The sequence below is a fragment of the Rhinatrema bivittatum genome, chromosome 6 (genome assembly GCF_901001135.1).
Source record: "Rhinatrema bivittatum chromosome 6, aRhiBiv1.1, whole genome shotgun sequence".
In the NCBI taxonomy this organism is placed as follows: domain Eukaryota; kingdom Metazoa; phylum Chordata; class Amphibia; order Gymnophiona; family Rhinatrematidae; genus Rhinatrema; species Rhinatrema bivittatum.
In genome coordinates, this window is record NC_042620.1 from 118,391,900 (window position 1) to 118,536,078 (window position 144,179).

Below are 144,179 nucleotides of genomic sequence, written 5' to 3' on the forward strand. Positions count from 1 at the left end.
AGCAGTCCCAGTTTAGCGGATTGATTTACTCTGTATTGGTAAATATGATCACGTGTGCTGCACAACCAATGGTTGGCGGTTGCAGTCTGCAAAATACTATGATTGTTCTCAGGGAGGGTATCATATACAGTTAACAGTGTAACCTTTTATATGAGTAAGAGGGAAGCCTAAAATGTCGTCTAGTGGCACCATAAGTAACTATTATGTGGATTCTCTCATAGGACATGAAAGCGAAGAGGTTTACGGGACTCGATTTTCCCAGGGAGGTCTCAGTACGACCTCCAGGCCATCAGGTGTTGTAGATGGTTCCGATTTTTCTTCTTGTAGCTTTGCACCAAAATCCAGCGTGTTCTCCCCGTCCTGGTCCACGGTGCACCCCCAGTCCTCGGCCACGATGCCCGGTATTTACCACCCTTACATGGGCGCCGAGAGCGGCAGATATACTGTGCGTTCGTGGCTGGAGCCCCTGGCCGGCTCCGTGTCCTCCTACACGGGCTTCCACGCCAGCGGACGCCACTATGGCATCAAGCCCGAAAGTCCAGCTTCCAAAAAGAGCGCGTGCTCCTCCTACGAGTCCCCGGGCTTTACGGTGCCCGAGTGCCCCTGCAGCTCCGGCCCAGATCCCAGGGACAAGTCCTTGGCCAGGGAGCGTTCGGGGGGCGGAAAGGATGGCAGCGGCAGCCAGGGGAAGGAAGACAAGGCACTGCCTCAGCAGCAGCAACAACTTGACCCAAGTAAGTGGGGGGAAAAGGCAGAAGAAAAGAAACTGCTCTCTGATTTATTGCTCTAAACCCGTAAGGTTCTGAATGTGCAAAAATGATAGTTTTACTAACCTATAAAACCGTCTAGACGGCGCCTACCGTAGAGCCAAGTAACAACAAGCAGCTAATAAAATAGTTCTGTTGCTCACATAAGAACCTAAAATCATGACATTGTCTGTACCGTAAAGCACGCTGGCTGCATTAAGCATTTTAGGATAATTCTGTCAAAAGTTGTGAAAACGGGCTGGCCTCCGCTAAATTAACTTAGACTGGCTTTTCGTTTCGTTTTGGTTTTATACGCTGTGTGTTATTATGTGCTTTCCTTGCAGATAACCCTGCAGTAAATTGGATCCACGCTCGATCTACAAGGAAAAAGCGCTGTCCCTACACAAAATACCAAACCCTAGAACTGGAAAAGGAATTCCTCTTTAATATGTACCTCACCCGAGATCGTCGTTACGAAGTAGCTAGAATTTTAAATCTCACAGAGAGACAGGTAAAAATATGGTTTCAGAACAGAAGAATGAAAATGAAAAAGATGAACAAGGAAAAGGGTAATAAAGAACAATGACGACCATTCAAAAGCATTGATTCCCACCTATATTTTTTCCTCTGAACTTCAAATAGGATTTGTCCTTTTCGGTAAAAGTAACTGTGGTATGCGTGAGGTATTTTTGGAAATATACATTGCTTGTAAGTACGTTTTAATGCTGCTTAAGTTGCCTTTTTCTCTATGATAAGCTATTTGGTTTCTTTGAGAATCTGAGTGCACGCCAACTTTGCTCTCTATCCAGTGTTGAATGTTAGACCTATTTCATGAATGTGATGTAGTTTAGATACTGACTTTACCCAAGTAACGGTAAAGTATTTAGTATTAAAACTGTATTAAAGTACAGTTGCTAAAATCAATGGCGGTATTGTGTTGTCCATGCGTTATTAAAACCAGATTTTATACAAATACATATTTCTGCTGTTGACTTTGGATCATTTGCTGCAAGTGTCAGCATGAGCCTAGGAGGACAATGTACTTGCTTTACTTACTGCAGCACTAAGTAGTTATATGATCTGCTCATACTTGAAGCAATTCTCGACAGGCCTAACACCGATCCCTGACATGCTTTTATTTCAAGTAGCCGTAAATACATGTAAACCTGCAAAGATTTTCAAAATAGATACGATCTGTGTTGTCGGTTGTCAAAAAACGAAATGTAGACCAACATACTAAAACAATGGTAGAATAGAAGTGGAACTTTAGAATGTAAAATTTGTTCAAATACATGCAGTATATGCTGTGTACAATGATAATCTACATTTACGGGAACGCATAATGTTTTCAGTATTTGGGATATTGTAAGCTAACAATAAGCCATTTTGTTTGCGAGAAAGTTAATTGGAGATCTCCAGAGCCAGAAGAATTACTCTTAAGACATTGAATTTGTACTTGATCTGTTTTGTAAACAAAAGATTTACAAATAAAATGTGTATAAAGTTTAAATATTTAAATGCAAGCAAAACAAACATATTTATATTATATAAAACATTAACATTAGAAAATATTTCAATAAAAAGCGGCTTATTAAGCGTAGATTAAAAAATGCTTCAGCTGCTCTATGGGCATAAAAATACCCAAACCACGAAAAATGTTGCCATAAATAGTAATATATTAAACTTGGATCAAATGAAACATTTTAGACCCAACTGTATTCTTCTGTTTACATTATTTATTGACGAGGAGTTTTTCGAAAAGTAATGAGTTCAATTGGAAAATAATTGAAGATTTTAAGGCGATCTTTTTTAAAGGTTTCTCCATTTAAACTGTATGAATAAATCTGTTATAGGTAATTTTAAAAAGTCAAATTCATGCACAGTTTAAATTCAAGGCAAACAAGATTAAAAGAATTAACTAGTAAGTAAAGCAATAGTATGTATATCTGTGTGTATGTTTGTGTGTGTGTTTGTGTGTGTGCTTGTGTGTGCATTTTTCAACTGGCCCCATAACTTGCTCCACAGTTTTACAACCCGGATGACTTTATTTGGGTCTCTAAAATGAAGTTCATTGTACAAATACCTTGCTAGAGCATCAATGCAAACCAGTGAAATACCAACATAGAATTAGAAAACATAAATAGGAAGGAGGAATGAAATTAACTTACGATCATGTAAAGAGTTGAATGAATCTTGTAACAGAAAGCTAGAGTCTAATCTTTTGCTTCGCCAAAAAAGAAGGCACAGCTCTAGCAAAAGGTGTTTCGTTGCATTCCTATTCATTGTCAAACCCTATACCTATAATTCTTTTAAAACAGGAAGAACCAAGGCCTAATAAAGCCATTGAGATGGCTAGACGTCTGGACTTAATGAGTTTACGATATGCTATGGCGCTTTTCTTTCAAAGAATTTTATTTTGATGTTTGTGTCTGTTAGAGGAAAACAAAAAAATGCAGCTAAAACGATATGTGTTGGAAGTCTGGACAATACATTTAAATATATTCCCACGAGGATAAGAAAATACTCTGGTATACTAGACAACTAGGAAGTAAAGGATATGTTTTTTGTATCACTTTTTTTTTTTGGCCTATGCATTTAAAATTACTTATTTGTCTATGAATATGTTCATATATTACACAATAACATTTTTCTAGACTATCTGTACCTATCAGAGCACTTTTTATTTAACAATATATATGTCAAAGAATAAATGGATTCTTACTTTACAGCAGAATTTTGAGATACAATAGAAAGAATTTTTAGATACACCTAGGGCCACTATGAAGGAGATTTGTATTTGTTCCAAGGAAACCAGTCAATGTAAACAGATGTTCACTGTTCATTTGCACTGCAAACATGTTAAATGTAGTATGTTTTTTAAAGATATGTTGAAATTGAAGATAGTTTGAATTCAGCTTGAAAATTATATAAGGCAAGTTAAATATTTGAATGTGCTTGTATCAAAGGAATCACTATTATTATGTATGTACTGCTTATTTCATTGATTGCATCATTTCCAAAATGAGACAACATGTTATTAAATTAATACATTTAATAGTAATAAAATGGAAAATTTTATGTACAAAACCAAAAGATGTATCAACAGGGTAAGCATTCAAACGGAACATATTTTTAGGCATAATGTACCACTGTTTACACACAAGTTGCGCTTCAAGGTAGTAATATTATGGATAACAATGTGCAAAATAATTATAGATACAGTAGAATAGCATGCAAAGCTAAGCATTTTACAATTAAATATTTTACAGTGCAGTGTGATTCCTTGCCATATGAAAACGTCAGTAATGTGGAAAGCAATTTAAAATATGCATTTATAAAATATTGATTAATTTTTAATATGGAACGCAATGAAATAAATACGTGATAAAAATAGCATTAAATTAGCTATTTAAAAATCTTGATATAATTAAATAGAAAAATAAACATATGATTCAAAAGGCTACCTCTAAAAGCAGATTGTAACTTGCTTTCTATTCATTTTGTATTCTGTTTAATAAACTTCATACGATAATTATGATAGTCCTGAACTAAAATATATGTAATTAATGAAAGCCTGAATCAAGTAAGATTAACCAATTTTAAATTGTTAAAATATGAAAATATGAATAAATAAGAGAATTTTTCACTGTCTTGTGTAGATTTTACTTAGCCACTAGATAGCGCTGTTACTCTGTTTGTGTTCCTTAAATCGTAATTGTGGATTATCAGCAAGATTATTTTCCTACTTGGAAATCTATTTTGAAACCATGATGTTGGATTACCAAAGAAAAGAAACTCTCCTTACCCTGATCGCCAACACATACATTTTACATTCAAAGGAATTTCTTACAATATTTGATTTAGAAAAAACTTTTTGAGTTTGTCAATTTATACACACCCATTTTCCTGAGTAATCCAATTAAGGATTTAGCAGACTTTATCCAAATAACAAATGCATAGCAAAAATACTTTCTAGAAAGCAAGTCAGTTTGTCCATTGCTCGTCCTTTATTCTGAAAAAAAAAGGATGTAGAAACAAGAATGTGTTTTGCAATAAGAATTCACAGTTCATTCAGATATTTTAAAATCAGTAATTTAATAAAACATTGAAATCCTTTATTAACACAAATGCAATAAATTGATAAAAATACATAGTAAGAGATGAAGTTTAAAGATTTTTTTTGTATTTTAAATATTGTATTTCAAGAAAGAGTCTTTTTACTAAAGAAGAACAACAATAAATATAACCTATAAATTGCACCTACATTTATATTTCATACCTTGTTTTTTCCTGCACATTGTAGTTATACAGAAGGTATATTTTAGTAGGAAAGAACAAAAAAAAAGGCAATCTTGCAAAGCCTTTGCTTACAGAAAAGTGTGGGCTGCTTCCATTTCTCTACTATTTATTATTTCTAGAGTGCTATAAACTCCTTGTACAGATTGAACACTTAAAAAATGATAGAAATCATATTTGAGTTTTATTGAAACTGTTTAATTTGAATATCATTTCTGCATAACAGAAAAATGTGTATTTCAGGCAAACATAAAAATCTCTATAAAGAGTCCAATGTGAAATGCAACAAATGTATACCATTTTAATTCAGTAAATGTACCATGCTTTAAACTTCAATGAATGCAAGTGCAATTCTCTACAAGCTTTTCAAAAGACCCCCGACCCCCCCCACACACACATTTTAAAATGATAGAAAACAGAGTACTATTCAACGTTTAAGGTGAAATTTCCAAAGACATTCGAATAATATGTTAACATAGATTAAATTGCCTGTATTAGACTTGCTGCCTTTTCTACAAAAGCATAGATCTGATTTTCTCACCTATAAAATAGAAATATTGCGGTCATTGTGTATAATGTGCAGCTAACAAACTATCTCAAATCAAGTTTATATTCAAATATTCACTATATCAACAGAGCACAACATCCTTGGGAATACAAGCAGAGTATTTTAACACATAGGGTTATTTGCAGGGGTTATAGTTCTTTGGAATTTTACTTTCTTCATATTTAGCTTCTAATTTGGAACTATTCCAGGTGTTCTTTTCCAGTATGAATTAAGATCACATACCAGAACGCTGGCCACCAAAAGAAAGTTTAGTATGCAAAAACTTAGACAGAAAAAGAGAAAGAAGTGAATAAATTGGATCCCAGGGCCTTATTTTCAAAATAATTTGTCAATAGACATAACAAGGAAAAATGTTTTGACAGTAGGGAGGGCCTTTATCCTTTCTCAAGTACACTGTATTATTATTTTTTATGCACACCGTTTTCTATATTTCTCCATGATGGCTGACTGTAATGGCATCATATATTTTAGTGCTGGATAAAATCAAGATATTCAATAGCGTTTTAGATTTAGAATTTTTATAACATGTTTCTATTACGCATTTTACATATAATTCCAAGATTTAATGTAATACACTTTTAAAACAGCAGAATAGACACATTTATGCGGTCAAATAAAAGCACAATCTTTCACTTCTTTCTTGTGTCTTTCTTAATTTGTATTTCATACTCAAGTAATACTTTTATGCCAAGCCACATAACTGGGATTTTTTTTTTCTAATTAGCTTCAGTAATGACGTATATTCAGGGTGAAATGATGGAAAGTATATTCATAGGCATGATTTCCATTACGTATCAATTAACCTGTGAGTTCCAGCCATGCATGCAGTCCGTCAAGGGTAAATGGTAATCTCATTTCCAAGCAACCTGACCTGCTAGAAACCTCGATTCAGCTTTGATAAAATCCAGCAATTTCTTTGCCGTGTGTGTGTGTGTGTGTGTGTGTGTGTGTGTGTGTGTGTGGTGAGAGAGAGAGATAGTTAAAAAAAAACCCCAAAACCTTTTCATCTCTATCATGGCATGCTTTTCAGCTTTCAAAGTTCTGTTAGATCTTTTTCATTTAACCACCTTTTGCCTTCATTTATTCGGAGAGGGAGAGTTGGGGGGAAAAAGTCCTGTGAGTTCAACGGCGCACTCATTTCTCAGTTCCCTCGAGGTGTGCTGCGTCACGGTTCGCTCGGCTGCCCTCCTGTGAGCCGCCGTATCCCTGCGCCGGTTATCTCGATCCAATCTGCTGGCTGGCCTGGCCGGGAGTTTAGGTGGAAATGTATGCGAGGCGCAGAGGTTTGTTGCCTCAGGAGCCATAAATGTGCATTGCAGAATCAGCCTGGACGAACTCTTTGCACAGTGCAAGGGGTTGGGTGGGGGGAGGGGGGTGTGCGTGAGTGCGCCTGGTGAGCTGGGAGAGGCGGCGGGCTGCCCCGAGATGTGAGAGCTGCCCGTGGCCGTGCTGCACCTCCGGAGCATCCGCCCGCTGCTGCCGCCGCCTGCACTGATGAGTTCCTACTTTGTCAACCCGCTCTACTCCAAATACAAAGCCGCAGAAGCCATAAACTCCGCCGCCTACTACGACTGTCACTTCCCGGCGGAGGTTGGCAGCCGGCAGGCGCTAGTGTACGGTAGCAGTGCGGGCTTCCAGCACCCGGCGCCCGGCTCCGAGTTCTACCAGCAACCCGGGACGCCGACTCCGGCCGCCTACCAGCAGGCGCCGTGCGGGATTGCGTGTCACGGTGACCCCGCCACCAAGTTTTACGGATATGAGAACTTACAGAGGCAGCAGCTTTTTACGACCCAGCAAGAGGCCGAGCTGGTACCGTATCCTGACTGTAAATCGTCCAGTGGCAATATTGGCGAGGAACCAGAGCACTTAAATCAGAACTCTTCTCCTTCTCAAATGTTTCCCTGGATGAGACCACAAGGTTGGAAGCAGTAAAAAGAAAAAAACATTTACTTCCATCTCACGTTTAACTTTCAAACTTTTAGAGTAGCTGTTGTGGTCGAAGCGCTAATAAATTATACAGTGAAAGAATGATCAATTGTTTTGGAAGGACACAGGCGCAACCCCCATCCCACACGCACACACATACACAGAGAAATATGCACACACACATATCCAGATACACAAATATACAAACACAAGTACATAAACCTGTGCATCCAGAAATAAACCCAGAGACGCATAAAGTACACACACGTGCAGAAACTCGCACACAACACATAGACAACTTCAGACAGCATAACTATTCTCTTTCCAACTTTTTTTTTCTTTTATCAGCAGCCCCTGGTAGAAGGAGAGGAAGACAAACATACAGTCGCTTCCAAACGCTAGAGCTGGAAAAGGAGTTCCTTTTTAACCCCTATCTGACCAGGAAACGACGGATTGAAGTCTCCCACGCACTAGGACTCACCGAGAGACAGGTAAAGATCTGGTTTCAAAACAGAAGAATGAAATGGAAAAAAGAAAACAACAAGGACAGATTTCCAACTTCCACTGAAGAAGCAAAGGAAGGAGAGGTTAAAAAAGAACCCCGTGAGCTGGAGGAAGTCCAAGCTGAAGGCGAAACAAATGTCACCGATCAGTACAAATAACGATCACGCCTCGCTTTTTCTTCTGGGGGACTTTCCTGGTTTCAAAGCTACCTACCTTAAACCGGCACTGAGGTTCCCGTGCATTGTGTTTCTCTATGCACCTCTGCTGATACTTAGCTGAACTTTATTATTATACTTTAATTGTAATTGATTTTAATGTTAAAAAACTTGGTGATCGTTCTCAAGTGCCAAATGATATTCCTACATTAACCAAACACAGAGAAAGGCAATTAATCAAAAACAAGTGCACTTAAAAATCGTTAACTTGTTTAGTCAGTTTTCAAGGAACTTTAATAAACTGTTTAAGACATTTGATATTGATAGCAATAATTACTTCCTTTTATTAACGTGTTTGTAATAAAGAATTAATAATTTGTCATTAATAGATTTATCCACTTTGGTTTGTAATGAATACTTTCAATAATTTCTTTTGTCGATCATTTTTTAAATTTTTCTTGGAAGACCTTTTGTACATAGGCAATGTTTGGACCAAATACATCGAAAGCATTTATTCACCCGGAAAAAATGTATATTAGTCAAACTTTATTACTCAGGGCTTAACTGAGTAAGGCGTATGTGTGTGTACCTGTTGCCAGAAAGGGATCCGGCCTTTTCCCAAATATTGCATTCATAGGCACATAGTGAGAAAGAATCTTTGAAAAACTAGGCTGTCTTATATGATTGCAAGGCAAATGGTCTGTTAATTTAGTTTGTTCCTCATAGGCACAAATTCCTTATTGGACTGAGCCGCCACAGTATTTATGTAAATTACATTGCTGACTTATGTCTTGGAAGGTTTGATTTTTGGCCTCTGGATACAGTTCATCTCATTGTATTAGCACTTCAGCAAATAATGATTCCTAAAGTCAATGACATAAAATGTGGAGTCATTAATTCTTAATTACTACCTGTTTGCTAATCAAACGTGAAATCAGTTTCTTTTATACTCCTGATATCTAATTTTCGTTTTCAATATTGTAATTTATATAAATGATATTATATTTTATAAATTTGTTTCATGTGGCTGTTTATTTTATAAATAAAAAGTCCAGTTTTCATCTGTGTTTATATATCTGGAACACATAGGCTTACTGAGCTGACCTGAATGTTTTCATTACTACACCTAGAGTCCCTTTTTATAACTGAAGAGTGAGGCATATAGTGCCGAACAGCCTAATAACCAACTACAAGCAATAAAGAGCTATTTAATTATTGCAAATAAAAAGTATGATTTTTATGTCCAGTCATGTTTATTAGTTTTTTATGTTCAATCAGTTTTATTAGTATTTAAATATAACATCAACTGTTACAAATTGCAATGGGCAGGTGATAAATACAACATACAGTATCAATGTTCGCTCCAAAAACAATTACATTTTTTTTATAATCTTATTATACTATCCCCTCCATTTTTTCAGGTTCTATATCAAGTAATTCAAAAAGTAATTATTAATATAGGAAGAACTATAACTATTAATAAACTCCCTTCTCTTCCTTCCCCTCCCCCTTCATTTTTGAAAAAAGGGTAACATAGCAAACATGCCACAATATTTTTGACCATTTTTAATAATGTAAATACTAATCTTTACCATAAATAAATGTACATTGTGTTTTAAACCGTCAAGAACATTGGATTGTGGGGTCTACTCTCTTTTGTTTAAATATAGACTATCACTATTAATTATTAAGTCCAAAGATTTAGCTTATTTTATCTTCCATTGGAAAAGTATTAAAGATCATATTGCATGTTTTATTTGGCATAGTTAATATAAGGTTGCCATAGTTGCAGAAACATATCTCCCAATTCTTTGAGTTGCCATCTTGTCAAAGCAAATTCTCCATTACCATCATCTAGTGTAGTTTTATTCTCCACACAGTTTGGTCAGATGCTGTGTCAGCTAGCCATTTTCAGAATATACATGTTCTAGCTATTAGAAGATATTTCTGAAGGAAAGGGGTAATATATTTCTCTTTAGGACAATTAGTACATGGTATTCCCAATATACAGAGTTGTAATGATTTAATGAGTGTAAACTTAACTATGGCATTTAACTCGTGTATAATGTGATCCCCAAAATCCTCTAACTTAGTGCTCATCCAAATACAATGGAAATAATTGCCTATATTATTTAATCATTTGGGGCAATTATCAGAATTTGTTTTGCCCACTTTAAATGCTTGTACAGGGGGATATATATATTCTGTGTATCATTGTAAATTGTATCTCTCTCAAGGGTATATTGTCAGTCAAAGTTTTAATTTTAGTTGAACCCCAATCCAAAGTATGGGCCACTACCTCAGTATTGGCATCAATCTGCCACTTAGCTACATGTTTGCCCAAGATATTTAATAATTGTAAATTAGAAAATATCTTACAAGCTGTAGAAACTGTCTGTTCCTTTGAACAAGGAAAAATAAGTGATTGGTCAAAGGAATTGAATGCAAATTAATTGTTGTTAAGCCCCAAAATTGAATTTAAATAATGTCTCATTTGTAGAAAGGAAAAAAAAATAAATTCATAATTTTGTAAAGTATCAGTTTTAATTACATTTTGAGATGAATCCTGAAATCATACTTCTCATACATATGTTGAAATAGATTACTGCATGAGCTGCCCTTAAAATTTATAAAATTGATACCAAACTTATGAAGACTTTATTACTTTATTATTGCTTATGAAAATGAAGAAAATACAAATATTTTAAAGGAACTCTATAGTTAAATAAGTGCATACTATTCCAAAATTGCACAAAATAGAAGAAAACCTATGGAAAATATGACTTTATATCCACAGAGCTGGCAATATGCTTTTACTTAATTAGGTGCTGTAAAACTAAAGAAACTAAAACTAAAAATATTTTCTTACAAAGCCTAATTTTCCAAACTATTAAGCACATTTTATGTGTTTAATTACCAGTTAATGATTTTGCTTTAATTCAAGTTAAGAATATGATTGAAAGAGTGAAATCATGATTTCTCAGCAGTATAACCTTTTATGTGAAATCTTTTCTGTTTACAGCTGGAAACTAAAACGTATCTGCTCTAAAAATCTAAATTTGTGAGCTAATGAGCCATCAAAGCTGACTTTAGTCATATCTGTGAAAATCCTGTTGCCGTGAAAAACTCTCTTAAAATAGTTACAGATATTGCAGCCTACAATAGCAAATGGGATGTCGTGAAACAAAGACATTCGCCAACTAGGAAAAATATTCACATAATACACAGTTACATTTCCAGCTAGGCTTAAAGTCGATCAGCGATCCATTATCTCAGTCTTCTCCTGGCTTCATAGGGGTTAATTTATTTTTTCATATTATTTTCTAGGGTTCGCATCTGCAAAGGCACCGATAAACAAAATGTTCTCCCATATTTTGAAATCTCTCTGGTATCACCAAACCCGGTGTGCAGTGCACACTGCTCGGGCCCACGAGCCTTTTTCAGTAAAGATTTTTCTTTTCCATAAGCGCAGAATGGGAAAGGGTTTTTACTTAACGCTGGAATGTGACCGTTCTCTGCACAATCTAGGGTTGACTTTCATCCGGGTATTTTAGTCTCTGCACAGAAAAAGAGGAGTTTCAGTTCTAGCAAAGTGCTGTCACTTATAGACTTGAAAAAGCAAACCCCTTATATTATTTGCAGGTACAGGAAGGCTATTTCACCGGTTTATGATTTGCAATGTTTATTTTTTTTGTTAAATGACTGTGTAAACATTTGTTTCCTACTATAAAACAGATGTTTCAGAAGTTTTATTGCAGTAGTTCGCTGAAATGCTGTAAACAAGCAACCCCAATGGACATAAACAAAGTTTTGGTAACATTCACTAGTCTAGATGTAAAGGCGACATAAAGAACATAAAAACATATGACTGGTTTTCTTCTTTACTCTAAGCATTTGGCTTTATGAAGTGTGATAGCAAAAGGATAACACATGTTGAACTTCTTGATTTTTGGATTACTGGATTGGTAAAAGTAGATATTCAGTGAATCCTCTGACCTCGATCTGGCCTTCAATTTATTTCCAAAGCTGATGTACTTAAGTTAGGGTCATATGGAAATAAATACCCATATTAAATTCACTTCTCTAAGTACGCTTTTTCTTATATAAAAAAACCCCAGAGAAATAAAAAAAATCAATATATTTCTATCATGCTTGATTAAGTAGTGCACGTGTACAAATTCTTACTCTCTGCAAATCCATTTTAAAGGTCGCTTTAACTCTAAATTAGGTTTATTTTATTTTATTTTATGTACTTATTTTATGTATTTATTAGCTTATTATTAATTACAAAAATGTTGCTCTACTCTGTTCATTAAAATGGATACATTTGTAACAATTTTTAAAGAAAACATTGAAATGTTCAGTGATTGTAATAATTTATATGTTAAAGCCTTTAGCAAGCTAGTGCTTTATTTAAGGCATACTTTAGTTACTAAGAATTGTTCTTATCCAGAGAGATATATAGAAATATATTTGGAAAATATGACTAATGATTTTTATCACAATTCTTTGACATAGGTCCAAAATCGTAGGAAACAAATCTTAAAGTTGGCTCAAAAGTATGCGCCCATGTTATCCAAGGAATAAATTCTTACTGAAGAGGGTCCAATATCTACTTATCGATCAAACGATCTATCCTTCTGTATTTGGATAAATCTAAATCTTATACACAATATATTTTGCTCTTGTATAACTATTTTAATATGGTTACTTATAGCTCAGAAATTCATTATATCATAGAATCATTTCAAGAAATAATCAATATATCTACATTTTCCAAAGTTTTCACCAATCCTTATTTTCACATTTTCTACCTATAGATAAACAATCAGAGAAAAATGTTAGGATGCAGGTCCCTAAAATCTAGTCCACTGCACAACAAAAAGTAGCTGGCCATAAATACCTATATGCTTTTCGAATTTAAATTATGCACGTCGATAGCCTGGCAGTTCTTATGCCTTTTTATTAAGCTTGGCTCGACATTCGAAGTATATGTTCTAAATAAACATACAGTATTACATTTTTCTAATAGGAGTCTATGATTCCTGTACATTAAAATGCAATACGATTTTTAAAAAGTAATTAATTCATATCCCCTAGCATCACTGAACTCCCTGGCAACTCCAATGTGAAAGTAAGTCTTATTTGTAAATATTTTTTCCCTTGACTTCATATATTAACTTTCATAAACATTGATCAAATGTTGCCCTGATCAATAACTTTACTTTTGTTTCTTGTTGACTTAAAGGTAATTACATTTGAAAACTTAGGGGATCACCAGTAGATCTTTTAATATTTTCTTTTGTGTTTGTTATATGAATCTGAAAAGGATCAAATTTTATTTTAAAATTCATCTTTTTTTTTTATATATGTGTATGGTATATTGATAGCAAGGATTAAGAATTACGAAGTTGACTCTTGCGTCGCTGTATTTAGGTAGAAATTTGCTGCTTTTATTAGATCTCAAATAAAATTATTCTGTATATAGGGAAGAAAAACATGGCGCTTGTAAGCAGTATGTGCAAAAAAAAAAAAAAAATCCGCAAGGAATTGCAGTAAATTCCTTTTTGTTTGAAGAAAATTTACAGCTTGGTAATAGACCTTTTTATGACCTCTTTGCGCTTGCCATTGGCTGCTTTTGGTCATGTGCATTCAGTGATTGCCTCCATGGCCTTTTCCCTGATTTCCCTGGCGATTTTTTTTTCGGCATTCTGCCTTTAGAGAGTCTCAACCCCTCTTTTTCTAACCTTTGTCTCTGAAGAGTGTATTACAGTTAGTTTGATGGTCGTGCACCGATCCCTTTTATTCCCGGGCTCTTAAAACCTGCATTTCCCTCTGGTTGCTTTGCAGCTGAGCTCGCAGCTTCCGGCAAGAAGTCTGAACCCCTAAGAGCTGGGGAGAGGTTTAGGCTGTAGGTGAAGGATTGGGGCAAGATCTAGATTATATCAATGTACCTTTTCCCCCCACTTCCTTAAAGTCCGCTATTTTTTTCATTTGGATTGGTACCGAAATGCCAAATGGATTACACCTCCAGCCTTGTAACTCGGCTTCCAGTATGGCGAGAAGGTACGTGCTTCATTTTACTCCAGACTTATTGCTTTGCTTCCTGTAAGTGTGACGCCGCCAAGCGACTTAATGCGATGGAGGAAAAGTAGACAGAAAAGATAATAACATTCTTTTTTACCTGTCCTGTCAGGCCAATCTTGCACAATGTCATTTTAAAGCTGTTGATTATTAACATGTGGCAAACTTCACATCATTCAGTTTATTAATGACATTTGCCTGTTCAGTTTTGTCACCGAATTCAGCTGCGTTTTAAGCGGGGTTTATTCAAATAAATAGGTTATAAGCTCATGTTCCTTATTTTAGAATGGGACTCTCATATTTGTTATTAGATTATTGAAAGAAACAGGTTCTTGCCAACGTATAGAAAAGTGGGTTCCGATAGTAATCTTCGCCAGAATAAAAATGCGAATGCAGAAAAGAATGCGAATTTTTACTAGCGTAATTCAGTGATTTAGTGCTAAGGAGATTTTGACAGATTGAAAAATCATACAGTAAAATGCTTTTCTGGCTGATTCCGTATTGTCTTTCAGTTGCATACATTTAAAGATTAACAGGTGTTTTTAGTATAGGATTTATTTTATTTATTTTTAAAACCAATGTGATTGAACCATTTGCTGTGCTATTATGTTCTAAAACTAGATGAAAAATAAACCAACATTTTTCAGTTAGTTTATGTGGACGTCATCAATTTAAATCGTGAAGGTTTTTAATAATGAATAAAGCACCGATCTGTACTTTAATTACATTAATTACAAGTATCTCATTTAGCTTTTACAAATTTGCATTACGGTCTTCTATTCAAGGATACTGAAGATATTTTTTCTGAAACATATCTGAGTGTTTCAGAAATAATAACAATGTTTAACTCCGCCCCCTTCTCAGTCGTACTTTGCTTACAAGCAATTTTAATATTATTGCTCACGCCAGATGTATTAACAATTTTTGGAAGGACAATACAAAGTACTATCATAGCTTTTTCTGTTATTTATCTCTGATTTTTATTTAACATAGTATGTTGCACCTGATGATAACGATAACTACTATAGTTACGAAAATAAATATACTGAAACTTTCAGTATACAATTCTGGCAATCATTGAAAGTACAGGGGTTCATTATTTGTGCAGTAATATCTAGACAATAAAAAATGCTTTAAAGTTTTGTAAATAGTATGTCTTTATTGCATAGATACAAAGTTGAACACTGGCTGTCAGTCTTCTTCCACTCTAACGAATAATCAGTGCCTCAAAGTCTCTCTCAAATTCAGACTCAGGAAACTTTATTGGCATGACAATGTGAACAAGTATTGCCAAAATAATATATAAAGTGGTTAAATAAAAGATAAAAATACATAATAGAAGTAAAATAAAATTACAGTTCTCTCCCTCTCTCATACTCTTGTCTCTTCTTTTAATCCAAAAGTATAGCCTCCCCCCCCTTAGATTTTGAAGGACATCAATTATCCTCTTTTCAAGTTTCTGATTAATTAATCTGTACTTATGTACATGAATTGTACAGCTTATTAGTAAAGAACTCATAATTTACTCCTAGCCCTGCTATGAAAAGTTATTAACATGGCTATTATATTTTGAACTTTCAGAAAAAAGTAAAAATATTGAGAACGTCACAGGACCATTATTTTTAAAACAACAACCGCTTTTGTTAAAGTATCTGCTTGGGTTTAGATTATGTGGATATCATATTTGTATGCATTTTTGCGAAAAGCATTATAACTAAAAGGAAAAGCATAACATGGCTACACAATGCGTTAGCTGGCTTGATAAAGCGACAATTAAACATATTTAAAATAATAATAATAAAACAACTCAGCATTTTTATGTAGGTGTGCAGGTATGTGTAATCAGTCAGCATTAACCTAAATCTTATTCTGATTGCTCTATATTGAAAGATAACATTGAAGGAAAAGAAAACTTCTAGACTATCAATTATGGCTTATTGTGTGCTGTGTCTACTTTATGAATCTCAGTAGATTTAATTTCTGTTCTAAGAAAACTGTTAAAGAAAGCTTTCGCGATATAGAATACAAGTTTCTTTTCTGGAGGAATTATTTTTCGCATGGATTGCTTTATGAGCTCCTGGAGAAGACAAAATGAGAACAAAGACAGTATTTCACTGCTGGGTTGGCAGACAGCTGTTAAAGGTATTTACAGCTCTACTGCAGTGCGGCAGTGACTTTTGCTGCTGGCAGTATAGAAGGAAGTGAAGGGAAAGGGCTAGTTAATTCCTTCTCTGAATGTCTTACATTATATCAGATACAGTTTACACCATTAAACATTTTAGATGGCATGAAGCAAAAGACAATGCATTTTTAATATAATATTTGTCAGAATTTTAACATGAAGCTTTACAATAGCATTTGTAATCCCTAATTGGACAAGGCTGCGCTCCAGTTTGTCTCTTAAAGCCCTATTCAGTTATACTACCTGATTTGTTAAATAGACTTTAGAATGCCTTCACGCTGGAATCAGTCAATAATATAGAACAATTCAGGCGTTAGCATAATTCAGTCTACTTTAACAGCCATTCAGTTACTATTTAGTTCCCTATCTGAATTTTGCCTTAATTTATTCATAGGCAGAGTATTGCAGAAATATCTACTGAATGTATCAGCAATCTGGAATATTTCATAGCAGAGGCTGCGCGTCAAAGATGAGCACTGATTAAATCATGTGTAGGTTCCACTAGATGAACACAGGAGAAGCAGTGGGCCAATTGTACTATGGAGTTGATTCCATTTTTTTTAATATGAATCAGTATGCAACACATCTGGCTCAATAAACTCCATTTTCAAGTGAGCAACACAAATGCTCAAGCAATTGGCAGATCTGCATTTTTTTTGGACTATTTAAGCACTTATTTTGGTAAGCACATTTTTTCCTATATGTACTTATGTGACTTTAGAAATTGTACACATATATCTGATATCTATGTAACTCGATTCACTACTCCATCATTTATTTTTTCTTTTCTTTTGCTTTTGATTAAAGAACTAAACATTTAGATGTCCTTTTTTTTTTTTTAGCTTTGTACATTGAGAAATCAAATTTTATTGAACGCTGTCTTTTCTGCTCCATAGATTGGAATAGATTCTGGTGCTCTACTATTAGAGTATCTTTGTTAGCCTATACAACTCAATTCAAATGCTTTAAAGCTCACAGGGCAATTTGGACTCAATTGAAGTAGTTTAAGAAACAGCTAGTATCATCAAGTAACTGTTGGTCTTGCAGGTGTGGCCAGTGCTTCTCTACCTCATGTGTTGTATTTGTGTCCAAATGTATATTTTGGGAGAAGGCATGGAAAATTATTACTGATATATTGCAATTTAATTTTTCACTCATACATATCAGTAAATCATATTGAAATCTTGTGTGCCCAAAGTATTTTTATCCCTGCCTCAAAAGAAACTGCTAGATTTTCTGTTGGGTTCTGCAATTTACATGATTATGTGTAGTTGGAAAGTTAATAGTATTCTTAGTATTCACTTCTGGTGGAATACTGTGTGTATGTTATATAATTATGTTGCAGCTGAAAAACCCAAAAGAATGAGTCATTTGAAGAGAATATGGAGACCTGTAGAGATTTGGGTTTGTATTAAACCATGCTTTTATCTATATCTGTATATCTATCTATCTATCTATCTATCTATCTATCAGTCTGTCTATCTATCTATATCCATCTTATTTATATAATATCATCTATTGTTAAACATCATGGAACATTGTTGGCTCATTTGTTTAAATGATTTGTATAATTTAAACTTCAATAAAGATATTTGTACTTTAAAAATGTTGTCTTTTCAGTTGTATTTTTTACAAGCCTGTAGTTTCTTCTTTTTATGTGACTACCTCAGTGAAATATGTTGCAATCTTGCCCTGCTAAATCATTAGTGCCAGTGCTGCTTGCTGTATGAAAAGATGCTAAAGGTTTTAGCATCTTTATTAGTGATAAATGTATGAAGGGAAGACAACCTGATAGCTAGGACCAGTTTGCCTTGTGCCTTAATTATAATATATAAAGGAAGGCAAGGCAAGGTGAATTTATATATTTATTTATTTGTGTAATAGAAAATAATGGACTTACTGAAATTTCTATAAAGGTTTGTGGAAGGGAGGGGTTAATTCAGAGGCCCCTGCTTTTTTTTGTGGAAGAGCTAAACTTACCTTAATGAACTTAATGAAAAGAAACATGACAGAAAGGTAAATCTAACATTTGTTGCACACATTTTTTTTTCAAGAAAAGGGATTTCCTTTATTTAAATTGTGCTGGAGGGCATTAGGTTATGCAAAACACCATGGAATGAAAATCTGGATCACCCATGATAGATATAATAAACACATTGGGTGGAAGACAAGATAAGCATTTTACTTTAAATTACTCCATTTTACCTTTTAATGCTATTTAATACTTATTTAAGCTTTTCTTTATCTCTATATATTTCATTCTACAGTTTTCAAGAATTAAATTTGATTACATATTTATAATTTGATTACATTTTTATTTGGTCCATATTTGAGAAAGATATTCTACAGTTTCAAAAGACATTTCCAGAGATACAATAAAGAAAAAAATCACTTTGAAAATTGGCCCTTTGTACATGCTAAACTTCCTAGGGTTATGTGAATTTTTATATTTTGCATCCAATGTGATGTTTCTGCTGAAAAGCGGTCTAAGAATTTTAGACAAAATGTGACAAAATGCTGGAACCCTATTCAGCAGTAAAATTGCCTAACCAATATGGCCCACAGGAAGGATTCTATTTCATTTTTGTTGCTTACTATACATTTACTTGGACAGATACCCTTTTAGCACAAAATCTCAGTAGTTGGCAACATTTTTACTGAAAAGAGGGGCCTTGCTTTGTTATTGGAAAAACTGATATTTTCTGAGCCATTGTCCATGAGAAGGCGCTGTAGGACAAGCCTCATCGTCTTCTGCAAGTTCCACAGGCTTTCTTCTGTGGTTAGCTAGGGAGGAAGCCTAAATCACACGTGATTTCAACTTAAATTTAATCTTTATTAGTGTGAGGAGTAGGAGAAATGTCAAGTGCATCGTACATTAATATCTATTCCCTGTCAAGCTTTCCAGGAGCAATAAACAGAAGTAACAATCAAAACCCATTTAAGGTCTGGTGAAGGAAGCGATTTGCTCTTCTATCTGTAATGTATCAGCATAGCAGTTTCTTCAGACTAATTAAGTGATCTTGAAGAGCCATTTCTTTCATTTTCTATAGTTAGTCCACTCCCACCTCGGTAGAGTTCCAATACAAATGCAAGGAAGCAGCACTAAATAGCAACTGCTGAAAAGTAAAATTGTTGACGGGCAACGTTTTAACTTTTGAAGCTAGCGATATCTATATGTATTCATAGGATGCACTTATGCCTTGGCATACCTATCCTAGCCAAGGAACGCAAATATAAGAATAAGAAATAGATAGAAATTCTGAGAAAATAAGAATTCAATTTACCTGTAGCTATGAATCACTCTTTTGTTGTAGAGTCATGCTTTCTGACGTCATGGTATCCACAGTAATACTATATGGGATCTGACAATATGAATTTAACTAACCTCTTTCCTAGCAACACGAGTGGTTAGTGTTAATGGATAGGATGATAACATTCCATTGAATTCTAGGATAAACAGAACGTTTGTGGCCATATTCGTGTCAGACAAACTAGTATACTCTGCCAACCAGCAGAAATTATAAATAGAGATTTCTATGCATTAGCCTTCAGGGCCTTCTGAGATACCTGAAGAAAGGGCCATTGAGGTCCCGACAGCTAATGAACGATGATGTATACATATTGTTTCCTTTAGTTGATCCAATAAAATTCATACTCTCCAAAATACCCTTTGAATTCTTGGACAGGGAATTTTTTTTTTCACTTAATGATATAAATTATCTTGAAGTATGCCTGATCTTGATGCTGTAGTTGAACAGCGCATCTCATTTTGCATTATCATCATTTATGCTTCCTTCCATTCTGTCTCTGGATACTATTGAAAAAACGTTTTGGAAACTAGGACATTTGACAAGTATGTCAGCATGTTCTATTATTTATCCAGAAGAAATAATAGAAAAGCTAACAATGCAAGTACAATTAATTTATAGAAATGCAATTTACATACTCTTCACTTGTTTCATGCTAAAATGTAAGTCAAATAAAAGTGATTTCAAATAGGAATGATGTAATATACAGTGAATAATATTTCTAAAATTCAGATTTCTTGTTGACATTTCCTTTCAACCATGGTAAATTTAAGCAGTCCGAATACAATCTATCCTATGCTTATTATAATTCCTTGAATTAGGCTTGGTTAGGAAATTATGTGACTCTCTTTTTAATTTACAAGGATTTTGAATCAACCATTACCTGAAAAAGAATCATTGCCATATTTACATGTATTTAATAAATATATTTGTTTGTGTAATTTCTCTGATTGGTTGAAAAAAAGATGTAATATTCAGTTTTCATTATGTAAACAAGTTTTTTTTGCATATATCACATAATGATTTCAAAAGTACAGTAATTTGATTTTTTCTTAGGCAAATATTTTTTCTTAATTCTTTTAAGTTTGAATATGCTAATTTTGATATATTTGCACATTCAGTCCCAGTTTTGCTTATTTCTTCATAGTGCAAATGTAATGCAATCTTTAATTTATTAATTACTTAGTATTAAATAAACAGTCAATCTTATTTATATAAGGCTGTGATGGCAATAAACGAGGCATTTGACTTCCTGTGTTTAAAACCCTTGAAATCCTCATTTGCTTGCTCACACCCCATCCACTTCACACCAGGGCTGTTTTATTGTTTTATAGCCTGAAAGTTTCGATTATCAAAGATTTCATTGTGGAATGTTCAAGGATTTTCTCACTTTGTAAGTCTTAGATCCTTGCTGTTTTAACCAGTTTGGTCACTTGTAAACAATTTCAACACAGAAAAATCATACTATCTTATTCACGTGACTTTTTTGGTAAAAGAACTCTGGACAATGGGTTGGTAAAGCACATGTTACAAGCAGTTGCTGTTGTTGTTAGGGAAAAAAAAACCTTACAAGCTTTCGGTTCTAAAAGCACAAATAAAGTATTTACTCTTTCTGGTGCAATTTGTTTTACATCCCTATAGGCTGAACCAGTTCTAAACGGGGTTTACTTTGTACTTTTATCAAATGTCGACAAAAAGTCATTAAAAAAGTAAATTTTGTTTCTCCAGAAGAAATATATTTCCTGGCGAAACAAACCTGTGTTCATATCAATACAATTCGTCATATATCCTTGATATTTTTGTCAATTGGTCAGGTATTTAAATATTATGGAGCGTTTTCAGTGAACCTTCAGTGGATAAAGTTTAAAGCGGAAGGTTATTTATGGTTCCATAGAGATAAGTTCTGAGTGGCTATTTGGAAGCACGTGATTCCTATAAACTTTGTTTTATGGCTTGAGAGTTGACAAGCCAAAATATAATTCCCACCATAAATTAGTTTAAGCGCATACAAGTGCAGATGCTTTAGTTCCTTGAAGCAGTAATAGAGACAGTATTAGCAAAGGAACATTCTGCTGGATTCGGAACACAGAGGCATTTCTTCTATAAGGTTCCTCTTTCTTCTTGAAAAGCGCAAAGTAAGTCTGTTATTGACTATAACAAGGAAAGACGAAATCGAGTTTCTCTCATGTAGTTAAGCCTCAGGAAACCATGCACTATTTCTCACCAAGACAGGAATACCCCTGAAGTAGTAGATACAAATCAACCAGATTTTCCTAATACATAGAAAAATACAATTTTAAACCATTATGATATATTCAAGTGTTTCTTGTATTTTCATGCAATTTTTTATTTGTTAGAATCATAGTGATTTTTCTAATAGGCAAATTGTATTACGATATTTCGAAGATTAACATGTTCAGATTTCACAGAAGTTTCAAGATTTAAATATCTTGAAACACTGATGTCAACAGATGTAAATAAAAGGTGCCATATAATGCTATAAAATGCATGATACCTCTTTAACTGATTTTCTATGCATGACAACATTTGCAGCTCAATCCAAGCTAAACAGTAGTTTCGAAAAACTAAACAATATTTTAAAATAAGTATTGCATAAAATATTTTACATCTACATTTATGAAAATGTTTTTGTTTACTTCCATTATTGTATGTATGTGTAAGGTAGCTTATCAATGTCACAGAAATCTGTTGTTAGCGAAAACAACATGTTCCCACACAAATATTTCGGTATTCAAAAATCTTTGGAAGCTTCGTTTTTTCATAATTTGTTATTACAGTAATCTAAAACATATGATGTCTGAATTAGATTTTTTTTAATGGATTCATAGTTAATGTGATACTGTGACAGATTAAAGTTACAACTTTTCAGAGCTAAATCTGTTTTTATGCATTTTGAATTACTTATATTCTGTTATATTTATGTTATTGTTGATGAAATATCGTTCACACTACAGTAATGTGGTTAATATGCTAAAAATAATCCTCATAGGAAGTATTGGACTACATTATTTAATTAGTGTGGAATAGGCCTGAGAGTTCAATTTTAATAAAACTTTCATTTTAATCAACCTTAGGATTTGCACAATTTAATAAAAATATAAAATAAAATATTCCCTAGTGAAATTCAATTTGAAAAACATAATTTAAAGAAGTTTGCTTAGCATTCTATGTAAACTTTTTAAATTCAATATTTTAAAATATAATGTGTTCATGTTTGGGATATAACAATACACATTTTTGTTGCAACAGGTTCTTCACAATGGAAGGACATCAACAGTAAGTAATGTAATTTCCTTGGGGTTTGGGTTTTTTTTTTTTTTTTGCAAAATTTGTCCAAATATTTTCTATTATTTTCAATGAAAGGAATTGCTGTAGTTGGTGGAAATCTTAGTTCAGATACCTGTAAGGTTGTCTTTCTGTTGAACTTCTTAGATTTCAGTTGTATTTATTGTGGTTTAGGGAAAAATGATACTTTATCCGTGAGGCTATGAGCTTAATAACAAATGTTTAATATTCATATCTGGAAAGAAAGAGAGAGAAAGAGGCTGGAATTGCTCTAGGTGTAATTAGCAGTATTATCACACAAACATATAAAACTGTACAGCGCCTCCCTGTGCACAAATATATTTGCTGATTTTTTCGGCGAGGGGGGAGGGGATAAGGAGAAAGTGAATTATTTGGACAGTTCTGATTTAAGAAAATATTTAAAAATGGATTACATTTCTCTTCCATTGTAGAGAAATGTAAGACAGTCAGGAGTATTTCAAAAATTGTTCTTATTGTCATATGATGTAGCAAAGTATTGACTATTGATTTAATAAAAACCCCTATAAATGTAGGATTAGTGAGAGGTTAGCAAATCATTGTTTTTTGAAAGTTTAAAAATAATTAAATGTTTTTATGATTGTGTGTGAAATTAGAGAAAAACGAATTATTTAGCCTCTGGGTGAGAATAATATATATATATATATATATAGCTTTCTTGTTAAGGGCCCTAAACTCAGCTTTTTTCCCATAGATATAAATGGGAAAATCCTTCAATAAATCAGCAAAGATTTATAAAAATGCATACTATATATATTTGCATAGGACATCAGTGACAATAGAATATAATAATTATTACATGTGGTGTAAAATGTTTGACTAACATTTAGGTATATTGGCTCTATCATTTTCTCACCAATTTATTACCACAATTTAAAATGTTTCCATCAAATGGTCCCTTCTAAAAAAATAATGATAATAATAAAATAAAAGTCAACTGCATTTTCCTCCTTTCATCTATGGACCACTTGTACATAGGAAAAATATTATTTTTCTCTTTGTTTGAAGTGTGAATAGTGTGTTGTCATGCTAGCACTAGGTTTGTTTCTCAGAGATTGGTATGGCTTTTAGAGCTATTTCTAGAGATGCCTTTGAATTGCAGGAGTTACTGATTGCTTCGATTTCCTACTTCTGTCTCACTTCTAGGTATTTGGTATTTTTAACTTATAATTTTTGCATTAATAGATAGATATATTTTATTTCTATTTCTATGAAGTCCTTTTTTTCACTAGCTTAGGTTGAGCACACTGATCATGAACAAGGCCACAAAAAAAGCTGACAGATCAAAAGCACTTGTATGGGCAGTGAACAGGAGGTGAATATTTAACGCTTTGTTCATCAATAACTCTTTGGCTTTGACCTGTCTGAGCAAGTGGCGCAATAAGGTGAAATACAGGTCACAGAGTCTAACAAATATGAAAATGTGAACGATTTAAGTATTTAAAGAGTTAAGTTTCTTACTCAAATGTATATATGTTAATTTATATATTTTACTTTATATATGCAGTTGTAATTCATGTTCTGTGATAATATTCTATTACTGCTAATAGCAATAACAATGATACTTTAATACTGCTGGGCATTGAGCTGTCTAGCGTTAGGCTGTCAAATCAAAATATTTCATATTAAAACATCTATGTGCCTAAACAGTAATGCAAAAAGTTTCAGACGGTCCAGAAGGATGATTTGATCTTCAACCGGGTCGGCAGAATAAAACATTTTCTTACTAGTCGGTTCGGTTTTATGGATGACATTAAGAAAGCCAAGTATGGGATAACAAATTTTTACACATAACTTTAAAACATATTCAGGATCAGCAAGCGTAAATTATATATTATATTAGTTAAAGTATAAAAAAAAAAACTTACGATGATAAAGGAATTACCCCGTTTTTCGGAGCTCCAGGGGCTTTAAATATGTAGAAAGGTAAAAGTTTAAGCGGAGGACAGCGTAAAGCAGTTAGGTCAGGAACAATTCATGAACTTTTGTACTCTTGTGTGCGCCTGTTGGCAACTTAAAATAATGAAACTTTGTGATATGTTTGTAAATGATTTCAAATGACCTTTCGCCCTGGCCTTCACCATAAACGCTACCACACTGAAAATCTGAAGACAGTTGATAAGAGAAGATTTTGCTTATTGCTTTACGTGCAGCTAACAGGAACAATGCAAAACCAGCAGAACCTCAGAAAGGTAAATTTTGGGTTATTGTCATTTTTTGCAATAGTTATGGAAATTTAAATTTTTTTAAATGGCTTTTGGACGTTATTACATTCTATTTCAGTATTTTCATATAAAATATGTTTTACATAAATATTCCCATAATATTAAATTCAACATTTCTAAATAAATATTAGGCTCAATAAGCAGTCCGATTCTTTATTTGACAATTTTTTATATATTTATTTGATGGGACTACCTTTGGTTGGTTGGAAGTTAAAATGCAATTATTTCAGATATTGAATTTTGTGCTTCATGTCAAAATCGTAACAAAGTCCTTCATATTTCAGACCCTAAGCTGTGAACAATTTATCCGAACCATTTTTTAAATGATCCACATCCACCAAGCCTTACTTTAACACTTTAGCAGAAAAATAGCTTGGTTTCCTGAAACCATGAGTCAGAAAGTTGCTGTGATCATGAAAATTATAGAGGTAGATGAAAGCAATGTTATTACGTTGTCTATATGTACCCTGTAGAACCGAATTTGTGTGGTATTTATATAGTCACAGATTCGATTCTAGGGGAATATATGGTCGATGCAAAAACTTCGACATTCTTCAAAAGTCTAAAAAAAACTTAAACAATTTTTATATCAAAGGGTACCCAATATTAACGGAATATGCAAGCATTCTACCATTTCATTTAGAAAGTATTACGAGAAATAATATGTATTTACTGTGTGCTGCAAATGGCAATAATAACCTGATTATGTTAAGATTTCAAACTTTAGCCATATCAGTCACATGAAAAATTTATTCGGATTAAATATTGTCACATAAAAATGCTAAAATCAATTAATTATGGTACCAAGATAGGAATCACAAGTTTCCTATGGATTTAAAACTTGATGTAAATTTCAACAAAATGTCATCGCAATAAGAGCAAAACAAAAATATTCAAAATAACTTACTTGTATTAAACGAATAATATTAATATAGATTGCATAAATCTAATTACAGTTTGAAGACTTAATTGCTAAATTCCCACTCAACTAAACTGCTTAAAATTGCATATTTAATTTTTAAATGTTTTCTTATTGTTTGTATGATTTTCCATATTAATGTGTGAAAAGTGAACCAGGAGTTACTCATTGCCTAATTTTTTTCAACCTGACTGGATCTTGGTAACTTTTGAATGACCTCTGAAAGACAAAGCCAAGACAGGTCTATTGTACACTATATTAGCCTCATGTTTGATGTCTTTTCTTTTCTAGATCTCCTTACCAATTCCTTTCACCCATTTTTAGTCCAATTGTATGAAATTTACCTTCGATGTTTTAGTATTAAATGTAACAAAATATGTCGGGTTTATCACTGAGCAATATTTAAGCGCACAACAGTTTAGGAGAGTCAGTTCAGATAAACACTGAATTACCTGAAGGTCAGTGAGGACGGTCATCATTTGATGAATGTTCTCAATAAATTAATATATTGTTTAAAAGACAAAATATATTAAATACTATCACTTTATTAAGACTATATTACTTAGTTTAATTTGTTAAAATTATAAGGTGCACACAAATCCGGTGATAAACACCCTGCTCCCCGATTGGCTGGCTTAGTCACATGGATGCCTAACTTTATTCAGTTGACAGCAAGTAGGAGGGCTCTATGGAAGGAGAAAAAAAGACAACGCGAGAAAAATTAGTATTTTCTACCTTCAGAAATTAATGGCCATGAGTTCCTATATGGTGAACTCTAAGTATGTGGATCCCAAATTTCCTCCTTGCGAGGAATATTTACAGAATGGCTACCTAGCAGAACAGAACTCAGATTATTACAGTGCATCGCAAGGCTCCGATTTTCAGCATCAGGGAATCTATCCTCGGTCAAACTACAGCGAAGAGTCCTTTAGCTGTAGCAATGCCCAGGGCTCTGCAGTGCAGCCGCGGGGTCACGGGCAGGAGCAACCCGGCCCCCAGAGTCACTTCCCCGTTCCAGCAGACCATTGTCCACCACCTCCCCTGCCCAACTCCCGCTCTTGCAGCCTGCAGCAAACCATCAAGAACCAAAATGGGACAGTAATTAAACAGCCAGCAATAGTTTATCCCTGGATGAAGAAAGTACATGTGAACTCGGGTAAGGATCAAGTTCTTACTTGCCTGTTCTCTGCAAATTTACTAATCCTTTCCTTGTGGTTTTAAAAAAGCTATTCTAAGAATAATTTATGAGTTTTTAAACTGAGGCAGCAATTACACTAACCATAAATTTTTATTGCTGATGAAATAGGCCGTTGGCCATGTGGCTCGTTTTTCTGTACACGAGAAAACTCCATCTTAGTAGTGTGAGACATATTAATATAGACTTTCAAAATATTTAAACCTTGCAAATAAGTACAATTTGAAACCTCTGTATATATATATCAATGTGATATATCATTTTACAATGCGATGTTAGTGTATTTACCTCTAGAAAGATGACATTCTAAAAGTTGTATATATTATTTTCCAGTGAATCCAAATTATGCCGGAGGGGAACCAAAACGGTCAAGAACTGCTTACACCCGGCAGCAAGTCTTAGAACTGGAAAAGGAATTTCATTTTAACAGGTATCTTACAAGGCGTCGTCGTATTGAAATTGCTCACACTTTGTGTCTTTCTGAGCGCCAGATCAAGATCTGGTTTCAGAACAGAAGAATGAAGTGGAAAAAAGATCACAAACTGCCAAACACAAAGGGCAAATCTTCTTCATCTGGTTCTACCCAACACTTACAGACTGTTTCCAAAGATCTTCAGACTGAGTTGACAACTTTATAGAAGTTTAATTTTAGCCTCTTTTCCTGAACTGTACTGTATATAATAGACACTATTCAAGCAGAACAAGCATGCATCAGCAAAAGACTCCAGGACTGTTATCTTGCTTTAAAGGTACCATTGTACATAAGGAACGAATTCCACATTCTCTGGACTTTGCATTGCCTACTGGCATAACCTAATAACTTCCACAGTAAGCTGATATCACTTTGTTTCCCTACTCAGTGTGCAGTTTCATTCATGGGTGCGTTTAGGCAAGTACAGAACAAAAAAAAAAAAATATGCTCGCATCAGTCTGGTGCTGCTTACACCTATGTTGGTGTTATCATCGTCCTTTGTTCATTTCAATAAAAATACCAAATCAGTTGCATAGAAATTATAGAGGGGTATGTCAGATCATAAACGGGTTATTTTATTTTCGGATGCTATTCTATTTATTTATTTTTAATTACAAAATTACATAAAAATAATTAAAAACCAAAAAATGCAAGGGAGAGACGATGAAACGTTCAATATTTCTTCTAGCTCATGGAATAAATGTGTAATGCTCAGTTAACCTTGAAATTAGAACATTTTGTGCCTATTTTTTTTCTGTAAATATGAACGTTTCTAACCTTTTAGTAAAACGTGTTAACAAAGGAAGCAATCGGCTTTCACAGTGTGCCCAGACTATATGCCTTTTTCAGTGCTATATTTTAAACCACTATTTTCTCATTTACCCAAACCTGTTAAACACTTTTACTGGTATTATATTCGTGATACTTGTAAACCATTTTATGGCATTGTTTAAAACAATTTTGTGTACAAATCAAATTGCAGAAAAAGAACTAACGATGTATGTTCGTATTTTTTATTAAAGTACTTCGTTGTCTTACTAGAAATCGGAAATATTGTGTGAGTTTTATTTTTACATGGCATGGATAATATTTAGGAATTCTAGGGAGTTAAAAATAGAAATACCATGGTCAGCAAATCCAATTTATTTTTGTTAGCATCTCATTTTTTTTTTTTTTGCAGCAAAGATGCTCTGGTATAATTGTTCTTTTTGAACTTTCAACTAAAATTTGAGAAAATTGAGAGGAATGTGTTTTACTTTATGCATTCCTACTGCTCAGGCAGATCTCAAATATCATCCTGCTATAACTGCTGGAATAAAATAGAATATGAAGTTTATATACTGCAAAGTAGAATACAGTTTACATTTTAATATTTTTCTGCACAAATTTCTTAGTTTTTCAACATTCTTCATAAAATAAATCAAATTGTTTTACACAGTTTCCTTCAAATGTCTTAAAGTAGTGAGAGCATCTATTAGGAAGTAGGGAAGCCTTAAAATAAAGAAGAGGCTAGAGGAATAAAATGCCTTTTACATAGTTCTCAATTATACGATTGATGTAGCAAAATATTCTATGGCTTGTTTATTGTTTATTAATCATTAAATTCTACCATTTATTTGCTCTTACTCATAAAATTCTGTCTTTTTTACTTTAATATGCAGACAATTCCTTATCTTTTCTTATGGATATCTTAGTATTCTCCCACTTGTTCATGACATTACTTGAATACGCACAGGTCTTGATATTAAAGATGGATATTACTGCATTATTCTCGTCATTGTTTCTATGACAAAAAGCACAGAATCCATACATAGAAAAGACTTTTTTTTCCTGACGCCTTCACGTTGAGAAGCTGAAAAGATATTTTACTGAAGTTCGGCTAAACTACAGAAACAGGTTCATCCAGAGGACACATTTTCTGTTCGATTAGATGTATTTCAGCCTGGAGAACTGACCTCTAAACCCTTGACCTCTTGGACCCTAAATCCCTTGTTTTAAACATAGACAGCATTCAGATATAGTATTAGTAAAAGAACTTTATTTATACATGATTTACGATTAATGTAATAAGTTTTGCCATTGCTAGATATATTCATATAAGAGCCAAGCTTTTTTCCTTCAAACGTACTTTCTTTTAAAATACTTTGTTTAGTATAATGTAAAACAAAATTTGCAACTTAATATGTGATACTAACAGTAAGCATAAACCACGTACACACTACTATCAATTCCTGAAAGAAAGAATACTATGCGCGATTACATTAATATTCTTAGGAGTAGTTTAAGAAAAAAAAATGTCTGGCTTACACCTCAATGATAAAAGTTTCAATAAAGTAACGTTTTTTGAAATGTTAATATATATATATATATATGGCAGGAATAAGTAGCTCAAACTCTTCATTTATCTTGCGTCATAACTCAGCAGGTTCATTTGACTAGATACACCAGTAAACGTCATTTGTGTGAACATAAAAAACTGAAAACCTTTGAATGGGAGCACGTAGGTACAAAATGCATTTATGTACATCTACTCATTTTCTGGCGGTTCGACATAGTAAACCTCTCTACATTAATAAATCATTAATGTAATTATCCGTTTCCCCCTATTTTAAGTGATTTAGCTACTATTTCTAACTTCCTTCTAGAAGGGATTTTTCGAGTACTTTGAACAGTATTAACTTTAATACAATTATTGTTTCGTGGGATTTTTAAGTTGCTTTGTTTCTGTCTTTACTAATTTTGTGAGAGGCAGATTTTCACTGCATGTCACCCATATATCATCTGGTAATATTTTATGGGTATTCATAAACTCTGTCCATCTTTATCACCCAGATCAAAATAATTATTTATACTCATTGTCACTTGCTGTTCTGCTGTAATATTTTCATACACTATAGAAATAATAAAGTGGGAGAGATGGAAATTGTTTCATCATTTATCAATTATCCTCTATTCGAGCATTATGATATCTTTCAACAACATGCATTTTCCCTTTCTAAACAAGGGAAGTAATGTACGTTGTCTGAAACTTAAATGTTTTTCATATAGTTCCAAAAACAACATCACATGCTTTTCTACTACATTTTATTAGTCATATTATCTGTACTAATGTTTAGGTATCTGGTTAATAGAAAAGTATCATCCAAATAGTGTTTCTTCGTTTGCAGAACAATTTAGATTCAGCTGGTACAGTTCTTTTCAAAAGGTATATATGACGTTATAGACGCAGTCCTCGTCCAAATTTGAAGATGTAACTTGCAAAAAAAGTAGGTTATACCTTTTTATTGGACTAAGTTAATACATTTCTTGATAGCTTTTAGAAGCTATCACTCCCTTCAGCAGGTCAAAACAGAATGAGCAGGTACTTGGAAATTGAAAGATATACTTTCAAAACTAAATATATGAGTGGAAATTGTTTGCTTTTGTGTTGCAGCTATTCAACTGATTGCTCTTTCAGAACCCTCATAGACTGTCTCCGATTCTATTCTCAAACTTTTAATATCTATATGCTAAATTATTCATTCTATTCATGCCAATAACACAGAAGACAAAATGATAATTTGCATTATTGATATTACTGACATAAACTCAAATTATTTCTTCTTCCTTGAAAAGTATATGCAACCTATGTCCAATAAAACAAATGTTTTGCAAGTCAAAACGGAATAAAATCAGACCTATATAGGTAATATATGGAAGACTTGGAAAATGTGGCTAATATATATGTATATAATTACAAAAGCTTGTTCCAATATAAGGACAAATTTTAGCATTTTAATTTCACTATCTTCTTATTTAATGGCTCCTCTTTTACTGCTACTAAAATATCAATAAACTTGTATATATAATATCACCACTAGTCGTTTAGGGAAGAATGGAAAGCAAAGGCAGAGTCAATAACAACAGCACTCACTATACAGTACAGTAAATCGGGACCTTTCAATGCAGAGCCACACAGCTACAAACGGCCATGTTTGTTAGCCCTTTTCACAGTTTTCTGTAATAAAAGCCCCCAGGAAAAAAGATAAGAGATTTAAGGCATATTCATAACATGCAGACTTTCAAAGTGGAAGGAAGATGGTAAGAATAGAATTCTGCAAGTCCTGACCCACGTGATTTACGAAATAATTAATTCAGCACGTCCCTTAAGAAACACGGCGTCGTCATTAATCTGCCAAGCAAAGGACTCTATCAGACTTGAAAACTGAAGAGATCCCAAGAATATAATATACAAAGGATGCAGTCTCTATTCTCTGCACTCCTAGCTCTTTCATAGCTGCCGAAAAAACAGAAGCTTGGTATGTAAACGTTTTACTTTATATCTTGTAGTTATATTCTTAATGAACTTAGCTGTCATATGTTTGATAAATAGCGCCCTTTGCTTCCTGCTTTGCAACCATAGGACAGTCAGAAGTTGGTATAGGCTGATATAGTGACCTATGTTTTAGAAAGCTTTACATTTATGGAAAAAATATGATTGTGTGTGCGAGGGCTTCCTTCTGTTCTTTAGAGAGATAACAGAATAGTGGAGAGAATTGAAAGGGTTTGGTAAGATTTGTGTGCCTAGTGAAATGATTTAAGATTTACTGGTTGTTTGTGTTTTACTGGGAACAATACTGACTGTCAGGGCATCTGCTGCCTATTCTTAAAACGGTGAGAAAAGGCCCTGAACTTCTTTTCAAGCAAGGGTCGTAAATTTTTCTTTGCGTCATAATAGAAAGGCTATAAAACTGAGTTGAAATTTTACCCAAGGCAGACTTTAAGCACCAGATAATGATTTCCGAGTGTGCCTTTCCTTCAACCATAGTCATTAATGCTGCACTTAGAAAGGGACGAGGGTTTTTTTTTCCATGCTGGAAAAAAAAACATTTCTTTAATCTTTTTTGGAGCTATCTAAAATGATTCGAAAGACATTTAGGGCTAATAATAAATGTATCCTATCAATAAAAAGAGAAGACTTACCATTAATAGTATTTACTTCATTCTGCTAAATATACTGTCTCACTCAACAATATTTAACCTTACAATGGAGCCCTTGGCTTTAATTTTACACAGAATACCTTGTTTTTCTGTTCTGTTTAAACTTATATACTACAAACCTTACATTTATTCTTAAAATAAGCTTAATGTTACAAACAGTTTTTGCCAGCCAGTAATTCTCTATTTTCCTCCCAGGAGTAATTTCGGCTATCTGAGTTGCAGTTGTATAACTCCCTTCTTCTCCTGGCAGAATAAATACACACTTTTCTGTATTATAAATTATGCATTCAAATAATAACACATTATTACAATTATTCAAATATGATAAATGTTTATGTGCTTTGGTAGTGACTAAGGAACAGATTTAGCAGTTCATAATAATCTTTTTTTTTTTTTTTTGCTAAACAAGTTTTTTTTAAAAATCCACATTTGGATAGAAGGAAACACGGTTTCAAGAAATACAAGGTAAAATAAACCACTCCATAAACTGAAATCCTTTAATAATAACGTTTATTCCAGTACACAGCAAATGATATTTTATCAGTTTGACAATTGCCGGAGTTGTTATAAATCATCGTAAGTAATTCCTGAAAGGGTGCGAGGCTGTTGGGGGCCGGGCGAAGACTGTAAATCTTTCAGTTTTATTGCTCTATGAACATATGCTACGATTGAAGAAGTCTTAGATCCTTTGCTTGAGACAAATTCCCGCAAAGCAAGATTCCCACTAGCGAGCAAGACAAACACTTCCTCGTTGCCTTTCCAGTCGACTTGGTGTGGCGTAAATTTATTTACTTGCAAACATCCTAAATGAAATCCTTAAATGGATGAGGTTTTCTTTTTTCAGTGCTTGTTTATTCAATTTAAAAAATGTTTACAAGATTAACAGAAAGGTATTTCTTACAATCGCCATCTAAGCTTCATGTTAAATTCTGCCATTTTATTTTTGATTCATACTATTGATACATTAGTGCAATGTTATAATATTATATCAATATAACAGTGCACTAATGTTTCAATATTATGACTATTTATATAGATAGATATATAGAAATGGATAGATGTATAGATAGATATAAATAGAGTTCAAAAGCTATAGACATGCATATTTATACAGAGTAAACTGAGATGCAACTGTAATTTCAGTTAAGGTGATATTTCAACTACACAGTTTGCAACAAATAAATAATCAAAAGCTGGAATGGGTTGCAATTCACTAATTTCTCAGAAATTTGTTTTTAAATGCTTTGCAAAGTCAGGAAAGACACATTAATTTAGATAAATGTTACAATATAGCAATGGTTTGTAGTACACGCAATATATTAGTGTCACATCAACATCCTATTGGTAATAACTCAACATTAGGTTGGGTTTGAGAGGCATTTAAACTTTTTAAATACAAAAAAAGATGAAAGTCCATATGTGAGTAATATTTATTCAGAAAATATATAAAATGATGCCACTGACAAAATCAAGCAAAATATATTTGTTTACATAATTTCTTCTGTATCTTACAGTAAGATACCATTCTCATCAACCCTTTTCACCCTGTAGAGGTAGAAAATAATGGCAATTAGCTCATTCCACTCAAATGGCCCCAATCCCGCATTCACCTGCACATACACTTCGGCCTCATAAACTCGATTTTGCAGTGACCAGATATATATGTTTTTTTTAAACATTTGAACTTTATTTTAATTGAATTCTACATTTTTTTTTTTGTGGAGGAACACTTTTTGAAACATTTCCTATTTGACGGCTTTTATGGGGTAGTAATTTCATATCGGTATTTTATTTATTTCTTATTTCTTTTCTTATTCCATAACTTGCATGAATAGCTGGATTACTGAATGTAAACTTTTTGTACTATTCCCCGTTTTTATTGTGGATAGCTGGCAGTGTGTACTTTATTAGTGACTAGAATAAAATGTATAATAAGAATGAATTATATGTCATAATATGTCAAAATAGAGGGTGGCAAATTATTTTTTGCAACAATGTCTACTTAGGAAAAAAGATCTATACCAGTGCTTCTATAAGAAGTATAACTATATTGTTGAGATATTCAGAACATAGCACCAAACCCTATTCAGGCTTTTTGGAAGAGGAAGGACATTGTTAAAGTTGCAGCCTCAATCAGAATAATCTGGTATTCAGATCACGTGAACAAATATGCTTGGATTTTAAGGCAGCGCCTATATTTCTGATTATAAAGGGTTTCTCTTTCACCCCCTTCTCCCAATTTCATAAATGATATGGTTTTAAAAAATAGTCGTCTCTTTTCTCCATTTTATTTTGTGCTTTTGATTGCAAAGGGTTGATTTGCAGCAACTTCCTAACTCCTTTCGGGTTTTTTTTTATTGGTAGTTGAACCCCAGTCTGCTTTCATTCTATCGGGAATACTGTCTGCACTGGTATATGGAAATGTCTGTAAAACCGCAAGATCAGGTTTAGGACAGTATTGTCTGCAGACAAAGAGTGAAGGATATGTTCTAGCTACTCTAGGCACAGGTACTGAGACTGAGGCTTGCAGGTTTAAGATAAATTGATATACAGGTAAGGAATTGCATGACAAAATGGAACCGTTAACCAAACTGCTACCTTAGCCTTTACCAAAATACTAAATATGATTTATTCTGTGATCCACATTATTGTCAAATTGTTTAAAAATGTACACACAAATATATCTGAATACTAGCATAGTTATAAACACATTAATATGTGCCTATATAGGTGCTATAATTAATAGTAATACAGTTTTAGAAATGTGAATTTTTCCTAAAATATTATTAAGCACATATATTTACTGCATATTTTGATTTCTTAAGCTTTATGGAATGAATTTGCAATTTCAAATTTTGAGGAATAAACACCCACAAATGACTTTTAGAGTGTCCATGTGAAAGTAAGATCGAGCATAGCATTAATGCACTGTCTTGGACAACTGGTGTTGGATCAATCGGGTTGATTTATGCTTGTGTATAGTAAATTGAATGGTAATATTTCTGTATTTTGTTGATTGAATACCTTCAACCATTGCATTAAAAATATATGAAGTAACGTTGTCCGGCTGAATATGTCATTTCTGTAAATGAAAATCTCGAATGTAATTATTTTGCTTTATGAATATTATAATGAAAATATTTGCAATGCAGTAAATAGTTATAGAATGTACTGAGACATTTCTAGGATTAATTGGCTTCAGGCTTATCCTGAATGCTTCAAAAAACATTGTTTGTTTTGGAGAAAAGTACATGGGCATATATTAGACAATCAGGGAAAAAAGCAATCAGCTACCGTATTAGTCCACATGCAAGTAAATAGAAATGAAGCTCTCCAAAATTTGCAGGCGATTCCTTTTTAGTGAACCACATAAATTGTAACTAGCTTTGAAAAGATCAAACGCCCATCATCGGATTCGAATTTAGGAAAGTTCTTTTCAGGGAGAAATAGAATGAACTTTAATATATTCATAAATTAGTATTTTACACATTTGTTGACCTTTAATTCTGCATCTATTACACAAAAATCAGTCAAGCCCTCTTTATTATGTTTCTGTTACTCACAACATGCATTTTTATCTTAACAAACATAATTTAATTGAATGTCTATTGAATATGCGCTAGAATTATTCTTTTGGGTATATACTGTACACAGTATGCTTTTCAATGCATTTTTTTCAACAGATAGTAAAATACTCTAAATAGAAGCTGGAATCCGTGATATTGAGATACATTTTTGTAGACGATCTAAACATCAGTTAACAAAAAAGGTCTGTAGAAGCCGACAGAGGTTTATTTATTTATTTTGTTTACCTTGATTACCTTCAGGGTATCTTTGTTGTCACATAATATAAAAAGGGGCAAAGAAAGTTGTTTTGTCAACTCTGCCAGCGCTACGACATCAGAACTTAAAGGCAATGGACATTTTTCTTAGCTGTATGCCTCCAAGCTGCCGGCCTGCCAAGTTAGTCAGCTGAATTCAATTACCGCAAGCAGCATTTCATTTGACTTCATGGAAGCACTCACTTACAACCTCACACAAATTTCAATAATACCCAGAATGTGAAGAAACTCTAAGGATTTTCTCCAGTTTCTTCGTGAAAACATTTTCGTAGAACTTTAACTTTATTTTATTTCTTTGAAAGTATTTTTTTTATTTGTGACTCAGAACCAACTCTTTTAAGAACCTATATAGAGCCTTATTAACTTTGCAATATTCCTAGTAGTCGACTGTAAACCCAAATTCCATACTTTCTTAAACTTGTGAATTTCAAGGCCTCCCTGACTAGAGCAAACACTGTGCGACTGAACAGTCTGTGAGAATTTAGGATTACAGTAAATTTCAGATGTCCATGATTAATTAGATACAGAATGAAAACTTACCGTCTTAATCAACAGATGATAAAAAAGTTGGTTTGCACTTTTCAGTGATAGAAGTACTCCGACTAAAACATAGTTTACAATCTAAACCTTGTTTTCTTCTTATACAATTAAAATTTCTAGTTAATGAATTCAGGTTAAAAAAAATTAAAGCCCTCTAAAATTGACGTACGCCCACGTGAACAGTGAATCTATTATATAAGATGTTACTGAGACAGGCCCTGGAATAAGGAACTGGTGGGGTAGGTCTTCAACTATTAAGCTCCCCTTTCCAAACTACAATGTTTGCAAACCCAAATTAAGGTGATTTGAGAAGGGGGAAAATGCTGCACCGTACTGGCATTGGATAGGGACAGAGATGGTTTGGAGAAAAGTTGTAAGGTCTGTTCTGTTGTGAGCTATTGGAAGCGCTTCCGTTGGTTGTTCATTAAGTGGTGAGTTATTGCTATACAAGCCAAAGGTCATTTCAAAGGCTTATAGTTGCTAGATATTGTCTTCATAATGGGTTGGCCGTTCTTTGTGTGGGATATTTTGGCATTCTTATGCTTTTAAATAACGTAGTCAAAGAATTTATGAATCAGATTTCAAATGTGTATTTATACTTCATTGTATGTGAATGGGTCACGATTCTAGTCTAATATTTTATATTTTCGATGTCCCAAATCAAAAGTATTTGTAACAGCTATATTGAGCTTTTTAAGGATTTCTCCTTCTCTACAATGTGCACACGAATGAGAGCAAGGACAAATGAATTTCTGAAGTAGTGTGGTGTTTTCGTTTGTTATGACAAATATACAGGATCTACAGCTATAAATTATTTATGAGCTATGTGTAATGGCGCCACGGATGCTGTTCAGTTGCTTTACTTATTATTCTACTGCTTGATTACACTTCTTTTTCTAATCCTAGCCATTTCTTGCACGTGCTAGTGGCAAGTGCAATTTAATCATACCAATAAAAAAAAAGTGGAAAAACCGCAATAATTGACATTTTCATTTTCCTTTTATATAATAACCTAAATTTGTAACAATATAGTAGCAATCTGTACGCAAAATAGTTGGAAACAGTCTGCAGTTCCTAGAACTCTGAAACTCATTTGAAATGTGTTCACTAGCATATAGCGCACATATAACTCGTCAAATCCTGTTAAGCCTTTCACAACGCCACGCGATTGTAAATTTAGACTGTGCAAGTTTTGCAGGCCTCAATGTAGTTTAGTATAAAGGATTAAATGTTATACAACAAAAGAATTTTTGTAAATAAGTTTATTGCTTGTCAACAGAGTTTTAACATATATTTTATTTATAATAATAGTTAACTATGAACAAACCACATAGACAGACAGATAATTTTAATATAAATGTAAATGATTAAACAAAATACTTTCTACTTAAAATGTTTCTTTTTTCCTCCAGATGTTCCTCCACAGACCATCAAAAGACATTCAAAGAGCCTACTAAGAGAGTTAAATACAAAATTCAAGAAAGAAAATAATTGTGGTGAGTTTTTTCTATTTCTTAGATAATTTTTCATTTCTCTTTCTATACAATACCGGTATCACCTACAGTATTTCAAGTTTATTAAAACATGAAAAATAGTTTAATAATAATAATATAAAATATATTTCATGAGTGTTTTATTCTTCGATTTAAGGACCCTATATGCAAGTCTTCCATTTTGCACTTTTGACAAATCATGTATGAATGTATAGAGATTTAAATATATTTTCCTGGAATTGAAAGCTTAAGATGAATGTACCCTAGCTTAATTGTTTTATTCAAAATTATTTAATGATGTTCTACATTCAGAAAATCTCACGGCGACTTTGCAGATGAGACAATAAAATACCGAAATCTTGGCACAAAGAAGTCAGTGCTGTTAATATCTTCCACACAAACTCCCAGTTTCCAGAGAATGGTTTGCAAAACTTTGAACTGTCCAAATAATACTAGTAAATATATCACATGTTAGCTTTAATAAATCTGTTGTTTTCCAGTATATAGACAATAAGGAATTTTACTTAAAAATTGACAAATGCTGTGATCCTGTTTTATTGAAGGTTTTGACGATCGCACAGTAATACTGTAAGGAGATTTAAATCATCTTTCAGCAAATGAGACTTGATTTAGATAGGATAATGAAAGAGCCAGGAAAAGAAACAAAACACGTATACTCTGGAAACTCCAGTATGCAATGATAATGCGAACACATTTTTAACAAAGACAGTGAGAACCAGATCGTATCCATTATTCTGTTCCTAGAAAGTTCATCTTTTAAGTTTTCGTTCTGCAATATTAATCCGATTGGCAAATTTTGTATCCCATTGTATCGATATTTAAAATGAAGATAGCACTTTTCCTTGCAAAAAGATACAATGCTTCTATAATCCTGGAAAGCTTGCAAAATGATTTGTCTGTGCCTTGCAGAAGAGGAGAACATAAGGGGAAACTGTTGGGCCACTTTATATAAATCCCCCTTAGGGCCCTTACAAGGGGAAAATTTGCGGAGTAGCAAATTCTTTTACTGGTCTTCCTCCTACGCTTAGCCTGTTTTACACTTCTGAAAGTAACTAGGTCTTGGAGACTGTTTTTCTTTTCATTCCTTACTGAAGCGTTTACTGCCGTAGCACTAGCAGTCATAAATTTTGTTACAAACCACAATGACAGGTGCATTGATATGCACTGTGAGGGCTCAGGCTGCTTAATAACCACTAGACTGCTGGTTCTTAGAGCCTTTTATTTATTCGGCATCATATTAGGTATTGATCTTAAGCAGAATTAAGTGAAGTGAGCAACTATAAGCCCTGAATTACTTAATAGGAATAAATTTGAGTATGAGATGAACTGAAGAAGGAAACTTGTCAAAATATTTTATTTTCCTCACACACATCTATAATTGTGCAAATATATGGAGAGGAGTGAAAGAATATGACAATGAAGTTTGCTTGTTCAAATATCCCTTCTTCACTCCTATTTGGTTTTATTCATATATTTAGTTGCATTATGCAAAAGGACATATGCACCAATAAAAACAGGACTCTCAGTTTTCAAGATTCAGATTACCGACCCATATGCTGGAGCTTAATAGAACATACAGCTTTTATAGGGTTTCCTAACAGGAGTTCTTCCTTAAACGTTCACAGAGCCTTGAAAGGTCCTCTTTTCCTCCAGACTGGGTCTGGACGTAGCAGAAATAAACAGCGGAAATATACTGGATTACCTGCAAAAACATTGTCTTCTACACTCCACTCATTTAAACTTAAAACATGAAAAGGTGGGGAAAAAGATCTAAAAGATGAGTCTTGAAACAGTTGGACCATTGTCCAAGTGATTTATGGTCATTGCCTCCTTTTAGGTTCAAGCAGAGTTCACAAGCAGTTTGGTATTTCTGAAAAGAATAATGCTTTCAACTGTTTTACCTCAAAATGCTTACTTTAAATTTCTATATATTCTTGGGAGAGCTAGAGTATGTGTTATTTGGCTGTACAAGGGAACATTCACATTCAGGGTATGCGTTGGGTGACAGCATGATTCGGTCTACACTATTATACAAATATATATATTTTTCCCCGAAATTTGGCTCATAGGCAAACAATGCTAGAAAGCTATTAGAAAAACAAATAACTTGTTAGAAGCAAATTCCACAAAATGAAGAATCTTGTCTTCGAATTTGTACCACCATTTTCTGCTCTACTCTCACATCAGGCAATTTTTTTTACAATTACATCTGAGAAAAATATATGTTCATCTATCTGTAGATGGATGCTGGTTGGCTCCTAAACTTTAATAATGTTTTAATAAACCTAAAAATACAACATTGTTGAGATTCTGTAAAAGGTTGACTGAAGACTAGATATTTTTCTGTCATAGCAATGGTGAGCCTAAATTAACTGGTGATTTTTCCCAGACACAATGAATGAAATCCATCCTTAAAGTGTCCCATATACTGATGTCAAAATGCAAAACAATGCTTTCCAATGATTAAATTGATACAATAGTATGTTACTTACATCAAGCAAATTAACCAATCACTGCTTAAATATTTTAATAACCATTTATTATTAATACAATATACAAAAATCTGTTAACAAGAAAAAGGGAACCAAAGAGAATATCTGTATTTGGGTTAAATCAGTTAAATATCACCAATTAGTGTTGTAAATTATACAGTTCTTTGTAGAAGGATTGTAAGACTGCATGATAAATGACATAAATAGAAACATGCATATTAAACAGTTAGCAAGAAAACAAAATTATAGAAGACATAGCTAGTAACATAGGAATAGATATTAATACTTATCTTGCATTAATCTAAAATTCAAGTTTGCTTTTCATATATCATGCAACAAAACATCTGCAAAACCACAGGCTATGTGATTAACTTCTCTATTGGCTTATTGTTATGATATTCATATGGCAATATTTAAATGGATAAGTGGGCATAAAAGTTTTATATTAGTGGAATCTTTAGCATCCTAGTAGATAAGTAGAATAAGATTTTTAGTAAATCAGTTAGCCTATATTAGAGTTATCCCAATTGTTGATATTTTATACAAAAGATATTCAACAATTCTAGCAAGCTTGTAGAAGGTCTGGTGAGAAACAGATGAGGAAAGCTGACTTATGAGGTTTTTTATGGCACAAACAAAAGTTGTTGAATAGCATTGGTTATACTTTAACTGCTAGAATTCATTAAAATACAAGAGAGAGGACGTACAATAGAGTTGGAATTTTCTCTGGTTTTTCAGGTTCTTATTCTGGTTCAATCCATCATGTCATATGTGACCATGTGCACAGGCATACTCACACACACACACACACATACACACACACTTAACCTTTATTTAAAAAATGCTGGGGTAAACAATGATAGCTACTTTAAAATATAAAAATATATTTCATTTTAAATACAAAGAAAATTATATAAAGCAAGAGAAAATGACTAAATAAATGAATTGGCACATAAAAAGAAAGACTGGGCGACAGATAATATGTTTTTAGGGGGGTGAGAGAGAGTCAGAATAATATATGAATGAAGAAATATCAAGCATCAAAGTGAGAATTCATAGGCTGAAGAATAAAATTGTTTATTGACATGTTGAAAGCAAGATATTTATTTAATATGTATGATCAAATTGTATCAGCATTCAAAATAATTATGCTTCTTTATGAAGGTATTTTGTTTATATGACTGATCATTTTGAAATGAATTTGTCAAAAATAAGTCTTAAAAAAATCATTAGCAAAGTATTTTCCCCAAAACTGCTTTATAGCTACAGTTAAAAGAAAGAAAGAAAAAAAATGGCTTGTAGATTGGCTATGAGGCAGATCTTATTCTGAGCCCTAGTTTAATTTGTTGTGCTTTGCTTTTTCTCTGTAGGTCTCTTGACAGTCAGCAATTGGACTAACCAGAACACGTGACCAAGAAAGTCAATGTTATTTGATAAGGGTCCTCAGGCCCTACCAATTCGAGAAAGCAAGATGCAGAAAACTGCTTACTATGACAATTCTGGATTATTTGGAGGCTATTCATACACCAAACCAGATGTCTACAACTACAATTCAACTCACCAGTCTTATGCACAGTCCACTATTGAAAATGATTATCAGAGTTCGGCCTGTTCGATACAAACATCTGCAATCAGACCTCCAAACCATAAAACCAATGATGTAAATGGTAGCTGTATGCGAACAAATGTCAGTCAGAGTACAAGTCAGCCCCCCAGCATTAGTGACCAGCAGCAGGCATCATCTTTGCAGCCCTCATCACCTAACCCGAACAATCCTTCAACGCAGAAAAAAAGCAAACCCACCACTAACTCCTCTACCACTGCCTCAGCTATAGTTAGTAAACAAATATTTCCATGGATGAAAGAATCTCGGCAAAACTCAAAACAGAAAAGCAACTGCACCCCTTCAGGTATCTATTTGAGACTATTTAGTTTTCTCATTTTCATTTGTAAAAGATTTTATGAAATCCACAATTTTGAAAACAAAAGTTGCACCCATAGCCCTTGAATATGTCTAAAGCACTTAGATAGCAAATGTTGCAGCTGAATAGGAATTTGGATAAAAGGAAAATAATAATTGTTCATGCACAGAATGATTTAAAATTGAAACCCGAACACCTATTCCAGAATTTATGTACTCTGTTTTATTAAAGGCATTTCATTCTGTATCTTTTCTTTTGGAGCATCACCAGAAGTAATGTCTATATTTTAGCCAGAAATGGCCAAGTAATTTGTTTCTCCACCCAGTTTGCAAGCTCTGTGGTAAGACAGACAGGTATATTTGATATCTTCAAGCAGCACAACATAATCATCCCACACAATTTGATATCCTTAAAGCCTACAGAGACAAGCTTTGTAACTGGTGCAACCATGACAGGTTTCTACCTTCCCAACTCAATACAATCAACAGACACAAATACCCAAAGCCAGCTTTATTGCATAGTATAAATCATGACAATAAGTATAAACTATGTACCCAAGCCTTGGACTAACAGATGGTACTAAACCATGCAGGAATAAGAAAAACTGCCCCCATTCCCAAACTCACCCTGTCCCATCCCAAGCAAGCAAGATTGGGTCCTAGCATTGAGTATTCAGATCTGGGCTATCCTGATAACCCACCCCATACTAGCAAGGCTGATGCCCCTCCAGGCCTGCAACTTGGCCTGCCACCAAACACCAAACTGTCTTCTGTCGTCTAGACAGCAGATGACTCTGGCCAATTTATTGAGCCTTATGGCAATGACGGTGCCCAAAATGTAAATATTTTTTCCCATGCCCACTTTAGGCTCAGGTACCTTGCCCAACTGTGACAATAGAATAAATAAAGGCAAACAATAAACAAATTATACATGCGGTCAGAATATACTTGAACTTGAACCATGGCATGAAGTCTAACTAATACAAAAGGGACTACCTGCCAATTACCCCCAAATAGAGTGGAAGGATGCAATGATCAGCAGCCCAGCCTGACCCCTGGGAGGAAGGAGAAAGAAGCAAGGCTGGGCTTTTATCCTTCCTCCCAAGCCCCTGTTCCCCTGGTGTGTGCCCACCAATAGGCAGTGATGGCCCCCCTCAGTGGGGAAGGAGGTGGGGAGCAATCCCAACCCATGATCCTGTGGGGCACTGGAGGGAGCATTGGCTAGCAGTACCAGCACCGCTGTTGGCCATCACCCTCTCAGGCTGGCCGTTGCAGGTTGATGACCTCACCCACGACAGCCAGGAAGATGATGCGGCATGCTAATCTCCATGCATGGCTGGAAATCACCGAGGAGCTCCCTGCCCACCCCCCTCCCCCCTCCATGGCAAAAGGTAAGCAGAAAGAGGGGGGAAAACTACCACTTCAGAGGTGTTGGGGGTTCAGCACTGCATATTTTCCCAAAGATTGTTGTGATGGGCCATTTATTCTTATTTTTGAAATGTATGACTCTTACTCACTAATGATTATATACATTAAAAACCTTAATGGAAAGTAGTAGTAATTTAAATAATTCAGTTGACAATTAAAACATAGAGATATTGGCCTCAGGGACAACGGGGTCATATAGTCTTATTTTCCTTATCTATCACAATACTGCACACTCTATTTAATGATTGGCTTCAAACTGGAGTTCCCTTTGCTAAGGATGTTTTCTGCATGTCTTTGGCTTTCTTGAATTTTTATTCAGTTTTTGCAACCACTTTCACATCCATTTTTAAAAGCTGTTTCATGCACTTACCTTCTTTTCTTTGAAGATATATTTCCTGACCTTATTTCTGAATTGACAAGTCTTCAGTGTTATATCATGACACTTGTTCTAGAAGTTTCTTTTAGCCAACAAATGCATCCCTTTTGTGAATTTTTATACCACAAAGATACCATACAAAATATTCAAGATCTCCCATTTTTCTTCATTTTTGTATGTCATTCCTGAGGAACTATTATAAGGTAAAGCACCTGAAAATACCTCCTACCATCCCTGCCATTGTGATTCTAAGTAAATCCAGATGACATTGGACTGATTCATATGAGAATCTCATGCAGGCCTCATACTGACATATGTAAAGCATGTATAAACACTAAAGAAAACAAAGAGGGAAGAGATTTTTCAAGACAGGTGCTGTGGTCAGAATGCAGTGGTCATAGTAACATACTATACACTGTAAATCTCCCTAGTAACTCAAACTCACCTACAAAACTTAACAGCTAATAGTTACGTTTTGTAAGTGAGTTTGAGTTACTGGGGGAGATTAACAGTATTTGTCATTTTGATTTCTCTCTTATTGGCACTACTCCATGGTTCATAGTAACATAGTGAATGACAACAGATAAAGACCAAAAAGGTCCATCCAGCCTGCCCAGCAAGTTTCTTTCTTTCTTTCTTTCTTTCTATTGGATAGTAGCAGCTGCCACTCCCTACAGGCTACCTCCAAGCCTTCCATTAAGGGTAGTAGCAGCTGCCACTCCATACAAGCTAGCCCCCAAGCAGCAATGTCAACTTACAAAAAAGGTGCAATATGTTCTTATGATCTGGGTGTAATTCCAGAGACTGTTTTCTTACTTGGATGAGTGAGGCTGGAGATGCTGCAGTGTGGCATTCAAGTCCACTTATATTAGTTACACCTGTTGGCCAGACTCATGGTGCACGTAAATGCTGGCTTTGGGAATGAACCACTGAGGCCCCTGCCTGACCATTCTTGAAGAGATGACTGTGCTAGAAAGGAGGGGGAGTGAATTTAAAATGGGGAGAAGCTCTTTGGAGCTCTGGATTTCACCTATATTTACATTCCACTTTTCAGCAAAGCAGATTACAGTCAGTTATTTCTCTGTCCGCAGAAGGCTCACAATCTAAGTTTGTACTTGAGGCAACAGAGGGTAATGTAACTTGCCCAATGACACAAGGAGTGGTAGTGGGATTTGAACCCTGGTCCAAAGCCCTCTGCTCTAACCAGTAGGCTACACCTCCACTTATAAATGAAGTCTCCTGGTACTAAACTTCTAGTAGAGATTGCTTTCAACTGAGCTGAAAGCCTAAGGTGGTAGTCAAATAAACAACCTCTCCACTCCCACAAAAAAGTTCATAAGAAGTAAAACATACTTTCCTTAAAAATGAAACATAGGACTTTTCTTTGGTTGTCTTTTTATCATCTTTCTACCCATTTTTTGGATGTTGGGTGATTATAGCCCTTGTGACCTTTTCTTAGCAGAACACTACAGATGTTTTGCTATTACTTTCTGCAGTCTACACTACAGCACCTGGTCTTCCCTAGTGGGCCCCCATCCAGGTACTATTTAGGCCTGATCCTACTCATCTCTTGAGCATTGTAGTTGTTTTAGTGGTTAGAGCAGTAGGCTGAGAACCAAGGAAGTTAGGGCTGAAATCCTACTGATGCTCTTTGTAAACTTGGGCAAGTTACTTTACTCTCCATCTGCCTCAGGTACAAATAAGTCATCTGGGACAGGTAAATATCTGCTATACTTGAATGTAGCTCACCTTCGGCAACCAATGAAAAGGCATGAATTAAATTTAATAACAGACTCACCCAGGCCAGTGTTGCTAGCCTTAGGCCTAAAAATGAAATAAAGAGTCATGAAGCAAGCAAGTTGCTATTTTAAAGAACTTTGATTGTGCTGCTGCTTTAATTGAATAGGACTGCCAATGGTCTTTAATTATTTCAAGTTGTTTTATTTAGGTCACAAAAAAAAAATAGCTTTAATGTTTCTCCTGTAAACCATAGCATGTCTAATTTAAATCCTTGAATGTGTCATCTTAAATATATTGTGAATTATTTAATTAAAGTTTTAATCCTTGTGAAAAGTAAGCTTTTAACTGAATTCAGACAATTGTTAATTAAGGGTATGATTTACTATGCTTTTTCCCTATAGGAACAGAATGGGAGAAAAGCTTTAGAAAATCCAGCCCTAAATCGGATCCTTACTTAACTTGGAGTGACTATGTACTTGACCAATATTGGAAATTAGTCATTATGATACTTTATTAAAGCAAAAAGATTAAAGAAATGTACCATCCGGGTAACCAGCATGGAACAGTAACTACTACACTTAAGAGAAGGCAGGGGGTAACCTACATGGAGTGACAGTTGCTACCAATAGCAGCTTGCTGGTCAGACTGGATGGACTATTTGGTCTTTATTTGCCGTCATTACTATGTTACAAAGGAACTCTGGCCTTTTATGTCTATTTAAATGAAGGTGTATCAACATTTACTAAAACATATAGCAGGGGGCCAAGCCTCTTTAGCCATTCCTGCAAAAAGCAGGGGCAAATTTGACAGCAGTTTTAAAAAAATACCCTAAAATTTAACAACAACAACAAAAAAAATGTTATATTGTGGCTTACAATACTTCCCAGGTGGGACAGTTTTGTAAGTTTCTTATCTTGCTTGTGGAGTGGAGGGTGAAGAGAGGAAGTATTTTTCTATCGAACCGCAGTACAGGACTGAGGCCTATTTCCACCCTAATTATAGTGCCAACTTCGGACACGGTGCCTTCTATTTTGCGCCGCCTTTGCACCGCCTATAATAACAATCTCCCCTCCTTATAAATTGCTGAGGCGGTAAATTTGGCCTCAGCATGCAGCGACACTGTACTGGGACTTTTATGTCATTCTTAAATGAGCCGGTGTAAATTGATCCGTTATCTATTCTGACTTTATTGCTTTTACACTTGTAAATAAGCTACAGTGGGCTGATGCCGAGGACATAATTTATTGCGCCGCATCTGACTCATTTCCATGGGCTTGTGGCTTAATAGCTCTGCTTATTATCAGCTGCCATCTCTTCAGAAAGTTGGCTCCATTGTAAATTGAGCCACTATTTTGAAAGGCACGGCATCCTAGCGCTGTGGTCTACTGCTGCGTTTAGCGCTAGTACTGCGCTCAGGCCTTGTGGGAGGAAAGAGGTGAAAAACGTTATCCCTAGCACAAAGCCGTTAGCGCCAGTGCTAACGTGTTAACTCCAGCTTAAATCCCATCAGTCTTTCATTTATCGTATTTCCACACCAAATTGTATGGAATTAGTGATCCTAAATTAATTTTATTTCTCTTTAGGAGAGAATTGTGATGAAAAAAGTCCCCCTGGTCCTGCGTCCAAGAGAGTTCGCACCGCCTATACCAGTGCGCAGCTGGTAGAGCTGGAGAAAGAATTTCATTTCAATCGGTATCTCTGTCGACCTCGCAGAGTTGAAATGGCCAATCTTCTCAACCTGACTGAACGTCAAATAAAGATCTGGTTTCAGAACAGAAGAATGAAGTACAAAAAAGATCAGAAAGCTAAAGGGATCATGCACTCTCCTGTAGGCCAGTCCCCTGACAGAAGTCCTCCCTTAAGTGGCCCAAACCATGTAGGATACTCGAGTCAGCTTCCAACTGTAAATAGTCTTAGCTATGATGCTCCATCGCCAACATCATTTGCCAAATCACAGCAAAACATGTATGGTTTGGCTGCTTACACAGCACCTCTCAGCAGCTGCTTACCCCAGCAAAAAAGATACCCTGGGGCAGAATATGATCATCACACCATGCAAAGTAACGGTGGTTTTGCCAACCCTAATTTACAGGGCAGTCCTGTCTATGTTGGAGGGAACTTTGTTGATTCGATGCCAGCTTCCGGCCCAATGTTCAATATCGGTCATTTATCTCATCCTTCATCTGCTAGTGTGGACTACAGCTGTGCTGCCCAGATCCCAGGCAACCATCACCATGGACCTTGTGACCCTCATCCTACATACACAGATCTGACTTCTCATCACACATCTCAGGGAAGGATTCAGGAAGCACCCAAACTAACGCATCTGTAGTTGGACTCAGGGTTGGACTGGAAAAAAAAAATGTACTCACTTACATTTAATTACCTCACTTTTTCTGACGTTCAGTGTTACTTTATTCTAAGAGTGCCAACAGTATTAGTGGAATGTTTTTCCCCAACAGCTGCATTCTTTTTTGCGACTCATGTAAGTCAATGAAAAGGATCTTCTCATAGCTGTTTTAAGCATGACAGTGCAATATACTGCAAACCAAGGGACTAATAATCTGTTAATGATGTACTTGAAGGTAAGTCTTATAGATCAATTAGTTTTAGCAGCGCGTCATGCTGAGGTGTTTTTAGACCGATTGTGAGCGATGGGTTCTTGCCTGCATCTAAGCTTATTTCAGAGAGGGTAATTTATTAATTCTTCAGTATTGTACGAATTGCATTGAACTAAATGATATGTATTTATTATTTTAAGGAAGACATTTTGTATCACTAATTATTTATCCTCGTCTTAATGTATTTATGTGAATATTTGTAGAATTTATTCATCATATCTTGGGCAGATTTATTCAGGTCCTTGGTGACTACATTTTCACCTATTTAGTATACTTGGTCTGAAATAGTTGAGAAAGTAGTTTTTGAACAGTTGTAACAGTGGCTGATGTTTGTAGTTTATGTAAGGGTTAATTAAGACAGCACATTGTAAATCATTAATGGAGTAAGTCAAACTGTGGCATTACACAATAATGGTTACACATTTCGAAAAGTTTATTAATTTAAACTTGTCTGGTACCACCTGATCAAATATTTAGAATAAAACATCTCTATCTAATGGAAGTGTATCTGTTTTAATAATGCAAACTGCAAGCAGATCACTGGGCCATGTTGTTTCTGCTAAACTATTACATACAAAGACCTCAGAGAAATTGGAATTTATTGAATATATATATATTCAATAAATTCCAATTGTATACATACATATATATGTACCTATGTATAAATAGCTTAATAAAATAATTTGTGCTATTTTTATCGAATTCCAACTTGGAAGAATAAAAGCTTGGACTCAAAACTAGGAGGGATTGTAAATCATATCATTTAAATTTAGTTACCATATCAATTCCCACTTCAACTTCCTGTCTTTGTTATTTTTCTTCTTATAATTATATTATTTCAAGTCAGTTTTTGTGAACTTTCTTGAACTTTTATTGCCCAAGTTCATTTTCAATATAAATATTGAAACAGTTTTGACAATCATATATAAATTAAAAAAGAAAATAAAACAATGTATAGGCAAAATAGAATAAACTATTCTTAGCATTCACAAAAGCTCATAACTGGAAACTGGCAGTTAGAATACATTAATCTCTTCTAGCAGACACTGGCATATTCCATGTGATTTTTCCCCCCGAAAATAGCAGATTGAGTCTTAAAAAAACAGAAATGTATAACTGGTATATTTCTTTTTAAATCTTTCTTTATTTTAGTTCCATCTGACAGTATCCTTTGTTAATTATCTGATTCAAGCCACAACATCGCTTTAAACCCAAAAGTTATATCAACAGTATATTACAATGTATGGAAATTAAGAAAGGGATCTTTTGTTAAAAATTCAGTTAAGGTTTCACGGCAGTCATCCCACATCTCACTGTTTGTTTTGGCAAACTAACAAAACTCCTACATGCAGTGGTGAAATGAGCCTGGATTCCTCTGGAGAGAAATATGTGATCCCCCTTATATTCTGGTGAAACGCAATGCTTCTCCAGTTTTCCAAGAATCAAAAATATGTCTCCATAAATAAAATGTTAACTAGATATTTCGCATCTTGTTTGCACATCGATAAGTTTATGTTAAGCAGAACATTATTCCTTTCCTGCTCAACTTGATTTTTACAATAAATAAATAAATATGCACAGCATACTTGTTATTCTATATCAATTCAGTCCAATAAACTACTTCGGTCCAAAAATATATCCACTAGACACAAAGTTGTTTTCTACTGCTTAATAAAAACCCCTACTTTCAGTAATTAATATTTAAGTAAAGGCATTATGACAGAATTCTGAAAACTAACACTATAAAAGTACATATAGACTGAAAATAACACAATTTACTTTTCTCCTTAACATTTAAGTAGGACGTTTAGAAACACCTGTGCAATATCAGAGACAATGTTTCTTTTTTAATTTAGCGCCTTTCATCCAAGATCTCAATGCTTTTACAACTTCATACATCAGAAAATTCATGAAGCCACCTCTGGAATGGATGGGCTGGCTTTTACAGTGCAAAGCCCACGTTATACTCTGCGATCCAGTGCTATCCGGTACAGTCCATTGCTATTCGAAGCCTGTGTGAATATGTTATTTACCGCGTGAAAGGGTTGTCCAGAAAGGAAATTAAATAAATGAATGTCTGCATTTCTAATAAAAGAAGAGAATTTTGTTTTTAAGAAAATTATGTTATTTCTAAATATTGCAAGCAGGACACCAATAGATATATAAAAGCTCTTTAATCACGTATTTTTATTAAGGGCACAACATCAAGAAAATGCCCCACTCCTTTGCATATAGGGCCTTTGGTGGCAATGGTGACAATGCCTGGTATGCTGCGATTGCTTGTCAGCGCTGGAAAAAAATCGGTACAATTCTTCTGTCATTACGTCATTGGCCAAATCGAACGTATGATGGTGCATACCGCTTTTTCTTTCTCAGCCTGTTCACAATTCGGCATAGATATGGATGAAAGCATATTTAATCTCTTTTAGGGTAGCATTAGCAGTTACTTTTTTAGAACCCAGTGCTAAATCACTGACACTTTAATCGTTTGTTCTGAGGACTGGGAGGATGAAGATGTGGGGGATGATGGAGAAGAAAGGAGTTTGCACGAAAACGGCCGTCCATTGCTGATGGCTTCTCCGTCTCTCCTTCTGGTGAAGCATTTCAAAGTCCATAAATCATAAGAACACCCTTTCATTTTCCATATAAATTGAACTCCTTCTGAACATGGGTTTAGCGCTCTCAACCGTGCTAACATAAATGAAGAACATAGCAGACGACATTGTAGAAAGGTTCTTCTCGATAAAGTATAAAACACAAAGTAACACAGTCTAAAGGAGAGCTTTTACCGAAAGTTTATGTGTACTTTAAAACAATTTTGTTACATCATTCCCCACATATTGCATGAGAAAATTAGCTAAAAAAAACCCCGTATGGATAAGAATACTTTCAAATAACAGGATTTCTACTAAGGACTCCATTATTTTTCAATGATTTCTTAAAGCAGTAATCTGCACACTTTCCTCCGATCATGAAAAAGTCACAAAGGAATGAAGCCTGTTCTGAGGGCTTCATTTTTCCAAGGCTACTGTGGACAAAATCTTGGGAAAAAGGAGCTTTTGATAAGGCCACAGTCTTAAATGAAAAATGTAAAAGTGGTGATGTGAAAATCATGTGTAAGCAACGAAGCTAAAAAGGGATGTGTAATCTTTTTGTAGCATTAGGACAAGGATGCAGTCTGAGATTACATATTCCAAAAACCACATACATAAATAAATGGACTGCAAGATCTTTTGATTCTAATATTTATAGCGTACCCAGATAGTGAAAGATGGCTCTCTTCCAGCTGCACAGCAGAAGGTTGAGGAACTGAGAAGGGAGGAGCTGATTTTAATTTGTTCTTGGTCGCCATTTTCGTAGCTGTTTTAATTCTTTGGAAATATCTGTAGGTTGCTACAGAGGCAGATAAACAAAAAACAAACTACATATTTTGTAAACAAGCATAAACAAAATAAATCGGAGCTTCTGCAGATAATGATGGCAATGTTAATTGTCCCAGATAATATAAACAGTCGTTATTTTTATAACATGGATAGTTTCAAACAAAAATGAGGCAAAAAGAGGAGTCTGTTACAGTCTACAAACCTGAGGAAAAACTTCTAAAAGTCTTCTGTCAAGACAATGAAGATATACTTGAAGCTAGAAAAGTCATTTGCATCGGTTAAAAGGGGTAAATATCCTTCTCTTTTCCTTATGCCTTCGTTTCTCTATATCAAAACACATTAACGGCAGAACAGTTATATTGGTATATGAATTGTATTTCAACAATATTTATAACCATCAGAACTTCTCTCGTTCATATATATTTGAGCGAGAGAAAAACTTTCGAAAATCTGCATAATTTTTTCAACCGCCTACCAATTTTAGATTTAAAACTCTAGAGTTACTGTTAAATTATTGAACTTTCTATAAGCTCCTAGAAATATAATATTAAACTATCAATATCTGAATTAAAAAGAAAATACTTTTTACGTCACATTTTTAAACTGGAAGCTTTATTACTGCAAACGGTAAGCAGATAAATTTCTTAAAAACCTTAGAGCAGCTGAGTAGACCTATCTGTACAGGGTCGCGTTTCAGTGAATGTTGGTCTTTCTTTAGACCAGCGCATTTTCTAACTATTGTCACATGGTTCTCTTCCGAAGGAATTGCTGTCACTGGAAATTCTCCCTAAAATGATATGGAAGAGCACCGGATGTCAAAATCTGCAATAAGCATTAACGGAGCCAATATCTGGAGAAAAGCATTGTTGAAAGCCGTTATATTTACTTGCTATGTACAATTATATAAGAAATCTCTCTATGTACCTCCTCACGTTCCCGATATTTCGCTTTGTGCAGGTTGAATAATTTATCTAGCTACGTTATATCTTCAGTCTATCTTTCATTCATTCACAGTTCTTTGCAAATATTGAAACATGCGGTCACAGGCATCAATGTGAATTCCATATATTGTTATAAATGGAATGTGTGTGTGTGTCTCTCTCTCTCTCCTATATATATATATATGGCAGAGAGAGGGGAGGGGACTATTTTACATCTTTTTTCACAATACAGCGCTACCTACATCTGTTTTGTTTTGTTTTTTTTTATTTCATTCATGTCCACTGACACTGCAACCTTGGCACAGCTGCTGGTTCTGGAATAATTTGGATTGGGTTTCTGAAACCATGCCGCTTACTGCACAAGGCAGACCAGTTTTTGAACGGGCTCGGGCCCCCCGGGGCAGGCACGGTAAGTTTTAACAGAGGACATAAAATAGCAGGAGGAATCAGCGTAAAATAAATAACGGATAATTTGCACAGCAGCCACACAATTAAGAAACTGTTAAGAGACTGCCAGTCAGATCTGTGCCAATAGAGTGACTGTGCTGCCCTCTTAGAAGACAGACGGCAGAATGGGAGCTCGATATTTAATCGTTAAAAATAAAAAGCAAAACAAAAACAGCCGCCCGAAATTGCAGTACTGAGGAAAGAAATATATCTGTTCTCTCCACTAACGATCTGCATTTGACCTAGTCTACCATTCTGGTATCAGAAGAATGGCCCCACTTTCGAAAAGTGTGGGAAGATCTCTGAATCTATACATTTTTAATGCAGGCTCCAAATAAATCTTTAGGTGATTATACTCCATTTTATAGTACAAAATGTATAACTTGATGCCATATGCAGGAAAAGCAGCCACAGTATGGAAACAAATGTCAGAAGAACCAAGGCAGAAGAGTATTGTGTCTCCAGTCTTCCCGACACGTTTCTTTTTCAATCCCAATGTTTAGAGATGGCTACAGAAACTGTTCTTACAAATAACCAATATTTGATTTCTTAATTGGACTTTCCTCCTATTTGTGTCCTATTATATGTAGTCTGTGAATATTGTACCATTGAGTTGTTAGGAAAAAAGATATGAGTCTTTATAATACTAAAAGGAGAACAAAAGCCAAGTCAGGCAGGGCAAACAAAAAAAAAAAGTCTCTACAAGAAAGGGCAACCAATAAAACATGACCGATCATGATCATGTGAAATACAGGTACATATGCAGGACGTGACTAAATTCACACTAGAAATGCCCCAGATCGGTTGGCCGGAGTAAAATTCCACGAAATGTTTGATAGAAGAGCAAGTTAATCACTGAAAGCGGAGCAAGTTTGCAATAAATTAACAGAAGCGAAAATGCTGTGGTCATTGCTGGGAGCAGGGCAGTCAGTGGGGTTCTATTAAGAGTTCATCAATCACACGATGTGCACTCTTCACTCGACAGCGGTTCCTCCTACTCTAGAGCAAGTCTGGGCCAGCTGGGATTCGTCCAGAAATCACAGCCAAAGGAGACAGAAACCGAAGCTCATAATATTACAAACCAGTAGTCAAGGAATAGCTCACAGATCTCTCATGTCCAGCAGTGCAGAAAATCCACAGCAATTTAAACTCTTCTAAGTGACTCAGAAGGATGCGAAAATGACTCTTTATGGTCACAACCAATATCTATCTATTCATCTCACTCCTCCATGAATGTTATTTTAATTAAAGCATTTGAGGAAACAAAATAGACTGTGAGGTAGCAGTTTCTCAGAAAAACATAGAATTAATACATTTTAAATCCCAATTTTTCTAATACTTCTTTCCAATTCTGTACTAGCACGAAACAATTGGAATAAGAGATCCTTGAGATCAGCATAAGTTTAAGAGGAACAAAATGTTAATGTAGGATAGGAATACAGCTTCATAAAAACATATGGGATCTGATTTATCAAAGGAGTTCTCCCGGTCTGTGCCTATGGGGAAAAATGCAATAGACATTTCACATACTCTGAAAAAAATTCCAATGTTTATATGAAGAATACAAGATAAATAAAAATAAGGCAGAGGAATATTACTTCTAGTCTTTGTCCTCGGGATCCTTTGTTCCAATCTGAGTGAGCATTTTAGCTTCTTCCTTTCCTGGCACACTGCCACATCTGATGAAGGACTCTTTGTTTGACGTCTGAAATCAAACCTAAGAAAACCTGCTTGTTGGTCTAATAAAAGGCACAGCATCATACAATCTATTTTGCTTTTATTCAGTAAGAGACCAATACCACTGCAAATCTTCTTTGTCGGTTGAAGCATGCAGAAAATCCGGACATCATCATACAGAATTGTGAAACTATTTGTAGTAAAGATGTTTTGTTTTTTTTATCCAAGAAAGAAGACTAAGGGAAACGTGATAAATATAATTGAAACTGTATTCAGTTTCCGTATATCTTTTAATTTTTTTTAAAGGAAAGCCAATAATTGTATTGACTTATTTTTATAAACCTATTTTGAAATACATCTTTAAAAATAAAAAGTGAACCTGCTTGAGATTGTAGTTTACAGCACTACAAACACTTCATGTAAACATATAAAGTTAAATATAGTTGTGGGTTCACACTCATACTTCATTTAAAATGTATTAAATATGTAACTTACTCTTAAATCTAAATGGCTCGTTCAAGGGCCATTTTGTGTACTTTGATCATGCTTGTAAAATTGTGGATAATAGACTTGTAGTAAAGATGATGCTAGCGCCTGACTACAGTTGCATCATATATCACTGTGCCTTCAGATGTTTCTTAGATATTAAACGACTGTGTCAAAAAAAATAAAATCTGTGTGTGTTTAAACTTCTCAAGTCTGATAATTCTGTTCTACTGAAGATAAGGAATTACCGATGCCTTTTTTTGTTTCCATTAACAACAGATACCTGCTGACTCCTCTGTTTCAGAAAAATCAAATCTCTTAACCTGCTTTACTGCAATAGAATTTGTATCTTAGACAAGGTGGACTGTAGAACTGCAGCCTGGTTTGCGCATGCGCGTTTTCCCTCCCCCTTTCCAGTTCAACGCCATTAAAAATCCGGTTGTGAGTGCTACATGCAGAAGGCCTCGTATTATTTATGAGACATACATTTCGTTCTTTCAGCATATTCACTGTATTCAAATAATGCATTTTCCTTGTAAGCAGGAACTGTACCTCCGCATTCCGTGGACGTCTCCGCCTCCTCTACTTTGACGGACTGTCTACAGACTGAACGTGACAGTTCAAGCGATTTTTCTCCTCCCCACCTCCGTCCCTCCCGCAAATTCCAAAATAATTGAACGGACAAAGCAAGAATCAGTTTCAAGTTTACAACTGGGCCAAACAACTCACCCTCATGGACACACTCACAGTTCCCGCAAAACAAGAGGACACCTATTGATTCCTTTGTTAAACTTGGACACAACGGTTACAATCCCTTTTCCTCTGGTGCTACAATACAAGAGGATACAGTGATTCAACTTTTCAACACATGTTGTTGAATTAGTTACTACTATACTTCTTCTAGGAAAGAATCCAGTGGTTTCCTTTGTGAAAAAAAAATTACATAAATAACAATTACAATTTGAAATAACCTTATCAAAAAAGCAAGCCGTTTTCCAGTTTAGACCAATTAACCTTTATAATACACATACAATGGCAACAGGATGATACACTGAGTGTCTTATACTATCTGTTAATTTTGAACCGATACAAAAATTGCACCAGATTTATGAATTAAAACATTTAATTATTTTCAATGGGGGGAAAACCTAGCAGAACACTAGCACAAACGTTTTATAAAAGAGCCCCGATGAGGCTCATTTATAAACTATTAATGCAGACACTATTGGTTTACTGCCGGCATTAACATTGTCATCATATATACAAAGGGAAGTGGAGAAGTAGCCTAGTGGTTAGAGCAGTGGGCTATAAACCAGGGTTCCAGTCCCGCTGTTGCTCCTTGGGCAAGTCACTTTACCCTCCGTTGCCTCATGTACAAAACTTAGATTACAAACCCTCTGGGGATAGGGAAATACCTACAGTACCTGAATGTAATCTACTTTGAAGCGTTGTAAAAAGTGGAATATAAATCTAAATAAAATCAACACAACTACCTTTAGTGCTTGAAATAGCGCTGTCTTAATAAATGAAGGCTAATAGTGCAACAACTTTACCTCTTGAATGGCATGCTAATTATTCAAATTGTATGCAAATGAAACGGGAGGGGAAGATACACCTCTCTATGCAATCCAATAAGAGCTACAAACACAAATTTGGTCACATTAATGCTCATTTACAAAATCGATGCTAAAGCAGTGTAGTTGGGTACCATTTAGTAATGGCCTGTGCTGAAGCCCAATTTAGCACCCCATCAATTTAATGTTATGGTGAAAATTGTATTTAGGGCAACGGAGGTGCAGATTACAAGGAATCTCGCTAATGTTAGTGCTATTTTTAGCTCTGGCATTGGCCTCCCTCATGTAGATCAGACCATCTGGCCAGTCCGGTTTTCAGGATATCCATAATGCTTAATGTGCATAAGAAAGATTTGCATGCAGTGTCTCCATACTATGCAAATCTATTTCATGCATATGCATTGTGGATATGCTGAAAACCAGACTGGTCAGGTGGTCCAAAGGCTCCTGTTGAAAACCATTGCTGAAGAGGAAAGCTCATTGGGAAAAGCAGGTTTTCCTACCAATTTCGATGATAGAAACCATACAAATTTGTGCCACTTGGACAGTTTTGTAAGATAAACCACAAACTTAAAAACAATCAACTTTTTTCAAGGTGAAAATATTTTATTTCTGCAGGGATGGACAAACTAGGCTAGGCAGACATGATTTATTATTATTTTTAGTTTTATTATTATTATTTTTGTAAATCTGCTTATGCAGCCTGCTTGCTTGGCACACCTTCATTTTAATATTAAAACCAGTAAGTGATGCTATTAGGTCACAAGTGCTCTCCTGTTGTAAACATACCTCACCTAAATTATATCTCATTAGCTCCAATAGTTAAAAAAAAAACCAAATGTCCTTAAGTGTTGAGATGCCTTTTATTTTTCAAGTTTGAGAGTTGCTATACAAAACTGCTACATGGGAAGAGCTTTTTAGGCTTTCCATCTGGCTAGAGACCATTGGAAAAAAAAAAAGTTATTTTCCTAGCATCCTCAAACTTGCATGGCTGGGATTGATGACAACCCTACATCAGGTCCATCTTTTTTTTTTTTTTTTCCTGAAAAGCACACTTGTGTTGCATCTTATTTAATTATGCCTGCTTTGTAAATAGCCTGAGTACTAAATTTTGCAACCAGCCCTATTAGTGCCAAGGTTTGTAAATCAATCTCTATGTATCATAGTTTAGTCTTGTGCAAAAGGCTTTGTGTCCTGCTGCATTGGTGCTACAAGACATGTATCAGCCTGTGAAAACGTATCTAGTGCTACACAGCCTTGAAATTGCAAGTGTGCAGAACCCTAATGTGCAGGACTAATATTTTTGAAAACTAGAGATGTATTATCCCTGAGCAGTGCAACTTCACTAGTACTGTTTTAGCTGATAGGGTGGCTGAATTTGATGCTGCACGCTGAAATAATGAGGTAGGGTAAGTACATTCAAGTGCAATTCCAAAACAATTTGCTTAGAGGCCAGCTCTGAGCCTTCGTGGAACATAACTGATAGATATCAAGAAATTCACCGGTACTGTGGTACTTATTAAACAGACGCTTAGGTTAATTTTGACCTATCATAATAGGCTTCATCTGAATAGCAATTTTGCTAGATGATATGCCTTATGTATAATCATCGGTCAATAGCAAGAGTCAATTTTTTAAATATTTTCTTTTTGCTTAATGTGATGGCGATGGCTTCAGCAACTGCACTAAGCTAAGTTCACTAAATCACATTAAGCAAAAAGAAAATATTTAAAAAATTGACTCTTGCTATTGACCGATGATTATTGATGGCGATGGCTTCTGCGACTGCACTAAGCTAAGTTCACTAAATCACATTAAGCAAAAAGAAAATATTTAAAAAATCAGCTAAAACATTTAAATCAGCTAAAACATTTAAATCAGCTAAAATCACATTAAGCAAAAAGAAAATATTTAAAAAATCAGCTAAAACATCGCTATGGCGATGGCTTCAGCGACTGCACTAAGCTAAGTTCACTAAATCACATTAAGCAAAAAGAAAATATTTAAAAAATTGACTCTTGCTATTGACCGATGATTATACATAAGGCATATCATCTAGCAAAATTGCTATTCAAATGAAGCCTATTATGATAGGTCAAAATTAACCTAAGCGTCTGTTTAATAAGTACCACAGTACCGGTGAATTTCTTGATATTTGACAGAGTGACATTTTCACTGAGTACTTACACTGATACTTTAAATATTGGAGTTCATGTGAGTTCTAGTTGACATAACTGATAGATATCATAAAACATATATTCTCCTGTTTACTCCATTATTTACTCTGATCAAGTTTAATTGTACTTTTAGGTATGTTTTTAACAAAGTGGTTCTCAAACCTGTCCTCAGGGATGCTGAGCCAATCAGATTTTCAATGACATGAATATGCATGAGCTATATATATGCATGCAATGTCTCAACTTTATTGAAATATATTTCATGCATATTCATTGTGTATATAGACTGGCTGGGGGTCTCTGAGGACAGGCGTGCAATAACAGCTACAATGCTAAACCCCAAAATGTAAAAATCACCAATACTTTGAACTAGACAATGATAAGCCTAAACCCTCCCTCTTTTTGTATACATTATCTGCTTATCTTGCATTCTTATCCTATGTAATCCTGTAAAAGACAATTCCCCTCTATCTGTCACACTCCCATAAAAGGAGTCTGACTTCATAGCATCTCTCCCTGACCAGTCAGTTTTTGAAATGGCTGCCATACAACCAGGCAACCACATTGCTAGCCAGCAGCTCAAAGCCCCAGTTTTGTTTCTCTTGGGAGTTGCTGAAAGGAGCACCCCCCATGCACACACGCAATGCACCCCTCATGCACACACACAATATGGAAATTGAGGCTTGGGGTGGGGAAGTGGGCTGCTGAGCCTGAGGGAGAAACTGAAGCTCTCCACTTAGTCTGCTGAGATGTTGGGGGCTGAAAGTAGAGATTGGGACTATGGAAGCAATATTGAGACTGAGGGGGTTTGACTGGGGGCAAGGGGGGTGGTGGTGAGAGTGGGGTTTAGGAGGATGCACTGAGGAAAATAAGGCTTGGTGATGGTAGGAGGTGGCACTGAGGAAAGAGGAGATTGAAAGGGGGAGTGCACCTTCCCAATTTTGGGACTCTCAGATCCTATAATTTATGACAGATATACTTCTGATACATAGGATAATTAAAGCCTAGGGCAAGCGTTTGAATTCCAGCACTGCACTGCATAGCACTGGAAATCAGCCCGTTCTTTACGTTTTTTACTTATTGGGATTTTTCATTATCAGTAATCAATCATTGTTTAAATCAATGTCTAGAAACATTTCTTTATGTGAGGTTACAGAGGATCACCTACCATGAATCAATACAATATATATAAACTTTAGTGTAAGCTCGTCAGGATATCCATTTTGTCAGAGATCCTTGCATCCTTCATCATTTTAGCCATTAAACCATTTTGGGGAAGTCTTGGAGCAGGATTATTCTTGAGATACCGAAGTATGGGTCTTTCTGATTTAGCTCAGTCTGAGCATCATATGCTATGTACTTTTTTAGTTGCAGGCTATGTTATCCTATCCTAATTGGAAGTGTATGTTTCACTGCTCCAATGAAAAGGGTCCACACATTTGAATACTGGCAGTGGCTATATTGTTTATTTATTGTAGTTTGTAGCCTGCTTACTCATCCAAATGTTTGCTCAATATTGTGTCAACATTAAAATACAAAGTTATGAATCATAGCACCGCTTGTAATATAACACATAATATATTAAACAGAAAATAAAATACAAACAAAAACAAAATACATTATAATGGCATAAAAAATTACAGCAAACTCAACAAAAATACACAAGACTTTCCATAGTTTTTTTTTTTTTTAAATAAATGTTATCGTTCCTAAATGACAGTTATTTTTTTCCATAACTTGCAAACCTTTGGTTGCCGTTGTTCTACTGTTGGGCCAGCGCGCCCCTCTTGACTTTGCTCTGACACTTCAGCCTTGCACAGCATTCAGGCCGATTCAGTAAAGTCCGCGGGAGAGCCGACGAACACCCGCTCTCCCGGCGCGCACACCGGCCCCTTGCCGGTGCGCCCAATGCAGTATTCAATTTAGGTGGCATGGTAGAAACGGGGAAAAGGAGGCGCTAGGGACACTAGCGCGTCCCTAGCGCCTCCTTTTTGACAGGAGCGGCGGCTGTCAGCGGGTTTGACAGCCGACGCTCAATTTTGCCGGCGTCTGTTCTCGAGCCTGCTGACAGCTACGGGCTTGGAAACCGGATGCCGGCAAAATTGAGCGTCCAGTTTTCGGCCCGACAGCCACGGGCCGAATTTAAATTTTTTTTTTTTTTTTTACTTTTTTTACTCTTCGGGACCTCTGACTTAATATCACCATGAATTTCTGAAAGTAAAATGTGCAGCTTGGCTGTATCCCGCGTGCATACCTAATAGCGCCCTCAACATGCATTTGCATGTTGAGGGCGCTATTAGGTGCTGGGGGTTGGACACGCGTTTTCCTCCCCTTACTGAATAAGAGTTAAGGGAAAAGACATGTCGAGTAGCAGGCTAACAGTGCACTCCGTAACTTCAGTGCAAAATGTTGATACATCAGCCAGACAATATTTTAGAAAACTAGCCCCAATAAACACTAGTTAAAAAAATATAAAGAAAACTAGTATCTAATTCCCAATAGGATTATAAACTTTTTCTGCCATCATATTTCGTATTAGCTGGAGCATAAAAAAAAAGGATACAGAGGGCCTTATTTAACAGGGGATTTTCCCAAAAGTACCAAATGAGAGACTAACCCTAGAGAGATCAATTCCAAAATTATTCAGGAAAGTTGAACATTTTATGAAAGCTGTAAAACTTAGTGCTGTTCTTTGTAAGTGCTGAAGGTATTGTTCTACCTCGCCGCTTCCTACTAAGTATAAACAAAGACTGTATTATCAAGGGAGAAGGTCAGCCCATTAGCCAGGCTTTCACTAAGAGGATGAGAAGCAGCAGCAGCAGATCCATTAACTGTAGCCAGAAGGAAAAAAGGACAGGCCTCGGATTGCAAAGCATTTAACCCTGATACTCTGGCGAGATAACGTCAAGAAAACATCTGAAAGAACAGATCTCTGCATTACGTTTTCAGTTCCCCCCAAACAAAATCAAACCCCAAAACAACCCAATCAAATTCCAATAGCTCGAGGCAATAAACTATATTCTTTCTGTAGGTTAGATTTTAAACTGCTTCTAATCAGATTCTTATTTTAATTGGATTGATATAGTAGGAGATCAAAAGCTAACAAATGCTACGGTTGCATGAAAAGTTTCTCTCGTTAAAAAGTTTTCTAAATTTATATTTGGGAAGCTACATGAGTTTATGCGTAGTCATAGATCATGAACGGCCGTCCAAATAAATCAGTATTTGAGTTCGTACCGCAAACAAACTGCAGTTAGATATTTTTATTATTACTATTTTCTAAAACGATATCAAGATTCCCATGGCCTTCTGTGTGCTCTGATAGAAATCGTACAGAGGGAACTGGTACAATGAGCGATCGATTGGATTATGAAGTTTCTTGATCAGGTGCCTCCGGTGCGCCTAGTTTGCTTGCGAGCAACAGTGAATTCCTTTTCCCGATCTCTCATTTGGTCCCGATCTCTCATTTGGTACTTTTCCCATGATCAGGATGCTACAGGTTCCGGCTCCCCTGCGTGCACCGCTGCGTTGGGATCCCGAAGGAGCATAGGGCGGCACCCCAGTTCCTGGCCCGCGTCCTCCTCGGTGCCTTACCTTGTCAAGAGAGGGTTTTGCATTTTATTTTTTTTTGTGTGACGACAGTTAGATTTGGAGTCGTTCAGACCTGATGGCTTCTCAGACCCCCCCCCCCCCCCCACCCGATGCCTCCTGCTTCCCTTAGAAAGTTTAAGTCCGGTCAACGGCGGGGCCGGCAGGAGAGCCGGCGCTGAGCCTCCTCGGCGGAACTGTGATTGGCCGGCCAAGACCACGTGAGCCCCCCTCGTTCTCCGCTCTGTAATATTTACTTCCTCAGCCATGGAACTGAATAGGAGGGAGAGAGCAGGTAAAGGGCCGGCGCTGACTGGTCCGGCGCAGTCGCTTTAGTGCAACCTGTGCTTCGCTACAGAACCGACAAAGCCAAAAAAAAAAAAAAAAAGAGAGAGACAATCGCTGGACATGAATTCCTATCTAGACTACATCTCTTGTGGCGATGTTTTGACTCTCTCTCCCAAGTGTTGCCGAGCAGAGCAACGAGGGGTTTCCCTGCAGTCCGGCCCTAGGAGAGGATCGGAAATACCTTATGCAGGAAACTTGGCAGTGGGCGCGCCTGGTCCTTCCCTTCAGCAGATTTCTCCTCATGCAGGAGCGGCGCCGCTTCCCCCAGGTACCCTCGACACTCCTGGTGATTCAAGTTCCGCCGCGGAACACAACCTCTTCGCTCCGAATTCCGCCTATGAATTGTCCTACGGAAATAATAATCAGGAGGATAGCGGCGAGCACGCTCAGCTTTCCACGGCTGGGTATTCGGGAAATGGAGCTTTCACTCTCAGTGGACACCTTGATTGCAGTACCTTTGGAGACCAAACACACTTCCCACAGTGTAACAAAGAACAGCCTGACTTTTATCCGTGGAGTTTTCAGAATTTTTCTCCGTCCCCGGGTACCTATCCCATACAAAACTCCCCAGCCTCAGGAACGCAAACAGCAGCAAACACTTTCGACTGGATGAAAGTGAAAAGAAATCCACCAAAGAAAAGTAAGTCTAATCTCCGAGAAAGTCAAAACGAAACTGCCCTACATGGCTGGAGCACAAACAGAAACTTACCTGGATGCAAGTGGTAATAACTGAAGTAATTAATGTATTTGGAAGTATCTGGTGACTTATGATCTAAAATGAAAGCACTGGTTTTACATCTTCCTATAGGTTAGGATACCTTTTCTGAAATGTGTTGTTTTATTATCCTAACTTTTGGAAACGTAAGTAAAATAGATTAGCTTGCTGGTCATCTCACCATGAATTTATACCACAAAATGTTTCTTTAGAGCAAATATGGTTATAGCAATATTTGTGCATAGTTTCTGATGTAACACACTCGCTCAAATCTAGTTTACTGCCTAATGCGTTTTAAAAAGGATTCACTGTATTTGGTTGAACACATTACAAATATTTTTTAAAGCTGCTGATAATTAACAACTTTTTTGTTTGTTTGTTTTTCAGACAAACTGTCTGAATATGGAGTACTAAGTCCTTCCAGTACCATGCGTACAAATTTTACCACCAAGCAACTGACAGAACTGGAGAAGGAGTTTCATTTCAATAAATATCTAACCCGAGCACGACGAATAGAGATCGCAAACTCCCTTCAGCTTAATGATACTCAGGTGAAAATATGGTTCCAAAACAGAAGAATGAAACAGAAGAAAAGGGAACGAGAAGGGATGCTGTCTAATTCTTCGCGTGTAGGCTGCCTTCCAATCTCCCTCTCCGGACTAAATTCCCCAAAGCTAGTAAAGTCCGCAGAACCCCCTTCTCCTTCCAAAGACAACCCCAAGCTTTCTTCTAGTGCTGCTACATAAGGGAGCCCGATTCAGACTTTTCACATGCAACAGAATTATAGAAAACCAAAGAAGACTGAAAGGACTGTAGTGCAGTGAAAATATGTCAGACAGGCCAAGGATGCAAAATGTTGCACTAACTTGAACTTTCTATGTACTTTTGCTTGTATGTCTGTTATATATAAACACACACACATTATTTTGCTGCTTTTTAAAAAAATACTAATTGGTGAAACCAATGCTTTAATTAACTAGTTTACATTCGACTTATTATGTATACCTGCGGAACGCATATAGCTGCTAATTTCCCGATTGGCCTTATCTGTAATGGTCTCTTTTGAAAAGGAACCGCTTTATAACCAACTGTGGATGTGGGCAGACTATCCCCCAAAGTTAATTTTGTACCATTCCACTTTTTTTTTTTTTTTAATAAGAAAGTAAGGAACAAACTTACTGTTGGTTCTAAAGTTGGGGTGCGGTGTTGGGGGAGGGGGGAGACTTGTATTTCAAACACTGGACACACGCTGTGCATGTGTCATAAATTTAAAAGGTTAAGAAAACTATAAACCCTTAATGCTTTCGCTACAACAAGATGCTAAATTACAGAAATGTGTTTGTTTATTGTTATAGACTGACCAAAGAGGATATATTGTACTGTTAGTAGCCGAGATGCACTTGCACTAAAAGGACTTTAAGTTGCTTATAGGTGCCTGAGATGTTATGGTCATTCAGGTAGTACTCGAACATTCAGGGATTAATTGAACCTTTAATTTCTAATTGTAGTTGTATTATTATTATTAATTATATTTTGAATAAGAACGAGGCCTGCTTTAAATGACTCAAAGATTTTACCCAGTGTCACAGCATGTACTTGTTTTTTGTAATAAAGATTAAAAATCTTCCCCCAGGGCTCATGGAGTGTTTGTGTGAGCCCTGTAGCCATCAAGCGGAAGTCCTCAGGAAAGTTTTAAAAGCAAATATTTGCATTTTCTTGTCGTTCTGTCTTAAACCGTTTTCCTTAGGGGCCATATCCCTAGGTGACAGTTACTTCACTTGATGTGAAGAGTCTTCGCTAATGCGAAACAGAATAATCTCTCTTGACCTTAGGTTAATTTTTAAAAGGTTGAATGAAAGTCAAATGCCAAGTGCTGAGTCCTGTCAAGTAACGTTAGCCTAAAAAAAGAGAGCACAAAGTTTGCAAGCAGAGTTGGATTTTACTCTCATGGAGGTGCATGAAAAAGGGAAGCTCCACATCAAACAGACTTGAGCATTATGAATTGAATTCTCACTTTGAGAGTCAAGAATGACAAAAGACTAATTAAATCAATGGAACACGTGGCTATTTAATTCACAGAAGTTCAGAGGCTGATCCTACTTTGAAACTATACCCAACAGTCCATAGTTAATGAAGCACCTTCTGAGTTTATTGTATCATGAAATAAGCCATCACCTAATCATCTTACAAATGCCTTTAAAAATCTTTTGAGACAGGTGATCCCAGTGGCTTTTTGTTTTTTATTGTCAATATTATTCGATAAAAAAAACGTTGCCATAAGCACAACATAAGCTATAATGAAAATACATAACTTAATTTTAAACATTGCTCCATAAAATATTTTTTCAAAACAGAGGAACAAAATTAAATTAAATCTAAATTGACACATATCTAGAAATGTCGAGTCTTCAAGGAATACTATAGGTAAATGGCAATGGTAAATTAAAGTAAAAGAAACTAGTAAACAAAAATGCTTATGAACTTATTTCCAACAGAATTCGTATACGTTTCATCATCTGATCTTAAATCAATGCCGATTACCTGTGTGGCATTCCTCTTTTGTCTGGCGGTACTGACAGGTATAATTGCCTCTGGTAACCCTTCTCCCCTCCCTCCCGGCCCCCTGCCCAGGTCTTTGAAATTGTAACGTCACATTTTTAAAAAACTTTGAATTTTGCCACAATGTCGCTAACTTCATAAATCTCACGAACCTTTATTAGAACAACACTATAGAACAGTAATGTTCAGGCTACAGGGATAACACGCAAACAACCAAAGGCAATTCACATACGTTCAGATAACTGCACCTACTGCTTTCCCTCTCCTGGCCTGCTGATGAGAGTAAATGAACGTTTTAGAAACAATGTCACATTATGTTATGAACTAAACTTGGTGCATATATTCCTATGCATTACTCCCTCTGGTTTGGCAGCAGGGACCCCGACGGGACAGTTCCCGGCTCACCCAATGCCTCTCACTGACAATCAAGGTCACTGAGAGTTCAAACCAGCCAGCAGATAATGAGGAGCGGAGACCCTACCTGGAATAAGATTCTCTTCCTCAAACTCAAAAGTTCATATTGCTGAGAGCACAACAAAGTCGTTTTTCCAAACCCTGCATTTCCCTCTTTTTTTTTTTTTTTTTTAAAGATGTGTTTGTACAACATCCGAAGAACTAATGCAAAATAAAGGAATAGTAGGACCAATTTATAATCTACAAATTCACTGTTATCCTCTCTCCATGTGACTGCAAGCTATTTTAGTTTGAGCAGTGGTTGGTAATCTCTAAAAGATCTAAAATATCATAAGGTAATGAAGCTAACTGTGTTTTTAAAATGACACAGTTTTCAATTATTTCAATCTAGAACTTGTAGGCATGACTCAATCATTGATATTGGTTACCAGAACATTTTTTATTTTTGCTATCACCCATTTTTTGTTTACTACTATACGTTGCTTTTGTGTGGACAATGAGTACTAAACAGAAGAGCTCATGTAGGCTGTTGGGTCCTTAATGTACCATGTGGAACAAATGACTTAACTGAGAGATAAAAAAGAGGACTAAGGACACAACATTATGTAAAAATAACTTATGTTGTGAGCTGCATTGCTAAATTTTACATTGGTATATAAATTGGTATATGTGAAGTTACTAAAGCACAGGGGTAAAAGGTTGGGCTGGGAGAAAAAACTGGCTTGTCCACAGGGACCTACAGAAAACAAAAAGGGGATCCTAATTTAGGGAAAGAATCAAACAAACAAAAACTATGCTCAAGAAAATGAAAAATACAGTACAAGGCTATATTTTGTAAGGAAAACAATTGCATGCAAAGACGTGTCAACAAGCTCTGGATGTGAATGGAATTAAACTAGCCACCCCACCCAAGCAAAACACTATTTTTTATTTCAGCCTTGCATGACTTCAGCATTATGTTTAGATTTTGTAGTATGCTGTGCATTATTTGTGAAAAGTAATGGTTCCTTCTTATAAAAAAAATTGGAAGAAAATATTATTTCAGCATCAGACTCCACGCCACAGTGCTCAGCCCTGATATTCTTTTAATATATTACTGGAGAGGTACGTACGTAGCATTGCTTTTATGAAGTCACACCTGGAAACCAATATAATTGGATCAATGGATCACTGGCTCACCCAGGAAAAAAATGAAACGCACATGAACAACATGCAAACTTTAACACTTCTGCCAGTGATAAGGCAGTGACAATATTAGCAATGTTTGAAATTACTGTAAATCATTTTTACTGCTCCCTAAGGTATTAATTGATGATGATCTGAATGCCAATGGATCCTGGTATACAAGCTTCTAGAAAAAGAGGTCATGATATGAGGCTCAGAAGGGATGAATGTAGGAGTAAAATTAGAAAGTTTGTGTAAAGGCCAATCAAAGAGGACAGAGAAAATAAAGGCACCACCACTAGGAACTTCCTTTTTCTCAGCTGGGATAGAAAGCATGCACAGAGGGTAAAAATACATGCCGTATTACATTGCCCAAGTACTGTTACCTGTACATATGCTGAACAATGTTTTGAATCATGTTTTACATGTGTATACATATGTTTGCTTATGGAAAATATTCAGAAAAGTGCTATTTCTGCATCTTATGAGAAAACATTTTTCTATTGTATTTTATCTTTAATTAGAGTTATTAAGGCATCATTTTTTTCAGTAGCATACTGAAAGTACACCGTAAGGAAATGAAATCAATCAATAAATGTCCCAAAGAGGCAGTGAAAATATGGCTTTTAAAGTGTGACCAATACATGGATATCACAAAAGATATATATATTATTGGAAGAGCATGTAAAAAAAAAGGCAGGCAAAAAAAAAAAAAGGCAACTATACATGTAGACTCACTGCTCCAACCTTCCTACCTTCTCCCCAGGACTGCATCATCTCTCAAACTCACACTGAATATGTACATATTTGTAGGCATGGTGCTTCGTGGGTGGAGGAGTTAACAAAAGCTGCTGAAGAAGGGGATATGGAAATGGTTGGTGCATACAAGTATTCTCTTTCTCTTTAAGGGGACAGCATTTTGTATACATTACAGGCAGAGTGCTGAAAGCACAGAATCAAGGCATCATCCACCTCATACAGTTGAGGAGCTGAGAGTAGATGTGGAGCTGGAGGAATTTAATTGTACAGTGAGTTTCTGGCTAGCACCCAGTGTGGTAGCAGAGACCAGGTACGGAGAGAAGTGGTGCTTCTCCAGCAAAGCAGGAGAGTTTAGCACAAGAGAGTAAAAAGGCTTAGGGGAGGAGGGGCAAAGGATTTCATTCTGCAGGGCAAAAGGGAGAAAAATTTGGCACCATAAATCTCATTTTAAGAAGGCAGCTTTGCTTTAGGGCTCAGCTAGTAATCTTCCAAGTTCTTCAATAGCACCAGCAGTAGCAGTAGCTCAGCAGCATCCAATGCCTTGGAGTCATCCCGAATGTCAAGGTCCCGAGCATTGTGTTCTCACCCCTCAAGTACTGATGTTACAAGAAAAATATATGGAAGCACAGTCCCACTGATATACTGTCTCCTCTTGAAAGGAACCCAAGGGGACATAAGACCAAGCAGAAATGTGAGTGTTCTATTCAAAACTGGAGAGAATGGTGAGGGTATCAAAAACCACCAATTGGATTCTTGCATTCCATACCTTAGCTAGCCTGAATTGCAAAATGTATTCTAGTGAGGGTTACTCTGATATAATTATTCAAGTTCATAAAGATTTTGCAGACTGAATGGCTGAATTATGATGAGAAGTATAGAAGGATGGAGGAGAACAAACACCACTCCTGGGATCACAAATATATTTATTTGAAGTTAGAAGAGATAAAGCACAAATCACAGGAAGTTTCCTTTCATGGCAACTTTCAACAACCTTCTGTTTGGCCCAGCACTGTCAGAGGCTGGTGCAAGGGTCTGTAGTGCCCTAGGCAGACCAGTGTAACACTACCCCCCCAAACCCACCGACTGTGCACTCTGCCCAAGGCGACCTCCTAGTCCCACCTAATGGACACACTAGCCCTGACTGTAGAAATAGTGCAGATGCAACTGTCAAAGTCCAAAAGTGCCTCTCTGGAAATACTAAGGACATATTAGCTTTTTAAGAACTCCTCATGCATCTTTGACACTTGCACAGAGCAAACTTGTTTGCTCTGAAGGAAGGGCTAATCACCTAGCTCTAAAATGTCCCAGAAGGGGGATGGTAAAACCCAAGGCCCTGATTTATTGACCAAGACTTACTGCCTAGACATATTTTTAAGAGGCTTTCCTAATTTCACTGATGCAGGACCCTCTTTGAGGGTTTCACCCATAGCTTTAAAATTCCATACCAGGCTCACCTCCATGAGTCATTGTCAAGGAATAATCTGTTTGCAGTGTGTGTATATGTGATAAGCTGCACTAGGCATAGTGCACATATGTAGTGCACATAAGCACAGCTACTTACTTGCTTATTTAGCACTGATTTTTTTGTGCACCCAAACTACCTCCGATGCAAGAAGGATTTTAGTGCACAAAAATGTGTACTAAATACTAAATAAGAAGTACAATTGTTTGAAAAAAACAAACCTGGCATAGATTTATGCCAGGCCATAGACCCTTTCCATGGTAGGCCTTTTCCCACAAGCTGGTATTACCTGTGGGTATAGCCCCTAAGAAGGAGTCAGACAAATTCTGCTTACTAACTAACCTGGCCTATCCAGTTGGAGGGTCCATAATGATTTTATGCTCCAAGAAGCTTGTTCTATATAGTACATACTGTTCGATAGCACAGTAATATTGGTGAAGGAATGCGGTTATGGTACACTAATAGTGAGGACTGACCCTGAGTCAGCTTTTCGGCTACTCCCAAAACATTCTGAATGCTTCCCATTTCTTAGTTTTCATTTTCAGGGGCAGTTTCCTTTTTTTTTTTTTGACCTTGTTCATTTGTACCTATTTTAAAGTGTTCAGCACATCACGAAAGGGCATAGCTCTGGTTTGAGGGAACAACAGTATTGGGCGTTTGTTGAATAATTTCCTTTTCCTGGGCCCTGCTGGGCAAGTTCATTTCAGAGCTTCCATCTGTTGGCCATGGAATTTGGTGTCCAATTTTGTCCTTGGCCAATGGAAGACTCTAATAAAACTTAATCTTTTGGGGGATTAAGCTAGATTTGGGTGACTTAGTATTCAGTCTACTAACTGAGAAGCTACAGAAACAGAGAGCGCTGATTATGACATTGCATTCAGCAAAGAAATTAACTCTGCAATTAATGCAGTCATTAGTTGACTGCTTCAGCTTTGCATGTAGAGAGATCCTGATAAGGCAAATATACCTGTGCAGGAGAGCAGCAGCAACCACAGGTGAAGACACCATTTCATACAAGCAAATGCAGGGTAACCTCATTGTATGGTTTTAATTTCTAAGGCATTTCAGCAGGGTATCACCATGTCAGGCCCCTCCAATTTTTAGATGTGAATTAGATCTCTTCTCAGATGTTTCTATGGTAATGGTTTTGGAGTTTACTATCATGGTTCCTGCTGAACTGCACCATTGCTTGATACCTGAATTAATACAGGCACCACCATAAACATCACCTTCCTAGAATTATTCACTATTGTAGTGGTGGTTTTGGCTGTTTGGGGTGAGAAGCTGCAAAGCAAAAAAGTAGTGCTCTGGTGTTATAACATGGAAGTGGTAGGCATCATACACAGACAGTTCTCCAAGTCAGAAGCAACATGAACAATGCAATGAAACACTGTTTCCAAATGTAATGTTATTTCAAAATTCATTGGATTTTTCCTTTCATTTTGAAATGCATCCTCTGCCGTCGCTGCCACCATTGCTGCCATCAAACCCCCACCCCCCACCCAAGCACTTCCACACTAAAAATAATGAATCTCCTGGGCCTTCCCCAATCCTTCACTCTCCCTGTCCCCATCTTACCCCATCAGATATAGTCCTAACACAAAATGGCACTAACTTCAGGGCTGGCACGAGCCATTTTGAATCACTTGTGATCCATTTTGACTTATTCAACATAACAGACGGAGTAAGATAGGAAGAGGGAGAGTGGGGGGTAAAGGAAGCCTGGGGAGGAAATTTTTTTATTGCAGCAGCGCTGGGGTGGGGGATCAGGTTTTCTATTTATTTTGTTTCAGTTAAACATAAAGAAACAAAAACACCCCCCATTAAATGAAACAGAAAACAAATATAACCCCCCCAAAATGAAAACAAAAAAAACAAAACAAAACTACATTTTACCAGTGCGATCCTTATCTTGTTGTAGACCTTCTGAAAGAGAAAGTGCTTAAGAGAAATTTAGCTTAAGGCTAAATATGACAATCTAGTCTAGGTTTATTCTTTCTCATTTTAAATGGTTTTGATTTAGAATGGCATCTGAAGCAGAAAAATTTTTTTTCTTGTGCTGGCAAATCTTTGGCAATTTAGGAGCAGGCAGTGTGGACCCACTAGGCAACTCTGTGTCTACATCCACATGGGCTGTTTATAAGCGAGGGTTCAAGAAGATTAGTGCCTATTACGGCCAAATGGATCAAGGCCTTACCAAGTCCAGAAGAACCTCTTAGTAAATTACATCCTATATTCAAAAGACGTAAGTCAGCTTATCTAGAAGGATTTTGGCTTTGCAGCTCATGTTTCTCAAAACAATTTGGTTGGGGCAACGCCATACAGAGATTTGTGATGAGAAAGCCCATGCAATGTGAGCCACAAGACTGTAGACAGAGGATTACTCATATTTATCATGACTTTAGCACATGTTGCCTCAGGTATGTAGCTCATTATCTGATGTATTCCTGTTCATTTTAGCCATTTCCCTGGTATTTTTTGGGGTGCTTCACACAGGTCAGGTAATTGCCCCATCCTATCAGAACCCAGACTACTATGGCTTTTCAGATCACAAGGTAGTCCTATGGAGTAGTATAATCCAGCTGAAAAAGGAAGTGGGATGACTGAAATCACTACCATGGAATATGACCCGGTAGTTAGGTCAGAGCAGTGTAAAGTAAAGGAATGTACCACCTGTGCCACAGCACCCTCACTAGAAGCTGCTGTATTGGTTTGTTCCTGCTTGCATAAAAGCAAGTGACCCCTAGAGTCTGGATTTTCAGTTTGGATTTAGAATGACAAGAGACCGAGAGAGCACAAGACCAAGAGAGCATGAGACTGAGAGAACATGAGCCTGAGGGAACACGAGACTGAGCGAGCGGTGACCGAGCGAGCGGTGACCGAACGAGCGGTGACCGCGCGAACAGTGACCGCGCGAACAGTGACCGCGTGACCGACAAACAAAAAACACAAAATAGGGAGCAAGGGAACAGAGAGCAAGGGAACGGAGAGCAAGGGAACGGATTGCAAGGGAATGGAGAGCAAGGGAACGGAGAGCAAGAGAATGAGGAGCGAGGGAGCGGAAAGCGAGGGAGTGGAAAGCAAGGGAGCAGGAAGCAAGGGAACGAGGAGTGAGGGAGCGGAAAGCGAGGGAGCGGGGAGAACAGGAACCCGGGAAGCAACAAATGAAAGACAAGACAAACGAGCAACAACAAAGAACAACACAAACAAGCAAAGAGAGAGCCAACATCACAAATAAGACAAAAACCACAAGAAACACCAAGAAGACCTGGGGAAGGGAACCCAGGGCGGGCAAACAAAACCAGCAAAACCAGGTGGGGTGCAGGTGCCTCCTGCAGGTCGTAAAAAATCCAGACAGCTGCAGGTCTTAAAACCCCCAAACTGGCAAACAGGACAAAGTCTGGATGCAGGCGCCTCCTGTGAGTCGTAAAAAATCCAGACAGCTGGCGCCTCCAGCAGGTCATATACACAAAGTCCTGAAAAAAATATTTCAGTCCATAACCAGTCCAAGAACACAGACAAGACTCAGGAACAAGGTAGAACACGTTACCGGACACATGGCCTTGCATACTGTTTTTAACGGCCTAAAAGGCCTTGCATTCTGTTACCTAACGGGGTGTTTAGTGTGTCCTTGGGCCTCAGCCCGACCCCAGATGGATCCAGGACCGAACTGAGGGATGGCGACGTGTCCCAGGATGGCAGAACACGGTCTTACCCTCTGCCGGGCCTGCAAGCTCCTAGCGCCAACAACATGATGATGTTGGTAAGAGAACGGTCCTCCGACCGTTCCGAGCACTTTCGGACCTGCCGTTTGGATCAGCATGGAGCAGCAGGCCATATTCTTGCGAACAACACATTGTGGTCACTAGCATATAATTCACTTTCACTATTACATTGCACCTCTGTCACTAATATACAATTCATCCTTATTAAGGCTGCATTCTGGCAGATTATTTTTCTTATTGTTTTTCGAATATTTAGTTTTAAAAATACATCATTACAGTTTGTTCAATATTTGGCATGATTATATCAGAAATATATCAACACATTTTTTTGAATCGCTTGCAGTAGGTGGAACCATTAGTGAATGGAACCAACAGATGTTTAAGCAATACTTACTTCATATAAGGTGTGTCATTTTCACATTCCAAGTTAAACAATTTTTTCATTCTTTCTCCTGTTTTTTGAACACATTCAAATTAGTGTTATGACTTTTACAGATATGTCTATACTGCGGATGACATTTTGAATTCCATTGTGACTCTATCAATGTTTTCAAATTCAAGGTATTAAAAATATTTTGTTTTTTGAATAATTTATATATATATAGGTCTCTTATGAATATTTATGATGTTACTCATATGCTCCTTTCCCAACATACGTGATCTGTTTTATGCTATATCTGTTCTATCATTGTGTTTTTATGTGAGGTTCTTAATCTTTGTTTTTATTCAATTATTTTTAATTGTATGTAAGTAATTAGTCTGTTTTTTAGTTATCATTTTAATCATTTTATGATTTTTTATGTATTTATGATTTATTCTATTTATATATGTTTACTTGTAGCCCCTGAGGCAGCCACTGGAATGTGGCAAAACTCGGCCTGAGTCGGGCATTTTTAATGAACACGTCTCCACCCAATAAAGATTTGGCAAAGATTTCCTTGGGCATCTATTTCTTTGTTGTTTCCTCACCAGGGTTGTTGAAGACATGACTCCAAGGCTGATGCAATGGCATCAGAAACGAAACGAGGAACTTGATGAAGTCCAGACGAGACGAGAAGCTGGGCAGGAAGACATTGGCACTGACTCTCAGGGCGCCCTACTCAGCCCACCTTCACGGGTGGACCCAATGGGCTGGTCGCGGATCACCCTGTTCCACTGCGCGCCCTACACAGCCCGAGGAGGCTGGTCATGGACCATGCAGAGAGCGGAACAAGCGCAGGAGAGGATCCAGTCGAGGTGGGACTCCGACGACGAAGCCGATGTCATCTGAAGCACCACAAAGGCTGGCAGGACAAGACGACTCAGGAGCACAGGACACCAGTCCATTGCCGGCATCTCCCATGACGGCGACCTGTCACCTGGAGATCCACGACCGGCAGAACAGAAGGCTCCGGAGCAAGAATGAACACCAAGGAGAGCTAGAACACCAGGAAGCGAGACATCAGGAGATGAGACACCAGGACACCTGGACGGGGACCTCAGGCAATGAAGACATGGCATGACGAGACAACAAGACGAGACGAGGAGCTCCACGAAGTAGACAGAAGACCTGATGGAGCTTTGGCAGGCAGGAGCCTCCAGGACTGAAGTAACTCCGATGCAAGGCGACGAGCAATTTTGCAAGACCAGCCCTTTTATAGGGTTGCAACAGGAAACAGTCACTAGGAAGGGCCCAGGGCATATCAGGCCGTGGGCCCTTTAAGTGTAGAAGAGAGGCGCGGCTGCGCACCTAGGAGCAGGACGGAAGCTGTGCAGGACCGTGGACAGCAGTCCTGCACTGACGTCAGCATCAGAAGCAGCAGGGCTGGGCCTGGACGCAGCCCCCGATGACGGCGGCGGCTCCAGCCGCTGCAGGAGGCCCCAAGGGCGGCTCCAGCTGCTAATCCAGCCCAGGGCTTGCGGCCTTCAACCCCGGAGGATGATGAAGACGTCGGTGGCAGCTCCGTGCCGCAATGAAGGGCAGAGAAGGCCGCGGTGAAGGCAAGACACAGGGGCGGCCTCTGAGCCGCAAAAGAGCACAAGGTCCGCGGCTCTGGCCGTGCGGGAGGGCCGACATCGGCGGCATCGTGCCGCGAAGGGAGAGGCAGTAAAAAGGTAAAGTGCCTGCTCACGGGGATTAGCTCCGCGGGCAGTGTTCATAACAGCAAGAGAGAAGGAGAGGAGAAAATTCAGGTACAAGAGAGAAGGAGAGGAGAAAATTGGATAATTCAAGGGCAAGCAGTGGATCCCAGATATTTCAAGGAGAGTCCATATGGGAAGGAGTACCCATTCCAGTTTACCCAGGGAGGCTTCATATTCTATCTAAGGATGAAGAAGAGACCCTGAGGGATAGCTCAAGGTCTCAGAGAATCACAGAGTCTTAGATTTACAATTTTGAATTGCTTTATGTATATTATCTGAGAAAGGCTTGTATGAAAGTGTGAAATTTTCATGTTTGAACTATTTTTGCAGTAAAGTTTATGTTGGGACACCATTAGAGTGTCCAGATCCTTTATTGGGATTCTGTGGAAGACTATACAGTTAATGCCTAGGGCCCAAGTGATTTACTCATCTCCCTATGGAGAACCCTTCAACCAAAAAAAAAGAAAAGAAAGGCACAGTACTATCAGGGACTTAGTCGTGGTATTGAGTCCAATGACTCTGAACATTACCTGGGTGAGTGATACATATTTAAAAACTTGGAGAAAATGTATTTATTGCTAATAACAAATCAAAATATGTTCTAATGTAACATTTAAATAAAAGCTTAAGTTGCTGTAAAAGCTTTGGGTAGATTTTAAGAGGTATGTGCAGGCATACATCTGCATGTGCTACCCAGCGCGCAGAAATGTACGCCCGATTTTATAACATGTGCATGCAGGCGCACGCATGTTATAAAATCGGGGGTCAGCGCACACATGAGGGTGCACAATTGTGCACCTTGTGTGTGCCAAGCCTGCGCCGAGCCACGCTGCCTTCCCCCATTCCCTCCCCCCACCCCACCTTCCCTTATCTCCCCCGTCCTTTCCCTCCTACCTTTTTCTATTTTTTTTGGTTGTTGTAAAACTTACTTCATCCCTCAACTAGGTGCACAATGGGCCGCCCAGCTGGGCACACAAGTATAACCCAACGGCACCGAAGAGGGCAATCTTTCACGCACAAAAAATGTTCGAAATTGCTGCTGCGGCCTACCACTCAGCAAACCAGATGAGTCTGAGAGCTCAACCTCAACCTGCCAGGCTGCCCCTGTCCCCTGACCTCCACCGGAGGTGGGAACAACCGTCGGATCGCATGCCGAGCATGGAGACCGGGGGAGGGGGAGGAATCCCTAATCAACTCCCCTTCTCTTTATTATTTTTTTATTCTTTTTAAATTACCCTTTTCCTGGCTCAGCCCATTCTGGCTGAGTACAAGGTCGGTCTCCAGCTACGGAGGAGAGGGCATATACCTTCACCATCGAACTCGGCTTCCTGCACCCGCTTGTCTTTCAACTGGTTTTTTTTGTTTTACAGCTAAGCCCATGCCAGTTGAACAAACCAGCTATTGTACTCATCTGAAGGACCATGGAAATCACCTCAGGAATTCTCAACTGAAGGAAGGACCATAAGGTATCACCACAGGAGAGCGGGGCGAATAAATCTTGTCTTCTCCTTTTTTTTAAGCAATCCCCAGTAGGGAGATGCATGTCCACTATCTGCTGGAGAATACTGGTGGGCTGATATCACTGCAGAGCTATATATACCATGATATCAGTTTTGCTCTGTCTCCATCTGCTGATAGAGGTGTATAACCCATTGGTTTTGGATTCACCTGTCTGAACACTAAGAAACTATGCACTATTGGGACCTATCTCCCAAGATGATGAAGATAATCTGGTAGTGGAGGTTGGTGTCTTTCCTTTCAAATATGTTTTGCTGAAGTTTGATGAATTATTATTCACCTAATCTTGCAAGCATGCTTAGAATGCCCTGGGCAATTTGGATAATTGGACACTCAATTTTCTAGGCCATTAAGAAGGCATGCAACAGAATATAAAGGCAGAATTTAGACCTTGTTTCAAAAGGAGTCTGGATGCTGTGACTGAGCAGAAGAGTAATGTTGTGGGACCAATTAATGGTTGTTGTGATACAGCAAACTGATCTGCAAGTTTGTCCAAAAGCAAGGTCATATAGTCAAATATCATTCCAAGGATGGTATGGTGGCATGCACAGCCTCTTAGATTTTAATTCAGCTGCATGAGAATGCTTATGCTAAAATATTAAAACAAGCTGTCACTGAAGAGATATGAATCATCAGTATGAAAATATCACAAGCCGGACCTTTGGTAGATAGAGCTCAGCACATTATAGGAAGATATCTAGACAATGACCTACAGATGCAGAACTATGGAAAGTATCATTGACATTTTCTAAACAGGCCTTGATGACCAAATAAGGTCTGACACAGAACTGACTCCGTAAGCAAAATGTCCATGCCTTTCAATCAGACTTGCAATGAATTTTAGCCAAATAAGGCCTGACAAAGAATTGCTGATGTAACAGGGTGTTACCTGGATGGCAGAACCCAATCATTGTACTAGATACCCACAATGATGGGCTAAGCTCTGCCCATGATTATCACATATAAAACTATAAACACTGGAGCTCAAACTAGGAAGATTGCACAGGTAACAGGAAGAGCTAAGAATGGAAGACATCGCAGAAAAAGTTCTGACAGCTCTGCTAAGGATTTCAATTGGTCAGTGACTTCTGAAGCAGCTGAACTTCAGGTAATATAGATATTAGATGGGGATTAACTATTTCTGTTGCAGGAATGTCAGCCAGCCACACAGGGTAGCAATGAAGATGTGCACTTTGTAATAAGATCTTGGCATGATTTCCTATTGTGTCTTTGTCAGTTTGTAGTTAGGAAGGAGCCCAGAAGTGAAAGACATGTTTAAAAAATGATTTGTCTTTACAGTAGCAGTTGGTGAGCATGGAGCCTGAGCCAAGACATACTTATAGCCACCCCCACCTTGCTGTTATACTTGGGCTTCCTGATTAGAAAGAAGGCTCGTGCATGAAGGGAAGGTATGGTCTGCACACAAGCACAGTGGCTCAGGCTCCACGCTCACTAACTGCTACCACCACTGTTGCCAGACAATCCCAAACAGTTACTCCTGATAAAAGATCAATGAGGGGAGGGGAAATAGCAACATCAGGAAGGGAGAGATGTAGCTATACACCCACTTTTGGGCTACATCCAGAGAAGCTTGTCTTGCTCAGCCCACTCTAATCATACCACTATTACTATAATTAATACTAATAGTTTATTTACTTATTAAATTTCTATATTGCTTATCCTGGGATCTCAAAATGGAAATACAAAATCATAATAATAGTTATGTTTTGCACCATTAGTAAAAGCAGTGTTGCCAAATGTAGTGAACCATAGGCACAATTTCAGCAGTTTATTACACTAAGATGATTTGTATAAGGAGGTTAAGTGACTTGCTTAAGGGTTACAGAGTGAGTGATGCATAAAGGACTTCCTCGTTTTGGGTTCCATCCATGTCTATATTCTATTATTGCTTTTTGATCTTTGCCTGTAGTTTCACATTCTACTTTCTGATGAGCTTTTTAAATTAAACTGACTGCATTTTTTAAATTCATTACGTCAACATAAACTTGTATATGCTTACACAGTTTTAAGAGAATCAAAACTAAGCAACAAGATGGAAACATTTCATATGGGGAGCCCTCAACAAATACCTAGGAACAGAGAGAAGGGAAACCCAAAAGAAAGAAGACATTAATAATCATATTATTTAGGACATGCCTAACTAGAGGATTACAGATACATAATAAATGAATTTTAAGAAGGTATTACACCCTGAAACTCATCAATTTACTATTATATATTAAATATTTGGTTGCCTATATATTTCAGAATTCCAGAAGAACACAGGTGATGAGCTATAAAATCTTATTTTATTATTATTATCTTTAAGAATTTTATAGTATTTTATGTAACAATTTTTATTGCTTTTCCAAATATGACATCAAAATACAAATCAGCAAGTATATTATTTTAAAGAATTATATTCATTACATTTTGAATTCATCCTTTTCTGTGATTAGGTTTTGCAAGTATGTTTGATACAAAAAAAAAAAAGGGCTCTATTGAAAGCACAGATTTCCCCTTATGTTTTCAGAATGACTGCAAGTGCCAGCCTTGAAGCAGCTCACAGGCATGTTCTCCAACAGTACAAACTGCATATGAAGTTTTCTTTGTAAATGTAAACTAGAACCACAAATGTTCTTCTCTTGTAGGCTAGAAGTACTCATTTGCATACATATAAAACATTTCTGCATGAATAGCTTTCTACTTGTCAAACAAATTTCTGCAAGGACATTCATTTCACTTTATATGTGAAGTGTAATTACATGGCTTTTTAAAAATCTTGAAGACAAAGGTAAAACATATATACATTACATAGTGATGTTTGCTTTGCTTAAGTCTTCCAATAAAGTGTCCCAAAGGAATGAGATAATGCACTTCATGGGCTAATTCCTGAATAATTAAATAAAATGTCTGTATATATACTTGTGTGTACACATGAGAGAAATAAATGATAGATAAGGTCTAGCATTCTTTGTTCAAAATTAAAGCTAGCAGTTGAATGGAACACATGTTCAGTTTTTAAATCTAGCAGCTGGAGACAAGTAGTAAGCTGTAGGTTTGATTCACTCACATTCAAGATTTAGAAAAATTTCCAGCTGAAATCTATTTGTCTAATCTGATGAATAAAAAGAGTTACATATTATGCTAGAAAACACAGTTCAGAAGCTTTGTACATCTTGGGGAAAAATAAATAAATGCCTTTCATACAAGATTGAGGTCTGACCACCATTGTTTTTTAACCAGGGCCATTTTATCCAAAGGGCAAATGGGGCACTTGCCCAGGACCTAAAGCCTTAGAGGGGTCCAGCTTGATCCCCCCCAAAAATTAAAGAAAGAATAAAATGGTAAATAAAATAAGAAACAAGAGAAGATAAAATAAGATAGTTAACTAACATGCCATATTATCTTCTTTAGGTCTTAACAAGGATCAGCTGAGTCCATGATTTGTAAATTATGCAAACATTTTATATGGTGAGGAGTGGAGAGAGGCTTATCCTAGTGAGGTTTGCTCAAGGCCTCATAGAGGCTTAAAACGGCCCTGTTTTTAACTCTTCATTTATATAGATTCAGAATATACATCATCACTGGAGGACCTTTGCCAGGAGAGACCTCTCGGAGGAGAGGTAAGGCGGAAGGGAACGCTGAAAGCTCCTTTTTCCAGCTGGGAGCCTGTTCCATCTGATCGGCATTGCTGGATACGCCCCTTGTGACGTAATCACTCGGAGACGGACTGACAAATAAATTTGGCTGAGGGAGGCGCACTCAACTGGAGGACTTTTGCCAGAAGAGACCTCTCGGAGGAGAGGTAAGGTGGAAGGGAATGCTGAAAGCTCCTTTTTCCAGCTGGGAACCTGTTCCATCTGATCGGCGTTGCTGGACACGCCCCCCTTGTGATGTAATCACTCGGAGACGGACTGACAAATAAATTCGGCTGAGGGACGCGCACTCAACTGGAGGACTTTTGCCAGGAGAGACCTCTCGGAGGAGAGGTAAGGCGGAAGGGAATGCTGAAAGCTCCTTTTTCCAGCTGGGAGCCTGTTCCATCTGATCGGCGTTGCTGGACACGCCCCCCCTTGTGACATAATCACTCGGAGATGGACTGACAAATAAATTTGGCTGAGGGAGGCGCACAGCCGCCGGCGCGCAGCCAAAGGGGCGCGCCCCTTCTTAATTTTTTTTTTTCCTTTTTGAGGTGTCCAACCTGTATGGGTAGGAAACAGAAAACTAAGTTATGGACATCCTCTCCAGCACCGCTCGCAATTAGAGGACCCATGGACTCCCACATTACTAGGAGGGTAAGTCAATCTGCCCATAGTTCGATTCCTGATATATCATTCTCATCAGGAACTTCTCAGAGCCCTAGCCAACTGCAGCTACCTCAACAAATGAGTGAAGAACCAGACCTTTCACACTAAAAATTACCTGAATTGGAGGAAACACCAAATATTGGCTCTGTAATACCCCCTGTTATTGGGGGAACAGAGGTAATGGGGACACTGGGTGATTCTGGACTACAGGTAGTAGTTCCAGAATACGTTGATCCCCAAAATGTTACACTGGGAGATGTCTGGCGGGCTATTAATGAGTTGCAGAAAACCATGAATATGTCAATTGCTCAAAATACTAAGACCTGTAGTGAGATTAAAAATTTTGTAGAAAAGCATAATGTATGATTGGATAAGTTAGAGGAAATCAGTAAGAATACAGCATTACAAATAAATTCGTTACAAATGCACCTTCACCGGCAGGTCTGCTGGAAGCCGCTTTTGCCGCCGGCTGCCCCCGGGAGGCAGGGGAGCAGCGGTGGGCATCTCGGGAGGAGGGGAGAGAGAACTGGGGCTGCTGGAAGCATGCAGTAAGTTTACTTTAGTTACAATTTCTATTTTCTTAATAACATGTCGAGTCGATTTTCGCTCTGCGCCTTGCTTCGGGAGGGGGGGAGAGAGGACTGGCAATCCCTGATGCCCGAGCATAGGAGAACCATCCACTTCCTGGTACCTGTCATTTCAAATGTCATTTGAAATGACATTTGAAATGACAGGTACCAGCGCACCCAGGATACTGTATAGGCGCTGTATAGCGCTCTATACAGTAAAATGGATTGCGCTTCATGGACACTTCTTGGACGCGCTTTGGACGCTGCTTGCATTTGCATGCCATTTAAATACTGTATCGAGCGGTATGTGATCCGAACTGTGCGCGCGGAAAATGAGGGTGCGCCCGGCACTACCGCACTCTTTCTACCGCGTCCTTATTGTATCGGCCTGATAGTTAATACTGTGGTATCAAACACAGCATTTACATAGAAACTTAAGTAAAAAAGTACCTCCTATATCCAGCACCTTTTGTTTCTTCTCAAGAAAATCCTTCCTTTTTTGCAGTGTCCTGAACCACATGAGGAAAAACAGTCACAGGAAGTCCTAAAAAGGACTTATACCTGAGACAAAACAAACACCTCTAGGTCCAGTCCTTATCGGTCGTCTGGGCATAACCAACCAATAGCGTGGCCTTCTCCAGGTTTTCAGAGCTAGAACTTTCCAAAAACCCAGAAAGGTCCATATTAACAGAACATGAAAACCTTCAAATACAAAAGAAACCTGTGTTTAACTGGGAAATAGTAGGCCTTAACAATAACTGGTATCACTTCTTTAAATACTTTTAACATATCTAACTAAACCTTTCTTAATAACTCCATTGGAGACATCATTGTACATTTAGGGAAATGAAGAAATCTCAGGTTACGTTTCCTTAAACAATTACCAAACTTTTCCAATTTTAGATGTAAAAAAAGAATTATCTTTTTTATAAGACAGACATGACATTCTTGTAATTTAGAGCATTTTTCTGAGACCTCCTTAATTATCTTTTCCTGCTCTTTAAACAATTGTGTATGCTGTTCAACCTTCTGAGTAAGATTTCCTACCATAGCTAACACTGAATCTAATTTAGAGGAAAGAGATTTCTCTGAGTCCACTACAGTTGTCCATGGAACATTTAAGATCACAAGTTCAGGTTTCTGAAGCACAAATGGGCCGATACTTTAAAATGCGTGGGAGAGCCGGCACTCCGAGGCGAGCGCCTCCTCTCCCGATGTGTGCCCAGGCCATTCTCCTGGGGGCGTGATTTAGTATTCAAATGAGAGCCCGCGGTAATAAGAAGGCGCTAGGGACACTAGCACGTCCCTACCACCTCCTTATTGACAGAAGCAGCGGCTGTCAGTGGGTTTGACAGCCGACGCTTAATTTTACCGGCGTCGGTTGTCGAACCCGCTGACAGCCACGGGTTTGGAAAATGGACGCTGGCAAAATTAAGCGTCCGACTTCCAACCCGCGAGCCACGGGCTGATTTTTTTAAATAATTTTTTATTTTTTTTTATTTTTGGGGCCTCTGACTTAATATCGCTGTGATATTAAGTCGGAGGGTGTACAGAAAAGCATTTTTTTCTGTTTTTCTGTACACTTTCCTGGTGCCGGCCGAAATTAACTCCTGCCTTTGGCAGGAGTTAATTTCTGAGAGTAAAATGTGCGCCTTGGCTGCACATTTTACTTTCAGGATTGCGCGGGATTAACTAATAGGCTCATCCACATACATTTGCATGTTGAGGGTGCTATAAGTTTGGGGGGGTGGGGTTGGCTGCGCATTTTCCACGCACTATTACCCCTTATTGTATAAGGGGTAAAAATAGCATGTCGAAAACGCGCGGCCAAACGGGGGCTAATGGTGCGCTCGGTCGAGTGCACCATACTGCATCGGCCCGAAAGTGCTGTTTAACTGCTACATCCAAAGGGTTCGATGAAAGTACTTCAGAGGATGCTGGAGACTCCCCATTTAGCTTAGGGGCCAAGGAAAGACTAGTTATCACTAATGCCCCCTCAAACAGCTTCCATAATAGCAGACAACATTACCTGTGTAGATGATGGACCACAAGGGCCAAGAGAGACCGAAGTCTAAATAGGAACATAAGAAATAAGAAAATGCCATACTGGGTCAGACCAAGGGTCCATCAAGCCCAGCATCCTGTTTCCAACAGTGGCCAATCCAGGCCATAAGAACCTGGCAAGTACCCATAAACTAAGTCTATTCCATGTTACCATTGCTAATGGCAGTGGCTATTCTCTAAGTGAACTTAATAGCAGGTAATGGACTTCTCCTCCAAGAACTTATCCGATCCTTTTTTAAACACCCCTATACTAACTGCACTAACCACATCCTCTGGCAACAAATTCCAGAGTTTAATTGTGCGTTGAGTAAAAAAGAACTTTCTCCGATTAGTTTTAAATGTGCCCCATGCTAACTTCATGGAGTGCCCCCTAGTCTTTCTACTATCCGAAAGAGTAAATAACCGATTCACATCTACCCGTTCTAGACCTCTCATAATTTTAAACATCTCTATCATATCCCCCCTCAGCCATCTCTTCTCCAAGCTGAAAAGTCCTAACCTCTTTAGTCTTTCCTCATAGGGGAGCTGTTCCATTCCCCTTATCATTTTGGTCGCCCTTCTCTGTACCTTCTCCATCGCAATTATATCTTTGTTTGAGATGCGGCGACTAGAATTGTACATAGTATTCAAGGTGCGGTCTCACCATGGAGCGATACAGAGGCATTTTGACATTTTCTGTTTTATTCACCATTCCCTTCCTAATAATTCCTAACATTCTGTTTGCTTTTTTGACTGCCGCAGCACACTGAACCAACGATTTCAATGTGTTATCCACTATGATACCTAGATTTCTTTCTTGGGTTGTAGCACCTAATATGGAACCCAACATTGTGTAATTATAGCATGGGTTATTTTTCCCTATATGCATTACCTTGCACTTATCCACATTAAATTTCATCTGCCATTTGGATGCCCAATTTTCCAGTCTCACAAGGTCTTCCTGCAATTTATCACAATCTGCTTGTGATTTAACTACTCTGAACAATTTTGTGTCATCTGCAAATTTGATTATCTCACTCGTTGTATTTCTTTCCAGATCATTTATAAATATATTGAAAAGTAAGGGTCCCAATTCAGATCCCTGAGGCACTCCACTGTCCACTCTCTTCCACTGAGAAAATTGTCCATTTAATCCTACTCTCTGTTTCCTGTCTTTTAGCCAGTTTGCAATCCACGAAAGGACATCGCCACCTATCCCATGACTTTTTACTTTTCCTAGAAGCCTCTCATGAGGAACTTTGTCAAACGCCTTCTGAAAATCCAAGTATACTATATCTACTGGTTCACCTTTATCCACGTGTTTATTAACTCCTTCAAAAAAGTGAAGCAGATTTGTGAGGCAAGACTTGCCCTGGGTAAAGCCATGCTGACTTTGTTCCATTAAACCATGTCTTTCTATATGTTCTGTGATATTGATGTTTAGAACACTTTCCCCTATTTTTCCTGGCACTGAAGTCAGGCTAACCGGTCTGTAGTTTCCCGGATCGCCCCTGGAGCCCTTTTTAAATATTGGGGTTACATTTGCTATCCTCCAGTCTTCAGGTGCAATGGATGATTTTAATGATAGTTTACAAATTTTTACTAATAGGTCTGAAATTTCGTTTTTTAGTTCCTTCAGAACTCTGGGGTGTATACCATCCGGTCCAGGTGATTTACTACTCTTCAGTTTGTCAATCAGGCCTACCACATCTTCTAGGTTCTCCGTGATTTGATTCAGTCCATCTGAGTCATTACTCATGAAAACCTTCTCCATTACGGAACAGAAGTAAAAACCTCAAGCTCCATACCACCCTGGACATTCTGGCAAAAAAAAAAAGTGTACAAAGTAGATTGAGAGGAAGAAGATGGCACAGACGAGACAGATGGGAGTAACCATACAGTACCATTTCATTTTTTCCCCATCAGACTTCTGGACAGGAAACAACTGAGGAAAGCTCAAAAACACATGGAGGGATGCACCCCTTTGGCATGCAGCTTCGGTATACTAGTGGTGGTGTTCCACTGGGGCGAAGCTTTTAAAGGTGCCCAGTCGCCTCTTGATGAGACAATAGAAGGGAGTCAGTGGCAGCAATAGGTTCACAGAGCTGGTATCATCACTTCTCCTTCTCAGCTCTCCCCAAGCTTTGCTGCTGGGATGAAGCTTTTAAAGGTACGTAGTTGCCTCCTGATGACGCAATGGAAGGGCATCAATTGTGGCAGTAGGGTCACTGAGCTGGTATTACTGTTGTTCCTTAACTCTCCCCTGTGGTCTAACCGCCATTAAAAATCATGTGACATACTATTTCTTTACAGTATGCATGATCCTTGATATCCCTTTTTGCATATGTAAAGTAGCTTTCCTGACATCACCAATATCTGGAATTGGGCAGAAGACTATTGAATATGTTCTTGCTATGTTTGATGAGATCATACCCTTCCCTGGGACTCTATGCGCACAAAAAATGAGCACAAATCATGTTTTTTGCATACAAAAGATGTTTTATGTGCAGTGAACATGTTTGTACACAATCATGTTATATGCACTCAAAACATGTTTTCTGCAAAAAGCAAATTTTCTGCACAGAAAATATGGTTTTGTTATGGTTTCGAAGTGTTTGAGTGGATTCTTGGGTACTGTGGGAGATGACCACGTCCACGGGGAGGAGCCCCGTGGGGAGCCACAGTACTGGGCTAGATTCAGGATGCACAAAGACAGAGTTTTGTCTTTTATTGTACAGCTCTTGTATACCACCAGAGGTGGCAATAGTGAGTTGATCCAGAGGTAGCAGTCCAGGGACCCTCGGCAGAGGGAACCCGTTTCACCAAGATATTATAGGGATATCCAGATGTAGGTTTCCCAGCACGGCAGAGCTGTAGATGAGACAGACTGAGAATTAGATTACTCACGAGATGGTAGCTGTAAGGTTGATGATTCCACCAGGCAGAAGTAGATGGTAACAGACACCGATGCAGGGAGAGCAGGCCCTCGAGGAGCAAGTACCCGATCCCAGTAAGGCACCTGAAAGAAAGCAGAGGGCCCCCGAGGAGTGGGTACCCAGGTTAGAGTATACCCCGAAGGGCAGAGAGGGCTTCCAGCAGTAGCAAGGAAGCGGCAGAGTAGCTTAGACTGGATGAGTCCAATCCATACGATCCGTAGCACAATCCTTGCTAACTCAACGAGCTAGCAAACAAGCGTAGGCTAAATACCTGGATGGCGTGACGTCACTCGAGGGGGATGCCCCCGAGGTTTCCGCCATGACATGGATAAAGATGAGGGTGGGGTGTGCGCGCGCACCCTAGGAGGCCCTTAGGAGAAACATGGCGTGAGGCTTTGCCATAGCCATTCCAGGGACGCCGGAGGATGCGGCTTGCAGAAGCGGCGGCACCCTGAGATTGAGGTGAATTATTTTTGGGTGTTTAGAAGGACCCACACAAACTTTCTCCTCGCTCTCTTTCATATATACATATATGCTCTTTCTCTCACATATGCTCTCACACTCACTTGCTCTCTCACTCACATATGTTCTCACATGCTCTCACATTCACATATCCTCTCACATTCACACATACTCTCCCTCTCTCACATTTGTTCTTACATGCTCTCTGACATGCACACACACACACTCCCTCTCTCACATATGCTCTCACTGACACATATACACATGATCCCTCTCTCATACATGCTCTCATATGCTCTTACATACACTCCCTCTTTTCACACATGATTTCTCACTTGCACTCACACACACTCATGCTGACTCTCTCACTCATGCTAAGGCCTGCACCTCTGGGTTTCACTGGTAGCCACTGGCTTCTCTCTCAGGATGTCTTCAGACATGATCCCTCCATTGAGTGGCCTCTGGCCTTGTTTAACCAGGTTTTACAGTGACCGGTTACCCTTGCAACCACATACTGTACAACTAATTGTAAAACTGGGCAGTTGGTCACCCTAGGCCCAGCCAACATTTTCTTCTGGGGCCTGCTCCTGTTGCCATAACCGAGTTTTTTGATGTTGGCCTGGAAACCCGGCAATTCTTTTAGAATCTCTGGGTCAAATCCAAAGAGTTCCCAGGTATGGTCATGTTTTCTGCATATAAATCCCAAGTGTAGGTCCCAGCATCAGAACTCCAGCTTCTGCCTATAGCCTAAAACTAGCCTTGGAAACTTTATTCCACCTCTGGTTACCTTTTTGTTAGTTTACTGTAACCATACTTTCACTAGTGAGGTAACGATAATCAATGATTTTGGCCCTGGAGTTGGAGTCCTATAAGGCTGTTACCTAGTTCCTAGGGGTGTGCATTCGGATTGACCGCATTAGTAAAACGCAACTCATATTTTTTTTTTACTTAAAAAATTGATTCGACATAAACGATCGGATTTCCCACATATCGAACATAGATATGTTCGATATGTGGGAAATCGCGATTGTTGAGCCAAAATAAAATATAAACCCCCTCACCCTCCTTAATCCCCCCCCCCGACTTACCACAACTCCCTGGTGATGGAGCGAGGAGTGAGGACGCCATTTCTGCAATCCTTGGCGAGAAGCATGTGACGTCGGCGGCACGTCGAGTGACGCCGGCGTCACGTGATTCCCGGCTCGTTCGCGCCGGACGGCTCGTTCGGCCCAAAAAGAACTTTTGGCCAGCTTGGGGGGGCCTCCTGACCCCCCCCAAGCTGGCCAAAAGTTCTTTTTGGGCCGAACGAGCCGTCCGGTGCGAACGAGCCGGGAATCACGTGGCGCCGCGTCACTCAGACGCGACGTGACGTGATTCCCGGCAAGTTCGCGCCGGACGGCTCGTTCGGCGCGAACAAGCCGGGAATCACGTGACGCCGACGTGACGTGATTCCCGGCAAGTTCGCGCCGGACGGCTCGTTCGGCCCAAAAAGAACTTTTGGCCAGCTTGAGGGGGTCAGGAGGCCCCCCCAAGCTGGCCAAAAGTTCTTTTTGGGCCGAACGAGCCGTCCGGCGCGAACTTGCCGGGAATCACGTGACGTCGCGTCTGAGTGACGCGGCGCCACGTGATTCCCGGCTCGTTCGCGCCGGACGGCTCGTTCGGCCCAAAAAGAACTTTTGGCCAGCTTGGGGGGGTCAGGAGGCCCCCCCCAAGCTGGCCAAAAGTTCTTTTTGGGCCGAACGAGCCGTCCGGCGCGAACGAGCCGGGAATCACGTGACGCCGCATCACTCGACGTGCCACCGACGTCACATGCTTCTCGCCAAGGATTGCAGAAATGACGTCCTCACTCCTCGCTCGATCACCAGGGAGTTGTGGTAAGTCTGGGGGGGGGATTAAGGAGGGTGAGGGGGTTTAATTTTTTTTTTTGCACATATGTACATATACCCAACTCATTGGATTTTTTTTATGTCCATATTGGCCGCAAGTGGGACCCCCTTTCGGACATAAAAAATATGAACATAAAATTTTGCTCTGCACATCCCTACTAGTTCCCCACAACAGACCTGATAACAAGGGCTGGATTTTGAGAAGTTCCATTTCACAAGAGCCATTGGAATGGAGAGGCAGGATAAGCCACTGCATTATATCTAGACTGTAGGCAAAAAAATGGATTAGACACCAGAAATAGTCCAACCGTTTCTTTATTTGAGTGGAGACAAGATTTCCTATCAACGCCCGACTCAGGCCGAGTTTCGCCCCGCTTGGGGCTGCCTCAGGGGCTGTATGCTGATGTGATCTTTTTATGTTAATAAGGTATTCATATATTAGACATCAAATATATGGTGATTAAAATGCCGGAAAAAAATGTACACGGTCTTCGCTCAAGTACATGAAAGCTTGATAGGAAATCTTGTCTCCATTCAAATAAAGAAACGGTTGGACTATTTCTGGTGTCTAATCCATTTTTTTGCCTACATGGCATTCTTAGACAACCTACCCTCTTGCTTCATCAGTCCTTTATATCTAGACTGTTACAGGACTGCAAACTGTGGTTGAAGTGCATCCACAATGCAATCTATCCCAGAGGCAGTGGAACATTTTTCTGGTTGGGGGTGGAGGAGCAAAGAAACCAGTCTCTATCCCTGCCTCCCAAGCTCCTTATTTGCTGATACTATGTGGAGCAAAAAGTTGGTTGGGCCATGGTGGCCCACTCCATTCCACTGGATTTACATCTCATGTGCCCCTAGATGGAGGATCTTCAGCACCTTAAACCTATATGCACAGCTGATCATGAACGTTTTATTTATTTGATTTATATATTTCACTTTTTGTAACTTCAAAGCATATTACATTTGGATACTGTAGGTATTGCCCTATACCCAGAGGGCTTACACACTTTTTATACCTGAGGCAATAGAAGGTAAAGTGACTTGCCCAAGATTACAAGGAGTGGCAGGGGGATTTGAACTATGGCTTCCCTGGTTCATAACCTGTTATTTTAACCACTAGTCTAGTCCTTTACTCTAGTGCAGGGCAACACCCATTTTTAACCCATGGTACTTTGAGCAGGAGACCCATGGCATGTGCCTACTGCTACTCTGTGAAATGGGAAATCTGACCCTACCTATGAAGGCCCTTCCTTAAAGGGCTGGAATTAGTTGAAAAGGATCTGAGTTGAAAGTTCAGAGAACAAGGATGCTTGATGTAGAGTTTTGGAGACTCATGCTATATACCATGCCTGAGTACACCAATAATTACCTGTGATGCCACACTTATCTATGTTTCAGTTAACATACTGCCTCTTTTAAATACATTCAAAACAACTTACATGACAAAAATCCGTAAGAACTAATGGAAAAACAGTAAAGGAAAATAGAAATAGTGTTTTCCTGGTGGAATAAACATTGATGCAATTGGATTGATGTTAAGAAGAATGCTATCTACAACACAGCCATCCTCAATCTTCAGCACACTACAACTTGAAACACATAACACAAGCAAGGCACATTTTAGTTTACAGTTACAGTAGCTGTTCTGGTCTTGGATATCTGAAGAAGGGATGTGGTCTTATGAAAAAGGAAAACAAAGCATAGAATGTCATAATACCTCTGTATCAATCCATGGTGAGACTGCACCTTGAGTAAGCACATAAGAAATTGCCATGCTGGGTCAGACCAAGGGTCCATCAAGCCCAGCATCCTGTTTCCAACAGAGGCCAAACCAGGTCACAAGAACCTGGCAATTAACCAAACACTAAGAAGATCCCATGCTACTGATGCAATTAATAGCAGTGGCTATTCCCTAACTAAACTTGATTAATAGCCATTAATGGACTTCTCCTCCAAGAACTTATCCAAACCTTTTATGAACCCAGCTACACTAACTGCACTAACCACATCCTCTGGCAACAAATTCCACAGCTTTATTGTCCGTTGAGTGGAAAAGAATTTTCTCTGATTAATTAATTAAGTTAGCAAGTAGCATGTGCTACTTGCTAACTTCATGGAATGCCCCCTAGTCCTTCTATTATTCGAAGTGTAAATAACCGATTCACATCTACTCATTCAAGACCTATATGCAATTCTTGTGAGTGTAGCTCAAAAAAGATAGAGCTGAACTGGAAAAGGTACAGAGAAGGGTGACCAAAATGATAAAGGGGATGGAACATAAGAACATAAGATTTGCCATACTGGGTCAGACCAAAGGTCCATTAAGCCCAGTATCCTGTTGCCAACAGTATCTAATTTAGGTCACAAGTTCCTGGCAGGATCCCAAGGAGTAGATAGATTCCAAGCTGCTTATCACAAGAATAAGTAGTGGATTTCTGAAACTCCACCTTAATAATGGTTAATGGACTTTTCCTCCAGGAACTTGACCAAATCTTTTTTTAAATGCTGCTACATCAATAGCTTTCACCACATCTTCTGGCAATGAATTCCAGGGCTTAATTATGCGTTGAGTAAAAAAAATATTTTCTCTTATTAGTTTTAAATGTATTACCTAGTAACTTCATTGTGTGTCTTCTGGACTTTGTACTTTTCAAAAGAATAAACAACTGATTAACGTTTACTTGTTCCATTCCACTCATTATTTTATAGACTTCTACCTGACTCTCTTGTAAATATTCTTTCTTGTAAATATACTGTACATTAGTTCACAACTATTATAATTATTGTTTACTCTCTCTTTCGCAATACCTTTGCTCTTGTTATGCCTTGCAACTTTTAATTGTTATAGTTACTGTTCTATGTAAAGGCTCTGCCTACCATGTTTTGAGTTAAATGTACACCGATACGATGTGCAAACGGTTATCGGTATATAAAAAAAGTTAAATAAATAAATAAATAAATAAATAAATATATAAATATCTCCCCTCAGCCTTCTCTTTTCCAAGCTGAAGAAACCTAACCTCTTTAGCCTTTCTTCATAGGGGAATTGTTCTATCCCCTTTATCATTTTGGTATCTCTTCTCTGACCTTTTCTAATTCTGCTATATCTTTTTTTGTGATGTGATCACAACTGCATACAATGCTCAAGATGAGGTCGCACCATGGAGCAATACAGAGGCATTATGATATTCTCTGTTTTATTCTCTATTCCTTTCCTAATAATCCCTAACATTCTATTTGCCTTCTTGGCTGCTGCTGCACACTGAGCAGAAGATTTTGACATATTTTCAACGATGACACCTAGATCCTTTTCCTGAGTGATGATTCTTAATGTGGAACCTTGCACTGAGTAGCCATAATTTGGGTTACTCTTCCTTAAGTGCATCACTTTGCACTTGTCCACATTAAATTCCTGCCATTTGCATGCCCAGTCTCCCAGTTTTGCAATGTCCTTTTACAATTTCCCAACTTTGAATAATCTTTGTGTTATTGGCAAATTTGATCACCTTACAACTCCCCTATGAGGAAAGGCTAAAGGGGTTAGGACTGTTCAGCTTGAAGAAGAGACCGCTGAGGGGGAATATGATAGAGGTCTATAAAATCATGAGTGGAATAGAATGGGTAAATGTGAATTGGCTATTTACTCTTTCAAAAAGCATAAAGATTAGGGGACACTTTATGTGGTTAGTAAGTAGCAAATTAAAAAAAAATAGAACATTCTTTTTCACTTAATGCACAATTAAGCACTGGAATCCTTTGCCAGAGGATATGGTAAAGGCAGTTAGCATAGCTGGATTTAAAAAGATTTGGACATGTTCCTGGAGGTGAAGTCCATAAACTGTTATTAACCAGGAAGATTTGGGGAAAGCCACTACTTATCCCTGGGCTTTAGCAGCATGGGATCTATCTACTGTTTGGGATTTTGCCAGGTACTTGTGACCTGAATTGGGCACTGTTGGAAAGAGGATACTTGGATTCATAGACCCTCAGTCTGACCTAGTATAGCAATTTTTGTATTTTTATGCTCTCAAACAACTATAACACCTTTGTAGAGATGCAATAAAAGGTATCATAACCTGCAAAGATTCAAAACGCAGATTAGAAACTGAACAACAATATACAATTAGTCACCACAACAAAGAAACCAAGCAGCCAAATTTTTGTTTAAATAGATTTTGCCCCTGTAAATATATCTTATCATCTGTATATTGTTTGTGTCTGCTGTAACTTAGGGGCAGATTTTCATACTCCGCGAATAGGCCTACTTTTGTTTGCGCTCCAGGCGCAAACAAAAGTACGCTGGATTTCTGCTAAAAACCTGGATCGGCGCGCACAAGGCTATCGATTTTGTATAGCCGGCGTGCGCCGAGCCGCGCAGCCTACCCCCGTTCCCTCCGAGGCCGCTCCGAAATCTGAGCGGCCTCGGAGGGAACTTCCTTTTGCCCTCCCCTCACCTTCCCCTCCCTTCCCCTACCTAACCCACCCGCGCCCTCCGGACCCGCCCCCAGGACGCGTCCCGGCGCGCAGGAGGCCCGCTGACGCGTGGGCCTCCTGCGCGCCGGGACGCATCCTGGGGGCGGGTCCGGAGGGCGCGGCCACGCCTCCGGGTCCGCCCCCGAAACGCTCCCGGCATGCCCCCTAAACGCTGCGCGGTTCGGGCCCGCCCCCCGACACGCCCCCGACACGCCCCCTCGGAGAACCCCGGGACTTACGCGAGTCCCAGGGCTCTGCGCGCGCCGGTGAGCCTATGTAAAATAGGCTCACCGGCGCGCAGGGCCCTGCTCGCCTAAATCCGCCCGGTTTTGGGCGGATTTAGGCGAGCAGGACTCTGAAAATCCGCCCCTTAATTAATTCAGGAATATATTTATTTATTTAAAACTTTCTATATACCGACATTCATATGCATATCACATCGGTTTACAAGCAACAAGGGGCAAAATAACTTAAATTGAGAAAGTGAAAAATAAAGTTACATGTAACAGGAATATCAAAGGAACAGGATGGGATGAGGCAAGGAAATAAAAGGGTCAAGATGACCTAGGAAGGACGTTAAGGAGAGAAAAAACATTAACTAAATTAAAAAAAATAGATTTTGGAGGGGGGTGGGGGAAGAGATGCTATTAACTCAGGGGAGGAATGGCTGAGTTAGGCATAGGCCTGTTTGAACAGCCAAATTTTTAGTTTTTTTTTTTAAGTCTTTGTATAGTGTTCTTGGCGTAGTTCGGGGGGCATAGAGTTCCATATTGTTGGTCCCGCTATGGAAAGCGCACGTTCTCTGGTGGAGATGTGTTGGGAGAGTTTATGGGAGGGTGTAAACAGGGATCCTTTGTAGACGGATCTGGTGGATCTGTTAGAGGTGTGGTAATGGAGGGAATCATTAAGCCAATGAATATTCTTGTTGTGCAGGGTTTTGTGGATAATTGTAAGGCTCTTATGGAGAATTCTGGAGGGGATCAGAGCCAATGGAGGTCTCTAAGGATTGACGTGATATGATCTGTTCTGCGTGAGTTGGTGAGGATTCTAGCAGCTGCATTTTGCAGCATGTGGAGAGGTTTGATTGAGATTGTGGGAAGGCCCAAGAGTAGGGTGTTGCAGTAGTCAATTTTGGTAAATAAAGTAGCTTGGAGGACTGTCTGGAAGTCTTTGTGATGGAGAAGGGGTCTTAATTTCTTAAGTACCTGCAGTTTGTAGAAACAGTTTTTGCCAGTGTTGTTGATATATTTTTTTAAGTTGAGATGGTTGTCAAGAATGACACCTAAATCTCTGACATGCTGGGAAAAGGAAAAGGGCTGAAATGAGGGGGGAGGATTGTGGTGAACTGGAGAGATGAAAAGAAGTTCTGTTTTTGTCGTGTTTAAGGCTAGGTTGAGGTGGTGAGGAGGCAGTTGATTGACGAGAGGCAGTTATACCAGGTCTTGAGAGCATTGGGTATGGAATCACTGATGGGGATGAGTATCTGGACATCGTCCACATAGATATAGTGAGTAAGATTAAGGTCAACGAGGAGTTGGCATAGGGGCAGAAGGTAGATATTGAAGAGGGTCGGGGATAGGGAAGAGCCTTGGGGAACCCCATGCATTAAATTAATGGGGTTGGATTCATGGTTGCCAATTTTGACTTTGTGGTGACGATTGTTGAGGAAGGATGCAAACCAGCTCAGGGTTATTCCTGAAATACCAATTTCAGAAAGGCGGTCAATTAGTATGTTGTGACTGATGGTGTCAAAAGCAGAAGAAATGTCTAGCAAGGCAATAATAAACGATTGGCCCTTGTCAAGGCCTTTGAGGAGGGTATCTGTAAGGGATATTAAGAGGGTTTCTGTGTTGAAGAATTTACGGAAGCTAAATTGTGATGGGAACAAAATGTTGTGTTTTTTGAGGTTATCAATAAGCTGCAAGTTGACCATCCTTTCTATAAGTTTAGCTAGGAATGGAAGGTTAGAGATTGGCCGGAAGTTAGAAGGGTCAGATGTGTCTAGGTTGGGTTTCTTTAAAATAGGTTTGAGGATGGCTTGTTTCCAAGTGGAGGGGACAAGTCCTAAGGAGAGGGAGCAATTAATAATTTCAGATATTGGTTTGGCTATAATGTCGGGGATGGTAAGAAGTGATTTTGTAGGGATAGAGTCCTCTGGGTGCGTAGATGGTTTCATTTTCTTTAGAAGTGTTACTATCTCGGAAGCGGAGGTAGTTTCGAAGGAGTCAAAGAAGATATTTGGGAACTTATGAGTGGTGTAGGGGTGGGGGGAGGAAGGTGGGAACCGTGAAATGAGCTTGGTAATTTTGTTGTGGAAAAAGACTAATAGTTCGTTACATTTGTTTTTTGCATCATTATCTGCAACGGGGGCATTTTTGTGAGGTGTGAGACATAAGCAAAGAGGGCTTTAGCATTATACTGGTAATTGTGGATTTTAAGGGCGTAGTAATCTTTTTTGGTTTTAAGGATGGTGGTTCTGTAGGAGTGGAGAGTGTGTTTATAAGTTGCTAGCAGAGTGGGGATGGGATCCTTGTGCCATTTCTTTTCTTTGGCTCTTAATTCTTGTTTAAGTGTCTTAAGTTCAGCAGTGTACCAGGGTTTTTTTGTGTTAAATGAATTTATTTCTTTGGAGACAAGAGGACAGATTTTGTCAGCAATGTGATTGGTTATTTTGTCCCATGAGCAGTAGGCAGAGTCTACATTAGTGAGGTCCAGATTGTCAAGAGCATTTGTGAGGGAGAGGATTAGCTCCTCTTGAGAGCAGGGTTTTCTGTATTGTATAGTGTTGTTTTTGTTTTTGGTTGGGGCGGTATGGTTTATTTATAGCCAGCTTGGTTGTTATGAGCGAGTGATCCGACCAGGGGACCGGGGTGCAGGTGGGTGCTTCAGCAGTAAGGAGGTGGGAATTTGAAAGTATTAAATCTAGGGTGTGGCCTGCTTTGTGGGTAGGGCTGGATATAATTTGCTTAAAGCCCATGGCCAAAATGGAGGATAGGAAGGCTTCACAGGAGGAGGGTAAGGGAATACTGTCAAAGTGAAGATTGAAGTCCCTGTGGATGATGGCTGGGATGTCCATGTCTATCTTTTCGGCTCTAAATTCAATGAGAGGGGAAGCATTGTGGTCGAGGAGGCCCAGGGGGGTGTAAACTAGGCAGGGGCAGTATTAACTACCTGAGAGATTAATTTAAGTTCTTTCTTGGCAGCCAATAGGAGATCTCCCCCTCTTTTTTGCGTCTGGGGAGGGAATAGATATCATAGAGCTGGCTGGGGAGTTGATTCAGTAGTACTATGTCCATTTGTTTGAGCCATGTTTCTGTTATAGCACAGATGTCTGGCTGGTTGTCTAGCAGAAGGTCATTCAAGATAGGGTTTTTTTTAAGTTAGGGACTGGGAATTGAAGAGTAGGAGTGATAGTGTAGTTAGGCAGAGAAATTGAGATAGTGGAGAGATCATAATTGGCACTAGGGATCTGAGATTGGAGAGAGGAGAGAAGGGAAGGGAATTTTTTCGATGGTAGGGCTGGTAATTAAGAGTGGGAATGGGGTAGGTTATCATGTTAGGGAGATGGAGTGGAAGTGGGCGGAGAAGTTCTAGCAGGAGAGAAGGAAGTATGGTGGGGACCGTTCTGGGTGCTAGACTGGGCAGGAGTGTTTAGAGTGGAGAAGCGAGGGGAGAGTGGAGGCCTGAAGGCCTGAAGGAGCCTGAAGGGACAAATAAGGGTAGAGGTATCTAGTGAGGATGGGCAAGATCTCACGGTGAAGAGGAGTTTAGGTGGTTGGGGGAAAGGACTTACGTCTTACGAGGATGGGAGAGGTAGGATGAAGGGAGGTAATGCAGGGTGCTTCCTGGGTGGTAAGATAGAGTAGGAGAGAAGTGTCCGCACAGACGTGGTGGCACAAAGGGGCGCACCAAGGGGCAGGCCCCTTTGGTCGTATTCCTTCGGCTTTAAAGGCCCGAAGTATCGCAGCGATGAGGTCAGTCGGGCGCTGGGCCTCCGATAGGCCAGGGTGCACGGCGATGGGCGGTCCTCGTAGCTGATGCGGTTGGGCCTCGGGCGGGCGTCGGACGGCTTCGGTCGGGCGTCGGACGATGGTAGGCCTCAGCACAGGTCAAACGTGGAATGCAGAGGGACGGCTCTTACCCCGATGGGTGGTGCCGGTAGCGCGAGCCAGCGGTGTCCCACTCCAGGAAAAGGGCTTCTTTCGGATCGGGGCCTTGCTTTAAAGGCCCGAAGTGTCGCAGCGATGAGGTCAGTCAGTCGAAATATCCTATAGTGGATATTTCAAAAACTTCTAATTTCAACCAGCAAAACACTACAAAAAAAATTATCATGAAATGCCATAAAGCTTGTATCATATACAGATGAGCTATATGTACTGTTTCTAGTGCCTTGCACACAGATATAATCATATACCAATTCCTATTGCAAAAAAAAAAATTATTTTCCACTGAAAAATCAATCCATATAAATGTCACAAACTTTTCTGCACCAAATAGGTGCTCTGACTAACAGTATTTCAGCAGCATGACTGCTTCGGGAGTTCTCTGCTCCATAATGAATCTGTCTTGAAATGTCCACTTTGAGGAACCTCCAATTCAAAATCACTTTTATTACATAAAGGAGGCAATTTTCAAAGAATTTTGTGGGGGTTGCACAAGTAAAATTAGCATATAAGCATGTAAGTAGCTTGTACACACACACATATGTTATTTTATAAATCTCGCGATTAAGCGCATACTTGAAGAGTCGCATGCAAATATAAAGGGAAAATAGGGGTGGTTTAAGGGCGTTCCAGGGTGGAGTTCAGAAGTATGCACATAAGTTGCTATTTTGTAAACGGTATATACACATACATTATCAAACTTGTCTGTACACTTTTACATATGCTAACTTAAGTAATTGAAATTGTACTTATCTTTTGTTAGTAGTTTTTGGGTGGGGGGTCTGGGGTCAGAATAAAGTGCTGGAGGGGTCGGGGTTCAGGATAAAGTGCTGGAGAGTCTAGGTGAACTGGTGAAGGTCTGCATGAACTGGTGGAAGTATCAGTGAACTGGTGATTCCAAGTATGCATGCAAGTATTTTCAGAAATGAAGTACATACATACTTCAAAAATAACTGCCTCTGCATTTAATTCTGGGTTGTTATGTATGCATTGCTATAATTATTACACGTAAAATATGTGAACAAAATTTTATAAAACGGGTAGAAAAAGTATACATCTTCCTGCATTTCAAATATATGCATATGCACGTAATTTCTGGACAGAAATATTTAGTATTTTATAAACTGTGTGGATCCCATCACAGTTTATTAAAAACTAGCATAAATCTTTGCAGGCCCACTTACACATGCAAATAGTGTGACAAGGACAGTTGGGCTCATAAATTCTGTATAAGACCATATCCCCTGACAGATCCTAAACAAACATGTACACGCGATAGTTTGTCCCTTCCAACTGGTTCCCATTGGTAAAACCAAGAGACACATATATAATTGAACATTGCAGTTGTCTGCGCAATAGGAAGCTTGAAGCACTCATATTTGCACATTATGTAGAAACAATATGATGCATTTGAAGATTTGTGCTTCACAGAAATTGACTGGGTAAAATGTTCCCTCCCCCCCCTCCCCCTCACACACACAAACAGCGATTATGACTGCTTATTGTTACAGCGGGAACAATGGATATATTGTTTGAATTCTGTTTCTTTATATGACCTTAACATAGAGACTGACTGAATATATACTTATTCCGTGACAGTTTGGCATATATGTTTTATTTTTCATTTACTTGATCTGGTTACGTAGTGCATGTCTTATGTTCCTTAATACTATATATGGCATACAAGATATGAGTTTTAACCTCTCAGTTCTGGAGTATGTGAAAAACTTGGCCTCACTCAGCTCATCAAAATTCCCAGGCATAAGGAGGGGGACTGGGGGCATGCTCTAGACTTGATATTCCAATCCTCCAACATTAATATAGACCCTAGTGCAGTAACCTTGTCTCCTAGTCTAGCCACTAGCTAATGCAGGATACAATTCCTTTCCCATAAAATAGCCCAATATACCCCTGAACCCAAATTATCCACAAGAAATATGATCTGTGTGATAAGCCACCTCATAGACAAGCTCCTTAACCTACAAAAAGAATCCAAATCACTTCAAGACCTGCAGAACTCCTTATCCAACAATGGAATAGTGAATTTATCAAAATCATTGAGAACATAAGAACATAAGATATGCCATACTGGGTCAGACCAAGGGTCCATCAAGCCCAGTATTCTGCTTCCAACAGTGGCCAATCCAAGTCACAAGTACCTGACAAGTACTCAAACATTAGATAGATCTCAAGATACTATTGCTTATTAATTAATAGCAGATGAGACTCCGGGAACGTGGAAGTGATGAGACTCTGGGAACTTGGAAGAGACGAGACTCTTGGAACTTGGAAGGCACTGTCCCTCAGGGCGCCCTGCACAGCCCGACGTGGACTGGTCATGGACCACCCTGTCCCGCTGCACGCCCTACACAACTTGAGAGGCTGGTCGAGGACCACGCAGAGAGCGGGACATGCACAGGATGAAGTAACAGATCCGGACAGCGCTTGAAGGGAGGCCTAACGGGACGGGGACTCCAGTCATCCGAAGACGGACACTGAATGAGACGGATTTACTTCCACAAAAGTCGGCTGGAGACGAAGACCGATGGACAGCAAAGCTGCTTATGGATTCGTCAGGATTGGGATTAGAACAAAAGATATCAGTACAAAAGAGAATGGTACCTCCGGACACAAGGACATTGGACATCTGGATAAGTGGACATCTGGACATCTGGCAAGTGGGCAACTGGACATCTGGACAAATGGACATCTAGGTACAGATGAGGAACTCCTGGGATTTAAGAAGGGAAGCCGAGAACTGGGACATACTACGAAGAAGGTCCAATGAGGGATGAGACCTGGAGCATTGGGTGGAGATATCGGGAAAAGAAGAACATGGAACATGACATCATCTGGTCAAGAGCAGCTAGGTGGAACATGATGGAATTCCATACGAAGGCCCTGAGGAACTGAAGCAGGGCCTTTATATAAGGCTAGTCCAGGAAATGCTCTGAAGACGTCATCTATTTATAAATTAAAACCACCCAACACTATTAGATTACTAACTCTTAACTGTATATTAACTAGAATTCCAGTGAACTGCATCAGCTTGTACACCAACATTCCTGGCTGCCGGTAAACTAAGCAAAATGACTATTACGAGATCTTCAATAATACAAATAATACAAAATTAGCTGTAAGAACATAAGAACATAAGAAATTGCCATACTGGGTCAGACAAAGGGTCCATCAAACCCAGCATCCTGTTTCCAACAGTGGCCAATCCAGGCTATAAGTACCTGGCAAGTACCCAAAATTTAAGTATATCCCATGCCACTGATACTAGTAATAGCAATGGCTATTTTCTAAGTCAATTTGATTAATAGCAGGTAATTGATTTCTCTTCCAAGAACCTATTCAAACCTTTTTTAAACCCAGCTACACTAACTGCACTAACCACATCCCCTGGCAACAAATTCCAGTGTTTGGTTGTGCGTTGAATGAAAAAGAATTTTCTCCGATTAGTTTTTAAATGTGCTACATGCTAACTTCATGGAGTGCCACCAGTCCTTCTATTATCTGAAAGAGTAAATAACTGATTCACATTTACCCATTCTAGACCTCTCATGATTTTAAAGACCTCTATCATATCCCCCCTCAGCCATCTCTTCTACAAGCTGAACAGCTCTAACCTCTTTAGCCTTTCCTCATAGGCAAGCCATTCCATCCCCTTTAACATTTTGGTCACTCTTCTCTGTACCTTCTCCAGTGCAACTACATCTTTTTTGAGATACAGCGACCAGAACTGTGCACAGTACTCAAGGTGTGGTCTCACCATGGAGCGATACAGAGGCATTATGACATTTTTCTGTTTTAAGCACCATTCCCTTCCGAATAATTCCTAACATTCTGTTTGCTTTTTTGACCCCTGCAGCACACTGAGCTGATGATTTCAATGTATTATCCACTATGACACCTAGATCTTTTTCCTGGGTGGTAGCTCTTAATATGAAACCTAACATCATGTAACTACAGCATAAGTTATTTTTCACTATATGCATCACCTTGCGTTTGTCCACATTAAATTTCATCTGCCATTTGGATGCCCAATCTTCCAGTCTTGCAAGGTCTCCTGCAATTTATCACAATCCGCTTGTAATTTAACTACTCTGAATAATTTTGTCTCATCTGCAAATTTGATCACCTCACTCATCATATTTCTTTCCAGATCATTTATAAAGTACCAGTCCAAGTACAGATCCCTGAGGCACTCTACTATTTACCCTTTTCCACTGAGAATATCGACCATTTTATCCTACTCTCTGTTTCCTGTCTTTTAACTAGTTTGTAACCCACAAAAGGACATCGCCACCTATCCCATGACTTTTTAGTTTTCTTAGAAGCCTCTCATGAGGGACTTTGTCAAATGCCTTCTGAAAATCCAAATACACTACATCTACCGGTTCACCTTTAGCCACATGTTTATTAACCCCTTCAAAAAAATGAAGCAGATTTGTGAGGCAAGACTTCCCTTGGTTAAATCCATGCAGACTGTGTTTCATTAAACTATGTCTTTCTATATGCTCTATGATTCTGATCTTTAGAATAGTTTCTACTATATTTCCTGACACTGAAGTCATGCTCACCAGTCTATAGTTTCCAGGATCACCTCTGTAACACTTTTTAAGTATTGGGATTACATTGGCCACCCTCCAATCTTCAAATTCAATGGATGATTTTAATGATAGGTTACAAATTTAACTAACAGATCTGAAATTTCATTTTTGAGTTCCTTCAGAACTTGGGGTGCATATCATTTGGTTCAAGTGATTTGCTACTCTTTAGTTTGTCAATCTGGTCTACTACATCTTCCAGGTTCACAGTGATTTGATTCAGTTCATCTTACTCATCACCCTTGAAAACCATCTCTGGAATTGATATCTCCCCAACATCTTCATTAGTGAACACAGAAGCAAAGAATTAATTTAGTCTTTCTGTAATGACCTTATCTTCCCTAAGATCCCCTTTAACCCCTTGGTCATCTAAAGGTCCAACTGATTCTCTTACAGGTTTCTTGCTTTGGATATATTTAAAAAAAAAAATGTATTATGAGTTTATAGCTCTACGGCCAATTTCATTTCAAATTCTCTCTTAGCCTGTCTTATCAATGTTTTACATTTAGCTTGACAATGCTTATGCTTTTTCATATTTTCTTCAGATGGATCTTTCTTCCAATTTTTGAAGGATGTGTTTTTGGCTAAAATAGCTTCTTTCACCTCACTTTTTAACCATGCCAGTAATCCTTTGGCCTTCCTGCCACCTTTCTTAAAGCAATGGTGGAGGTGTAGCAGGAGGACACATTGGTGAAGGTGGTGGACCCAGGGGAAAATGAGGCTCCATCATGTGTGGTGGCAGACACATTGGTGGAGTCTCCCACCGGGTTGACAGATGAACAGCAGCCAGTGGAACAATCCAGGGTATTGATGGTGCTGCAGCAAATGCTTGGGGAGGTTGCATCCAGGGGACAGTTTGCTGCAATAGAACATTCCGTATTGGCTGGGACTGGCAGGGTGGCATTTGTTGCAGCATCTTCCTGCAGACAGCAGTCATGCCCTGCAGTATTCTGCCAATGCAGGGCATGACTGCTGACGGACTGCTGATTTCCTCATGCACCATTTTCTTTAGGCCCTGGATGTCTCCCTGTAAGTTTCCTATCTGGTTTGCAACTCATTTAATTGCAATGAAAATCAGATCCCACATGAATGTTATCAATAATTTTAGTTGCAGAATATTGAAAATGTCAAACCTTAGGGGTTGATTTTAAGACCCGCGCATGTCCATGTGCGCACAATTCCCAGCACACGCACATGGACGTGGCTATTTTATAACACGCGAGCATCGGCGCACACGTGTTATAAAATATGATATCCATGTGCACATGCTTGGTGGATTTTAACATCCGCGTGCGCATGTGCAGGGGGATGACCTCCTCCGTGCACAGGGGGGGAAATTTTAAAAGGCCACATGCAGCGACGGGAATAGGGCTTCCCCAGTTCCCTATACCCCTACCTAACCTTCCTACCCTTTTGCCTCTCCTCCCTGACCCCCTAACCCCTTCCTAGCTACTTATATATTTTTTTTTTAGATTACTTACTGCGCCTTGGGAGCAGAAGTAATCTCCGTGCACCATCCAGCTGCCGGCACGTGCTTCTCCGGAACTGCGTCGAATGGCGCTGTCCCGGCCTGTCCCACACCCAGCCCCTTCCCAACCAGACCTCACCCCCGGCACACCCCTTTCTTTGGGCCTGGTACTTTGGCACATAATAGGGGTTACACACATGGCTGGGCCCTGCAACCACCGAGTGCATTTTATAAAAGGCCCAGCTGCGCTCATAATCCCCATTTTTTATGCGTGTGGGCTTTTTAAAATTGGGTCGTTAATGTGAAGAGTCCAATGATATAAATTTCAAAAGACTCAAAAATAAGAATCATCCTTTTACTAGATTTTTATATATTTTATCTGCTTTAGTATCCTCAAATCCAAAATAGTGGCAAAACTAAAACTCATGAGTCAACTTATCTCTATTTATATTTTATTTATTTATTTAGATTTATATTCTGCTTTTTGCACTTTTTTCAGCGCTTCAAAGTGGATTTCATTCAGGTATTGTAGGTATTTCCCTATCCCCAGAGGGCTTACAATCTCATGGGCCTGTACAGTACAGTACAGTACAGTGCACTCCGACAGAGCGCACTGTTAGCCGACATTTGAACACGCGTTTTGGACACGCTAGCTTTACCCCTTATTCAGTAAGGTGTTATAGCGCGTCCAAAACGCGCGTCCATCCCCCCTGAACCTAATAGCGCCCGCAACATGCAAATGCTTGTCGATGGCCCTATTAGGAATTCCCGCGCGATTCAGAAAGCAAAATGTGCAGGCAAGCCGCACATTTTACTTTCAGAAATTAGTGCTTACCCAAAGGTAGGCGCTAATTTCTCCAGGCACCGGGCACCGGGAAAGTGCACAGAAAAGCAGTAAAAACTGCTTTTCTGTGCACCCTCCGACTTAATATCATGGCGATATTAAGTCAGAAGTCCCAAAAGTTTAAAAAAGTAAAAAATAAAAAAATAAAAAAATTTAAAATGGGCCCGCGGCTGGTGGGTTGAAAACCGGACGCTCAATTTTGCTGGCGTCAGGTTTCCGAACCTGTGGCTGTCAGCGGGCTCAAGGACCGATGCCGACAAAATTGAGCATAGGCTGTCAAACCCGCTGAAAGCCGCCGCTTCCGTCAAAAAAGCACTAGCGCGTCCCTAGCGCCTCTTTTTACCGCCGGGCCTAATTTAAATAAATTAAAATACTGTATCGCGTGCATAGGAGAGTGGCCTGGGCGCTCGCCCGCTCCCCCGCAATTTTACTGTATCGGCTCTTAAGTTTGTACCTGAGGTAATGGAGGGTAAAGTGACTTGCCCAAGGTCACAAGTAGCAACAGTAGGACTCGACAGCAGGACTCTACTGTATGATTATGCTGGAGCATAATCATGCCATGTTTTGAGTCCCGTTCTGCTTCAGGGGGTACTGATTAAATTTTTACTTCCATGACACCACCATATTAAGGTCCTTTTCCCAGAAAAATCTTGAAGCGTCTGCAACTCAAATATATATATATATATATATATACACACAATTTAAAGTTGGGTGGAACCGGAAGTGACGTGGATTGTTATTAGTAATTCAAACGATTTACAGCAATGTCAAATAACGTGAACATGATGACAAAAATTATTTTAAAGTTTAGCAATGTCCCCCAGAGTAGCCTTCTGGAGAGGGAAAGACGGAGGCAATGAGGAGTCTTCTGAGTATTCAGGGACATAGGCCCTCGAGGATCGAGTATCGGATCCCGTCTTGGCAGTCTGAAATCAAGAAGAGAGAGTGGAGCCCCCGTGGAGCGGATACTTCTGGTAATCCCGAGGTTCGCGCCCTTGCTGGTACAAAGTCTGGAGCGCGCATGCGCGCGCGCCCTTATGTCATCAGGAACATGACGGATCCGTAGCATCAAGCCAGCCCGGGGACACCGGGACCAAGAGGCAGGGAGAAGCCATGGCTGCATCTGTCCGTCAGAGCCGAAGGGAGTCGCTCCCAAGGTAGAGAGGGTGGAACGAGGGACGAGAAGAGGCACGAACGCAACAGATTGTTACGTATACCGCTCATGGGATGGCCCTGTGAACAGGTTCACTCACCCCAATAACGCCCACTAAAGACTGCTAATCCCCATGGCAAGGCAATGCTGCTGCTCCTGTCGTTTTCCACGGCACACGCCAAGCTATGAGGGCCCCACGACAGGAAACTATACTCCCAGTGCTCTCTGATAATGTCACATGGCCGGGTATTTAAAACCCGGCGTGCAACACAGGTTGCCTCAGCAAAGTTCGCCTGTCAGCCTTATTCCAGTTATCAGGTCTGCCAAGACTCCTCATTGCCTGGAAGCGATCGCGGACGTGAACACAGTGAGTTCTATTGTACATAGGAATCGGTACTCGCTCCACGAGGGCCTACATTCCTATAGCTCTGAAGACTCCCTTCCATCCAAGACATTATCGCAGGTACAGAGATTGAGAGTTACATTGGCAAGATTACAGATAGGAACCGGTACTCGCTCCACGAGGGCCCATGTTCCTAGAATCCTTTACAGACTCTCTTCTACTCTAGAAGCCATTTCATATACAGCAATTGTGAGTTCTTATTACAGACTGTTTATTGAAACCAGTGCTCGCCTATGGCTTCTGTTCCTTGAATGTACTGAAGACTCTCTGTGGCATAGAGACCATTGCAGACATCTACTATTGTGAGTGTACCATCTTGTATCCAGTATACCCTGTCTACGCACTACTTCTAGTCTCTCTCTACAGCTCAGCAACCCAGAGATTATATTCCAGTATCAGAAGGACGTCAGCCTTGCCGGACACATCGACTCACTACTGCCACCACTGGTGGTCCAGCTTCCAGTCTAATAAAGAACTATTTGTGTTTATTTCATATTCTAGCCTAGCCGGTGGTTCCTCTCAGGATCTCCTCCTGGGGGCGCTGTCATCTGCCATGGGATTTACCATTTCCTCCAAGTGGTCATTCCTTACACTACTGTCACTCTGTGGGAGCCAACCACTACTGATCACTAACACCGCTTACGGAAGTATTATATAGATAGTTAACTCCTCTTTCTTTGGGACTTGCCAGCAGCCTATATTTAACAGATTGCTACTCCGTAGCGGAGGCATGATAGATTGCTATCTCAGTAGTGAAGTACAATATATCTATTGTTAGCTCCTCTCCTCAGAAGAGTATCATTGAACAGACTGCCAATTCCTCTTCCCTGAGAGAGTTGATCCATAACAGATTGCTACCTCCTTTCCTTACAGGAGCATCTAACAGCAGTTCGCTAACAGATCTACAGATAGCTAACTCCTCCCCTCTAGAGGAGCAGATCATGACAGATTACTACTCCTCCCCCTTTCAGGAGCAAAGCAGAACAGATTGCTAACTCCGCCCTCCTGGCGGGATTAGCAATAACTGATTGCTAACTCCTCCCCTTGGAGGAGGAGAGCGTAACACAATCAGAAAATAGTGTTGGCTTAAATTGATATTTGATGGCATGCGATCTACTTATAGTCCATTGGATCCATGTCCTCTGTGGTTATTTAAGTCAGTGGCAGGTGATTGTTATGAACTCACTGCCCGCGGGTCCCCCCACGAGCAGGCTCACTCACCTCATGTTGTTTTCTTCACCTGACGTGGCATGGACGCCGCTGTCGGGCCTGCCCATGCGGCCGGAGCCACGGACTGTGATCTCCCCTGCGGCCCAGAGGCCGCCCGTGCTGCTCCTCTTTGCCGCGGCTGGAGCCGCGGACTTCCTGTCATCCCCTGCGCGGCCGGGACCGCCGACGTCATCTGATCTTCGCGGCTGGAGGACGCAAAAGCCTCGATCTTCCCTGGCGGCTGGAGCCGCCCTCGAGGCTGTTTGCAGCAGCTGGAGCCGCTGCCGACGTCGGGGCCTGCTCCTCAGCCCAGCCTGCGCGTCTGACGCTGTACGCTGTGCAGGTCGCTGTCCACGGTCCTGCACAGCCCTGCTTCCTGCTCCTTAGGCGCCAGCACGCGCCTCTCTGCAAGATTTAAAGGGCCAGGCACAGGAAGTGTGCTGGCCCCACCTAGGGAGTGGACTTCCTGTATCAGCCCTATAAAAGGGCTGCTCCATCAGTATGTCTTTGCCTTGCATCGGAGTTGCTTCACTCTGGAGGCTCCTGCCTGCCAGAGCTCCGTCAGGTCTTCCTTGTCTTCTCCATGGAGTTCTTGTTGTTTCGTCTTGTCATGCCAAGTCATGTTCGTGCTGAGGTCCCCGTCCAGGTGTCCTGGTATCTCGCTTTGATCCTCCGTTTCCTGATGTTCCAGGTTCCTTGATGTCCTGCTCCTGTGTCTTCGTCTTCAGCGCTCTTGAGCCTTCTGGTGCCAGTTAGGCCGGGGGGTCCCTTGGATGATGTCTTGCCCGAGCGTGGACTAGCCTACGTCATCCACGTGTGTCCTGTGCTCCTGAGTCGTCATGTCCTGCCAGCCGTTGGTGGAGCTTCGGACGACATCGGCTCTGTCGTTGGAGTTCTGCTTCGACTGGATCCTTCCCTGTGCTTGTCCCACTCCCAGCGTGGTCCGCGACCAACCTCCTCGGGCTGTGTAGGGCGCGCAGTGGGACAGGGTGGTCCGTGACTCAGTCCCATGGGTGGGCCAAGTAGGGCGCCCTGAGAGACAGTGCCAAGGTCCTTCCGCCCTGGATTGTGTGAGTTATTAATCTAAACCAAACTTGCCATTTTTGGCAAAGCTTATTGAGAGGGTAATGATTATCCAATTGTCACATTGTTTGGAGGCTGAGGGGAGATTAGCTATAGTTAAGGACACAATACAGAATCAATGCTAGTAGCTTTATCAAATGATATCTTGTGTATTTTGGATTCTGGTCAATCTGTTTTTTAGTGTTACTAGATTTGTCCAGTGCTTTCAACTTGCTTGACCACCAGATACTTCTTGAAAGATGTCAGATTGATTTTATGGGGGTGATTTGTTCTTGAATTGTCTCTTTTTTGCAAGATCAGGCATAGGTCATGCAAGTGGGTTATACCTTTTCTTCCTCAGTGGTAAAAAGGGTGGGGGTTCTTCAGGCCTCCTACATTTTAACACTATTATGAGACCATTATCTTTGGTATTGGAGGAACTGGGTTTCATCAGCCATGTTTATACTGACAACATCCAATTCCTAGTTCCTAGTGGGGAAAATATGGATGAGGCAGTTATTTTTTAAAATTCTTCCTTGGCACATCTGTCTTGCTGATTCCAGAAGAGCCATTTGGTTATGAATAAGATCAAGACTTTATGTAGTGAATAATGTCAAAAGGATGTTAGAGCTCTCCATCCAACCTGTTGTTGAGGGCCATGTTATTTCCATTTATTCTAAGGTTAGAAGTCTGGAGGTTGTTTTGGATTCTAGCTTTTATTTGGAGCCTTATATTGGGCTATTAGCACAGCAAACTTATTTACAGTTAAAGATAGTGTGACAGTTGCATCCTTTTTGGATTTCCAAGCTATAAAGTTTATGCCCTTATAATTTCAGTATTTGACAATTGCAATGTTCTGTATGTGGGGTTGTCAGGTAGGTTAACTCATAAACTTCAGTTTTTACAAAATATAGCAGTATGATTAATTTTTGGGAAAATCTATGTTTGAAAGAACCTCTCCTCTGTTTGCAGAACTCCATGAACTCCAGTGGCTACCCATTGTTGAGAGTGTTAAATTTAAGCTGCTGACCATCATGTTTTGATCAATAAAGGGCAAAGGTCTTAAATGATGTTGGGATAGGCTTATATGATATAAGCCAGGTGTTGCGTTCGTGCCTGTTCTTGCCCTCGCTCCACCCTCTCTACCTTAGTGGCGACTCCCTTCGGGTCTGACGGACAGATGCTGCCGCGCTTCTCCTCGCTGTACTTCCTGGAATCCCCGGGCTGGCCTGACGCTGCGGATCCGCCATGTTCCTGATGACGTAAGGGCGCGCGCTCCAGAGTTTGTACCGGCAAGGGCGCGAACCTCGGGGGCGTCCCCCCATAGTGACATCATCCGCTTCCACCTTAAAAGGTCTTTGCTTGTAACTATGAATTGAATTAGCAAGGGGAATTCTTTCTCCGCTGCTCTGCCTCCACCAACTTATCTAGGGGTACCGCTCCTCAGGGGCCCCGCTCTCTCTTCTTGATTTCAGATTGCTAAGACGGGATCCGGTACTCGCTCCACGAGGGCCTTCGTCCCTGAATGCTCAGAAGACTCCTTACTACCTGGAAGCGATCGCAGACGTGAACACTGTGAGTTCTATTACAGATAGGAACTGGTACTCGCTCCACGAGGACCTATGTTCCTAATCTCCGAAGACTCCCTTCTGTCTAAGACGTTATCGCAGGTACGGAGATCATGAGTCATTATTGCAGATTGCAGATAGGAACCGGTACTCGCTCCACGAGGGCCCATGTTCCTAAATCCCTTCTCAACTCTCTTCTATATCAGAAGCTATCATATATCTATATCTTGTGAATTACTATTATAGATTGCAGATAGGAACTGGTACTCGCTCCACGAGGGCCTATGTTCCTAAAACCCTCCAAAGACTCTCTTCTATTCCAGAAGCCATCTCATACACAGATATTGTGAATACTCATTCCAGACTGCATATAGGAACCAGTACTCATCTACGGCTCCTGTTCCTGAATATACTGAAGACTCTCTGTTGCATAGAGGCCATTACAGACATTTACAATTGTGAGTGTATCATCTACTACTGGTTATGTATCCAGCATACCCTGGCTACTCACAACCTATAGTCTCTCTCTACAGCTCAGCAACCCAGAGACCGCAATTCCAGTATCAGAGGGACTTCAGCCCTGCCGGGCACATCAGCTCACTACTGCCACCTCTGGTGGTTCTACTTCCTGTCTAATAAAATAACTATCTGTGTTTGTCTCCATACTCCAGCCTAGCCGGTGGTCCTTCTCAGGATATCCTCCTGGGGGTGCTGTCATCTGCCATCGGCCCAGGGATTCACCAATTTACTTTGTGTTCATTCCTTACACTACTAGAGTGGTATTATCAAACTGCCACTCTGTGGAAAGCCAACCCACCACAGATCATTAAATTGTTAGCTCTTTCCCTTGACAGGGTGATCCATAACAGATTGCTAACTCCCTGGCGGATGTATAACAGATTGCCAACTCCTCCCCTTGGCGGGATGATTTATTACAGACTCTAACTCCACCCCTAAGGAGCAGTTTCTACAGATTGCTACTCCTAGCAGCAGGGATTGATAACAGATTGTTAACTCCTTCCTCTTCAGGAGGAGATCCATAACAGATTGCTGACTCCTCCCTCTACAGGAGGAGCTCAATAACAGATTGCTAACTCCGAGCAGCAGATTTATAACAGATTGCTAACTCCTCCCCTCTGGAGGAGCAGATCTATAATACCAGGTAAGGAATTAACATCACAGGGATGTTTTCTGATGGCAGCAATGGCCCCAAAGCTATGAATGAAGCAGTATGCAACACAAACCTTCTCACAGATAGCTCTGCAGGTTTGCAATGTGATGCAGAGCCTGTAAGAGTAGAACTGAATCTTCTGAAATTTCAGAAGCAAGTGAAGAGACTTTTGTTTCCAAAAGTGAGGTGATTTATACCTTGGTTGTAGTAAGAGTACATACAGACTCCTTTGAAGGTGAGGTGTTTTTGTTTGGGAATTATGTAGTTAGCTTAGATTTTAGTTTTATTTAATTTTTATTTCATTTTATGTTATTTTTATAGATGTTGAATTTTGTTGTTATTTTAAATTATGAATGTTATGTTGTGAACCACTTTCATTGTATTTTTAGTTTATGTGGTCTATACATTTATTAAATAAATACATTTTAACATATTGGGGTACATTTTCAAACACCTAGGGGTGGATTTTAAAAGGGTTACGCGTGTAAGTTACGTGTGTAACCCTTAAACCCCCCCCTGTGCGCGCTGAGCCTATTTTGCTTAGGCTCGGCGGTGCGCGCAAGCCCCACCTGGGACGCGCGTATGTCCTGGGGCTTGCAAAAATGGGCGGAGCGTGGGCAGGACCATGGGCGGGGCCGTGGTCCGGGGGCGTGGCCGAGTGCCCCGACACAGGCGTAACTCAACAAAATAAGGTGGGGGGGATTTAGGTAGGGCTGGGGGGGGTGGGTTAGATAGGGAAAGGGAGGGAAAGGTGGGGGGGGGAACAAAAAAAAAGGGAATGGGGAAAGCCATCGGCCTCCCCTAGGGCTCAGCGCGTGCAAGGCGCACATGTGTGCACCCCCTTGCACGCGCCAATCCCGGATTTTGTAGCGCACGCATGTTATAAAATCGGGGGTGTACATTTGTGTGCGCCGGGTAGCACGCACAAATGTATTCCCCACACGTAATTTTAAAAATCTGCCCCCTAGTCATTTGTTATATAGATAAGAATATAGAGGGAGATATTCAGCGATACTTAGCTGGATAAGTTAGAAATTATCTGGCTAAGTAGCAGCGGCTGAATATCTGGCCCCATAAACAGTCGCCTCTTAGCTAAATAGCCGGCAAATGGCAGGCAGGATGAGGACATTCCAAGAAGGAGCTGACTTAGCTGGATAAGTTATCTGATTAACTTGGATATTCAGAGTTAACCAGATAACTTATCTAGCTAAGTCTGGTTGGCCCATAAGGCTATCCTAAGGTTAGCTGGATAAACTTATCTAGCTAACTTTAAGATTGTTAGATATATTCAGTGGCACAGCTGCACCTCCGAATATATGGACAAAGTTATCCAGCTAGCTAGCTGAACCACACATTGGCTGTTATCTAGCATAATTCAGTGGATAAGTGGATTTTTAATCACCTAAAAGTATGTGCTTATTTTTGTAATACACACAAGCTTGGGCACAAAAATAGAGGGGCTCCAGTGGGCCCATGCACTACCACCATTGTATGTAAATCTATCTCATGTATATTCATTGCGGATATCCTGAAAAACTGGCCTGTTTGCAGCTCTCAAGGCCTGGAGTTGGCCACCCTTGTACAAGGCTAATCAGTCCTAGACCCTAAATTGAGAACTTCTTCCTAGAAGTATATTCCTAAAATATTATTTAGTTTCAACAACTAACGAGAAGGACAATAAAAGCTGAAAAATATGTCTAGGTACTTACATTCTACTTGGTTGTCAAATTATGTTTACAGTTTCCCCTCCATAGACACACCCACAAAAATGGATTCACACAAATAAGCGTGAACCTTTCATTGACCTCCAGTAATTCTTAAGTCATAATATATTTACCCCTATTCAAGGCTGGCTTAAATCCAGGTCAAAGTGCTGCCACCAGGGTAATAGTCAGAACTGATTTTTTGTGGCCAGCCCCCCACCCTGTCCTGTCCCGCCCTGTCCCACTCTCACCTCTTACCCTATCCTATGTGAGTATTCATGGCAGTGGCTACAAAACCCTTTTAATTTCTGGCAACACTCTATCTCCTGTCTTTTGTCTCCTTTGTTTTTTGGTCTCCTTCTGTGGTTAATGCAGCTACTTTATACAATAGTTAATCTCTCAGACTGCTGAAGAGTAATTTTGTAAAATAGGCTTCTAGCTTTCCACCCACCCTAAGTATTCCTGAACTTTTAAGGTGTTGAGAGAAGGGAGGATAATTACCTGGCAAAAGTAAACAGAAAGAAAAACGTGTCTAGCTCAAGGGAAATGGTGTTTCCGTTCATGTTATCCCCATTAAAGGCACACGGGATGATGGACTGGCAGTGATTCCAATGCCTTAGGCCCTCTAACTCCTGCAGGTTTAATGCTGACTCAAATGGGCCATGACTTTGCTGCTAGAGGTAGGGACCTGAGCCAAAAGTGAGGGGTCAAAGGACCCCAAGGTGAACCCATAGCTACACCTCTGGCTACCATAGCCATGCAGACCTTTTGACTTCCTATGGGAATGTTTGACATTTTTAAAACCTTTTTTGTTTTTTGCTTATGGAACAATAGAAAAATAATTAAGACAAATCATCTTCTTATACTGTATCAGAAAACTTCCCTATTTTAAGCACAAGTATAAATTTATAATACAAAACTAGTTTTTAAAGGGCTAGTATCAGTTTTCCCACCTGGCACTAGCCTTTTTTAAACCCACTTTGGCCTACCCTAGAAACAAAAATTGCATCCACAAATGAATGCCACGTACTGTCATTTAAATCTACTTTTTATTTCACAACTTTACACTCTCTTTCATGCATTCATTCTGTCACATTCACGCAGTCACACTTGCACTATATATGCTTTCTATATGCATCTGCATTCTTTTTTTTACCTTTCAAATGCCATTCACTAAGAGACACAGCACACATAAGAACATAAGAAACATAAGAACATGCCATACTGGGCCAGATCAAGGGTCCATCAAGCCCAGCATCCTGTTTCCAACAGTGGCCAATCCAGGCCATGTATCCCCAGGACTGTAAAGTTATCACAAGACACATACAGTAAATTCAATCATACAACACATCCACATTTATTTATTTATTAGATTTGAAATTTGCTCTTCCAGGAGATTTGTTCAAGGTGAGAGATAAGCATAATACAACATAAACAGATATAAACCATCTAATAGGTATAAAATCGCAATAAGATGAACCAAATCTTAAAAAAATCATTACACAATTTGTAAACATCAAATCTAAAATTATTTATTGGAATGTTTATTTTATGGTAATCATAACAAATATAAATAAAATGTTTAATATCAGAAAACTTGCTAAAATAATACTTAATAGTAGCAAAATGTATCCATGCTATAAAAAAGTCTGTTTATAGTCAATCTCTAAAATATGTTAACTGCTTGAAATGGACCCTGGTTAATTGAGAGGCAACAAATAGTAGCGGCCGGTGGAGTTCACTCTGAGGAAATGGGGGTTACCAATGGTGTGCCGCTGAGATCAAGCCTTGGTTTTTTTGTAAGCAATATTGTAGAAGGACTATCAGGAAAGGTTTGCCTTTTAATAGATGATACCAAAATTTGCAACAGGGTTGACATCCTGGAAGGTGTGGAAAACACGAGTTGCTATCTATTGAAACTTGAGAAATCATCTAAAGTCTGACAGCTAAGATGTAGTGCTAAAACTTGCAGCATCATGCATTTTGGTTGCAAAACCCTAAAGGAGCAGTACAGTTTAGTGGGTAAGTTTCTTGCACAAAACAAGAGCAGGATCTGGGGCTGGTCATATCTGATGAACATAAGGGGGTAGATTTTTAAAAACAGCGCGATCGCGTACTTTTGTTTGCGCAGCCGCGCGTAGCCGCGCGTATCTTCTAAAATCCTGGATCGGCGCGCGCAAGGCTGCCGATTTTGGGCAGCTGGCGCGCGCCGAGCCGCGCAGCCTGTCTCCGTTCCCTCCGAGGCCGTTCCGAAATCGGAGCGGCCTCGGAGGGAACTTTCTTTCACCCTCCCCTCACCTTCCCCTCCCTTCCCCTACCTAACCCACCCCCCTGGCCCTATCTAAACCCCCCCCCACCTTTATCCACGGATTTACGCCTTCCAGAGGGAGACGTAAATCCACGTGTGCCAGCGGGCTGCTGGCGCGCCGAGACTCGACCCGGGGGCGGTTCCGGAGGGCGCGGCCACACCCCCGAAATGCCCCGGGCCAAAACCACGCCCCGGTCCCGTCCCCGAAACGCCGCGCCCCGCCCCCGAAACGCCGCATCATCGGGTCCCGCCCCCGACACGCCCCCTTCCAAAAACCCCGGGACCTACGCGCATCCCGGGGCTCTGCTCGCGCCGGCGGCCTATGGAAAATAGGCCGCCGGCGAGCAGGGCTTTTAAAATCCACCCGTTGGTGTAGATAATATGACAACAAACACCAGAAGGATACTTGGGCATAAAAGGAGAGGAATAGCCAGCAGGAAAAGAAAAGTAATATTGCCTTTGTATAAATTTCTGGTGAGACCTCATTTGGAGTACCATGTACAGTTTTTATTATTATTATTAATTTATTAATCACTTGGTGTCAGGCTTTAGGTGACAAAGTATGCACTCACAATAAAATCATAACATAAAACACAGAAAATCAAAACAAACTGCTTACAAATGCCAGCAGTCAATCAAAAACTCTCCAGACTTTATGAAAAGTTTGCAGAAAAAGATGATTTCAACATTGACTTAAAAGCTTTAACAAGTTTTATAAATAAGTTAAATAAATACAGTGATGAAAGCAGCACATGCAATAATTTCATACATATTCAGACTTGTTTGTGGTCTGAATATGTATGAAAAACAGACTTGTTTGTGGTCTCCAGGTCGAGAGTTGCCTACTAGGGATGTGAATCGGGCTTTGGACGATTGAAAATATCGTACAATATTTTCAAAATCGTCAGAAATCAGGGGCTCCCCCAAAATGATAGGAAAACCCCACAAAATTGTTCATAGGGGTTCTCTTATTGTTTTGGGGGAGGGCGGGAAAAACGGCACACAAAAATAACCCCTAAACCCACCCAATCCTTTAAAACTAATCCCTTAGCTTCCCCCACCCTCCCGACCCCCCAAAAAACATTTTACAGGTACCTGGTGGTCCAGTGGGGGTCCCAGGAGCGATCTCCCGCTCCCGGGCCATCGGCTGCCACTAATCAAAATGGCGCCGATGGCCTTTGCCCTTACCATGTGACAGGGTATCCGTGCCATTGGCCGGCCCCGTCACATGGAGGGAGCACTGGATGGCCGGCGCCATCTTTAAAAATGGCGCGGGCCATCCAGTGCTCCTACCATGTGACAGGGGCCGGCCAATGGCACACATCGGTTCTTTAAAAATGGCATGGGCCATCCAGTGCTCCTACCATGTGACAGGGGCCGGCCAATGGCACGGATACCCTGTCACATGGTAAGGGCAAAGGCCATCGGCGCCATTTTGATTAGTGGCAGCCGATGGCCCGGGAGCGGGAGATTGCTCCCGGGACCCCCACTGGACCACCAGGTACCTGTAAAAAGTTTTTTGGGGGGGTCGGGAGGGTGGGGGAAGCTAAGGGATTAGTTTTAAAGGGTCGGGGTGGGTTTTTTGTTTATCGGCTCGGGCGCAGCCGATAAACAAAACCGCGATCGGGCCGGACGAAAAAAAACCCACAATGTGAATCGGAACCGGAATCAGAACCGATTCCGGTTCCGAGTCACATCTCTATTGCCTACCCCTGCTCTATCTAGTGCTTAAGGAAAAGGTGCAATATCAAATGTTTATAAATATATGATGTGAAGAAGGGGTATGATGTCAATGAAATGTAAAAAAAATGTTCCTTACCCTACAGTGATGAAGGCCTACATGGAATAATAAAGGTGTCTGATGTTATTATTGCACCAAGTCTAACCTCCTTCCTGGTGGTACCCAGCTTACCTCCATAAGGCTCCCAGCTTCCAGCTGCAATTCCCTTCATCACTGTACCCACATTTATATCTCTTAAATACACACCTTCCAATAGAGATCTGCCTGCCAAAACACATTTTATTTATTTATTTAATTCTTTTCTATACCGACATTCATGACACATGTCATATCACATCGGTTCACATCAAACATGGGAGTTTAACTTAACAATAATCTTAACTAGAGAGCTACTGATAGAGATAAGGGAAGTGGTAAGTAGTAAGTTACAAAGAACGAGGTTTACAGGAACTTGGAGGTTGGAAGAGAGTAAGGAGAGAGCAACAGTTGAGTTACAGTAAATATATGGAACAATAACAGTAAATATATGGAATAACAATGGTAAGAAGAACAGTTAAATGATATATGTTATGACAATAATATATATAAAATAAATATGTAGAACAATATATACAATATAGAATAAAGAATACAGAATGCAACGTTACCGCTTATATGGTTATTGATAGGCTTGTTTGAACAGCTGTCTTTAGTTTTTTTTTAAAGGTCAATGGGCAGTGTTCCTGGTGTAGGTCTGGAGGCATGGTGTTCCATAGGGATGGCCCAGCTGCGGAGAAGGCACGTGGAGGTGTGAAGAATGGATTTGGGGGGGACGGGGGGGGGGGGGGGGGACGACAACGTATAGGGTTCCTTTATAAGCACTTCTAACTGGTCTTTTTGAAGTGTGGAGTCGTAGCGGGATTTTTAGCTCGAGCGAGTGCTGATTGTGGATGGTTTTGTGAATGATAGTGAGAGACTTATGAAGGATTCTAAAGCTGATACGGAGCCAATGGAGATTCCTGAGGATGAGTGTGATGTGGTCTCCTCGGCTGGAATTGGTTAGGATTCTGGAGGCGGCATTCTGGAGCACCTGCAAGGGTTTTATGGTAGTTGTGGGGAGTCCTAGAAGGAGGGAGTTGCAATAGTTGATTTTAGAGAAAAGGGTAGCTTGGAGGACAGTCCAGAAGTCATAGAAGTGGAGGTGTGGTCTAAGTTTTTTCAGAATTTGTAATTTGGAGAAACAGTCTTTTGTTGTGCTGTTAACAAATTTTTTTAAGTTTAGTCGGTTATCCAGTACTATGCCGAGGTCTCTTGCTTGGGCAGCTGTGGCGGATGAGGGGTCAGGGAGAAATGGTGCCGTGGCCCTTTGCCCTTATCATGTGACAGGGCAAAGGTAGCGCCGACGCCATTTTGGTTCCTGGCTCCCGACGTCACTCGTGCAGGAGATCACTCCCGGACCCCCGCTGGACCCCCAGGGACTTTTGGCTAGCTTGGGGGGGCTTCCTGACCCCCACAAGACTTGCCAAAAGTCCAGCGGGGGTCCGGGAGCGACCTCCTGCACGCGGGCCGTATTGCCAATATTCAAAATGGTGCCGGCGCTACCTTTGCCCTCACTATGCCATACGGGCGAAAGTCCCTGGGGGTCCAGGAGCGATCTCCTGCATGCGTGACGTCGGGAGCCAGGAACCAAAATGGTGCCGGCGCTACCTTTGCCCTGTCACATGATAAGGGCAAAGGGCCACTGGCACCATTTCTCTTAACGCAGCCGTGGCCAGAGAGCGGGAGATCGCGCCGGGACCCCCCCACTGGACCCCAGGTAATTTAAAACATTTTGGGGGGGTTCGGGAGGGTGGGGGGGTTTGTTTTAAAGGGTCGGGGTGGGTTTTAGGGTTGTTTTGGTGTGCCGGTTTTCCCGCCCTCCCCCGATTTACGATTTTTAACGATTTAAAAAAAAAAAAACACGACGATCAGATTTCCCTCCCCCCCCAGCCAAAATCGATCGTTAAGACGATCGATCACACGATTCACACCCCTACTAACTGATGAAGAAGACTCGTTCTTTGACACCATTCCCAAATTTAACAAAATAGCGATATGGGCCATGGACTTGTGATCAAATCTGGCTAAGGACATTTTCTAGGCCTTGCATCCAAATGGTCCGATGATTTGGGAGTGGTGGTCAGAGTCTGACATAAAGATAGCCTTCATAAATCTTTACAGGCATCTACGCCCGGCCAACTTATGTGAAATACAGTTCAAATTTATACATAGAATATATCTAACACGCAGCTTTGGGAAGCAGATGAATATTTAGGAATTCCATCTCTGTATAAAATGTAATGTGCAATCTGCAACATTATGCCACATGATCTCTGGCTGTGTAAAAATGCAAAATTACTGGCAACAGGTATGTGGGTTTTTAGACAATATTTTAGATTGTAAGACCCCCTGGTCAGGAATTCTTTTGCTTTTCCATATCTTTGACAAGAGTGTTCACCTACCAGTAGGAGGAAAACCCTTTCTCATAGTGTCTTTAATGCTGGCAAAAAAAACAAATCCTGTCTTATTGGAATGCAGACACTATACCTCACGTGAGAAAATGGATGGCCTTGCTGAGACAAACAGCGCAACTGGAACTTCTCCAGAAAAAAGAATCCATATCCCCCAAGAAATTAAAGTGGATGAGTGGATATTTCAGTTTGTGGGAAAGAGTGCTTCGTAAGCTTGCACAATGAGAAACGAGGGGGTAGCTGAGGACCTTAACTGTGGGATCGGTCAGGGGTGAATGTGTCTATGGGTGCATGTGTGCGAATGGGTGTGTTTGTGTGTGTTGTGTTTTGTGTGTGTTTTCATTCATAAGATGCCCCAATCAAATTGTGGTGTGTGCAGTTGTAACCATGGTAGTCCAAGCACCACAGGGTTTATAGCCTTGTCTAAGACCAAGAAAGAAATGACCCGGTACAAAGTTGAATGGGGACCGTGGAGAAGGTAACTTCGCTTGGTAACGGTTCGCCATGAATAGAAGACAGTAGCTATGGCGTAGGTGTCCGGATGATGGGGATTCGGAGGTGTTCCATGAGTTGTTTAAGTATAAAATTCCCACCGGCCCCGGAGTCCACCAGTGCCAGGGTGTGGAATTCCAAGGCGTTCGAGTTAATAGAGAGAGACAGGCAGTGTTAGTGGAGGAGATGGTGCGGTCAGGCCTAGGAGGAGTCCTACGGCACATCCTAGTACTAGGAGTTTCCCGGACAGGAGGGCCACATCCTAGTACTAGGAGTTTCCCGGACAGTTGGCCACAATACATGCAAAGGCCTGATCTTTGCCGCCGACACCTCTCCTTAGAAGATAGATGACTGTGACCTATTTGCATTGGTTCTTCATCCTCGGTGTTGGGTATAGGAACAGTCTAGGTGGTAGGTGTTGGGCGAATGCGTGGAACACCTGAAGACATTCTCTTGGATCCTCTAGCCTCATGTGACCACCCAAGCAGATGGCGATCAATGCGACCGGCGAGGTCGATAAAAGAGTCCAAGGCCTCAGGGAGCTCTCGTGCTGCTAATTGGTCCTTAATGCGTGAGCTCAGACCTTCTAGGTCCCAATGTAATTCTGAGGAAAGAGTCCTAAACTCAACGACATACTCGGTCAGCGATCTGGCACCTTGTTGTAGATGCGGGGTGCAGATCCGGCGATGGTCTTGCGACCAGGATCGTCAAATATGGAACGAAATAGGGCGAGGAAGCCTGGCATGTCGTTGAGGATCGGGTCCATTCGCTCCTAAAGGGGTGACACCCAGGCCAAGGCTTTTCCATCCAGGAGGGACAACATGTACGTAGTTTTGGAAACTATGTCAGAGAAGTATGCAGGTTGTAAGGAAAAAGTGCATGCTGCACTGATTCAAAAAGCTCCTACACAACAAGGGGTCACCTGCGAAACGAGAAGGTGCCGGCAAGGGCACTGGAGGCCGGAATGGTGATGCATGTGGAGCAGGGTATGGCTTAGCAGGCATCTAGGCAGAGTCCAGCCAATTACTCAATTGATTTATGGTGTTAGCCAAGGTTTCTAATACCTTTTGCTGCTCTGTAATTCGCTGGGCCAGGCCAGGGATGGCCTGAATCGCTGAGACCTGTGCTGAGTCCATGGACTTGGCAATCTGTTAGGATTTGTAGGTATGTGGGCCCTGGGCCGAAGTGAGAGATGGTACCACCCTCAGGGAGGAGCCCTGTGAGCCTCACCATTGGGAGGCGAGGTCTCAGCTGACGTCAGACACAGTTTTGGAATAGAGTCTTTATTAGAGAGATAGAAAGGTACTGCCCGAGGAGCGGGGAGTCCAGGAGAAGTCACGAAGACTGTGTGATGAGGTATACCCTGGGAGGTAGATTTTAAAAATTTGCGCGATCGCGTACTTTTGTTCGCGCACCAGGCGCGAACAAAAGTACGCTGGATTTTGTAAGATACGCGCGTAGCTGCGTGTATCTTATAAAATCCGGGGTCGGCGCGTGCAAGGGGGTGCACATTTGTGCAACCTGCGCGCGCCGAGCCCAGCGCGCGCTGCCTGTTCCCTTCGAGGCCGTTCCGAGGGAACTTTCCTTCGCCCTCCCCCCACCTTCCCTTCCCTTCCCCTACCTAACCCACCCCCCCGGCCCTATCTAAACCCCCCCTACCTTTGTCGGCTTTCAGCAGGCATGGTTTCGGCCCGGGGGTGTTCCGGGGGCTGGTCCGGAGGCCGCGACCACGCCCCCGGAACACCCCTGGCCGAAACCACGCCCGCGTCGCTGCCCCCAAAACGCCGCGTCGCTCCGGGCACGCCCCCGACACGCCCCTTTTAGAAAGCCCCGGGACTTACGCGCGTCCCGGGGCTCTGTGCGCGCCGGTGGCCTATGCAAAATAGGCGCGCCGGCGCGCGAGGGCCCTGTGCGCGTAAATCCGGCCAGATTTACGCGCGCAGGGCATTTAAAATCCGCCCCAGAGGGAATACCTCGGTAGTGGAAATCTGGCAATGGTCCGCAGAGCGGGGTACACTGATGAGGTTGCTCTGTAGCGATGATTCGGCAGTAGCCTGCAGCGCAGGGTACATCGAAGGGATTCCTCACTTAGAGATGATACGGTAGTGGCCTGTAGCATGTGGTACGCCGGAGAGGGTTTCCCACTAGAGATGGTACAGTAGAGGTTCTCAGCGCAAGGTACACCGAAGAGGTTCCTACTGGAGATGGTATGGTAGTGGCCCGCAGCGCGGGGTACACCGGAGAGAATTCCACACTAGAGATGGTACAGTAGTGGTCCGTAGAGTTCCACCAGAAGCCCCGGGGAACAGGGGTAGGCAGTAGTCCAAGGCAAGAAGGCCCTCCGAGGAGCAGATAGCCAGAGACGAGGAAGGGTCCCCGAGGAGCGGGTACCCAGAGCGTCTCACGCCAAATGTGCAGGAACTGGAATGGGAAGTCCATAGTGAGCAAAGTGGATTCAGCAATTAGGGAACTTGTTGCCAAGTCGTCAATAGGCAGGGTCAGCCGGCTTAAGTATCGTGGAGTAAAGACGGCATCTGGAGGGGACGTCCCTGAGATTCCTGCCATGACGTGCTTAAGACTGGCCTGTGCATGCGCATGTGCGCCTAAGTGATCCCAAAGGCAAGATGGCGGTCGGCAGTGCCCACACCGTCCTGGGAACGCCAGGCAGGTCGGCGGTAGCTGGTGGAAGCCGCCACTTTCTCTAATGGTGTTAATGCAGCAAAGAAAGAGGTGAGCATTAGTGGTCACAGCCGTCTGCGACCAACGGGCGTAACATTCCTATTGGTTTACTCAACATAAAGTTATTTGGTCTATGTAGTGCAGGAGTTTGTAACCTGAGACTCTGGAGCCACATGCAGTTATTTGAAGATCTGAATGTAGCTCAGTAATGAGGATGTTGGTACACAATAGCACACTCCAAAGAGAAAGCAAATGTTGCTTACCTGAACAGGTGTTCTCACAGGACAACAGGATGTTAGTCCTCACATATGGGTGACATCAATGGACGGAGCCCTGTTACGGAAAACATTTCTGTCAAAGTTTCTATAAAGCTTTGACTGACACTGGCACACTGAGTGCAGTGAGCATGCTCAGCCTGCAATTATCCCTGTGACCACAGGTGTCTCCCCTCAGTCTCGTCTTATAGCAAAAAGCGCAAGCGAAACTAAAATAATAAAACGTATGTAGACCCAAGTCCGCAGGGTGGCGGGTGGGTTTCGTGAGGACTAACATCCTGCTGTCCTGTGAGAACACCTGTTACAGGTAAGCAACATTTGCTTTCTCATAGGACAAGCAGGTTGGTAGTCCTTACATATGGGTGAGTACCGAGCTGAGGATGCCCGAGAGTGCACCAAATGCACCCAAAGATATGCAAAAGGCGCAACGACTGGGATGGAATTTGGTAAGGAGGGTATCCTGAAACCCTTAATGGGTTGGTGGAAGGATGGTGGGTAGTTAAACTGAAAAGAAGATGAGTAGACAGATTGGCCAAACATGGAAGCATGGCGGCGAGTCTTACCTAAGCAATAATGGGCTGCTAAGGTATGGAGAGAGCTCCAGGTTGCAGCCTTACAAATATGGTCAAGCGGCACCAGCCGAAGGTGAGCTATTGAGGCTGGTATGGCCCTAACAGAGTGTGGTTACACACGGTGTTGTAGTGAAATGCCTGCTTGTTGGTAGGAAAAAGAGATACAGACCGTCAATTAGGAGGAAAAGGTCTGTTTGCCCACTGGAACTCGCAGCTTGGCTTTTGCCACAGAAGGAAAGAGTTAGGTGTAATTCCTATGGAGTGTAGTGCGGTCTAAATAGAACGTAAGTGCACTTTTACAGTCCAAGGAGTGGAAAACCCTCTCACCCTGGTGAGAGAGAGGTGTTGGGAAAAAGTGGGCAGAGTATATTCTGAGTAAGGTGAGATGCTGCGACTACCTTAAGAAGGATATGAAGTTGAATATGTAAGACCACTCGGTCACGGAGGAACGCAGGGTCGGATGAGTATGTAACAAGGTGTGGAACTCACTGACCCTGTTGGCAGAAGTGATGACTATGAGGGAAAGAATTTTCCATGCCAGACTGTTAAGTGAGAGGAATGGAAAGGCTCGAACGGGGAACATATGAGTCTTGTAAGCACTAAATATAGGCCCCATTCCATAACCAGTAAAAATAGAGGCGGTTTAATCAGTGGATAACATGGTTATCCACTGATTAAACCGCCTCTGCGCTACATACTTCTTTGACTCTTTACATAATATATTAACTGTTATATGTAATATTTGTTACTACGATTGTTTTTCTGTAGAACCTGTTATATGTAAAGCCTGTTGCTAAGTTATTGTTCACTGTGAACCGAGGTGATGTAGAACTATACGTACCGCGGTATATAAGAATCTATATGTATATTCCTGTAAATAGTCCGTTGCAGTTTTATTTATTGCTTTAATTCCTCCACCTCCTGCTCTTTGTATACTCCTCCTTGTTCGCCCTCCCTGTTCATTGTAATTTCTACCTTTAAAGTTACATTGTAAACCGGTATGATGTATGCATACTAATACCGGTATATAAAAGTTTTTAAATAAAATAAATAAATAAAATAAATAAAAATAAAATAAATGGTAAGCTGACTCTGAAGGGGTTGAACCGTTAATCGGGTATTCCCACTCCCAAGTGGTATGCCAATTGGAACCGAGGTGTACCCATGTTGAGGATGTCTGGGGAGCAGAATCCGAGGGAGTAAGAGAAAAGAGTGGTGTAGAAAAAAAGAGGGTAATACCCTTTTGTATGCGCCATGTGGTAAATCATGCCATTTTGAATGGTAAGATTTATGTGTGGAAAGTTTTTGTGACGCTACCAGTACCTGAGAACATTAGTGAGTCCATGATATGAGACTGACCTGTGAGAAGGGGAGTTGGTTACTGGTGTGATAGATTGAGAAGTATGGGAAAACATACTGGTTTCGGCCAGGACGTGGGTCTGAGAAACAGTGAACCCCGTCCTGATGCAGCATAATAAGAGTGCTGGCTATGAGAGACATCAAAAGAGACACATATAAGAGGCCTTTGTTGCAGCAAAGGCGTCCATGGGAACGCATTCGAGACATGTGTAGGGAGCAGAATCTGTCCACCATTTGGTTCGATTCAGATGCAGAGGGCAAGGTTGGTTGACCTCAGCACTAAAAGATTTTTCTCGCTACACATGTAGTCCGAGACCATCCGAGAGTATGGAAACCTATATGGAGAAGATCTGCTAGTGTGTTCAGTAAGTCTGTTAGGTAAGTGGCCCGGGGATGCATGGAGTGAGCAAGGGCCAAGGGTAGAGCTGAGCAGCTTCCTAGCAGAGCAGCTAAGAGGTTGTGTGTGCTTGTGTGTTGGAAATACTACATTGTCACTATGCTGTCTATCTGTATTTACAAAGGTTTGTTGCAGAGGCAGTATTGTAAGGCATAAAGGCATAACTCATGGCTCGAAGCTCCAGGAAATTGATGTGAAACTCTGCATGGAGCGGAATAGACGCATATTGGATTGAGAAGATGTTAGTTCGAACTCTGCAACCCTGAGTAAATGCGAGCATGAGCAGGACCAGCTGAGGATTTGGTTCTAGATCAGCAATATGGATCAGGGACGAAAGCGGTTGAACAGCTTAGATCCACCGATAATTGAAATTCCACTTAATCTTACTCATAGCAAATCTGGACCTATGAGTAAAGTGCATGGTGAAAAAATCCCATGGTCCAGCAATGAAAGAATTGAGGGGCTGAGGTTATGTTCTATGCACACAGAGATATATAGGAATTTGTCAGAATATCTGCACGGTTGTTGGACAGGAAATTCATTGTGACTGTGGTGTCCAGAAGTGTTCTATATGGGATTTATGGTATTTAGCAGCAATCCCAGGTAGTAGATTTATAGTGAGTCGTGAAGAAGATAGAGCTCCTTGCTTGGATTGACTGTTGTTATGCAGCTGTCCATGCAAGGAAAAGCGTGAATGATGTTTTACTCCGTAGAGAAACAGCAGTCACTGCTAGTGATTTAATGAAATACCCAAGTTGCCGAAGCTGGAGCAACCAGCAGAGCTTGGGATTGTAATATTGTTGACTCATCATGAAGCACATAGAAAGATTAGAGGAGAGAGGCAACCTACTTACTGCGGTATGGAAGTATGGTGATGAGAGACACCATTTACCTGTCCCTTCTGAAGAAAGTTGATATTTCTGAGGTCCAAGATGGGTGGAGAGCAACTACTTTCTGTTGAAAGAAAGAACAGTGAGATTAAAACTCCCCCCCCCCACGCTTTGTAGCGTCTAGGGGACAGTACCCTGAACCTTGGTACCAAGTGGGGTGGCCACTCTGATAGCCAGCAAGTTGAGAGACCAGGAGGTATCCAACTGGCGGGGCTGATGTAATCTGGATATCATATAATCTCCCATGGGAGCGTGAGCGGTAAAAGTCTTTCCTGCATTTCTGTGTGCTGTACAAGAAAATGTCGAGATCTGTCGCCAGGCCTCGAGGTGGATTTGCAATTGAGGCAGTGTTTGCTGGATCTTGTGTCTAGCAGATCAGTGAATGCATCTGGGATTTCAGTCCTTAATTAGGAACCAGAAGCCAGAGTATTAATCAGTACAGAGTCCCACTGCTGACAATGGGAGGATATCCTGATGCAATCCCAAATGATTGGTAGAGAGGTTCTCTTGGTATTGTGTCCGACATAGCTGGCAATAGCGATATGTGACACTAATACAGTTCTTGAAAGACAAGACAACCTAGAACCTTTTGAACCATGTGGCCCGATTTAGAGAACAGGTCTCAATGGGATTGTCGCTGAAGCGGGATTAGAGTACTTACCATCCGTCATGGATCGCAGAAGGACGAGCCGGTAAAGATCGATGGCTCCGTGGATTTCAGGAGGCATCGAGGGACAGCCTGAAGGACGTAAACGTCCGACTCAACTCTGTAACCCTGTATGGTAGCGCAGATACAGAGGAGACAGGCTGAGCATGTCTGGTGCTACCACAGTAATTTGTGGAGGGTCAGAACCCCACACCGGTGATGGTGGGGAATGCCTTGGGTACAGGGGAGCCATTATGACTCATGAACCCAGCCCTCTTTGCAGCGGCTCGATGTTTCGTGCCGCCAGTGCAGAATTCCTCGGAACTCGGTCGGTCATTCTGCAGCACCGAGGACTGCCAGCACTGTGTGGAATAGTGGTGGTGGCAGTAGCAATGTTGCTCAGTCTGGGCATTCTCCAGCACTGAGTAGGATAGCACCGATGTCTTGGATGGCGTCGGTGGCGGACGGTCACCTTGCCGGTGACAATGAGAGCCATGGTGCTTGGCCCGGTCTTTCCCCAGCACCGAAGTAGATGCCCTTGCTGTCTTGGATGGCGAATGATGATGGACTGTCAGCATGCCTGTACTGCTCCTGGCACTATGTAGTGTTGAAGGCTGATACGGGGCTATAGTTATGAACCCAAAGCATGGAGCACTGTGTTTAGGCGAGGGCATTGTGTGTAGGTGCTATGTCAGTATTGACGGTATCGATGGCAGCATAGAAGCGGCCTCGAGGGTATCATCAAAAATATAGATGAAAAAATGTCGATGGCCCAGGCAGAGCAACGATAATAGTGATGGAGGCATCAACTGCATCGGCGTAGGTATCAATGGAAACGATGTGGCATCGAAGAATCGAATAGACATCGATGGCATCAGGAAATTGATACCGGCATCAACAGAATCGATGGCCACATCGATAGGAACGACGAGGACACCGATGGAAATGAGGCGTCGATGGCATCGATGGATGGAGATGGGCGCCGACGGCATCGGTGGCATGGCCACGGGCATCGACGGCATGGTCACGGGCATCAATGGAACCAATATGGGCATCGATGGCATCAACATGGGCATCGATGGAATTGATAGCACAGACATGGGAATCGATGGCATCGACATGGGCATCGATGGAATCGATGGCATCGACATAGGCATCGATGGCACTGACATGGGCATTGATGGCACCAACATGGGCATCGATGGCACCGACATGGGCATTGATGGCATCGACCCGGGCATCGACGGCATCGATATGGGCATCGATGGAACCAACCCGGGCATCAATGGAATTGACCTGGGCATTGATGGAATCGACGATGGCATCGATGGAACCGACCTGGGCATCGATGGCATTGATGGAATCGACAATGGCATCGATGGAATCGACCTGGGTATCAATGGAACTGACCTGGGCATTGATGGCACCAACGACACCAAGGTGTGCATCGATGGCATCCACCCGGACATCGATGGAAAAATCAGCACCATGGATGAAAACATTGCTGGCACTGAAAGAATCGATGTGGGGATCAATGGCATTGACGGACCGTGGGGGGAAGGGTATCGATGGCATTGAAGAAGGCAGGACAGCCAGGATGAGGGTACTGACGGTAGCGATGGGGGCATCGACTGCACAAAGGTACCGAGGTAATCGATGGAGGCATGAATTTGACAGAGGCCCTGGCGGCAACGGTAACCGTGGAAGTCCCTATCCCACTAGCGCTAATAACCAGGCAGAGGGTCACAGGAAGACACTCGCAGGCTATGTGGGGCTTACTGTGAAAACATAGGGAGAGGGAAGGCCGCAATTCGGTTGGAAGGCCGGGGAAACCGTAGTGAGGTGACAGGAACCGACCGAAAAACAGGGCATAGTACTCACCGAGCGTCGATTAAATGTACCTGAAGGGAGACCCGTGCAGGGAAAAAGCGTTTGTGAAGTAAAAGTTTAAGTGTTTCCGTAAAGAAAAATTGTGAGAATTTTTCACAGAGCGGAAAAAAGAAGACTGAGGGGAGACACCTGTGGTCACAGGGATAATTGCAGGCTGAGCATGCTCAGTGCACTCAGTGTGCCAGTGTCAGTCAAAGCTTTATAGAAACTATGACAGAAAAGTTTTTCGTAACAGGGCTCTGTCAACTGACGTCACCCATATGTGAGGACTACCATCCTGCTTGTCCTGTGAGAAAAAAGGCTTGGGGATGGGAGTGACTGAGAGAAAATGACAGTGTGGATGGTGGGAAGAGGGGGCTGAATTGGGATAGTTGACTATTGTGGATAGGAGGCATTGAAAGAGAGTGACTGTTGTGGAGAAGAGGATTTGGAAAGTAACTTCTGGGGATGAGAGTGATAGAGAAAATGACAGCAAGGGATGAGGAGGCATAGAGAGAGACTGACTGTTGGGGGATGAGGGGGATGGAAAGACAATGACTGTTGGAGGGGTGGGAGATTGAGAGGACTGCATGGAATAGGGGAATGAGAGAGAATGCTGTGAGGAAGAGGGATTAAGAGAGTGTGACTGCTGGGGATGAAGGAAGTTTAAAAAAATGAGTGTGACTGCCAGGAATGGGGAAGGACTGAGAGTAAGAGAGTGGCTGATTGGAATTGGGGAGGTTGAGAGTGAGGGTTAATACTGTGGACAGGGGGTTAAAAAATGAGATAGGGATTGCTGGGCAAAAAGAGGAGACTGAGAAAGAGACTGCTACAATGACGTGGAGGATCATGAGAGACTGCTGGAGATGAGGGTTATTGAGAGAGAAAGAATGCTGAGAATGGGGGGATCGAGTGAGAGAGAACGATAGGTAGAGACTGGGGAGATGAGAAACTGACTGATGGGGAATAAGGAGTATTGAGAGAGACAGGGAGACTGTTAGAAAGAAAGAGACAATTTATGTGCATGTCACAATTTACAACAGGATAGTAACTCTCAACATATTTTGGACAAAAGAAAAAACATGAAATATCTCTTCTATTTTGAAAGGTTGCAGACCCCTGGTATAGTGGGAAGGATCCCCATAGATGGTAGGCCATCAAAGCAGCTGAACACTTAGCTATTTAGTGATGCTGAGCATCTAAGTACGCTATGTAGTGTAACCTTGTTTGCACTAGAACCAATACACAGGCAAATGGGTTCTTGTCCCATGGGGGAGGCGAGATTATTCTTCAAAGACCTCCAGAGGATAGGAACAGTACCTCTAATGGATAAGAACTGTGCATGTATTCTGTACTTATTTTTCTCACAGATTTCACAGTGACACAAGTGATTATGTTCCCAAGAAGTTTCATTTTATTTAGAGATAGAAATGTTGATAATGAAGGGATGTTCAGTAGTGCAGTATTAAATATAGTCGGCTAGCTTAAAACTTAGCTGGATAACTTTATCCAGCTAACTTTAGGACAGTTCTTTGGTATGACCAGAGATATCTAGCTAAAGTTTAGCTGGATAAGTGCCCAAAATATTCAAAAGTCAGCAATTAGATGGACAACTTGTGAGTTATCTGGCTAAATGCCACTGAATAAGTACTCCAATTGGACAAATAATCAAAGTGTTTTACAGGGATATATATGTGTTTATCTGTGTAAAACCACGTTCTGATTATTGTCCCCCCTAGTGCAGGTAATAGTATGTATACTGGGGCTGATGTAATAAGCACACTGTCCTATTTGCATGCATTTTAAGCTACATTTTAGCATGCATTTTCCCATGCAAACGTAACCCTGGTATTTAACAGGATGATTGCAGTGAAAAAACATGCAGATAAATGCAGGTTAAAACCCACATCGGGATTAGCGCCATGTACATGTATATTCCAATTTAAATTAAGTCATTAAATCAAACCTGCCTTGGGGTCCCCACAGCCGGTCAGGTTTTCTGGATATCCACAAATTCATTGCGGATATCCTGAGAATCTGACTGGCTGAGGGATCTTCAGGACAGATTTGGCAAGCCCTGCATTAAATATTATCCTGCAATGCAGGGAGGCATTCTAGGAGTCAGACTACTTTGCGTGCATTTATGCAATGCCAAGAAATTAACTCCTGGGTCAGAGGTGACATAAAACTGCCTGAGCTGTCAACATCATTCCTGCCCTTGCCAGCACTTCTTACTTTGTTGGGGGCAGGGGAAAGGAGGTTCCATGACTGCAAGACAAAAGACAGATCTGCTGTCAAATATTGGCATTATAACCACATCCCACCTGACTCAAGCTGAATCTGATCATGGAGGAGTAGGACTCTCTCAACATCCTGATAACTGCAACTCAACTGGACACCCAAGGCAGTAACCATGCAAGTACTGTTCCTGCCCACCAGCTATTTAATTTGGCTCCTTTTATCCATCAGTGTCGCCTTGACCTGAATACCCAGCAGCTAAGCGCATTTGCTGGCTTTTTCACTTTCTGCCCTGAAAAGAGCACATGGAACAGACTGGTTTCACAAATGCTTCAGACACCAGTCTATCCCTGGCTCCTGCTGGCTGTAGTTACCGCTTTCTCAAATGGCTCTCGCACTGAGGGTGAGGACAGAGGACTTGCAAATAAAACCAGTGCACAACTGCAAGTGGCAAGGGGTGAACAGGTTGCCTGAAATCTCTTAACTGTTTTCACAGCCATTTCCGAGTATGGATTTTCTGTTTAAAGGCAGACATATGGCCCGTGGATTATAAAAAGGGGCAGGGATAGGTCAGGGAGAGAATATAAGCGCGGTGATTGCATTTTGAAATCACTGTGTGTACTTTTTGTTGCTTACTTTGACCCCCTGTTGAGCATGCTGCGTGATATTTTCAAAGGTAAACTCCATAAAGAATTTCCCTTGCAGATGAGCTTGCAAGACACCCCCCCCCACCGAGCTTTGAAAATTGCCGTTCCTGTTTACAGAAGAAAACAGTCTTTAACTACATTCACCACTAGGTAAACATTCCTTTAGCTCCTTACTCCTCAATATTAGAGAGCCAGATTCTCTACTATGGCTCTATTCATGAGACAGGCATCTAGTTCAAAGTCCACAAGAATGGCATTCTATTGAGAACACAGTAGTTTTTAATGACATCCTGCCCAGTTGGTTATAGTTTTTCAGAAACAGCACACCAATAGTATTCCTGAAATTTCTCACTACCCTCACACAACGTTTGACTTCTAGAAGATCAGTGATGTTAGTTCACAAGTAGAAAGTACTCACAGATCCCATGTCTTGTTGATCTAGGTAGATAAATGATTTTAATCCACATAGCAGTGGCCAGAATTTAGACTCCTCTGGCATGCTTCGACCAGGAAAGCATACTTATTCCCCTTAGCCTGGAGAAGAATCATATTTCCTCCAGGATTCCTCATGCATCCTCTGCTGGCAGAACTCGCTTATCTTTCAGAAGAGTGCCCTGGACTGCATCACTCCCTGAACCAGACTGGATTTATCTTATGTAAGGCAAGGGATCTTACATTAACACTAAATAGATTCTTAGGAGAGGTGGTAATTAAAAATATATTATATAGTACTATTGAGACACTAATTATAAAAGAACTGGATGCTATTTATAGTGCTGACATTGGCCTCAGTCCTACAGATTAGAGATTGGTGGGAAAAACCATTTTCCCCCACTGATTTTTATAAATAAAGTATGGCTACAAAATACATTGATTTATTTTATTGCTTTTTTCCATACATTTTACTGATCAGTATTTGAGTACAATAAATAATTGAGTTTGTGAGTACTACTCTTTTTTGATTACAGCATCCTTGTGGTACCCTGCGCTGTTCTTTTTAATGTTCATTGTTTCTTTACTATCTCTTTTACAGCAGGATTCATAGACAAACATTTTCCTCTTTCTGTTAAATGTTTGAGGACTTTATTTTATCATCTAGAAATTGAAGATTCAGCATCACAGCAACTTATTTGGTCAGAAAATGTATATTAGTGTCATAAAAAAAATCTAATGGCCAGATGTACTAAAAGGGTTTTTCCCATTTTGTGTCTTGGGGAAAATGATTAGTAAACAGGCCCATAAATCTGTCAGACTGAGGATTTGCTACATCTGAATGTCAACATTCTGTGGCCTCAGGAGAAAGCACGGGAAGTGCTTGCCTACTTAGCATCAATTGTCACAGTCTCTAGAGATTAGGGATTTTCTCTGCACTGTCTTTTATGAGAATTTTGCCTTAATTCTTTTTGGCCATTTGTAAAATTTTATTTAACCACTCAGAGATCAATATTCAGCAAGCAGGTCAGTGGGAAAGTTACCCAGATAACGTTACCCTTATATTCAGCAGAACATACTTAGAAAGGGTAATGCTGAATATACCTGGCTAAAGTTATCCAGAATACTTTAGAAAAGGTATTTTTCCAACCAGACATATCTAGCAGATAACTTTAGCTGGATAATGCTGAATATCAATGCTCAGCGACTGTAGTTTAATCCTTGGAACATCTTCACCACCCCCTCTTTATATATAGCTAAATTTTGTGCAGGTGGTGAGTTACTCGGGGAGGGGAGGAGGGGTTGGATATTGAAATCTTTTGTTCAGGTAACTCGAAAAGTTACCCGGACAACCCTATTTTAATGTTAGTGTTTTATTATCAGGCATATGTTTCTGTACTTGCATAGATTTTATTTATAACTCTTTATTTATAAACTTTTGTATGGCATACAGCAAGAAAAAGGAAAGGAGGAGCTCCTCCACATCATACATAAGAAAACATTTTCTCAGTGAAGATACAGTGAAAAAAATCACAGAAACCGGACAGCTGGAATTACCTTTTTTGTACCTGGAGTAAAAAAAAGAATAATAATACACAAAGGCATGCAAACGAGCTTATGTAGCTTGCAAGTATTCATGGTACGGACCCCAGATTCTTTTTTTTTAATTATTATTTTATATTTATGCCAGTTTACAATAATTACAAGAACAAATCTTGATAAGAAAAAGAAGAGAATACATTCAATCAGTACACAGGTACTGTAAATATACACAATATCATCAGAAATTTTTTTTTCACTATCTCTTCATATTTTAAGATCCACAATAATGGGGGTGGATCCATCCAAACCTAAAGAAAAAGTACAAATAAACTTATTTAAGGAACTAAACCAGATATTACAGCGACACTCTTTTTACTTATGAGGGTCTAGGAGCCTCCAAACAGGGAGCTTCAGTAGTTAAGGGAGCTTTTCCCACTAGGAACTGAGTTAACTGGGGTGGATCAAAAAACACATATGTATTCTATAAATATTTAACCACGCATTTGCATGGAAATTTGAGGAAATATCTCGCCCCAATTAATAAGACCTGTGGTCTCAAGAGGAGGAAGACTTTTCTCCTCCTCTGTGTCTCACAAGAGACATCCGGGAAGGCTCTAATTAAATTTCCCAAAAATCTTTCATTCCTATGCTTTATACTTAATTTCAACAGCCATTCCCTGTCAGTCTCTAGTGCAAAATTCACAATCAAAGTTGCAGGGATTGCCAATTCCGTATCAGATGTTTCCAAAATTGTTGTTATATTGAGAGGCTGATCACTTGCTGGTCTCAAAGTCTCTAAATCACCTTCTTGATTTACTGCTTCTGTTCTGGACTTTGATATGTAAAATATCTTCGTAATTGATGGAGTCAATTCTTCTGAGACTTTAGGTATATCAAACATATACCTCTTAAAAACCTCTCTCGGAGATCTCATAGGTAGCTGAGGGAAATTTATGTATCTTAAATTTCGATTTTTTGCAATGTTCTCAAGATTTTCTATTTTTTGAGCAGTGCAATTTTTATCTTTCATCAACACTGATTGCGTTTGTTGAAGCGCCTTTATCTCAGTTCGAATAGAAGCAGTCTGTTGTTCCATTTCTAAGATCATATTCACAAACGTTTCCATTTTCTTTTCATGCCATCTTACTTGTTCTGTTACTGGTGTTAATTGCTGCAATATAGTCTCTCTCATCTCATTTATGGCTTCCCACAACGTTTCAAAGGAAAAGACTTGCGGTCTTACCATTGATGGTATTTCTGCCATGGGAATCTCCCAGCAGCTCCCGAAGCTTCTCCTCCTGAGGCTCCACTTTCACCACCGCCTTGCCCCTGTGCTCCCAAGGGGCTAGAGGGTGCTGTCGGCACTGCTCTGGACCCCGCTGGAATGAAATCCTGGACTCTTTGGTCTCGGGTTTCCTCCCCCGGAGTAAGTGCTACTCTTCCGGCAGCTGGATTAAGCGGTGGAGTCCTCTCAGTGGGAGTCCTCTCAGTGGTGATACTGAGCCTGGTAGAGAGGGGAGCTCAAATTCCCCTCCCCCTCTCTGCAATGGCTGGTCTCCCGCTCCTCTGTCGCTGCGCGTGACATGGGCGCCCATCGGGCTGGTCGGAGTGCTCGCCAGAATAACCGTGGGATAAGGAGTCCTCGGCTTGCACTTCCTTCCCATCATAAAAAGGTAAAATTTTTGCAGGAAAAGTGAGCTCTTAAGATTAATCGAGGATGCTCAGACCACAGCTGCACATCCGGTAGCCATCTTGGATCCGCCCCTATGGACCCCAGATTCTAACATATTTTGCATGTTCATTTTTAAGGTCAAAATGCAACATTTCAATATCAGCAATGTCCCTGACTTGTGTCTTCCAATAAACAATATTATGACAAGTCTTCCAAAAAGTGGCAACAGTAAATCGTGCCACTAAAAGCAACTGTCATACTAACAATCTGTATTTAACTGGGACTAATGATCTATTCCAATTACCCAGTAACACCAACTCAGGAGTCACCTACACAGGAAGGCCCAGAATATCTGCTATCTCTTGCATGACTTGCTCCCAAAACGTAGTAACCATTGGGCAGAACAACCACATGTGGATATATGAACCCATCTAACCACACTGTTATGGTAGTGGATCCTTGGACCGGGACGAGGGATGATACCCACCAATAGCGTCTAGGTGTGCTCGTCTCCGGAGGGTGGAATATACTGCAGCACAATCAGACAAGGAGTCCCCAGGTAGACGGCAAGCAACACAGTCCGAGTTCCAGGCAAGGGTCCAAGACAGGCTGCAAACAAACACAGTCCGAGTTCCAGGAAAGGGTCCAAGGCAGGCGGCAAACAAACACAGTCCGAGTTCCAGGCAAGGGTCCAAGGCAGGCGGCAAACAACACAGTCCGAGTTCCAGGCAAGGGTCCAAGGCAGGCGGCAAACAACACAGTCCGAGTTCCAATCCGAGTTGGGGCCAGAAGACAGATAATCCAAACCACAGGTCGGGGCAGGTGGCGAAACAACGAAATCCAAATCCAGGCAAAAGTCCAAGGCAGGTGGCGAGCAACAAGGTCCAAATCCAATCCGAATCAAGCCAGAAGACAGGAAAGCCAGAAGAACAGCAGACAACCACTGGAACCTGTTGCAAAGGCATCTTCCATTCCTCAGAGGGAGTTTAAATCTCCCTGGCTGATGATGTCATCTTCTGGGGCCGGCCTGGTCTTGGCGTTGTGGCCCCTTTAAGAGGCGGGGCTTGCCGTATCTCTCCCGACGCTGCTCCCCGACGTCCAGAAGCAGTCGCGCTGCCGCCCATGCGCTGCTGCCCGCCAAGATGGGGACCCTGTGCCGGCAACGTGGAGGAGGTAGGGGGGTCTGGCCGTGAGTAAGCGCGGCCGGGACCCACAACAGTACCCCCCTCTTACGCTCCCTCCTGGAAGGACCCGGCTTGTTAGGATGCAGAAGATGAAAGTGTTGAAGTAAAGACTTATCCAAGATATTCGCCGATGGTTCCCAGGAGTTCTCCTCTGGACCAAACACCTCCCAAGCGATCAGATACTCCCACTGTCTACGGTTACGACGAACGTCCAGAATTTCCCGTACTTGATAGATGGGGTCCTCATCGGACTCGACGGCAGGAGACTGAAGTGGAGTATCATGGAACAAAGAGGAAATCACAGGCTTTAGCAAGGAGACGTGGAATGAATTATGAATGCGAAGACTGGTGGGAAGTCGCAACCGATAAGTTACTGGCCCCAGATGTTTACTGATGAGAAACTGTCCAATGTATCTGGGAGCGAGCCGCATGGAAGGAACCCGGAGGCGCAAATGACGGGTGCAGAGCCACACCCGGTCTCCCGTATTGAATTGCGGAGGTCGACGATGCTTGTTGGACATCCGTTTCGCGGTCTCAGCCGCATGTAGAAGGTGAGCATTAGTGACCTCCCAGAGTTCATGGAGCCGTTGTGCCGAAAGTTGGGCTGCTGGAGAGGCGACTGTAAGAGGCAGGGGCAGTGGAGGCCGTGGTTGCTTGCCAAAAACGATTTGAAATGGAGACTGTCCAGTGGCCAAGTGGACATGGGAATTATGTGAAAATTCGGACCATGGCAGGAGAGTGGCCCAGTCATCTTGGCGGTGGTTCACGAATAGGTGTAAAAACATCTTCAACCCTCTACTGATACGTTCCGCCTATCCATTCCCTTGAGGGTGAAACGCTGTGGTAAAATCCAACTGTATGCCAAATTTCTTTCATAGCGAGCTCCAGTATTTGGCTGTGAATTGGGGACCTCTATCAGAGGTTATGTGAAGAGGAAGCCCATGGAGACGGAAAATATGTAGAGAGAACAGGCTTGCCAATTCAGGGGCAGATGGTAACTTGGGCAGAGGTACAAAGTGTACCATCTTAGAGAATTGGTCGACTACGACCCATATTACCTGATTCCCGCATGACAGAGGAAGATCTACTACAAAGTCCGTGGATATATGGGTCCAGGGTTCTTGATGAGGTGGAAGGGGCTAGAGAAGACCCCAGGGTTGACCGGGTAATGGTTTCTGCTGGGCACACTTTGGGTAAGAGGAAACATAGGCCCGCACATCCCCCCTCATATGAGGCCACCAGTAATAGCGAGATAACAGTTCCAGTGTACTTGGTCTCCCGGGATGACCTGTGGTGAGGGAATCATGTTCCCAGGAAAGCACTTTGGGGAGAAGTCGAAGCAGTATCACTGTCTTCCCTGGTGGTGCAGTATCGGTTGTGGCAAGAATCAACTTGGCTGGATCTATAATATAGCTGAGTGTTTCTTGTGTGTCCTCCATCTCATATGATCTGGAAAGAGCATCTGCATGAATATTCTTGGTAGCTGGACGATATCGTAGTACAAAGTCAAAACGACTAAAGAATAATGACTAGCGGGCTTGACGGGGGTTAAGGCGCTGAGCTCTATTGAGGTATTCTAAATTCTTATGGTCAGTATATACCGTAATGGTGTGTTGCGCCCCTTCTAACCATTGTCTCCACTCTTCGAAAGCCATCTTAATGGCCAACAACTCCTTATCACCTATTCCATAATTCTTCTCTGCAGGAGAAAATTTTCGGGAGAAGTAAGAGCAGGAGAATAAGATGCCTCGAACCGAGTGTTGGCTGAGGACTGCTCCAACAGCTACTTCGGAGGCGTCTACCTCCACTATAAATGGCCGAGTGGGATCCGGGTGATGAAGGCAAGGTTTTTGTAGAAAGGCTATCTTGAGTCTTTCAAAAGCTTGTACGGCTTCACAAGGCCACTTTCTGGGGTCAGCTCCCTTCTTGGTTAGAGCAGTAATCGAGGCTACAATATGAGAGTAGTGTGGAATAAAGTTCCTGTAAAAATTGGCAAAGCCAAGAAATCGTTGTATCGCTCGAAGTCCCACTAGTTGTGGCCAATCCCGAATACTAGCCACTTTATCTGGGTCCATTTGGAACCCAGTGGTAGAAACAATGAATCCCAAAAAGGGTATGGATTGTCTCTCGAAAAGACATTTTTCTAGTTTAACTAATAACTAGTTCTCTCTTAGTCGTTGTAGAACATGTCTGACATCCTTGCGATGTGTAACCAGATCTTTCGAATAGATAAGTATATCATCCAGAAAAATGATCACTTGTTTATATAACATGTCCCGGAATACCTCGTTCATTAAGTTCTGGAATACCGCAGGCACAATGCACAGGCCAAACGGCATAACAAGGTATTCATAATGGCCATCACGGGTACTGAATGCGGTCTTCCACTCATCTCCAGGTTTAATTCGGCCCAGGTTATAGGCACCACGTAAATCTAGTTTGGAGAAGATTCTGGCTCCATGCAATTGATCAAGTAATTCGGGTATTAATGGAAGGGGGTATCGATCCTTGCCAGTGATTGCGTTGAGTCCACTGTAGTCGATGCAAGGTCTTAAAGACCCGTCCTTTTTTGGAACGAAGAAAAATCCTGCCCCCGCTAGAGAAGTAGAGGGGCGGATGAACCCCCGTTCGAGGTTCTCCTTTATATACTGTGACATAGCTTGTGATTCTGGACCAGAGAGTGGGTAAACCCGCCCCCTAGGCGGGCTGGTATTAGGAAGTAAATTAATGGCGCAATCGAACCTTCGGTGGATTGGAAGGATCTCTGCTTTCTCTTTAGAGAAGACATCCATGAACTCAGCGTACTGTGGAGGTACTGGAAACTTAGTGGTATTTACCGGTATCACCGGCTGAGGTCTCTGTTGGAGACAAGTCCCAAAGCAGTCCGAACCCCAGGCAGTAATTTGGAGAGTCTTCCAGTCAATAGTAGGAGAATGTCTTTGTAACCAGGGAAGACCCAGTACCACTGGGTGAACAGACTTCTCCAGAATAAAGAAGGATATCTCTTCATGGTGGAGGATCCCTGTCTGGACAGTTATGGGAGCCGTGCAGGATGTGACACGACCGGGAAGATTCTCCCCCTGGATAGAAGAGATGAATAACAGCGTCTTGCGAGGAAGTATCGGAAGTTGCAGCTGATGGACCAATTCAGCTAAGATAAAGTTCCCTCCAGCTCCAGAATCAACCAGAGCCTGAATGGTAAGGGATCCTTGACCACACTGCAGCGTAACTGGAACAATAAAGTGAGGAGCCAGGTTACTCCCTAGGTCAGCTCCTCGGAGACCCCTAGGTTCGATAGTTTCCCGGGCGCTCCTGGCATTGGGCCAAGAGGTGCCCTTGTTCCCACAATATAAACAAAGTCCCATCCTTCTCCGGCATTGCTTCTCCTCGGCAGTCAACCGACTTCTTCCTAACTGCATGGGTTCCTCCCTGTTCTCAGTTGATGCTTCAGCAGTGGTATGAGGAGCCAAAGGTCGAGAGAAGGTAGGAGCCAGGGAAACCATTCGCCGGGGTGGTCTTGCTTCTTTTGCGCGCTGTTGTAAACGTCGGTCAATACGGCCTGCCAAGTCGATGAGAGCGTCCAGGTCCTCAGGAATCTCCCGGCCTGCTAGATCGTCCTTGATGCAGGGAGACAACCCTTCTAGGAATATGCCCTGTAGACAGTCAGGACGCCATCCTAGTTCGGAGGCTAGGGTGTGAAATTTGATCGCGAAGTCAGCCAGAGTACGGGAACCTTGACGCAGGTTGAGGAGTTCAGAAGAAGCCGTGGATAGCCGTCCAGGCTCATCAAACACCTGACGAAAGGTCTGGACGAATCTGGATAGATCACTCAAAATGGGATCCTCACGTTCCCAGAGGGGAGAGGCCCAGGCCATGGCTTTCCCATCCAGCAAAGAAATGATGAAAGATGTCTTCATCTGGTCAGTAGGAAATTGTTGCCCTTGCAAGGAAAATCTGATGAAACATTGGTTCAGGAAACCTCGACACTGCTTAGCTTCTCCTGAAAAGCGAGGAGGTGTAGGCATGTGGGAAACCAAAGTAGAGGTACTTGGAATCGTTGGTGCAGGAGTGGCCGCCTCTGCTTCATGAGCAGAATCGAGACGATGGACCAGGCGTTCCACGATGGCGGTTAATGCCTCCAGACTCTGCTGCTGTTGTTGCTGTTGTTGTCATTGCTGCATAAGCTGTTGGGCTAGGCCTGGAATAGCCTGGAGACCAGTCAAATCCACCGGATCCATGGCCTTTGCAATCTGTTATGGTAGTGGATCCTTGGACCAGGACAAGGGATGATACCCACCAATAGCGTCTAGGTGTACTCGACTCCGGAGGGTGGAATATACTGCAGCACAATCCGGCAAGGAGTCCCCAGGTAGACGGCAAGCAACACAGTCCGAGTTCCAGGCAAGAGTCCAAGGCAGGCGGCAAACAAACACAGTCCAAGTTCCAGGCAAGGGTCCAAGGCAAGCAGCAAACAACACAGTCCGAGTTCCAGGCAAGGGTCCAAGGCAGGCGGCAAACAACACAGTCTGAGTTCCAGGCAAGGGTCCAAGGCAGGCGGCAAACAACACAGTCCGAGTTCCAGGCAAGTGTCCAAATCAGGCGGCAAACAACACAGTCCGAGTTCCAATCCGAGTCGGGGCCAGAAGACAGATAATCCAAACCACAGGTCGGGGCAGGCGGCGAAACAACAAAATCCAAATCCAGGCAAAGGTCCAAGGCAGGCGGCGAGCAACAAGGTCCAAATCCAATCCGAATCAAGCCAGAAGACAAGAAAGCCAGAAGAACAGCAAAGATGTCTTCCATTCCTCAGAGGGAGTTTAAATCTCCCTGGCTGATGATGTCATCTTCCGGGGCTGGCCTGGTCTTGGTGTCACAGCCCCTTTAAGAGGCAGGGCTTGCCGCGTCTCTCCAGTCGCTGCTCCCCGATGTCTAGAAGCAGTCGCGCTGCGGCCCGTGCGCTGCTGCCCGCCAAGATGGGGACCCTGTGCCGGCAACGTGGAGGAGGTAGGGGGGTCTGGCCGCGAGTAAGCGCGGCCGGGACCTACAACACACACCCTGTTTGACACTGAACCCCAGTTTCCGGAAAGCATTTAGAATAAAAGATGGAGGTGCGGTAAGTTCTATTCAATAGCTTAATCATTAATTCCTTCCTCTTAGCGCATATAGAAATATGATGTGCAGAGTTACAGATGCGCTTCCAGGCCTTATGGTCCAAGGAAAGATTCAGATCAGTGTTCCAAACATCAATTATGGACTGTGGCGTATGTGTGCCATATTTACTATGAAAAATTCCTAAATGTATAAGGGAGATACCCTTCCTGTATGCATCAGTGTCACTCAAAAAGGACTTCAGCCCATCTAGTTGGCATAGTGGCTGAGTCAGATCAAATTTATTCTGTAATATCCCCTATAGTTGGAGATAAAAAGCGTATGAGTGCGGAGACAGCTCATAATCCTCACAGAGAGATTGAAAAGTAGGAAATCTATCCTCATCCCATAATTGAGCAATATAAACAAGGCCATTATCCCTCCAGTCTTTACAGGTTGGTGAAAAGGTAAATCCAGAGAGATTAAGGTTTTCATATATAGAAGCAATAAAAGAAATGGCCTCTTCTGACCACCCCAAAAACTTAAGTACCTGGTGCCAAACTTGAATAGTATGAACAAGCATGTGGCTATTCCTACAGGCTCTTCTACATGAGAGAAAGGAAAACACCCCAAGATTAATTGCTTCAGCTTGAAGCTTCTCCAACTGAAGCCATGCCCCCTCCCGGGCCCCCAACTTCATAAAAATAAGTCTAGCTGCTCAATAATATATGCGGAGATTAGGCAGAGCCATACCACCTTGCAACTTGGGCAGCCAGAATTGGCTCAGTCCCAACTGGGCCTGCTTCCCAAGCCAAATAAATTTTGATATACATTTATTCAACTCAGTAGACACACACACTGGAACAGAACAGGGTACATGTTGGAACAAATACAGAAGTTTCAGAAGCAGATTCATTTTAAGTAAGTTAATTCTACCAATCCAAGAGAAAGGCAAATGCTCCCATATCTGCATTTTTTGTTTAATTTGTGAAATAATGGAGGTGTAGTTCTTTCCATAAAGATCTTTAAAATTCCATGGGATAAAAATCCCTAAATATTGGAACCCAAGCTCCACCCCCTAAACTCTTTAAGTGAATCTGGAAATGACAACTTTGGGTCTAACAGGAACAGTTCCGACTTGTCAAAATTAACTTTGTACCCAGCCGGGGAACCATAATGCAGC

General features: G+C 40.4%; 5 protein-coding genes and 2 long non-coding RNA genes across 20 annotated transcripts; 5 read left to right on the forward strand and 2 right to left on the reverse strand.

Moving 5' to 3' along the window:
• Window positions 1-131: 131 nt before the first annotated feature.
• HOXD9 (homeobox D9) lies at window positions 132-4,360 on the forward strand. The gene is made up of 2 exons (XM_029605849.1): window positions 132-734; window positions 1,091-4,360. Exons 1-2 carry the CDS (start codon window positions 173-175, stop codon window positions 1,330-1,332), a joined length of 804 nt encoding a protein of 267 aa, XP_029461709.1. The 5' UTR covers window positions 132-172; the 3' UTR covers window positions 1,333-4,360.
• Window positions 4,361-6,670: 2,310 nt separating this feature from the next.
• Window positions 6,671-9,441, forward strand: HOXD8 (homeobox D8). Of its 2 annotated transcripts, none has more exons than XM_029605852.1 (2): window positions 6,671-7,528; window positions 7,888-9,441. In XM_029605852.1, exons 1-2 carry the CDS (start codon window positions 7,105-7,107, stop codon window positions 8,196-8,198), a joined length of 735 nt encoding a protein of 244 aa, XP_029461712.1. In that variant the 5' UTR covers window positions 6,671-7,104; the 3' UTR covers window positions 8,199-9,441. The 2 variants fall into 2 exon arrangements, with proteins under 2 accessions (XP_029461712.1, XP_029461710.1); XM_029605850.1 differs by having other exon boundaries at window positions 6,721-7,528; window positions 7,885-9,441.
• A 4,452-nt stretch (window positions 9,442-13,893) lies between these two features.
• On the forward strand, window positions 13,894-50,551 carry HOXD3 (homeobox D3). 11 transcript variants are annotated; one of them, XM_029605854.1, is made up of 5 exons: window positions 13,894-14,261; window positions 23,040-23,066; window positions 38,700-38,783; window positions 42,664-43,203; window positions 48,342-50,551. In XM_029605854.1, exons 4-5 carry the CDS (start codon window positions 42,717-42,719, stop codon window positions 49,088-49,090), a joined length of 1,236 nt encoding a protein of 411 aa, XP_029461714.1. In that variant the 5' UTR covers window positions 13,894-14,261; window positions 23,040-23,066; window positions 38,700-38,783; window positions 42,664-42,716; the 3' UTR covers window positions 49,091-50,551. The 11 variants fall into 11 exon arrangements, with proteins under 11 accessions (XP_029461714.1, XP_029461717.1, XP_029461713.1 ...); XM_029605853.1 differs by lacking the exon at window positions 13,894-14,261 and adding an exon at window positions 21,790-21,904; XM_029605856.1 differs by lacking the exons at window positions 13,894-14,261; window positions 23,040-23,066 and adding exons at window positions 27,382-27,414; window positions 27,787-27,883.
• LOC115093708 lies at window positions 21,900-25,089 on the reverse strand. Its single transcript, XR_003857386.1, has 3 exons — window positions 24,983-25,089; window positions 23,191-23,310; window positions 21,900-22,042 (listed from the first exon to the last, which is right to left on the reverse strand). It is a non-coding gene; the product is annotated as an uncharacterized LOC115093708 (long non-coding RNA).
• HOXD4 (homeobox D4) lies at window positions 25,226-28,424 on the forward strand. 2 transcript variants are annotated; one of them, XM_029605865.1, is made up of 3 exons: window positions 25,226-25,306; window positions 26,550-27,414; window positions 27,787-28,424. In XM_029605865.1, the coding sequence occupies exons 2-3, from the start codon at window positions 27,006-27,008 to the stop codon at window positions 28,089-28,091; spliced, it is 714 nt and encodes a 237-aa protein (XP_029461725.1). In that variant the 5' UTR covers window positions 25,226-25,306; window positions 26,550-27,005; the 3' UTR covers window positions 28,092-28,424. The 2 variants fall into 2 exon arrangements, with proteins under 2 accessions (XP_029461725.1, XP_029461726.1); XM_029605866.1 differs by lacking the exon at window positions 25,226-25,306 and having other exon boundaries at window positions 25,331-27,414.
• Window positions 50,552-51,933: 1,382 nt separating the features above from the next.
• On the reverse strand, window positions 51,934-63,738 carry LOC115093707. Of its 2 annotated transcripts, XR_003857384.1 has the most exons (7): window positions 63,659-63,738; window positions 57,043-57,141; window positions 55,749-55,867; window positions 53,415-53,549; window positions 52,965-53,086; window positions 52,637-52,772; window positions 51,934-52,070 (listed from the first exon to the last, which is right to left on the reverse strand). It is a non-coding gene; the product is annotated as an uncharacterized LOC115093707 (long non-coding RNA). The 2 variants fall into 2 exon arrangements; XR_003857385.1 differs by lacking the exon at window positions 55,749-55,867.
• A 49-nt stretch (window positions 63,739-63,787) lies between these two features.
• On the forward strand, window positions 63,788-66,327 carry HOXD1 (homeobox D1). Its single transcript, XM_029605867.1, has 2 exons — window positions 63,788-64,640; window positions 65,103-66,327. Exons 1-2 carry the CDS (start codon window positions 64,061-64,063, stop codon window positions 65,459-65,461), a joined length of 939 nt encoding a protein of 312 aa, XP_029461727.1. The 5' UTR covers window positions 63,788-64,060; the 3' UTR covers window positions 65,462-66,327.
• Window positions 66,328-144,179: the final 77,852 nt, after the last annotated feature.

What these genes read in the sequence shown, in the direction of transcription:
- HOXD4 (XM_029605865.1), top strand. Translation starts at nt 27,006, where the DNA reads ATGGCCATGAGTTCCTATATGGTGAACTCTAAGTATGTGGATCCCAAA. An exon ending in GAAAGTACATGTGAACTCGG is followed by an intron (nt 27,415 to 27,786) that starts GTAAGGATCAAG and finishes ATTATTTTCCAG; the next exon opens with TGAATCCAAATTATGCCGGA.
- HOXD1 (XM_029605867.1), top strand. Translation starts at nt 64,061, where the DNA reads ATGAATTCCTATCTAGACTACATCTCTTGTGGCGATGTTTTGACTCTC. An exon ending in AAGAAATCCACCAAAGAAAA is followed by an intron (nt 64,641 to 65,102) that starts GTAAGTCTAATC and finishes TTTGTTTTTCAG; the next exon opens with ACAAACTGTCTGAATATGGA.
- HOXD9 (XM_029605849.1), top strand. Translation starts at nt 173, where the DNA reads ATGTCGTCTAGTGGCACCATAAGTAACTATTATGTGGATTCTCTCATA. An exon ending in GCAGCAACAACTTGACCCAA is followed by an intron (nt 735 to 1,090) that starts GTAAGTGGGGGG and finishes CTTTCCTTGCAG; the next exon opens with ATAACCCTGCAGTAAATTGG.
- HOXD8 (XM_029605850.1), top strand. Translation starts at nt 7,105, where the DNA reads ATGAGTTCCTACTTTGTCAACCCGCTCTACTCCAAATACAAAGCCGCA. An exon ending in TCCCTGGATGAGACCACAAG is followed by an intron (nt 7,529 to 7,884) that starts GTTGGAAGCAGT and finishes TTCTTTTATCAG; the next exon opens with CAGCCCCTGGTAGAAGGAGA.
- HOXD3 (XM_029605854.1), top strand. Translation starts at nt 42,717, where the DNA reads ATGTTATTTGATAAGGGTCCTCAGGCCCTACCAATTCGAGAAAGCAAG. An exon ending in AAGCAACTGCACCCCTTCAG is followed by an intron (nt 43,204 to 48,341) that starts GTATCTATTTGA and finishes ATTTCTCTTTAG; the next exon opens with GAGAGAATTGTGATGAAAAA.